The sequence below is a fragment of the Falco peregrinus genome, chromosome 7 (genome assembly GCF_023634155.1).
Source record: "Falco peregrinus isolate bFalPer1 chromosome 7, bFalPer1.pri, whole genome shotgun sequence".
NCBI classification, from domain to species: domain Eukaryota; kingdom Metazoa; phylum Chordata; class Aves; order Falconiformes; family Falconidae; genus Falco; species Falco peregrinus.
In genome coordinates, this window is record NC_073727.1 from 89757731 (window position 1) to 89901909 (window position 144179).

Genomic DNA, 144179 nt, shown 5'->3' on the forward strand with positions numbered 1-144179 from the left:
AATACCTAGTTTTGGTGTTGGAGAGCTTCTTTGAGGAAGGGATTGTTTCATACCGATTTACTTTTCTAATTGTGTTTTGGTTTTTTTGAACTTTACAATATCCTGCTTAAAGAACACAGTCTCTATCTATTATTTTTTTTACTTTTAAAACATCTATTAATATCCACATGTTTTTCATTATGTGAATGAAACCTTTTATCAAACTGTGCTCCCAGAAAATATTTTGGAACTTTCAAAAAGCAACCTAAGCATATTTCCCATCTAAGGTGGCAAGCTCAGCAGACAGCTTTTGCAAAGGCAATTTATGTAGCAACGGTATAATCACAAAAGGCTTACATTTTCTCTCAGATGAGAGAGAGATGTTTAGATGTTTGGGCTGTCACCCAAAGGTTCTATAGAAGAGATGCAACCTCATATCTAAGAATAAACTAGTTCACTATAATGACTCTGAAATGTAAGGGTTAATGTTTGTATTCTTCATTAAAAAAAAATGCTGCTAGCATTTAAAAACAGAAATCTTGATAAATCCTTGTACATAAGGGTAAATCCTTGTACATATATGTAAAAAGCATGCAAGAATCTGAAGTGAGCCCTGTAATTTCCTGAAGAACTGACACATCTCCAACAAAATAATTTTGGTGAAAACACAATTTCTGTGGGCATATATGTGCTTGCTTTGGTGCAGACTACATTTGTAGTCAAAGGTAGGAAAGAGCTAAAGCCATTCATCTGAGAATAGACAGGACCTCAGCGGTTCATTTCCTATTCTGAATCTCAGAGGAAAAAATGTTGCGCTCAGTCTCCCATTTCTCAGGAATCACTGTCACTACCGGGCTGCTACACTGGCCTCGGTTGTTCCTACTGGAGCTGTTAAATCAGCAACTACAGAGCAAGAGAGGAACTAAAGAAAATTAACTGTATTAAAACCTGCATTACATATACTAAACCCCTGTATTAACTATTTTAAAAAATATAAGCCGGTTTCTGTGCCACTCATAATAGATCAGTTCTTGCTCAAAGATGTTATTATCTATGCAGAACCCAAATCTTTCCCACTGCCCAGTTTCCCTTCCCTTCCCTTTCTCTTCCCTGACTACTCCCATCTCTTGAGAAGAAGGGTGGGGGAGCAATGAGCACAGGGGAAATAACAGAAATCTGCAAGTTAAAGGGGTGCTCAGACATAATCCCAGGACTGAGACCAGAGAAGAGAAAAATGCCAAAAGATTGCTTTGTTAGGAATTTCCTTGCAAGTAGCAATAGCTCAAAATGAAACATTGAGTCCTGCTCCTACTGGCTTTACAGGTGCCCAAAAACTGACCTAATAATTTTACAGTGTCCCCTCTTTCCCTCCCCTTGCTGACTGCATTAGGTGGCTTGGTTGAGCCTGTGGAGACCAGAGGACATCCTCTAGCCAGGGGTTATAATGGGCCTCCTAGTATATATTTTTGCGAATAGCTGCAAGGGAGCAGAAGCAGGTCCTTGACCTTCTCTCAATGATTTTCTGAAAAAGATGCAGATCTTAGTAATTTTAATTTTTCCCCAGGAGTTCTTACTAGTTCTTACTAGCTCTTACTAGAATAGTGGCACTCAGAAATGCCTTCACGCCAACAGTGAAGTCGCAGTGGTTTGAACCAATTCCCACCACGGTTATAGAAATACTCGTATTGTCGTTGGTGAACTCTGGGTCAGGGCTGTCTTTTGGAATAAACCTGTTAGAAGACCAGACCAATTCTCTTAAGCGACTGGAGCCCTTACAGCAAATCAGCAGTTTGAAATGTGGAGCTACGTGGAAATCTACCCAATCTCTCTCTTCCCTGGCTTCACAAGTGGGAGCTGTTGGTACCTGCACGGCTCTTGGTACAAGGCAGAGCAGAGGAGCATAGGAAGTTAATAATCCACAAGCCATTCAGAAACATCTAGGACAGAGACACTGACACCAGGGTATCATGTGTCTGCACTGAGCATCTAGTAAATTGTTTACTTGGAGGGCTGATGAGAAATGCACGGATGAACGTCTGAAGCAACTGCTTGGCAGGTAAGGCTACTCGTGTACGCTAATAGATAGCACTATGGTCTCGTCATCACAGTGTCTTTTCCCCAAATGTATTTGCAGCAGTTTATCAACATTATATAATGCAAGGAGAGTTCGGAGCAAGGATAAAGGTTTGCTAGCCAGCTTGCGGTGTGCTTGTTTATTTGACATACTTGATTTACAGGTCTCCTGTTTACACAATGCACTTTCAGCAGTCCTTTCTTTTATTTTTAATGTCAAATTAATTACTCTTGATCCTAAATAAATAATCTGGGAAGTCCTTCAGGTTTCAGGAGCAGGCTTGAACGACTGCTTTTAAGAACTACTCCAGTACATGGTTTATTGCCCATATAGTCAATGGTTATTGTACTCTATATGTTTTCCTCTTGTTTACCGCCTTTTTTCCCTGCCACTGCACGGTTTTGTTTCCTCCTGCCGGGTGGGTAAAAAGGAAAGAAAAAAGGACGGGGAGGATGGGCAAGCGCTAGCAGCGCTGCCCCCCTCGGGGTTAGGGGGCGGCGAGGAAGCGGGGCCGGGGACCTCCTGCCCTTCAGAGGGGCAGGTCGCCCTTCCCGGGGGGGACGCGCCCACCGGCGCTGCCTCCGCGCCCCCCGCAGCCCCGGGGTTCCGGGGCCACCCTGCGGCGGAGGGCTGGGGGGGGGGGACGGACGGACGGACACCGCGGCTCCGCGGCCGAGGGAGCGGAGGGACTGAGGAATGGCGGGATGGAGGGATAACGGGTGGAGGGATGGAGGAGTGAGGGATGGACGGATGGAAAGATGGAGGGGCGAAGGATGGAGGGATGGGAGGAGGTGGGCTGGAGGGAGAAGGGATGGAAGAATGAGAAAATGAGGGCTGAGGGACGCAGGGATGACGGGCCGAGAAACGGAGGGCTGCAGGAGCGAGCGCCCGCGCTCCCCAGCTGCTCCCCCTCCGCTGCGCGCCTCCGCGCCGCTCCCCGGCCCCCCCGCCGCCGCCGCTGCGCGTGCCCGCGCCCGGGGCTGACTCTCCCTCGCATCCTCCTCCCGCGGCGGCGGCGGCAGCGCCGGGGATGGGCAGCGAGAGCGCGCCCAGGAGCAGCCCGGGCCCCGCCGCTCCCCCCTGCTCCCGCACCCGCTGCTGCTCCTGCCCCGCCGCCCCCCGGGAGCAGCGCCGCCGCCGCGCTACCCGCAGCCCCCGCCTCGGACGGGTGAGTCACCGGGCCCTGCCCCCCCCACCCCAAAAAGCACCTGCCGCGCATCCCCCGTCTTCCTTCCTCCGCGCCTCCCATCCCGGAGCGGCCCCGGGGATGAGCGCTGGGGGAGCCGGGGGGGCGCGGAGAGGAGGCGCCGCGCTCACGCCTGCCCCCGCCCCCGGGGGAACGGGGGGTCCCGGCCCGGGCTTGCGCCCGCCCCGCGGGGCCGGAAGGTCCGGGGGGGCAACAGGGGTGTCCCCGAGGCTCCATGGGGGCTGCGGAGGAAGGGGCTCCCGCCCCGCTGCTCCCCCCCCCCGGGCACCGCTGCCCATTCCCACCGGGGTCTCGCACACGCACAGCCGCACGCACAGACACCCCGACAGCCCCGCTCCCCGGCCGGGCCAGGGTCCCCCCATCCACGGGCCGCAGCGCCCCCCACCCCGCCGCCGGGGCGGTTAGGGGGAGGGGGCAGAGCCTGAACTTTTGCAAAGGACCATTTGAAGGTGGGGCGAACCCGGCTCAGCAGAATTGGCTGCTTCACCGGAGTCGCCCCCCCGGGAGGCGGCGGAGGGTCCCGGTCCCACTCGCGGGTCCACTGAGTGCAGCGGAGCGTGGCTCTTCCCATGGGAGGTGGCTTCGGGCGGGACTCGGGGCCCAAATGGACTTTTCTGACACCACCACTCCCCCCAAGTAAATAATTAATTAAATAAAGCTGGGGAGGGGCGGGGGGAGAAGTCTGTGCTCGTTTTGCTTTCACTGCCCTGAGCCGGGAGTGTGGACGATGGGATGCTGTGGCCGAAAAGCGTTTTCTGGTTGTGTCATGATGCACACGGTTGGTTGTAGGTAGTGTAGTAACTATCTGTATCCCAATAGTTTCCTGTGGAGAAGGGTTGTTATGGCAGCAGCGCTTCCCTCTTCTATTTTGCATCTCTGGCTTAGAGTAATGTTAAAGACCTGGAGGGGGGGGGGGGGGGGGGGGGGGCAAAAAAAGGCCCCAAAAAAGCAACCTCTTGCCTCCTTGCCAAATAGCCAACAAGTACAAATATGAGTCACACTAAACCTTCACTCCCTTCTCCAGAAGCTGGTGCTGTGATAACACTTAAGACTGAAGGAGACTAAGGGAAAATGTCATTATTTTTTCCCCACAATTTCTGCTTTTTGTTAAATTTTGTCAGATTTTTTTGCTTTGTGTTGGGTTTTTTATGCGTTTCACTTATACATTTTCATAGAATTCTTTCTTGCAAGGACTTCTTACTCCTGCATTACACTGGGTAAAGGGATTCAAGTGGTTCTACATACAAGTTACACACAACATTTGTGGGAAGGGAAAGCTTGTAATTCTGTAGATTTAGCTTTTCTGTACAAGTTACAGGATGATGATTTTTCTTGTGATACAGAGGAATCTGCATGAAACTCATCAGAAAGGTCTCATCACATCCTAACTGACACAGCTGGTGGCAGTCTGAAACCGTAAGATTTAAAGGTTATCACGAAAGTAAGTTTCTCTGTTGCCTGTAATGATCAGCCTGTTCTCAGATAAACCACAAATAGTTGTAAGGGAAACACTCTGATTCTGATTTCAGTTTAGTCAGTAGTGTTTTGGGGAAACTGTTTAAACTGTGAAGCCTTTCACAAGGATGGATGTTAAAAGCACATGAAATTGGTAGAGGGCTATATTACTCTGCAGTTTTTACTCTACACTTGTATAGGTACCATTTGTTGTCTTCAACTGGAGTTTGTTTGAGTAGAGGGTAAGCAGTAAATGATAAGGACAGAAGGATTTTGTCCTGAACACTCTCACATTTTTATTTCCTGCAGAATATTTGCAGACTGATATTGATATTGCAGGATGAAACATTATTGAATTGTGATATCTTGTTTCCAATTGTACATTTTGAAATAAGGTTGGCTTATCAGTAGGAAAGCAACACCAGTGTGTAACTGTTCATTTAAGAATGAAAAAATGTCCCAGGATCATTCATGTGTTGAAACAGACCAGATTCAGGTTAAATAGGTGAACTAAAATAATGTGGTGTAAGTGATCTGTAATTAATTTTCATTGCTTATAATGAAAACAGGCACTCTTGTTGTCTTCAAGAGATGTTGGAAGATAAATGAGAACAGCAAAGTTTATATTTTGAATGACAAACTAAACTGTTAAAAAAACCTCAGATATTTCTAAGGGAATACAAGCACATCTCTTGGTATAACTGTGGTCATGATTCTGATCCCAGCTAAATTAGTATGAGATTCTCCCCAGGCACCGCTGTGAGCAGAATCCAAAAGGTCTCTGCTAACCATTTTTGAGGGGCCAGGATGTGAAAAGATAATTTGAACTTTTCCCCATGCAGTAGCTGGAAGGATTTATTTCATGTCTTGTATGGAATATTCCACGCTTTACCTTTCTGAGCTGTACTCAAGCCTATAGTTCTTACCTGCCCAGACAGCTCAACTGAGATATTTCTTGTGAGAAAGAATAATGTATATATAGCTAGGAGCAGTTTTACTGGGACCGACTAGTCAAATAATAGTCAGGTTTACTGGAAAAAGGGATTGACTTTGAGTGCTACTTTCATATCTGATACCATTAAAATTTCATTTTTAGGTCATGGGAATAACATGTTTCTTAAAATGGCATTATTTGGTTTATGGTTCTGATATGAAAGGACTAGCTGAATTTAATCAAGCTGGAGAACAGATGTTTCCAACTTTAGTGATTTAAAAATATCCTTAGAAATTTAAAAATAACCTTAAATTGTAATGAAGAAAAGACAAATTTGGATGCTCTGAAAAGGGTTACAGCTGAAGTTATTTGATACAAGCGAACCAACAGATTGCACTTATTTAACATTAGATAGAGGTAAAATGGAACAAAAAAGAAAGCTGGCAAAACCCAGCTATCATAGGAAAATAGTATAAACACTGAAATTATTCAAGAAGTTCCAACTTTAAGGGTCTGACGCCTTTATGGGACTCGAATGGAAAAGGTCCCATTGGCTTCAGTAAGCATTAGTACCTGGACCCTATTCTAAGAGAAGGGACGGGTAAAGCTAATTAAATTAAGTACCACAAGAATTCTGACAGTTTCTAAAATTAGATTGGAAATGTACATGTTTTCTTCAGTTAGAAGGAAGTCCTGGGTCCACCAAAACCGAATTGGAGTCTTGCCATCAATTTCGCTGGGGCCAAAATGTCACCCTGAGAATTATGTTTCAAGTGACTTTTGAAATACATTGCATGTTACATTTAATCTGGTTTTAATTTGTGTGATATTCTATTAAAATGAGGATACCTTTGCCAAGCTTGAGTTATTAATTAGTTATTAGCAATCATTTTCCCTTTCCTTTTACATTTTTTTAAATGTCAGTTTTTCAGAAATGGCAAGAAACACAAAACAGTCTTCCTGTAAGAGTGTACTCATAACCTGAATAATTCAAAGACTGTACTGTCATTGTGCAATCAATTTTTTAATATGATGCTGTCAAAGTCATAAAAAAATAATCAAATGTGACATCATAGAAGACAATGTATATAGCTGACATGACATCCAAATGTTTTAATTTCCCCACTTTATATTTAGCAGTTAATGAAGATAGACTTTTCTTTCATTCCTCTGAGGAAACTCCTAACACAACATATTAAATGTTCAGAAAAAATGACTATATTTTCTTAAAAAGAAAGATACCTCTTGTGAAGAAAAGTCCCTAACGTAAAGGAAATGAAATCATAAAGGAGACAATTTAAAGCCTTCAGTGGGAAACGGAACTGAGATAATTTGCAGCTATTGAGAAAAACTATTGTCAGATAGGTTTTCTAGAATATGATAGGTATGATCTTGACAAAGGACAATTTATTAACTGTTCCTAACTAGGTGTGTACCTCGGTGTAAAAAAAAAAAAAAAGACTAACACACTTTTACCCTCAAAACCCATAGTCATTTCTGTGGTGTCTTTCTGCTGTTTTTCCTCCTAAATGAAGTATATTTAATGCTAATGAACAGTACTGGATTGGTAGAAATGGAAAATGAAACTGTGTTTACGCAGCGTTGGTGGAGCATAGAAAGCAGCAGCACGGTGCAGTGACCCAGCACTGAGCTGCCATTCCAGCCCGGCTTGGGTGGGTACTGGGCGTGGAGACAATGTTTGCCCACCGAGATCTTCCAGGTGGCTAAGAGCCTTTTTTCTCCAAGTAGTCAACATACTGAGGAAATTTGCCTGGAATGGGATTTTGTTAGCCTTGGCCTCTGTCATCTTCAAAGAAACTAGCCCCAGTTGTGGCTCCATGGAGACCTGGCCAGATTCTGCGAGGAGCTCGGTATTCTCAGCGCCAATACTTTTGAAAGCACTGAGTGTGTTTTCAAGATCCTCTAAGAAATGGAATGAAATAACCCGTTCATTTCACACAGGCCACAAACCAGCTTTCAAATCCCAATGATTTTCCGTCTCTACTGCGTGTTGGCTATATTTGAATCAGTGAACTAGAGGTGAAAGGCTCCAAAAATGTGATTACCAGTCCTCAGAGACATTTAGTTCTTCAAGGATATCTTACTGGAAATACTTGCTTGTGTTTCACAAACTGGACCAGAGAGAAATGAACTAATAACACATAAATATTTTTATTTTATTTTAATTTTTTATATATTTTGTAGAGAGACTGTTAATTCCATGTTTCAGATATTTTGTTCTGGAATACATGTATAATCCATGAGCAAAGAGTCTTATACCTGTTCTTATTTCATTACCACATAATGCTATATTTTTGATCTGACAAACATAGACAATGATTTAACCCTACGCTGCCATACCTGTCTAACTTAAAACATTCCAATACTAATGTTTGGACTGGATTTTTTTCTCCCTAATACTTGCTACTCAGCAGCAGAAAATTTCAGAAAACAAATTAAATAAATAACAAATAAAATCAGTTATTTGTAATAGATTTTTATGTATAATGGCTTGGTTTTTATAAATTAAGCCTATGCTCTTTTGGGAAAAAAAAACCCAAAACAACCAACTTAAAACTATTGTAATTGTGTTATACTACAATCTAAATCCACTATGTAAGTTAAGCTACTGAACTAAGGAAAGCCACCAACTGAACACTGAAAATTAATATTTAAGTGATAATCCAGCTGCTTAAAGGTCTCTTGTCTTTTTTGCAGATGTCTTCTCCCTTTTAGTTTATCCAAGATAGCAACTACAGCAGTTTCAAATGGAGCAAGTGCGTTTAGACTGAAACCACAGGGAAGCCTGTTTTCTCATTCCAGTGTTAGACCGAATGCAGAGATCTATGAGGTCTAAACTTTGAAGTACATATACTTCCTTCAAAATTATTTTTTTTATTTAGGAAATGAGTGTTGGTTTTTAAAATACGGAATGTATTTTTTAAATTTTGTATTTATCTAGCACCTTTATTATTGTTTTATTTACCTAATAAGACAACCCTAGAAAATATTTTTGGGACTTTATATATCAACTTCTATCACAAAGCATCTAGCTAACATTAAAACATTAATCATGATTTGTCATATTAAAATGCCCAAATTAAAAATCTGAACAAATGACAAATATAGACTTCTTAGTGATTAGCAAAAACTGGTATCAAATTTTGCATAATGCTTATATTTGACTGTTGATTAGTGTGCTTTAATGGCTAACTGTGAGTGATACTTAAAAATTCTTTAGCTAAAAACCATAAATCTAGTCCAAGTTTATTTAATACATGATGTCTTTCTTACTGCTTTGAACTAAAGTTCCAAGCTAGAGATTTAAACTACTTTGAATGAAATCTGCCCATACTTATAATAAAATAATCACTAAGGATCTTGTTTACAGGTTTGTCTTTACATTTCCCCACAGTTCCTCCCACAGCTTTTTTTCACCCACTTTTTCACCCCAGATGGAGACACTAGGTAGGAGTTAAAAATATTTTTTAAAAAACTTCTAAATAATTAAGCAGCATTAACTCCCTGTATATTCAAAGACTTTCTTCAGATGAGTCACCACATTTTAGGAAGTCAGGTACCAACAGCAGTACCCAGGGCAGATTAGTAACCAAGGACAGATGGATGCAGGTGGCAAGTAGACCATGCCAGACAACATGGGGTGAAGCAGGCCTATAAAGCAACAAAAACAGTTTTCTCTGCTTATCAGGGTGACATTTAAGAGGTTTTTGAAACCAGAAAGATCTCCTTTTGAAACGAAAGGCACAAGTATAGAAGTCCTCAAGAAACAAGTTTCTACCCCAAACTGTTTTGGATAGGATGAAATGTAAAATGTTGTAATATGTGTCTCAAAATATCAGAAACTTTTTTTTTTTTTTTGAGGTTATTCTTTCAAACCAAGACTTCAGCAAAATTACTTCAATTTTGTGGAGCATTGTGATACCAGTGTAACTGCATATTCTGTCGAAATAGGATTTTAGTGAAGTTTCTTCAGTGGCTTAAACTACAGGAGAAGAAAGACCTTCCTTAAAATTAAGATAGCGCTGAATGAAGGCATCAGTCATGAAACTGTGAGATGCAGAGCTTTAGGAATGCGTTTATTCCAGTAAACTGGCTGATTGTGTACAAGTTACTCGTGACAACTGCTCTGACTTCATAGAACTGAGTCCTTGCTATTCTTTGGCAAAGCAGTGGAAGTCTCTGCTTAGAGGCAGAGTGTAGAATTGATGGTAGAACTTGTTTGGGAATTCTCCATCAAAATTATTTTTCAGTAGAAATATTTCATGGTTTGAAATTAGAATTGGCATTAGTATGAATCAATAATAGAAGATCCCTAATTTAATTTGGGAAATGGAAAATCATGAACTTTTTGAAATTAAGAGTTTGAAATGGGAAATATTTTATGGTCACTACTGCTGAATATTTCATTTAAATGGAATGAGAGCACATCCAACTACACTTAGAAAGCAATCAAGTTGTTATTGCTGCCTGTATTGTTATATTTGGAATAAAATTTATCAGCTAAACAGCCAAGACTATCAACCTAGCTATACAAACTTTACGATTTATTTAAGCTGGCAATACAAGATTTTCACAAAATAGCTGCTTAACACTATTATTCAGCAGTTCTAAATACCCCTAGTTTAAAGGCCAATGTGTAAGTAAAATGAAGTAAGCTTGCTCTGACACAAATGCTAATTAGTTTCTTGACAACTACCAGGCTTAAAAAAGAGTTTTCAAGCAACACTGTTTAGCTGAATGGAGAGAGAAAATGCAGTAATATCCAACAAATGCCATTTTGGAGCATAATAAACTTGCTAATTCTAGAACTTGCAATAATTAGGGGAATTTTAAGTGAGAATGCTTGCCCCAAACAACATTGACCTCAACCAGCTAAGCTAAGACAGCTGATGTCCTACATTGAGTATTGGCACTGATATAAGAGTTGCAAGGGAGGATCTCAGGGATGGAACCAAACTGCACTTCCCAGGCGGTGTCTGTGCCTCCCCTGTAGCCACTTACCAGCCACCCTTGCTGCGCAGCACGTGTGGGGAACAAAGGAATGACCAGCTGCCTCCCCAGCAAAGCTTCCTGGGGGACCCAGCCAAAATTCCTCATTACTTGACCTTGCTGAGCCTGGATGCTCTGTACATGCCTTCCTGACCTGACGGACCTCCAGTACTGGTCCACATGCCCACTTGCAGCAAGCTGATAGTATTTGAGATTCTAGCTAAAGAGTCTTTCAGGAGAAAGCAATGAGAAGATTACAGAAAAAACATTTTAAATATTTTGACAGTTAGTTAGAATACACATAGCTTGATAAAGTGTGTTTCCTTAAGGCCCCACTGAGCTGAAGAGCCTTCTTTCCGCAGGTATCCTAGGGCAGGCAAGTGCAAGTAGCTGAGAGCATTTGTATTGTTAAAGCAACCATAATAAAAAAAATAACAATAATAATTAAATCTGTTTTGTAGATCTTTCCAGACAAGGGAGCTTTAAGCCTTGCATGACAAGTGGTACCAATAGTCGATGGGAAGGAATTCCAAACTGATTCACATTGGAGCAAAACACAGCAACACTGCTATGAAACTCAGGGCTGGGAATTTTTACATAGTTGATAATACCCAGCATGAGCCTGAGAGTAATTTAATTTCATGCAGACGATGAAATAAATAGGAAAATGGTTGGTGTGTGTGTACATATAAACTACAGTATGAATGAGTCAACTCAGTTCAAATACAAAGAAGCGGTTGGCAAAACCCTGCAAACTACATCGGTGGGTAACCAAAGAAGATACCAGCAGTCACATTTTTTTTTCACATTTATAAGACGTGATTACCAAATGAGGAGACAAATGCCAGTCTTAGAAGTACAACTTGAAACTGGGAGACTACCTGTTATCAGAATAGGTTGCTTCATCCCACATCATCTTGACACTTTCAAATAAGTCTAAATTTAATTACCTTTCACATCACTACCTTCCTCTCAATCTTGTTATGAGTCAAAACAGACTAGCTGTGGAGACAACTCGCTTTCTCAAATAATGATTTTGTGACTATATTATGCACAGTGTTCATTGCTGAGGAACGAAATCTGTTTTTCTTAACACCTAAGATACACAGGGGGGAAAAAATGTTATAAGTCTGTTGCATAGTTAGCAACAAAGAACTCAGCCATATGCAAATATAATTTTGTTTATGGGCAATTTTACAATTCCACTAGTTTCCTATTCTGAAAAGAACAAAACCATAAGTTGAACATTTCTACAGATTAAGAAGTTATTTTTGTCAGTCAGTAATTCTGCTTTTAGGAAAATCTAGTTGTAGATAAATTGAGAAGACTGATTATGAAAGAACCAAAATAATTTATTTTGTATGATGAATTTTGTATGAAGAAACACTGCAGTGGAAAGCTATTTCAGAATAGAAACTAGAAAAACGTACCTTTTTCACTTTTTCAAAACAGTTTTTCCTTGAAATTTGCACAATTCCAAGAGACATTTTGATGTAAAAACATGAAATTGTCTTTCATTCTCCTCTGAAAAAATTTAATGCAGCTCTAGATCTAAAAGAAGAATAGGATATCCGATTGGATGTTACCAGGAAAACCTGCGGCTTTCTGTGTTAAGGCATATAAAGACAATCATCTCATCTGCTGGAAAGAATCACTGTGTCTTAACCATGTATTTTAAGTATATATACATACACGTATATAGGCATATACATTCACACACACATACTCCTGTTCCTCCTGGTCCACAATAGCAGCTGAGCTCTTCAGGCACCCTGCCTGGTTAAAATCCTTCTCCCTGAAAGTCAGCTTTTCTTTTTTCCCTCCTAATAGAGCAATTTCCTGTGGTGGATTTATGCATTTATCTCTTTTCTTGAACTTTGTTGGATTGGCCTAATTTGTAATTCTTTTTGCTCGCATTACTATGCAGATAATATTTGTTCCTTTCATTGGGTTGTTATAGAATAAGTCATTTTGGTGTTTGTGCCCCATTTTTATAAGTGCTTAATGCCATGTAATGTTTATGGATTACCTGTAGTCTTCAGGTAAGTAGAAAAAATTACTCCAGAATTATGCCTCTCTGAAGGTCAGAGGCACACAGCTAGAAATGGAAACCAAGCACTAGGTTCCCAGTCCATGGCTCCAGCCGCACCTCCTCCTACAGTACAAAATTGGTTTAGCACAGATTTTCCCCATAATATGGAGAACAATTTTGATGCCACGAAGGGAATGTAATACGTGATAATCACAGGCTATTTCAGCAGCAATGAGAAAAGGCTGGTATAGACCTGGCAAATAGCCACTGATCAGTCTAGATAGTAAACTATGCTGTCTACTGGTATGCACATTTTTTGAAGTTTTCTGCAAAGTATTGCTTCGAAATAGTATTTTTCTCTTGCTTCATTATCACCTGTCTTCCTTTCTAGTTTGTTCCCTCTTAGTCATAGCTGATCCTTCCTTAACTCCTGTGACACCTTCTTCCTACCTTTGTTTCTTCTGTTCCTCGGATTTTTTATTTCACTTCTTAATTGCCATCTTTTTCTTTCCACCATTTCCTAAACTGTCACTTCTTACTTAATTATTAAAAAGTTATTTTATTTGTCCCTGGAAAAAAAGAGTGAAATTTAAGTTTTCCCTAAAAATTATCTGTGATGATTGCGGGCAAAATCCACGCAGTGACTTAAAGCTACAATGGGGTTTAGGCAGCAGCAATGTGACTTGTATGTATTTGCCTGTATTAGCAAGTAATTCAGCAGAACAGGAGCAGACTGGTAGATCAAAGCAGCTGGTGCTTAGGTCCTTATATTTAAGGTACGTGATCAATGCATTTTACCATGGGCTACATTTAGTTTGGTATCTTGGACCAAATGCTATCACCCTGCATGTAGTCTGAGGCTGCTCAAAGGACTAATTAGTTCAGATCCTTTTGCCCCCGCTGCAGGTTCTGGTACATTTGGTACAGACTGGAAGCAGAGCTTCCAGTTACTTTGCTTCAAAAGAAGTCTAATCCATGCGCACCGAGACTACTTTGCAAAGCAAACTAATGTATGGTAATTGGGAATCACTGCAAACCCACACTACTTCTCGAGTCAAATGGCAGTCTCCTAGACTCTGAGCAACAAACTCCACCACCACCTTGCTTGGAGTTGCACATTCCTGACTCAGTATTTAGTCTTAAAATTTTTATTTGTGTATGTTCCAAGAAGAACCTTAAGTCTTCTGAAGACTGAACAAGTTCAAGGACTGTGTAAATCTTTCATCCTGACAGCTCGTGGACTGAGTACTGCAACCAGGTACCCGTTCCTTGGGCAGCTCTGTCTGGCACTAGGCTAGTCATTCATCTCTTCTGTGTGGGGAAATAAATACGTAATATCCCCATTCTGACCATGTAGTGACATGGCTCCTACAGGTGTGGCCAGTGTCTCAGAACACTCTCTGGGAGTAACAGGTTGCAGTGCCGCAGCCAGGGCAGGGAATCAGCAGAATTGAACCCAGACTGCCAACATCTGGGTTGGCAGATCACAGTGTTATTAGTGAAGTGCCCGCACATATCTTCCCTTTTTATTTTAAATGAAAAGCTTTATTCCATTTCTTTTTGTCTTCCCTCCAGTTTCTAAAAAGGAAAAAAAAAAAAAAAAAAAAAGATCTACTTTGTTAAAAAAATCTGAAACTTGGACAGATAGATGCACATCCTTCAAATCCTAAGCAGGGTGCTTAACTTCTGGCTGGGTGAAATTTACTACAGCCTTTCTGGTTAGCATTCCCCTCTGTATCAAACTCTCTGTTCAGTGCCATGACTTTACATAGCTCTCTGCTCTGTGTGCAGTTGCGCACTCCCCAGTCTGTATCGCTTACCTTCCTGGGGGATGGTGTCCAGCTCATCAACGCTTAAATAGAGATGCTTCATCTAATGTGAGGACAAGACACCAAAAGTGACATAATGAATTGCTCTGCCTTTAGTACCCAAACTTCTTTTTGGACGTAACTGTCAAGCTTTGCAATGTTTAACTGACAGGTAATTTGTTTACAAAACCTTGTTCTTTCCCCTGAGTTAGTCTTCCCGTGCAAATCGCAGGAGATAGATGAGTAAGAGTGGGATCCAGAGAAATCAACAAGCAGAAGGAGGGATAGCTTCAAGGAAATATGGTGGGACAGTAATATACGTGCAACCTACACCTTTCAGCACTGGGGAAGTCTCTACTATCCTCCAAAAGCAAGCATATAAGCTAGACCTGCCTATTCTACAAAATAATTAGAACATGTTGTTAACTGATGCCGAAATATCCAGAAATTAGAGCACTTACTATGGAGAAAAAAATTCACTCACAGGCACTTTCAGATCAGAAATGTGCCCTAACTACTGATTGAACGGTTGTTCTGGGATGAAGTTAGTGCCTTTCTCCTCTTGAAACTTTGCCAATTTGGATAACTGATTAAATAGCTAATGGAGGAGGAACTTAGACCTGACCCTTTTCTTCTCAGAAGAGTGGACTAACATTGCTCTGTGGTTCCTATTTGGCTGAATAAATATTTAAAAGCAGACTGAAGGAGGGGAAAATGAAAAAGTCGTCTTGCCAAATAAAAAGTACTTTCTGGTTAACAGGAACCTCCTGGAAGGCAGACAGTTTCAAATCTAACACTCTGTATAGGTTAGATGAAGTGGAGTTGTGTCTCCCAAGAGAGAATTTCATTGGCTGTGGTTTCAGAAAGTCTTGCTTTCTGCCTTCTTTTCCCCGCCCCCCCCCCCCCCCCCTTCTTTTTCTTGTTTTCGATGACGTCTGCTCTGGCAAGCGTGTTCTCGGAAAACATATTGGCGCTCTCTGTGGGGTGAGACTGCTGCCTCCTGCGAGCAAGTTCACACTCTGAGAACCTTGGCAGAGTCAGGGCTTGAGGGATTTGGTGCCTGAGCACCACGAGCTTGGACACACTGGGTTGCAGTTACATGAGGGCTGGGAAGTGTTGGTGGTGTCTGAACACTCAACTTAGCATTGTCAAAAATGGCAACTAAATGCCTTGATAGGCTTTATACTTTATTTTAGGGTGTTAAAAAGTAATGCTTAGAAGCCTTTGGGAACACAGAGAGATACTAATAATGGAAACCTTCAGCAAATTTAATGTTATATAGAAAGACCTTAGTATCTAGTTTGGGAAACTGAAGATCTCGCTCCTTTCACACAATAGACAGTGCAGTGAGCGATAATACAGCTTTCCCACACTACTTCACCGCTTTGTTGTTAGAAGGTATTCAAGTCTGTGGCAAATGCATAAAATAAGGTAATATCCATGGGAGCAGAAGAATGTTCTTGTACAGGGAATTATACTTCGGACAAAAGTAAATATCTATCACTTTCCCATAGATACTATTTTTTGACAGACTGTTTACTCAAAAAGATCTTTACTAGTCCTTTGTTGCTGTTCCTGTTTAAGATTTTTAAGTCTTCATTGCAGACTTTTATCATGTTTTCTCCTGTATCCTTGAAAGCAACAATGTACTAACATGATAACCTAATCTAGCTTTTCGATCTTATTTTACAAAGCAAACCCTTACACAGGTTTCTGTAGCACTAAAAGAGCTTTGAAGAAGTCCTTAAAAATCTGATTTATTCAAGCTGATTTAGGCATTCATACTTCCTAATGCTCCTTGAGCCATTATCAAATGTAGGTATGATTTCAGTGAAAGCCCTAATGTTTGTGTTAAGTCTTGTCTGCTATGGCTAATGGAAGAGAACAAACCTTTGACATTTATTACTCCCTGTTCAGACTGAACCCTTTCCGAAGCAGGTGTAAGTTGACAAGAGCATTAGAATTTCCCAGATAATAATTTTGTCAATGGCTGCAAGTCTGTTGGTGGTAGGCAGGCAGTAGGCTGCCTTTACCTATCAACATTTTATGACCTCCTCCAACCCCAAGAAAAGTGTTTTAATGCAAAAATGTTATCTAAATTGTAACAGGTTAGAAAATATTAAAATCAAATTTATATCAATATATCAAATTATATCAAAATATCAAATTATAATGTGAAGCTTCATAGTTTCATGTATAATTCCTTTTGGATTTGTAGCCAGCAATTCTTTGATAGACCCATTTTTATTTGGATTCTTCCCAGTCTTCCTACACTCCAGCGACTAGAATATATCTATTCCACAATATATTTATCATACAAATTATTTTGGAGTTTATGTCTCTTTCTGAGTTCTGGAAAGGCTAGCTTTTCTTTCTGAAGCATAGATATGCCAGAATGGTCACTGTTCCCTGTTAGAGTCAAATCCTCAGCTACTGACTGGTTGTGCATTAGTATGCCTGGGAAAGCCAACTTTAAATATTTGCATTTTGAAATCCCTGAGTTTTCTTTAGAAGCAGTGAGTGAAGCTAGAGAGGTGTTTTTGACCATGAAGTATCTAATCTACAAGACAGCCTAACCTTCCATGTGAAGCCACTTACAATTTTAGGTTTAAATACAGATACAACAATGTATCTGTATTTTGATAGATTTTCACTTATGTATTTTTCTCTTTTTTTTTGGTCACTAACAATCTGCACCTTTGCATCTCATCTTCTGTATTATCCCATATTCTTTAGCAGTATTTTATCACTCAGGATCATGATGTTGTTTGTAATACTATAATTGACCAAAAGTTGTTAGTCTGGAGAGGTTCAAAATGTAATGGGTGACTTTCCTCTCACCTAACTACAGCCACCAAAACCTAAACTAACCTTCAAGGGGCTTCCTCTGTAGTTAGGACAGAGAAAGACATCTCCAGAGGGCGATTCATTGTGCTTGCTTTGTATAGGAGAGAGTCTATATAGGACTGTGAAGGCGCTTCAGTGAGTGCCGTGGAGAGTATGCGTAACTTTTTAAAAAAATACAATGGCATTATTTAAGACTATAAATTATATTTATATGAGACTTTCAGTTCCCAATGTCATCACCTGTGCTTCATTTGTGTTATGCGTAGAGAGCAGGAAAGGAGCCAGGTGAGCTTTCCCTGCAGTGGGGAGAGCAGTGGAGTATGGCATGCAGATGTTTGAGCTGGCAGCACAGAAGCGGTTGTGGGGCTGGGAGCAGCACAGCTGTGTTCATGCAACACCGCACACTGAGTTAAGAAACACTGCTGAAAGTAGCTTAATTCACTGGCACAATACCTGAATTTTTATGAAATTGTTTATAGCAAACAGACCAGTAGAATACTCTATATATTTAGCAAGCGTCTTCCAGTTTACCACATTCTTCCAGTGTCTGTCTTCGTTTTGAACAAATCATCACAAAAATTCAGCAAGCTTAGGGACATCTTGTACAAGCCATTTTCAGTTACAGAATATATGCTCTCCTGAGAAGTAGTGCAATCATTCCTTTGTCTTGCCACTTCTATATATATGCACATCCATATTAAGGAATCTGCCAATCGGGAAAAGTGAGAACATCCTGATACTCAGTTCTGGAGTAGTAGTAGTAGTAATGCAACTTAATTTAATTACAGAAAAGTCCTTTCATTAATTTCAGTGAATGAATACAAGCTGAATGCTAATAGATGAGTGCATACCGTTAATTACTGCTAAAACAAAAGGATACACAACCTAAATTTTGCAATAAATGCTCACAGCACTATTCCAAAGCAGATTTTCTGAAGCTGTTCATGACATATCAATGCTTCTTTTTAGAACTGCAAGGCTGTGTAGGATAAAACTGCAATCTTCTCGGAGAGTCTGCAAAGCAAGTCTGACTTTCTGTGCAGTTATTATCATTTTGCCAGCTGAATGTGTGTCATCTAAATTAGACCCTGTAATATTAGTGCTGCGTGCTTTTTTGTAAGAGGAAGTGTTTTGACTGGGTAGAATCAGATTTGTCTTTGTCAAAGGAAATCTCTTTTACATTGGGATAGAGACTGCTCCCCATTTTGTTTCATTGCTCTTGTTCACAAGGATTGTTCTATGTTGTTTCACCTAAAAGACCTTCTAGATTGGGGAATTAAAATATATGAGTAAGGCAATCCTAAACTAATTAAATATAGGTCTCAACGAATTTTATCACTGTTATTCTCGGAGATGAGTTGAGAGTTCATCTGCTGAGCAGGAATCGTGAGTGCCCCTTCCCGTGAGCTGTCAGGACAGCGTGAGCATTTGAATTTTTTGTACTTCTCTAACTTGCCTTTGCTTCAGAAGAAAAGCATGGAGAGGGCAAGTTTGACATCCAGCTCTGTCTTCTTGGAGCAGAAAGCTGACTTCAATTGTTTTGTATATACACAAGTGCTTTACTGGACTTTGGCTTAAATGTAGTAACACAAAGAAAAAAAAGGAACTAAAATTGGTTTTATAGCAGCAATATCATAGAACCATAGAATCACTTAGGTCGAAAAGACATTTGTGATCGTTGAGTCCAACTGTTAACCCAGTACTGCCAAGTCCACCACTAAGCCATGTCCCTAAGTGCCACATCTACACATCTTTTAGTCTGTTAAATACCCCTAGGGATGGTGAGTCAACCATCTCTCTGGGCAGCAATCACTTTACTCCTACAAATTCATTATATAATTTCCCTACTGTTTATGGGCACATGAAAGGGCTGGTGATACCTAACCTCATTATTTTATGATATGCGCTATGAATTTTTCCTCTTAATGCTCCAACTTAGAAAAGTAGAGCATTGCATGAAAATATCAAATGCCATTGGACAGAAAAAAAGAGAACGCTAGGCACACACACAGTGCTCTTTCTATGCAAAATCCTTTCCAGCTTCTAAGCCTACTAAATATTACTGTCTTTTCAGTTCTGTTAGCAAACAGATACTATTTGAAGTAGTTAGGTTAGACTAGATGTTTTAGCATGAAACAAATTATGAGCAAGTTTATGAGCATATACAAATGTGAGCATTTGAACTGCTGGATCGCAGAAGTTTAAACTTTCAGCTGACAGAGTGACGAAGGTAGGTGGAAAATAATCATATCTGTAACTGGAGGATGATGTAGGAACAATGTGTTTCCAAATCCTAGGTTTCTAGATATCATGAATGTAGACGATATCTTCAAAATACACCCCATAACAAAACAAACCAGAAGTAAAACATATTTTAAAAGCAACCATGTATCTTTATTTTTGAGCATACCTCATAGTCTTATATGGCTTGAGTTACCATTTTTCAGCTCTTTTGGCAGATCTACGAAACAATCTCTATTACTGGGACAGTTAAGATGGAGCCTGGAGAGTAACAATGATTTTCAGTGAATCCACTGAAGTCAGATAAATTTCTGCTTCAAAATAGGGCTGAAGACATTTTTACTTTACATGTACTCTTTATATAATTTGACAAATCTCCAAGTAATTTTTTTTTTTTACTCACCCCTTTTGAGAACTATGAAGCTGTTCAGAAATAAAGGCTTTTTTGGGGGGGATGGACGGACGGACGGACTTACAGAAGTTTTACTTCTTGCAATAAAAAACCAAGGCCAGTAGAAATAAAAATCACTCCACTTCCACATAGAATAGTTTTCATGGGTGAGCTGCTAAGAAATTATCTTTTTAGATATAATTTGAACTATCTTAACCTTGCTGAACCTTAATCCCTATTCACCTCCCATACCTTGATGATCACATACTTAGGCAGGTAGTACTATTGACATCAGTGTGGCTACTCACTGGTAAGAATATAAATCAGGGTGAGTAATCAGCATGGAAACCTCTAATGCTATAATTATAATCTTCTGTGAATTAGTGTTTTTTATTAGTCAGTTAGAGAACTGACTGCTCACCTTGCTTCATACCTAAAGTTAAGCCTTAGACCTGAATCTTTGGTTAGCCTTGTGTGTCTTCCTCTTATGGGATAGGATATGGGGAACTGATGATGCTGACTCATTACAATTTGACGCCATGAGGTGCAGTTTTGCCAGAACAGCTGCTTTTTCTGACAAACATAATGCTCTGCTCTAAGCCTTTGATTTTCGCATGTTTTACTTGCTCATTAGGTCTTGCTTCTTGTATATTACTGCTTCATTCATTGCACTTATTCTGCTGTATGTCCCAAGATGGTCAAGTATTTTCATCTGTTTTCTATTTTGCTTTTGCTGAAGTTGCTAGAAGTTTTAATAAGCCTAAGTGGATGCAGGTTTAAATTATAATTTAAGAAAATAATGGGAGAAAGGGGTATGAATCACTGGGTGCTCAACTGTAACAAAAGTGATGGGGGGACAGAATACTAGAGGTGTACGCTTTTCTACTGCATTTTTGAGGGCTAAATCAGAATTATGAAGAGCTAAAGTTCTGCACATGAGCACATGCCACTTGAAATTGTTTCTCAATCACTTTCACTTGGAAAATACAGCCAGGTTCTTGGCTGTGTATTGCCAACATCCATTCTGAGCCCTCCACATGGACAAGGAAGGTATTGTTTAATACCTTGCGTGTGTGATGATTTCCCACTTTCACAGGAGAGGTTCTTGTTTGAGTTTTGCCTAGGGAAAAAAGGGATTACTATTTCTATCACTTACACTTCATGTTTACTAAGTAATTTCTTCTATCATTAATCATAATGGATTGTATCTGAGTTTTAGCTTTATATGTTTTTTACTGTTTCAGGAACTTGTCACTCCATAAGCATCTGTATAGTATATTCTTAATTTATCAGCATTGTGCTGTAACAGATTCAATATATTATCTACTTGATATTTTTAGAAATTAATGAAATTTTCATGTTTTTCCTGTAATAATACCCACAAGCAATAGTCATTTACATTTTGCAATTTTTTCCCATGCTACACTCCAGACCATGGTATTCTAAAGACATAAAATCAGTGATTTTGTAGCAATATGAAATACAGGAATTTGTTTGTTTCCAATATTTTCAGTACAACCTTTGGTTTATTTTGTTGTATTTTACTTGGAATATTAAATTTTAGGTCACACTGATTTTTTTGTTGTTGTTCTTGTTGTTACACTCTCATTAAAATGGGGTCTGGTTCACAGGCTGGTTTTTTTTTTTCCTCCTTTTGGCAAATGAATTTTGAAAATAGAAAACCTCAACTTATTTAATGTGATACTAGTTTTTAGCCCAACAGTGTATCCTCTACATGACTCAGGCATCACTGTGCTCTTGTCCTATTGTATCTATTGAAGGATTACCAACTGACTATGCACATAAATATAGATTTTTAGATAGGATTCACCCTTTTACTCCTGGTACAAGACTGAGACAGTCCTTGAAGAATTTTGAGCATTGAGTTACCATCCTTTTGTGACCCAATTCTTATAAGATGCCACTGGATGAGGTTCAGAAGGCTATTGCTGGAGACCAGGTTTCAGAGTAATTGAAAGAATTTCAGTTTTTATATGTATTTTGAAAGATTTTATCCTCTTGAACGCCACTTGTGGTTTGCAGTTAACAGAATTTTGCTCTGGACATCAACAAATGGTATCACAGGAAGCATATTTTGCTTTGCACTCCCCCTGTTTCTTTCAGTTTAATTGTCTTCCATTTAGGGAGCCTTGCAAACACATCAAATAAGCGCCAGGGCTCTAGAAATCACATCAAAGCTCATTCCGATTGCTCTGTGTGACCCGGTTGCCTTGTGGAGGGTCAGAGCATCACAGATGTGCTGGAGCATCCAGAGAAAGAAATAATCCTTGACGTCCTGAAGGTTTGCTATTCCCTGCTGCTTTGAAGCTGGTAATGCTGGGTCACAGCAGGCAGCATAGCCCCCCCTGAGTGCCTGCTGGGGCTTCCCTGCAAGCACCCATCAGCTGGGGAGCTGTCATGAGGAACTCACCACAGAGATGAAGGGAGAAGTTTTAACCTCACAGTCCTTCACTAACACCACGCCAGGCTCCCAAAATAGCCTTGAAGGTCTGAGATAACAGATCTGTTTCTTCACAGGGACCAGGTATGTATGCCTCTTTTCAAAAGGAGGGAAAATGCCCTTGTAACATCTATCCCTTCGAGAAATCCTCATCATCTACTGTTCACACCTGTTGAATATAATTGCTTCCTAAACAAGGACATGCATTTTTTTCCCAAACCAAAAAGAAACCCCATCCCCAAATTCCTAGGCAAAATACTCCACAATTAGCGTTTGTCTTTTTTGTTATACACTGTTTAAAGGGACTTAACTATTGCATTCAGTGTCATTTCATTTCTGTGTATTACAGCCATAGTGTAGTAGTCAATCCATTCTCCAGAACTTGCCAAGTCTTGGTAAATGTGATAAATTTCAGTCCTTTGAAATTAAGATTATTTTTATGACTGTGTCAAGATGTGTTCATTGGATAAAAAAAGCAGTACAAATTTAGATGTCTAGTGAGTGCTAAATCAAACTAAATTATGCTGAATATACATGTATTTACTTTAAATAATGTGAAACTTTGCATGCATATGATTAGATCTTTAACATTAATTTTAGAAAATTCCTTGGGTGTGGTCAGCATATTCTATTTTTTATCAGCACTCCAAATTTATTCTGGCTTTGATTCTTACTATTTCTTTCCAGCAACAATATTTTTTATTTATTTAAGAAGGCAATTAAACTCAGTTCAGCATATATTTTTGGAGGTAGTATAAAAATCTCTTGCTGTGATACTAAATGTAAGACGTCTGTTTTCTGGGTGAAATTATTGCACTAATGATTAAGAATCCATTTTTTAACTCTAACTTTAGAACTTTCTTATTAATACAAATAGCATCATTAAAAAAAAACAAAAAACAAAAAACAAGCCAGTTATTTACAGAGTTCCTTTTGAATGCAGATAGTTTATGCTGCTATTATAACTGGCTGTTTTCCAAGACCTTTAAACTCCACTGACTGATAAAAACAAATACAGCTTCAATGATTAAAAGAACAGAAGTTTTCTTGCTCTTTCCCTGTCTGAATAGATGGGGGGGGGGGGGGGGGGGGGGTGGCGGGAGGGGCTTGGGCTTTTTGTTTGGTTTTTTTGTGTTTTGGGGTTTTTTTGCAAGGAATAGAATTTGTAGTGAATGAAGACAAGTTTAGGATGTGACTTTTCATTTTTCAGACCTTTGTAGTTTAACCTGGCCTCCTAAAATTTTACTGTAGTTGAATGACTATGAACATGCCTCCTTTGCCATTTTCTCAGTGAGGTAGCATTTCCCTGTGAACCCAGCCTGATGAAGGTTTGGTGTGGTTTGTCCGCTTTTTAAGAAGGTTGAGGGAAACTTCATTAGTGAACGACAACTTTATGTCCAAGAGTATTTTTATCTTTATGATTAGAGATTTTTATCAATAAGAAATTACAGTGAACTTATCGTTTAAAGTGGGTGATTTAATGATCTTTCAGTGTTGTGCTAGAATGTAGTGATAAAAAGACTTTTTTAATGACTAGAAATAATGGCAGCATGTGACAGAGAAAGGCTGTTCATCCAGAGAAGGGTCTTAAAGAAAACAAAGACAGACAAAATGAAATACAATGGTTTTATAGTCAGCAAAGAGAGAGAAGGAATAAGAAATATTGATGACTGCAAACAGCCACTGCAAATAAATTGTTGAAAATGTAATGGCTGAATTACCAAAATAATTTTTAAATGTGTTTCCAGTTAGAGAAATAGAAATCGCCTTTAAAATTAGTAAGAAAGGAAAGTAGGTCTGTACAAAAATCGATTTGTTAGCATGAATTGTAAGGGACAAATAATTTGTGAAAAGATAGGTGCCACATACCAGGATATGCAGCCTGGTTTCTGAAGTATACAAGCGCACTTGTCCCCCAGATTCCAGCCAGAATCTCCTTCTGAGGGTAGTCACATATGAAGTACTTGGAAAAGAGTGAGCTGGACTTTGCTTAAAAAGAAGAAAAGAAAACCAGCGTGACTGGCAGCAAAAGTGGTCATGCCCATGCCCATGTCATTTATGGCAGGTTCACCCAGGCTACCTCATTCTAAGAGGGAAATTCGCTTTCCCTTTGCCCTTCTGGCTTCTGAGAAGAGGATCATGACCTACAGTATAGTCTCATTTGTTTCCCCAAGGTACGCAGGAGATGACACTTACTTCAAATGTTAATGAATGGATGCTAGTCGCCTCACTGTACACGCATTGCTCATTTCTCTTTTTCAATGGGAAAAAGTAAATGTGGTTTATGCTTAAAGTAGGTTGCTCTTTAGGAAAACAAGGATGTGGGCACTGTCAGGGGGTGAGACCAGATATAATTTCCACTTAGATGCCCATCTTTGATGTCTGTAGATATGGACCAATGCCATCTCAAAGTGAAGGCTGTTCTCTATGCATGTACAGTTTGATGAGTTAAAATTCCACACCAAACTGTTCTGTGGGGACCTGCAGTGTGTGAAGCCTGGTCATGGGGCTAGAAAGACCTTCCAGATTCAGGGATCCCATCACAAGAGTTATATATTTGTCTGCTCCAGAAAAATCTAAGAAGCCTTGTATATTCAGTTATATTTAAAGAAATCATATGTAATAAATCAAGAATTAATTTGGTAAACTTATGAAAGTAGTCAAAGACCTCACTTCTCTATTAAGGGAATTAACCAAATTTTCAGATTCTATGCTAAACTGTTTCTGAAGTATTATGTTACATAAAACCCTCTAATTTTTGTTTGCTATTTCATTTTGATGACATTAACAGTGAGTTGAACTTAAATTGCACAGTCAGACAAAGAGACAGTCCTCTTTCTAGAGAATCTATGGGATCTCTTAGAATGTGTTTATGCTTTGATTTAGAGATTGTCATTTTCAAAGAGAAGGTAACTGATACTGAGAGTTGTTCTTGTGTCCTGGTCACGAGCAGTAGGAAAGTGTTAGGCTGGCTGAAGAAAGTGGCGTGAAAGGGAAATCTCCCAAAAAAGGGATCATGTTTAACCCTGCGAGATTTTATGCTTTAGCTCTTTGCATCAGCATCTAACTCTATATGACTTAAGCTGGGCAAACAAATTAATGAATAACAAAAACAATTTCCATTTGTTCTATTTAAAGCCAATTATAGCAGGTAGAGAATTGTTTCTTTTTAATCCTAAATGATCAGCCACAAGAGCTTGAGGCGGGGGCTGTGTTTGGTTACTGAATTAGGCAAAATAGTAATTTCTAAGTCTTGTCTTATTAGCAAAGACACACAAATTTTTTCATCCCAATTTCAGTCTTGCTGATGTTCTTACTAGCAGGGAACAATCTGTTTAATGTCTCTTCTGCATTTATGACATTTTCAGTCTTCCTTTTTCTATACCTTTTTTAATGATCATAGCACTAGAATTTGAGAGGAAATATATCATCTAGCCTGACCCACCTCCTTTTATTCTTTGATATCCAGCTTCATTATCTCCCACCTTTAAAGGGTCAACACTAGAGCCTGTAACTGATCACTCTTGCTTTCAGATTGGGAAATCTGAGGCACTGTTACTGCATTCAGTTTTGTTCTGTTTTGCTGCCCTTAGTTGTCACTAGGTAAAGCTTTTCCCACTCCCAAGAAGCAAAGTGCCTCCTGTGAGTAGTTCCCTTACACAAGCTCCCTTTGTTTGAAGTCTTCTCACTCAGCAGAATCAGTATAATAAAAATGTCGGTTTAATTTTTAGTAGGAAATGCTTGACTTTTTTTTAACAAGAGAGGGCCAAGCAATGTTGAAGCAGTCATGAAAGAAAACCTCTTTTCATGAGCACTGGAGTTAGCAGACAGGGACAGTGAGGGAGAGAGCAAAGGGTGGGAAACACGCTTTCTTCCAAAACAAGAAAAAGCTATGTTTCAGGACGTAATCAAATAATTTGGCCTTACTTTGAAGAATTAATGCAGCATAACCTTCTTAAATTAAAAAAGCCTAAGTGTATAATAATCCCATGTGAAAAATACATAAATGAATCTTTGAAGTGTTAATGGATGAATTTACAAATATTTTAAACTGGGAAAACAGTCAACAGCACAATTGCCATCTGGGTTTAAAAGTACAAACACACGCACACAGGCCAATTATCTACAATGAAGTAGCATTAGAAAAAGGAAATGAGAAAACTTAAAAAAAATTAACAGCTTGTCAGCACACTGACTTCACTGCTTGCTTAATAGAAAAGGGTGTTATCAGTTTTATTTCCTTTGAGGAGACGGAAGAAGCTATTATAGTGCAGAATCCCTTGTGTCTATGAGAAAAGAGCTGAAAATAGATTGAAAAATGTGTGGGAAAAGCAGACATAATCTAAACTAGTTACTTTACAGAAACATTTTATATATTTTTTTGTATATATATCCTAGCTAATGATGCATTTTACACATTCTTCTGTTTACCTAAAGAAGCTGCTAATAGTGTTTTATGTAAGCACTGAAAGGAGAGAAACTGAATTATGGCTACTTTGCAGAGAACTCAAATTGAATAATTGCTACATAAAGCACACTTAAGCGAAGATATTCAAACCCAATAAAAAGGGGCATTCCTATAAATACTAACAGTGTCTAATTAACAGGGAAACATAGTTGAATCTGTGACATACCCCAAAGGTTAAATATTGTTTTGTGTACCTAGAAACAGGCGTGGGAGGTGAAAAATAAGAGCTATTCATCACCAAGGCACAGTGAAACTTGTCAATAACAACCTCACAAAAGTTACAACTTCCATCATCTTTATAATTGATGGATGTATAACGTAGGATGATTCATGTAAAATATGTCCCCTGGGAATGGAAGTTTGTAGTTAGGGCAGCTAGAAGTGACTGGCAATATTTATCTCGTTCTAAGACATCATTTTTCCCTTTTCACAAGCAGGCCTGGCATTTACTGGGTGCTCCCAAATATTGAAAGCCTGTGCTATGCCCAGACTGGAGAAGGACAAGGTCAAAACACATTTCAAGGGGTGGTCAGCACCAAAATGGGAATTTGGGTCTACATCACCAGGGAGGCAGAGATTTCTCTGCTGGTGATTAGGCCTTTTTACAGCAAGAATAACACTGGAGCGCTGAAGAGGTATTTAACATGGAATGAGAAGGGGAAGGATTTGGGATGTAACAGAAAGGCACAGACACCAACAACGCCAAACTCATTGTTCCCAGCTAAACCGCATCACTTCTTATTCCTCCATGGCTTTCTACATGAGGAAGTCAAACAGAGCAGCTGGCTTTATCTTGATTTGTTGTGTTATTGCCTAGGCTGCTTCCCTTGGCTGCTTTCTCCTTCTCTTGGATTAGAATGTGTTTTCACTGCAAAGTTCACGATACAACAGGAAACACAGCACAGAAGAATGTATGACATGGAGAAATGATAGAAGAGCTGTTGGCAATAAAGAAAGGAATAAGTCAAACTAGCATTGAGAAAAGAATAAGGAGGGAAAGTGATCCAGACAGCTGATATCTGTCTTATCTACTGCTACCAAATATCTTGTTTTGATTGGAAGTGGCCAGAAAACCAGCACAATCCCTCAGGGAAGTTCTCCTTTGGTTGCTTTTTTCCAAAGCACAAAGGCAAAGTATGAAAATATCACAAATCATTTCCACTTCTTAGCTTTTATTATTCCTTTTCAAATGCTCATAGTATGTTGTATCTGTTTTTCAAATTAACACATAGTGGCTTTTTGCTTTAATCTGTTGTAGCAGTATTGCAGCACGCTCCCCTTGCTACCAAGTACAATATAAGATGAATACAGAATCTTTGACCCAAATTACAATTGCTCTGATTCTCTGAACAGATGGAAACACTGTTGCATATCATATTTTTGTGATGAGAAGCTCTTCAAATAAACCAATATTGCAAAGTTAATCTAATAAATGTGAAAAGACCAGGTAAACTGTTTTCTTTAACAAACTATGATCTTCTCCAAAATGCCCTAATTTTTTCCTTTTCCACACTTTATAGAAGTCATCCTAAATTCACCGGAAATGGAAGCAATCACTTCTTGTATAAAATGTTATAAGATATATTCCCATTCATAAATATCTCTATTGCCAAACTTTTGGTGACTAGCATATATTTTTAAGTTTATAAATGATAGTCCTGTTTGATTATATGATAAAGGTCAACAAAAGCTAACACAAAAAATGGCATCTTTGCTACTCAGTTTTCAGTGACTTGTCTAGCAGAACATTGCTGAAGGTCCTGCTTTGCTGCTGGAGAGACCAGGAGCAAGTGGTGTAGCTCCCATGGATTTTAATGGAGTAAGATTTCACTTTCAGGAGAACCCGAATTCCATGTCAGGCATGTAACATAGGAGAGACTACGTAATCTTCAAAACCTGCAGAGCCTATTGTCCGAGATTGAATATAAAAAGCCTACCACTTCCCAACAATCTTTTTCTCCTTCTGAGTTTTGCAAGACAAATTTTCTGACAGATACATCTGTACTGCTTGCCTAATAATAGCAATTGTCTCTGTAATTGGGAGCATAAAAAGAGGTGGGTAAGCCTTTGAGGAAAGCCAGCTAAGCATGCAAACACTGCTTGTAATTGGTATATAAATTTAGATGATCTTGTTGCGTATGTATTTCCTGCTCAATAGTGATATTTGGAAGCCAAATACTTGCTCTGCTTCCCTACTTTCCAGGCTCTGAGGAGTGCTTCTGTGATGCATTTGACTTTATATAGCTTTTACAAGGCCCTACACCCAAAAACTGATTGTAATAAATGAAACATTATTTCATCCATCTGCCTTTTTCTACAAATAATAATAATAAAAAAGCAGGACAGTATGGAACAATAGTTTGTAGGTAATTCACACTGTTCTCTCTTGTGTTGTTTCAAAGTTAGGCTTGAGCTCCACAGATCAGGTTTTGCCTGGGCTATCTTCTGCATCAAATGGTTTTGAGGATAGACTTCAGCTGACCACTCATATAGAACAGTTTGCCTTTCTTCAAAATTCAAGTTCAGGGTCATTTCTTCCTGTAATTTTCCCTCATCTTCAACACAAAGGAAGCTTAAGTGGTTCATGTACTCTGATTTCAAGTTTTTTCAGGATTCTATTTTCATCAATTAAATATATTTAGTCAGTGCCCACTGAACTCATCTTCTTTCAACTAGAGCTCATTTTTATTCTAATACTAACTTTATTTAGTTGTAAGGTTGTCCTTGTTCTTCCATTCATTTTTCCCATTAAGTAATTAATTTTGCTCCGTCCTTATCTGTCAGTTCTTCCTCTCTCTGGTTCACATCTTGTAGTTTCCATGCACTTTCGTGTTTCTTCTAATCCCTCAGATTGTGGTCATATTGACTACTTACTTCTGTCATCTGTTTCAAGTTTTCCAGGTCATCGAATTCTGGTAAATCCCAGAATATAAATGATAGTGAATCCTAGTCCACTGATCACTGGTCACATCCTCACAAGGTTTAATAATGGTACCGCAGTTTCTGAGGCAGTGACTGCAGGTCTGGTTTCATTTCTGGACTGTAGGGGTAAATAATTTTCTGTAGCACTTTGAAGCACATGCAACGAACAGCAATACTTTGATAAAGCTGAACCCAAAAAAGAAATGTTTGGCTGTTAGCAATTTAAAATCATGTTCACACACTTTCTTATTTTAACTGAAACCCATACCCACCCTAGGAGATTTGCAGAGCAAAAAATAAAATGGGATATAGTCAACATGTACGGTGACAGTGCTAACAACCACTTTTTATTACTATTTTTTACAGGTAGCAGCAGTTACAGATTTAGTCCCCATCGTTACAACTCTTGACAGTTAATTGTCTCATCTAGTTTGTGTGTAGGTTTTAAATTGAGACATTATCAGTTGATGAATAAACATTCCACTAACATCTCAATTACATCAATTGTCACCGCATGCAATCATGAATATAATTGTATGCATAAATAGTTGCATTGCCATTAATATTGTAAAAACTGGGTAACTTAGAAAAATAACAGAATGCCTGTTGTTTTATTTTGCTACTTTTCACATCTAATATAATCCTAGGAGTCTGCACTCTGCAAGGGTTTGCAGGAGTTTGTTGTTTGTAGCTTACCATGGCTGTACCATTCTATATGGTTGCAATTTGATTTGAAAAATACCTTCATAGTACTTGATTGTGGCATACATTTTAATTTTCTGACGGAATATATCCATATATTCACTCAATATATATCCATAGCCTCTTTCAGAAAGATAGAATCTCATTTCAATGTTGAGAAATGTGTAGGAGAAAGGAACAAGACAAATATGCAGGAATAATAATACAACTTTTTGATCATAAACTTGATAACAAAATGAAACAAAAAATACACTATAACTAGTAGTATTTGACTGAGTCCTTGCAAGACCCTTTTTATAGCAAGAGGTCATGACTCAGGTCTGAAATTATAGCCCAATTCCCATGTGAACTGAGAAGCTTGAATTAAGGTTCTGATGGGTACTTAGTGGAGTTCATTAACTAGATTATCAATATGTCTATCATCCTTTAGTTTAAGTATTTCTTTTATCTCCCATTTTTACTCTGATATATTTATTAAAACTAAACATGAGCCCTCTCACTCTCATCTTTATTAGGCCTCTTAAATTTTCCTGAAGAACAACCAGCCCTCTTCAGATCATCATAGTAAAGCTTTCAACACACTTTTCCTGACTGAATAAATTTTACCTAAATTGAAGGGATCTAAATTTCTACTGCATTTCACAGCTGGGGGTGTGTGTGTGTGTGTGGGTGGGTGTATGACAAACGACTTCACAAGGGAGAATTTTATTTCCTGAGATAGAAACATTGCCTGATATAAACAGGAGATAAAATCATTGTTTTTCAAACTGGGACAAATATGATGTTGTTTCCCCTGGAAAGTATCAAACCCAAAGATGATAGGCAAATAAACACAGGAGGTTTAGGTGATCATCAATTCCAGTTTTTCAAGTCCCTAGAGAGGAAGAATGAAGCGGTGTCAGATGTTATATAGATGTTACAAAAGCTGCTATTACAAGGAAGCTTTTGAAGGTGTGTGTTATAAAACAGACCCCAGTAAAGACATTTTTTTCCGTGGGATTAGTCCCCTGAGACTGATGTCGCTATGACTGATATGAATGAGCTAAGAAATAGGACAAAACTGAAATAAACTTATTTTCATTCAACCAGCTAATAAGAATGCAGATCAGGATAAAGGAATATCAGAGAAGATGATAGTCAGGTAAGGGAAAGAACAGAAGTACCTTTCCAGATTTCCAGCAGATTTCTTTTTTGAAGGTAGAGTACAGAGTAATTTTGACTTTTCCTCCTACAGTTTTTCCCAAGTACCCATTTTTGCAATTGGTTTTCGGCAGTAAATCCTGCAGCACTGAAGTTGCAGTAAACTCTTTTAAATACTGCTTGATCCTCTGGCCCACAGCAACATTATTTAACTAAACCATGGGACCAACCTGCTCTATTGTAGTAAATAATAAGTCACTCACTGTCACCAACAGGATCAGGGTCAGATTTCTTATTTTTGTTTGATTCACTTGTAATTAATTGTTGAGATCACAAAAACTGCAGATGCATTTAAACTTAGAGAGATACATTTACCAACATCAAATTCTATTTCACGGTACAAGATGATGTGAAAAGGAATTTAAATCTGTCTACATATATCCATTGATGTTATGTTTTTAAACACAGGACATAAAAAGAGAAGACTTATTTTTCTGTATTATAGTAGACAAAAGGTTTGTTTTCATATTCTTTCAGAAAAGCAGGTATTTCAGATACAGTTTTGACAAACTATAATTAATATCTACTAAAATTTAAAGGGAGAACAGAGAAGAAAAAAATGTTAATCTCTTAGAGTAGTCATCGTTTCTTTCCCTGGAAAATACTTGTAAGAATAGGTTTGATTCATTACTCTCTTCTGCACTTTAAAGATTATTGCAAGTTGCAAAGAGAAAAAACCATGAGAAGCTGTTTGCCATATGAATAAGAGTAAATGTATTAACAAAGAAACATTGATTGACTCATCATTGCAAACAGGTAGCCTGTTTTTCGGAATTTTCTAACATCTGCTCAAACCCTTTATTTTCACTTTCACCAATATGCAAATCCTGAGCCTTGTGACCATTCCAGATGTTCTAGGCTGGGCACATGGTCCTCACTGCTGCAAAGCTTATCTCCAGAAATTATGCCATACCTTTGGGGGCCTTTATGATACTGCCTGTTACTGGGAAAGACATTGCTATTGCTCTGAGAAACACTATATTCTCTGAAATATAAAATATACAGTAACGACAGTAATACAACTAAAGTATAAAAATACCATAAGGCATGAAGTAAGAATTTTATGACAAAATTCTGCTAGTTATAGAGTAGATCTAAAATAAAAATAAAATTGAAATCAATATCTCTTTTATACATTCCTTTCACAAAATTGCCAGCATCTCACTGCAAACTTGGCAGAGCAAAAGCTTAAAATCAGGATCTAGTGGCTTATAGCTCATAAAATTAATTAATCATTAAATAATTCTATCATGTATTGAAAAATTAGTAAAAAAAGATCATTTAGAGAAGGTATGTCTTTCAAACTTTTTCTATTTTAACAATATAGCAAAACAAACAGGACCATAACTTCTTTCTTTTCCTTCCCAGCTGTTTTCTTCAGGCGTCTGATTTTCCTACGCGGGTCTAGAAGCTGCTAATCCTTATATTTTTCATATTCAGAAGCTTCCTGCACAAAGAAGCATTACTCCCACAGCATATGCCATCAGAAACTCACTTTTGATAGAAGTTGTTCGGGGTTGCAGTACCTTTGCAGGACACAGCAAAATTGTTTGGCAAGAGGAACAGCCTTTCTGGTAGGAAAATGGTGAGCTGTGGGGAATTTTGAGCTGTTCCAGCTGACAAGCAGCTGCTGTACTTTAGAGTGTGTTATTTCCAGTCTCATCAGCTACTGAATTGGATTCAAATTTGCACTGTTTTTCCCAGTCTTTTTGCGGCCAGGGCCCAGGGTATCTAAACTGAAGTCCCAGAATGAAAAAGGTGATCGACAGTTTCATTCTACTGGCAAAGGGAAACCTTTGCAAGGATGGTAAATCTTATTAAAGCAAAACCAGTGCTTTTGCTGGGGCCAGTCTGAGACTGAGAAATCGACTTCTCCAGAAGGCAAGTTTGAGTGCCACCTTCCTTTCCAAGCGCAAATTGGATTTTCTTAACCTTTCCTTTTGTAACATAAACATTTAGACAAACAGTCAGACAAGCATTATATGTTGTAAAACAAAACATTGCTCAGTAGACACATCTTCCCCTGGGGAGAGGAATAAAAGAATAAACACGTAACAAGCATTAGTCACATTGCTTAATGCACTACTGGAAGGCACTCAAATATTCATTGTGAGTATACTATAAAGAGATATATCAAGTATAATAAATGTACTATAGAACTTGTCAAATAATCTACTGTGTTCTGAGTCACTCTGAGTTAGAATGAATTTTAAGAGTAGTTCCATATACACTTGAGGAAGGCAGCAAAATCTTGTCAGAAAGACAATTTTGCATTTGCCTTACTCAGTGCAGGTACAGAAAGCATTCCTAATCTTTTTTTTTAATGGGATTCCTTAGCAGCACCTGTAATTGGTGAAATAACCTGAAGAGAGGGCAGGATACTGTTCTCATCATCATCATCATCATCTGGCTGTTTCCTAGCAACCTTTTAGTATCATCTCAGTTTTATTTCTATTTCCACGGGGACTGAGGCAGGAGTAGTTAATAACTGCAGCACATAGACACAGTCCGCCTAGGAATGGAAAGCAGCCAGTGGAAGCTGAACTGAAGGAAATCAGAAGTTACTTCTGTGATCAGAAGAAAGTTGCAAATGCTGCTGCACAGGTGAAGCTTCCATCTCTGGTTGAAAGTTTATATCTACAGTCAGTCTCTTGCAGTCTGCGGTTTGTAAGCACTACTTTGCTAGAACGGAATAGACTATTTCTGTCAACCTACAACATCATCTCATCCAGCTGCCTGACCAATTCAGGGCTGACCAAAAGTTAAACCATATTTTTAAGGCATTTGTCCAAGTGCCTCTTAAACACTGACAGGTTTGGGGCATTGACCCCCTCTCTAGGAAGCCTGTTCCAGTGTTTAGCCACCCTCTTGGTAAAGAAATGCTTCCTAATGTCCAGTCTAAACCTCCCCTGGAGCAGCTGTGAACCACGGCCACGCATCCTGTCACTGTATACCAGAGAGAAGAGATCAACGACTCCCTTCTCCACTTCCCCTTCTCAGGAAGCTTTGGAGAGCAGTGAGGTCACCCCTCAGCCTCCTTTTCTCCGAACTAGACAAGACCGAAGTCCTCAGTCTCTCCTCATAGGCCATTCCTTCCATCGCTTGCACCAGCTTTGTTGCCCTCCTCTGGACCAGAACAGCACGCAGTGTTCAGGGTGAGGCTGCACCAAGGCTGGATACGGCAGGATAATCACCTCTCCTGACCGGCTGGTTACAGCGTGTCTGACGCACCCCAGGGTGCCGTTTGCCCTCTTGGCTGCCGGGGCACCCTGCTGGCTCACATGGAGCCCGCTGTCAGCCCGCACCCCCACATCCCTTTCTATAGGGCTGCTCTCCAGCCACTTCTTTCCCAATTTATACTTGTGCCAGTCATTACTCCATCCTAGGCGCAGAATCCAGCATTTCACCTTGTTAAATTTCATCCCATTAATCATAAAGCAATGCTTTATGTCAAGATCCTTCTGCAAGACCTCTTGTCCCTCAAGAGAGTCAACAGCACCTCTCAGTTTGGTATCACCAGCAAACTTACTAACGGTGCATTCAACTGCTGCATGCAGATCACTGATAAATATATTGAACAGGACTGGCCCTAGAATTGGGCACTGAGGAACACCTGCTCATGATAATTATCCTTTAGATACAACCACTAATAAAACCTTTATTCTCTCCAGCTGGCCCGGGGACTACCCTTCCAACCTTGTACATAAATGGGCATCAGCCCATTACACAAGTGTTTTATACCTCATGTTAATTAGATAGTGTAATAGGTATGGTGAGCATCAGTGTTCCAGAAACAGGTCTTCTTCAGCCACATGAATTGGAAAGAGTAAATAAACCCTTCACTATCCTGAGTTCCTGTGTCACACCAAGGCAAATTGATGGTACGTAGTCAAGACCAGGATATTGAAAATTAATCAGTGATTACAGATAAACACTGTGGTCTGTGACTATGCTCTGTTGTCAGAATTACATTTTCTGACATAATGGTAAAATCTGTACTGAAAACAGAAGGTTTGCAGTAACTGTGCTATAACAGATAGAGCTTGTCTAGCTGTTTTGATTTTGTATGGTTTTTTGTTTGTTTGCTCATTTATTTTGCTTACATGGAATATTTATCTGTTTATCATCACTCCTCACCCCCTGACATGGGATCTTCAAACTGCATTAGACGGAAGTCAGCTCTGTCACAATTCCTTCTTTAGACCAGTCAGTGGTGAAAGGTGAAGCATGTCACATCTTGCCGAGAGTGAATCCAATCTGTCACAGTTTTCTAATTTTCCTAGCACTTGCTCATGTGGTGTCATCTTGAGCAGAAATTAACTTCTGATGCAAGTTCCACTACAGTCACTGGAAGTTGTTCAGTATCTTAACGTCATAATGTGTAGGGACAAAGAGAGACCGTGGCCTGTCCCCAGAACCGGACACCAGGATTGTGTGGGCAAGCCTGCAGCACGCAGCCAAGTATGCTTCTCTAAGCCCTCCTGCACGTTCTGCAACATGCCGGGGATACAGACCTAATATTCTGACTGCACTGTTTAGAGGTCTACCTGTGTTTCATAGATTGGAACTGCAGAATTTTATGTGGGGTCTCCAATGCCCATTTGATTCTGCACATTTGACTTTGTTGAGTGGTCGAGGAGTCTTGGCAGAGTTGTTGACATGGTATGAAGAGGAATCCAGATGTATCATGCAGTTACAGCGCTTCATTTCAGTGCTGAGTTCTATAGGGTGTGTGTTCAGTAAATTACTCAGTGTTGTGGTGCTATAGTGGTGACACAGGAGTTTGTACAGACTAAGCCAGAGCTTTCCCAAGGCTGCAAGCATACTTTCCACGAGGAAAAATGCACACACTAGTAAGAAGACTTAAAAATGGAGGGGAATGGGAAGAGTCAATTCATTAAAATATTTACAGGCGCACTGTAGGAATTTCAACATATATGTGTAATGACTCTTACTAGAGAGTAAATTATGCAAAACTCTGCAAGTCAGTGGCAAACCTTACCTAGATTTCAGTGGTTCCAGGGTTTAATCAAATCATCTCAAGCACCACAGAATTAATGCTACTTTTTAAAAAGCAGTCATTCAAGCTTTGAGTAGGTAAAATGTTACACCTCTTTCTTGTAATGCATGAAGTCAGTCACAAATTTTAGGCTCAAGATTACCTTTCAGTTAGTGTTGTATCACTTTTTACTTGTATACATAATTTATATCAAAGGTGCAAATTCTGAGAGTGAGGTGTCGTAGAAAACTGTAGGCCAAGATGAAGAGCCTTGGACGTCTCTTGCTCCTTTGCCAGTCCTCTTTTTATTACTCTCTTTGGCTTTGCAGCACACCTTTGAACCATCTCTTGCACAGAATCACTGAATCGTTTACAATGTCAGGGACCTCTCGAGAACACCTGGCCCAACTCCCCTGCTCAAGTTTATCATCCATTACTATAACTGTGGTCACTTTCTACCCTCTGAGCATTGCGAGCACATTATCCATACCATCTCTTCTGAGCCTTCTTCCATTGTAAGGGTTCGTGGCTCAGTCACAGGCAGCCATTGGCTCCATATAGGAGGTCACCCAGTTTAAGGCCTTTCCTTAGAACCAGGAGTGAATGGTGCTGGAGGGCTGATACTTGTCCCCTGGGTAAAGCAGGGAGTATTTACAGCATCTGATGGAGAAATCCTCACACCTTTGCTCAGTCAGCATGGAAGGGTTGGGGGGCTGTGGGGCAAGCTCTGGGTGCAGAGTCGGAGTCTGGAGGACAGCAGGGGCTATGGGACCAACATGGTGGTCAGTCTTCATGGTGCCTGTCTCAGGGCTCAAGAAGGTCTGAGCTCACTGCCAGGATGCTGTGCAGGCCAGCAGCTTTCTAAGGGCCGGGGTGCTGGGGGCCAATGGCAGCCATGGGAGCAGAGCCCACACTGATGAGGTGCAGTCCACAGCACCCGAGCCAGTGAGACAATCAGGGTGGTGATGGCAACAGGCCCTGCTGATGGGCTGGTGAACATCAGCCAAAACCAAGGTAACGATCCAGGGCCAAGGACAAGCCATGAAATCCAAATAACTCTTCAGGAACAATGCTGGAGACTCTCAGCATCTCCAGTGGGTATTAAAATGGGTTCCTGGGTTGTAGGCATGGTGCGAGGAGATCTGGAGGAGCTTAACAGGGACAGTCAGGTCCACCAATGGTCTCACAGCCCTCTGAGAAGGACTCTTTCACACCAAGCCCACTTCAGGATATGTCATGAATAAAATATGTTAATTGGCTGCTGCAAAGTTAAAGAGCATTTACTCAAGCTGAGTAAAACTGAGCAATATCATTTCATTTTTGTTAATCAAAATAAACAGTTGAGAAAAAAATAAATTGTAAGAGAATGACTTATACTGGAAAAATGAATAAGTGATGTCAATATAATTGCAAGGTGGTCTCATTAACAGCATGAGTTTGTACAAGCTTTGCAGAGTCATTGTTGAAAGACTTCCAATATTATTTAGAAAGTTCAAACATATCTCTGTTAAAGTCCACTGGATTTTGGTTTAACATTTTATTCCCTAGGGAGCTGTATTATTTATTGATTTGTTAAGGAGAACAATGATCTAAATGCAAAAACTTAAGTGTATATAATTGAGATGTGATTGGAAGGACATTAACCTACTAACTAAAGTTAAGTGCAGACACTTAAATTGGCCCAAAGATTAAAAGAAATTATTTTTCAGTTGGATTCTGCCACTGCCAGACAGTACATTTTAAGAATGGAAAGAAATAATTTTTCCCCCTTTTTAATATATCATTCTAAAAGTGCCAGAGCAACAGAATGTATTTTCAAAATGACCCAATACTTGCTTATTAAGACTATAATCTCAGACTGTATTGTAAGTACTGCTATAGCTAATATGATCCACTAATGTACCTTTCCCAGCCTGTCACGTTAGAGCAGAAGTTGTAAGAGAGTAAAGTGATGAAGAAATTTCATGACCTGGGGAAAAAATTGTGAATCGGTATGCCTTTTATTCTGAGCATTGCGAGAGTTCAGCACATTTCGCTACAGTCAAGAAAAGAAATTTATTGTAAATTGTATGTTGTTAACCTTTAAAGTACATTTCCTTTAGCAGGAGTGGTGTTCTACCAGCATCTTATTATACTATCAGTTCCTGTGAGTAATTGAGGCTATTAAACTACCTCTTAAAAATTAATTTCTCTCTCTGATAATGGGAGCATCCCTGGTCCCTGAAAGAATAAACTATATTTGAATTGACTCAGCCTCGAAGTACTGCCTTCTTCCAGTGCTCTGTTTTGTGAGTAAATAGTGAAAAATATTTGAGCTTTTTAAAAGAAAAGTGTTCTCATCTGTTTGATTTCCACAAGACTTCATTAACTGATTTCCCAATTGGGCAGTTTCAGTAGTTTCCTTTCTTCAAATTAAACACTCTCAGTAGGTTGGCATCCTGCTAAATAGCTTGTGAACCCTACAATAATGCTTGCTTTGATGCTGCTTCTGTAGCTTCTAGGTGGTGTCCAAAGCAGTGCTGTGCATGGTTAGTTAGGCTTTATCTGGACCTATGACTTTGCACTTGTAAATGATAAGCTCATATGAATGTCTTCAGCACCACTGAAAGAAAAGTCAATCCATGGTAGATGACATTAAGACTTGGGCTTAGGTATTCTGTGCTAAGAATATCTTGGCTTAAAATGAAATAATTGTTTAGGTTGGAAAAGACCTTTAAGATCGAGTCCAGCTGTTAACCTAACACTGCCAAGTCCACCACTAAACCATGGCCCTAAGTGCCACACGTATGTGCCTTTTAAATACCTCCAGGAATGGTGACTCAACCACATTTCTGTATTTTCATCTGCAATTCCTCATATACTCAGGATAGAACCTGTTTTGTTTTACAAAGTGCCCTATATATCTATTGGATTGTACAAATTATAATAAAAGTCATAAAATTTCCTTGAAAAAGTAGAATCATTCTTCTCCATGTGAGGTCATACTTTTAAATCTCTTATGAGCAAAGCGAAAGAACGAATTCAGGCTCAGGGAATAATGTTATTAAAATCTTCCCTGTTTCTAACATGTATTCATTCTCCCTCCATCTCCCCCCTTTCTCTATTTTCCCTCTCCAGTTCTACCCATACGTCCTTTGTGCTCTTACGTGTCCTCTTTTTTTCATTTTCTCTCCATATGTTGTTTTCTCTGTCCTTTGCCTTTGTTCATTTTCTTTGTCTCTCTCCAGGGTATCTGGTGCTAAAAATTATTAACAGTATAATTTGGAGCTGCTCAGCTAATTTTGCTGTGAGGTTGCCAGATATGTGGAAATGCTCTTGTGCACGATCACAGAAATAGTCATACTTTGTTGTTGCAGTTCTAGCTGTTATTTTTAAATTATCAATCTCCTTTTTCTTTGAGGCAAACAAAATGAGAGTTAATTAGAAATTTGGGATTCTCACAGTCCAGACCCAAATTTAAAGCATTCTTGTGTGTGATGTGTTGTAGTTAATAGAGATTTATTTCAGTTTTATCTTCCATTTATGATGGGTTGGTTGTGTGTTGCAGGGCCTCTCCTTGTCTTTAATAAAGGATAAAACACCTTTACATTCTGCAGGTTACAGCTTTGTTTGACCAGTCAAAAACTCTAAGTGCAAAAGCTCCTGCGATTTAAATCTGGTTGTAGAATTTATCTGAGAAGGTTTTTAGTGAATGTTGAGACAGACACCGTCCCTACCATTCTTCATAATTGGGTGTTTCTTTTGTCTGGTCTGATTTAAGTCTGCTTTGAGACCCAAACCAAGATATTATGCAGACTTTTAAAAAACTTGGTATTTTAAGTAAGTGGGGAAAAAATCCCAATGTATTTGTAAATGTTTTAATTTGTAGATGTCTATACATGTAGTATTTGCTTTCTTTTATTTTACTTTTTTTTTTTTTTAATCTTTAACACACTCCTCTCGAGCTGAATTTTAAACATTTAGATTACAAGGCAATGCCTTTAGTCCTGCGTTGAATAACGGTTTTCTTAGTTTTAAAAAACAGTGCTTAATGGCTAACTAAAGCAAAATGATGTGACTTTGCAAGTCCAGCACAGAGTACAGTATGTTCAGTTTTGAAGGATCGTGGAATTCAGCCTCAGGAACAGCCCTTAAGTACTGTGCTATCTGCTGCACTTTGACCTTAGAAACATCTAACACCTACCTTAAAGATGGTATCAGAGCTGAGGACCAGAACTGCAATCATTGTATCCATGCCTTGAAGACATAAGCTTTCCTTCAAACACCAAACTGTGTTAGAGTTAGCTGATTTAATCCACTTTCAAACAGTGAGTTCCCTTTTTTGCTCTCCTCCATTCTCTGCACTGCTTCTGCACACTTTCAGTACAGTAACAGAAGGAAAAAAAAAAAAAAAGAAAGAAAAAAAAAGCCCAAATCAGTACTGACTCTTCTATAAAGCAGTTCACTAACACTTACTGTTATATTTATTTTCATGTGAGTAGCAGGAAACATTGGGATTTTTCCCCTAAAAAAAAAAAAAAAGAAGATAAGAACAGAAAACTGCAAAGTACATAAATAAATTGTAAATATTTGTAATTTTTTACCTTACTTTTATCTCACTTACCAAGATTATAGATTCAAACACCCATGGCAGGGAATCAAGATTCAATGATAGGAATTATAATTTATTAGGAATATCTAAAGAAACATGAGTTCCTGCAAAGATATGAAAAACTTCCACCAAATTATAAACCAGCTCTAATGAGAGTATATTGTACTTCTTTCCAGCTTAGTTTGCAAGCTGCTAACAATTCCTTCTCATTCTCCATTCTAGAAGAACCACTCCTAAAAAATTAATTCTTCTGGCCAAACTTGTGGAAAATAGATAGTTTCAGAAGGAAAAATTCAGATGGCTGAGATTAATGAGGTCTCCTTATTCCTGGTGGCATATTTTAAAAATTTATCGTCCTTATTTATTTGCTTCAGATTTTTTCTGCTGTAGTAGCAGAAGCAAATGTATATTACTCTCTTGGTCATGACACCCTGTGGTTCAGCATATCATCCTAACCTGAAATGAATAGCTTTTGTGAACTGTGGCAACTCAGAAGACAATGTACTTTCACTTTTATTAGCAATAGCAACCAGGTCAATACATATAGGAAGACAATAACATCTTAAAAAGCCACTGTTAAAATGGTTAGAGCCTTGACTCCATACCGATATAATAAAATGAAGATATGGCTCTAGCACCTCTTGCACTGGCTAGTTATTAATACAGAGGAGTCAGAATGAGCAGGAAAAAAGTAAAGGACCCATCCCATGAACAACATTTTTAGTAAGCAGAAGATACTGGGCATCTGGGAGCAAAACTGCCTGGAGAAGGAGAAGTGGTGGTGTCTCACATGCACAAAACCAAGACAAGAGAAAACTTGAGAAAGGGAATCATCTTCCAGTCCCTCCAGCAGTATGACAACTCATGTTATGTGTTGATAACCTCAAGGAGTAAGACTGGGAGAGAGATGTGAAGAAAGAAGCAGCTTTCAGACAGACATCTTTTGTCATCAGTGAGTTTCCTGAAATCCTTGAGCATCCCAGCTAAACTGCTATTTTAGAAGGTTCTGTTGCCAACCGCTTTCTTGAGCTATCATAACATGTATGTATATTAATTGCCAAAGGTGTCAAATAAATCCTTCTGAATCTCGGCTTTCTTACACATGACAGCCTACACAGGATGTGTTTTTACTTTGTTATAGGCTGCTATATTTCAAATGAAATAATATACTGGGTTTGTGCCATTGACTTACGTCCTGCACATCCTACTTATGCCAGTGGATTTATGTATTACTGACAGTAGGCACAGACCATGATCATATATTTCGCCCTTTCATTTTAGTGGAGTAAAATTAATGTGTCTGATTAAAATATCTTCACAGACTGACAGGGACAGCAGTATCACTACAAAGGAGGTTCTCCTTGTGTTTGAAAATTACCTGAGGGGTTTCAGATGGTCTTTTAATTAATTTATAATAACTTCTGAGTATAAATGACAGTACAAAATCAAGTTATTGAGACAAAATGCCCGCATGCCATTTCAATTTTATTCAGTAATTTGACAAGCCTACTGAATGGGGATGGCCTCAGCATATGGCAAAGATTCAAGACATTTCCAACATAGAATAGATGACTGAGATGGTGTTTTACACATTCTACTACTTGAGACATTAATCTATTGGAACATATGTATTACTATAGGCCTAATTTTAAAGAATGTGTGTTTGCCCTTGTTTCATCCTCACCTGTACATTTGAAAGATGATGCCAGAATTACCTTTGTGAATACATTTGTAGGCAGATCCTTATAGCCTTTTTGAACATACTGAAGGTGCCTGCACAGTGGTGCAAGTATAATTATACATGCAAAGCAAATAACAAATGTTACATGTGCAAATTTATTTTAAAACTAGTTTTCTGGAAAGTACATGAAAAAGGATTGAGTATGTTAGAATATCTGAAAATAATTGCCGCTAAATTCAATCAGTTACGTGGAATGTGAAGAAGTCAACCCAAGGTCAGCTTAAAAAGGAAGTGAATGATTTAAGCAGCCATTGCACAGGACCAGATGGCATGACTGGGAGGTTAAAAACAAGAAAGGACACAGTTCTTCAAAGTTGTGTTATTTTGTTAATGTTAGAATCATGTAAATGAAAGGTTCACTGATTATTTACAAATTAAATTTACTAGTTTCCCTAATTGCTGAAGGGACAGAATGGAGATAAGAGGCTTAAGACACTCATAACATCTTCCTGTTCCTGTGAACAAAATGTCCATATTTTTTCTTCAGAATTTTCATATTGTTCATAGACATCTCCAGCTCTCCAGGCTCCTCCTACTCGTTTCAGAGTGTAAGGAGGAACAGGCAGGCTGCCTGTCTGCTCCTGCCACTCCCTTTACAGATCTTTACAGAGATCTTCAAGGCTATTTCCATAGATTTATATATCTATATATAAGATTTATTTATCCTACATTTTAATAGAAATAGGGAAGTACTCATCTAAGAATTAAACATGCATAATTTATCCTTGCCTATCAGGTTTCCCTTCAGAGTATCAGCTCCCTTTGTGTTCATCTCATCATCTCACATCTGTACTCCAGACAACCTCCTCTATATTCCTTGAAACTATTTTTGACTTTGCTGTCACTTAACACGTTTGTCTTTCTTGACACCAAAGGACGCTGCATTTGTAATTTAACTGCTCTTCTTTTAATGAATTAGTAGCTCATAGTTGTAAGGGGGTAAGTGCCAAATGCTCATCAGAGAAGTCTGTAAGCGCATTAGACCTGAAGCCAAATCCTGCTTTGAAAGCTGTCATATAAGGTATGGGAGAAACAGGCACTGTTTGAATAAAGCATGACCAGCAGAATCTTGGTCCTTGACTTTTTCATCTGATTAGACTATTATGTAGGATGATAATTTTCAAGGAAGACCTGATAAAGATGAAGGCTAGTCCAGTGTATAGAAGCAGCCTAGAAACCAAGAAAGCAAAGTCCTGGGTCTCAATATTTATGATAGGAATTTACAGGAAATTGCTTTTCCAAGGGAAAAGACTTTTAGTCAGTATTATGTGGGTGATATTGGAGAAGTGGCTTGTCATTTAAGAGTCCTTTTCTATAATTAGCATTATCACTCAGTTTATTAGCTGCATTTACGTTCCCCAATAGGATGACATTCCTATTTAACATCAACGCCTTAAAAATCAGACATCTTAACCCAAGCAAGGCTCTTTGCATAGCAGTTTAGGCACCTAAATTTATGAGGGCAACTATCTCTTACAAAGAGTTAAAATCACAGGATAAGGATAATTCAGGATGGAAGGGGCCTCAGAACATCTTCAGTCCAGCCTACTGTTTCTCAGGGTTTAGCTAGCTGGGCCTGGAAAACCTCCAAGGATGGAGACAGCACAACCTCTCCAGGCAACTCATTCCACTGTCTGGCTGTCCTCAGCAGAAAACATTTCTCCTTCTATCCAGTCCAAACCTCTCTTATTTCAGCCTACGCCCATTGTCTCTTGTCCTTCCACTGTTCATCACTGTAGAGAGACTAGCTCCACCTTCTCAGTGACCTCCTGGTAGCTACCAGTGGGCTGCTGTTTGGTCCCTCCAAAGCTGCACTTCTCCAGCTGAGCTCCTTCAACCTCTCCCCACAGGGCAAGTGCTCCAGCTTCCTGAGCATCTTGGTGGCCTATGCTAGGCTTTCTCCAGGTTATTGATGCCTTTCCTGGACTGGGAGAAATGGTAGATGAGGGAAGGAGAAGACCCTCAAAAATGGACATTGTATCTAGCTGTTGTCTATTAAATATTGAGTAAAGGAGGGTAATAACTTCCCTTGATGTCCTGGCTGAGCTCCTGTTAACACAGCCACCAATACTGTTGGCCCTTGCTGCCACGGCATGCTGCTGTCTCATGTTCGACTTGCATCTTCCAAGATCCCCACATCCTTTTCCACAAAGCTATTCCCCAGCTAGTCAGTCTCCAGTCTCTATCATCATAAGGGGTTCTTCCTTCCCAGGTGTAGGATTTAATGTTTCCACTGAATTTCAAAGGTTCCTGTTGGCCCATTCCTCCAGCCTGTCTAGGTCCCACTGGATGGCAGCCTTGATTTCAAGTGAGCTGGCTTGTGCCCTCAGTTTGGTGCCATCTGCAGATTCGATGAGAGTACACCCCATTGTCTCCTCCAGGTCACAGACAAAAATATTAAAGAGGAGAGATCCCACATAGACCCCTGTGATGCTCAGTTGTTAACTGGCCTTCAGATAGAGTATGACCTATTAAATGCCATCCTCTGAATCTAATCCTCCAGCCATCTTTCCAGTTTTCCACCGAAGCAGACCATAATGCCCTAACGTAGGTACAATAACACTGTGAGACACAGTCAAAAAGCCTTGCTAAAACCCATGCTAAGAACATCCACCGCTCTCCACAAATCCATTCACTTTACTATAGAAGGCAATCAAGTAGTCATGCATGATTTACCATCTCCCCCCATTGACTCTAGAACCTTACATAAATTACTGCTTAAACTAGATGCTTGTATCTGCTAAAATAAGATTGAACAAATCCTAAAATTGGTCCTTCATAGTTCTAGAAATTTTTATTCACATTGTCCTTGTAAACAGGACTGTTTTCCTCAGCAAGTGTTTGAACACTGTCTATCAGCTGTTACAGCAAATGACATAAAGAGGTTTCAAGTGATAAAAGCGTGGCATTGCTTTCCAAAAGGAAGGGCTTCTGACAGACTGGATAGTAATTGCAGCATCAGGTATCCTGCCATTCTAGGTTGGCTCCTCAATGCAACTCAACTTGGCAGAGCTAGCATAGACACAAAAGCTGATTAGATATGGTTAGAATTTTTTTTCAAGGTTAGGATTTTTTCTTCCATTAGAACAATTAATAAAGCTCCCATTGCCTTTTGTGGAAACTAGGTTACGCCACTATAACAATTCAGAAAATCCAGCATGTCTCATTTGTATTTGATGTATTGAGAGCAGTGGCTTAAACTGGAAATTGGATTGTTCTGAAAGAAGAGAGAAAGCTTTATCCAGAAAAAGACTGCTCAAAATCTAGAAACTATTTACAAATCTAGATTATTTATTGGCCCCTTTGAAATAGGACCTCTACAATACATTTGAGGAGAGTATAAGGGCAGAAAATTAGGCGTTGCATTTATCTGAGGAGTTGCTAAGAACATTTCAAGCTTAGATCTGCTTTGTAACACAATAATAATAAATAAAAAACAGATTTTGAAGCTTATATTAGATAAAAATACCTATTTTGCATTTCTAAAAATGTAATATACAGATGAAGATAAGATGCAATCAGAATGATGTTGCCAGTGCCAATGCAGTAGTTAGCATGGTTCAGAAAAAACTACTTAATTTGGTACTTTCTACCCTCTTTCCTCCTGGGAATCTGTTTCTGCAGCTGGTTGGATAGTTCAGACTACTAAGGAAACATCTTTGGACTATATAATAGTTTGTTTTCTTCATCCTCAGCTATCTGTGGATTCTATCCCATTTGCCAGTCTGCAGTTGCTGTTTCCCTATTAAAACAAACATTTGCAAGGTCATTAAGCATCTTCATCATTAGAACAGATATGCTAAATTATTTGTGTGTCTACAGCTAAGTACCAAACAAGACTCAAAAGCTTATATTGTGTCTATACTTCAAAAATCTCTAGTTCACAATTCTAAGAAGTAGACTGAAACCCCAACTTCTAGTTCTGTTACTCAGAAGAATTAATTATGGTGCTCAAAGCCTCCCTCACAAGGAACTATTTGAGGAAGTAATCTATCTACCGAGGGGAATGTAAAGACACTGACCTATAACATAATAATAAATTAGGAGTATGCAATAGGAAAGAGCTAATGGATGCTATGTTATTTATAACTACAACAAAACCTACTGTGTAACTGTGTACAGTTTATAGATAGGCACATTCAAAGTGGAAACATGGGATACATTTCTATGAAGGAGAGAAAATAACCACTGGGTCAATTTATGAAGGAAAGCAGTAGATTTTCTGTCCATCATACTACATTTTAAAATCAATATTGGTTTCTTTCTAAAAGGTGTACTGTATTCAACCATAAATTATTTGGCTTCATGTAGATGCTATTGGGTGAGGTCTTACTGCATGTCACATCGCAGGTCAGGCTGACTGCAGTTCTCTCTTCTGGCCTTAAAATCCATGAAGTGATCAATGACTGTTAGAGCTGCAGCCATGGGAAAAAGTAACAATTACTTATGGTCAAAAGGAAAAGGAGACACCATGTGGTCTGATAAGCCTATTCAGTCAATACCAGCCTATGGAGATGTCCAATACTCATAAGACAAAAGGTGACCATAGCTACCCAACCTGTGCTTTCCACTTTTAGATTCAAATTCTGTGTTTTATCTTTTTCACTCTCCTGCACAGAATGCAATGGGTTCAGTTGATATGTCATTTCATTTAATGGAAATACTGGAAGTACTCAAATAGGACTAGACATTTTAACATATATAAACAATGGATGCTTTTCCTTCCTGTGGTCTGTGATCACTGCTCTATTTTGCCCATTTTCTGATCCATCCCTTTCCCTCTGAATACCATTTCTCATTTTTTCTCACCCTTGCCCCCTGGCTCCGACCTTTGGACTAATGCATCATTAAGAACCTTGCATTTGTTTATGATTTAGATATATGGATTACATGGAGTTTAAGGAATGTGCATATTTTAAAAATATAAATTCTGGATACCACTTGTAAGGAACCTTCATTTTGTTTGTGTGATGAGTATAAATTTCTCCTATTGAGTGCATAGCACTGTGACAAGGTGCTAGTGGGCCATGCTTTTTTTTTTTTTTTTTTAGTATACATAATTCCAGGATCCTGAGGGGAACGGAGACAGGAGGATGAAAGAAATATCTCATATCCCTCTGTGACAACAGGATGGGGAAGACTGTTCCTGGCCCAATCTCATTCAAAAGCTCTGTTTCATAAATTAAGTATGTGGGCTACCTCTCCGAGTTGGTATCTTTTCATGTTGTATACTTCACAAAAAAATTTCTCAAGCAGCTGTATAAAATGATCTTTTACATGCATGGGAATCACTTTAAATTACATTCTTATCATGATGTACAGTTACAACAATCACATCAAAGTCCTGTCAGTCTTAAAAAAGCTGAAAATTCAGACATGATTTATAGAAGTGCAGGTAAAATACTAAAATCTTGTTCTGTGGCATAGTATCAGCGATGTGTAGATTAAATGATTCTTAGTAATATGCTTTGCTATAGTACAAAGTGACAGGTCTTATAAGGTTTAAGAAGTATTGTATGAATCTATGCTGTTACTATCTACATAGTATGGCATGCTGTTAAACTGGCAAAGTAAGATGTAGCTCATCTGCCTGGTCTCACACCAAAAGAATTCACAGAACTCTGAATAGTTGGGCAGACTTGTTTTGCCATCATTTAATCTTAAAACCTTTTTTATTCCACAATATGTATTGCAAAAAGAAAAGAGGCATGAAAAATATGTATAAAAATTTTGTCTTTGTCCTGTCAGATGATGAACACATAAAGTTCAAATTCTGATGGACTAAATTAAAAGAATAAGCATGAGTGCATTATCTGGTAAATTATCCAATATTTCCTGTAAGTTTTGTTGGTAATTGTAACTTTACTTAGCATCTGTAATAATGATTTAGGTAAAAAAGATAGAATCAAAAAGATATATTCATAGCTGTTGCTAATGAGGGTATCAAGAGAGATTTAAAACCTGAACCTTGTGAAATAAATGTGTAAAGAAGATCAACATAAATTCATCTTGGAAGAAAAAAATATCTAAGAAAACAACATCACAGGTGAGATTTCTTAGTAGAAAGGAAATACTTAAAAAACCTGTGCAATCAAAATACATGTGAGGTCAATAATTTGAATGTATTATGATACCCATACTTAAAAAGTAGCTTCCAGCGTGGTCATCCATCCAGAGATAGTACCTAAAAGACTAATTAGAACATATTGTCTCACTATAAGCATGAGCAGTAGCATCAGCTTAAACCATACTATAGCACTTTCAGTCCTGAGTGTTTGGTTACAAAGACATTGGTACTAAAGGGAGGCAACAACATATGCATCCTTATACACCATATAGTACTGTACGGTAGCCATCTGTGTCACGTTGCTGTCTCAACCAACACTAGGAAGAATATGTCTACAGCTAACTGCTGCATCATATAGAGGTTCCCAGCTCCAGCAAGCAACCTCCAGAACAGGGAGCATCAGAGCAGCGGCATCAGTTTGCAAGTGCCTGAGTAACTATCACTGCAGCTCAGAAGAGTAAGAACACCTAGGGACATTCCCTGCTATTGAAAATATCATACTAAGACCACTAAATAAGGAAGAGAGGTTAGTCACATGGATGTTTGATGGCTTGCCTCAGATTTCTCTATAACTGTTGTTGAAAACTAGGCTAAGGCCTGTCTCAGTACTGACCTTTGATCATAATGAACACCACCATTCTTCTCTCCTGCTTCATGTCCTTTGTTGCCAGTACCTTTGTACTCAGGGAATCAGAAGTGACTGTACTGAAGTGTCTCGACCTGATCTTCTCACGCCCTTTTCTATTGAGAAGTATTTACATTTTGCTGAATGTCTAAAAATAATAAACCTGAAAATGAAGGGAAGACTGGAATGCTGGACACTAAGGCTACATCAGTACTAGTAAAACAAGCAAGTCACTAGCATCATCCTTCACTGCTCAGGTTTTAGCATGTGTCCTGGCTTGATTTTCTCTGGTGCTAAGAAATGCCAAAACATAGCTCAGGGTCTGGCAAAACACACCATATCGGCTCAGCTGGCCGTATTAATAAATCTGTCCCATTTTAGGAGAAACAGATTTGTGCATAGCCGTGTGGGCATAAGCCATCCTCACATTCTGGCTTGGTTTCTGTTCTGTGTGTGTGATCTTAGACTCTTTGCCATCAGCTGCCTTTCTTGAATCATATACTTGAATTCAGTCTTCAATATCTGACCTTAATCATCCCATCCTGGCTTAAAGATCATTTAGACATGATGAATCTGGTCGTGCCCATGGTTTTTAGCAGAAATGTCATTCTAGATTGCAGAGCACTTCCCTAGAAAATATTTAATTGAGGTATTATTTCACCAAACAGTTTTGGTTCTGACAGGTCATGATTTTCTTATAGAAAAGTATTGAATCCAAATCTGCTCCAAAGAGCTAAATGAAACATTACTTACCTTTGAGTTATAGGTTCTTCCTTCCCTCTGTCCATATTTACTCCCGTTTTATTGTGCACAGGAAGCAAAAACATACTTTACACTATGTATCTGTTTTTAAATCATGCACTACACACATCTCTAGGTATTATTGAGCAGCCACAGCTCATCATTTTGAAAAAAGAAATAAAAACCGTAAGGTCTTCACTAACGCTATTTTATGATTGAGTGTTTATACATAACCAACAGTCAGAAGCTAGCTGTCAAAGTTGTTGCAACACTACCATATCCTAATTTCAGACCTGATTTGGTGAAGCCGTAGGTATATGCTTACATGTGTACTGCCAAATATTATTCTAGCATAAGAAATATGGAAAATACTAGCCCAGTTCATCAGCTACTTCCATTAATCTGCTATATTAAAGTCAGAGCTCATTCCTCCACACATCCCTATTGCTATTAGAGTTAATGTCTAAGGACAACATACTTATCTACCAGCATTAACAATACATGGCATCCAAAAACAGAGTAGCACATGCATTCTCTTCTAATGTCCCCTTTGCTGAGGTGACCCAGTATTTCATATTGACTCCAGCAGTTTTTGTTCCTACACTTCCGTCTTTTTTTATCTAGTAGTTCTTTCCTCTTGCCTTACAGGACTTACTTGACTCTACTACTCATGGAAAGTCTTCTTAAAAGAAGTTTGGACATTACAAAAACTATGCTAGGTGGTTGCTAAATGAAATTCTACCCTTTGTAATGAAGTCACATAGCACAACTAGCATAGAAATGGAATCTCATGAATTTTCACATCAGCTTCATCAGCTGTGGATCTATACTTCCCAATCCAAAGGTCATGGAATATGTATTCACACAGGACTCAATGTTTCAGAAAATACCTAGAAAATGAGGACTATGGACACATCCTAGTATCTCACCTTTAAACTCCAACCCCATCTTCATTTTCAAATAATACACTTACCAGTACACATACCTTGGTTCTTATGCACGTCTTTTATCAGTACACACATTTACAGAAAATATATCTAAAGCATAAAAGAGATCAGTTCAGAAATTGATGTTCTTAAACAAATGTATTATTTTAAGACTGCTAGAATTTACCCTGCACTATTGAAGCAAATGAAGTTTTGCCTTGGACTCTCCTGAGAGCAGTTCTGTGGGCTGTGTCAGTTAGTAATCAGGGGAAAATGAGAAGAATTCGAGTTACATATCAGGACAGGCCAAAGACTTAAATGAGACTGGGATGAAATAATAAATAATGTATTTTAGCACATCAGTCATGGCAGTAACTTAATTCATGTCATATTCATACAACTATAGTATTCCACAGCCTCAGAAGTATTGTTCTCAAAGTTTTATGGAAATAGAGCTTATATTATATTTATTTAGAGCTTAAATTGTATTTATTTCTTACGCAGCCAGTTTATTTGAAATTTACTGGTAATATTCCAGGAGAAATTTGTGGTTGACAATTGTATGTTGATATGGATTATTTGAATAAAAACCTTATTTGTCAAGATATATGTTATGCAATATGGCATAAATAAATCCAGATCACTTACACTAATAACTGTTGGCTCTTGTCTGGAAGAAAGACAAGCAAAAAGAATGACCCTGGATACACAGCACACACAGTGAGACAATTTTAAAGGGTGAATGTTTCCTTTCTCTGTTGGTTACCCTTCAGCATGTTCAGCCAATATGCTTCTCTCTCTGCCCACCCCTTCCACTGTTCAAGACCTTTTCTCATGATGCAGAAAGAAAATCACCAGGCTTTTTTGAATAGTTAAGTGAGTCTATTTGACAAGTCTAAAATAACTTCCAATAATCCACATTATAAAGGAATCTCATTTCTATCAAGTTAGAAACATATATTTTGTATTGTAAGCAAAATGGAATCGGTTTCTGAAATTTCATCCAAGAAACAGAATTTAGTAGTCGTTTAGCTTACTGAACCTTAAGCACTTGGCTTATTTGGATCATAGCTACAGGAATTCAGTTATGATCCAAACTTAAACTCTGTCTAAAGTGGGGAGCTCTGATCCCCTGTCTTCTCTCCCATCACCTTTATCAGCACATGTGTTTACCAGTGCAAGGTAATTCCAGAATGGACATAGACTAGCACAGTTCCAACGTTTTAGGTTTTTACACCAACTTAGCAGAATTGTGGGTGGTTGCACAGGTTGCAGTATAGTGAGAACAATCCTAGGATGACTGTGTTTGCATTATATCTTGTGTCATTCAATAAAAAGGGAATAAAAAACAAGACCTGCAATAATTATTACCATTACTAGTTGCAAACATTAAGAAAAGTCCTGACACTTCATGTTTTGAGGCTTAAAGAAGTCTCTAGCTGTGAGATGGAGAAGAAACCTAACTGAGGAAAGCACATATTTAGAAAAAAGAAGGGGACTTTCTAACATCTTTCTTTAAGTACTATAGCATTGATTACGAAAAGAGGCAAGAGACTGCAGTAAGGAGCCTAGGAATCTGCTGTAGAACAGCAATTCCTGTTTCATCTGAAAGTGCTTTAGAATTATAAAGGTCATCTTATGATTGGATACCCCAGATAAATAAAGAATATAGATTGAATCAAGTAAAGCATGTGGATGTGAATTGAAGATGAAGGATCAGCCTCTTATGTAATGAACACTGACATAATTGAAGCCACCAAAAAAAAAAAAAAAAATCAGCTTGAAGTTAAAATGTAAGCATCAGGTCAATGGCACATAGCAACAAAACAGAGAAGTTCAAAGGTGAAAAAGAAAGTACACCTTTTAGAGTTGGAATTGCAAAAGCAACTTAGGTATTACCACATGCAAATTGTCTAAGGCACTTACACTGATTTCATAAAACAGCTTGTGTTGAACCTCTTCATGGTTATTCCTTTGCTTGTTTTTGCTAAACTTACTAGCTAGGCACTTGAGAAAATTTGCTCCCAATAATTAAGTGCTCAGTAAACTGCTAGTTCCTGTGATGTGTTATGGCCCAGAACCAAAGTTAAAGAGGAAACAGGATTTTGGAGCTTTTGAACAAATGAAAATGTGTTCTTGAATTCTTTAATAATGTTGTTTCATTTAATAGAACTTACTTGCTGGAACGCAAGTTTTTAGGCAGGTGCACAAGTTAGATTTACCTTCCATGCCTCCACACTCACAACTCAGAAGGGCTGGAACAGGGACTAGGCATTGGCTCTGCACCTGGGATTCACTGAGCAGACAAATAACTTATCCCCGTCAGCAATGAAGCAAAAGTGATTGCAGAATCCAGATAGGTATGGAGATGCTTGTTTGCCTTAACAGGCTCAGGCTCTTGACTTGAATGAACATAGGACAGTGTCCCCCTGCTCTTTATTTTTTCAGGAAGTAGCACAGCCCTAGATAAAGCCCCTTCTTTGAATACTTTTTAGGTGACTTCCCCAGCAAATTAACATAGAAAATGAAGCTGAATTATTTGAAATTAAATATTACATTTTTAAAGATTACATAGGCTGAAATTACTCATATATGTCAGAATTATTGCATTACAGGATTTGTAATGCTTTGCATTTGAATAACATTGCTCAAATCAAACATTATCTCAGGAACTTTTTCTTCTTTACCCTATAGAAATCAAACATTATCTCAGGGACTAATTCTTCTTTACCCCATAGGCAATCACTTGTGTGTGTTCTTGGTGGACTGTATTTTATTCTGTGCCAAGTAAACTGTTTCTGTGAAAAACCTCAACAATCAGTCTGTTAGTGAAACATAGCTCCAAGTAACCCTATAGACCTGTAACACCATATCTGTATGACATTGCATGTTAACTACAGAAAGCAATGCATTTAGAAATAAATCACAACCAGAAATAAATTGTGTCTTCTCCAGGAGCTATTTTCCATGATACATTTTTTTTCCTAAAACCTGAAAATTAAATCATGTTGTGTCCTTCCACCATTTCTTTCTGTTTCTGTTTTTATCATACAGGTTAATAATCTACAAATGTTTGTCACTGTATGTATTTGTTGTTATTCCCTCAGTTCTAATTCCTTTTTGCCATTCCCAAGTTTCGTGCTCCTTTTCACTGCCATTAGGAATATACATATGTGAACACTCCCTCCATTTCACTAGCCAGTCCTTCAGGTGCAGAATTTAGTGGTAATTCTGTCTGAACGCTGTGGGGGTACCTCAGCTTTTTGAATGTGGGTATCTCAACCTCAACTTCTTGTTCTCTTTCCTCCCATGACCTTTTCTTTCTTCTGTGTTCTGTCTATACATTTTTCTAAAAATTGTTACAGATCGTCTACCTTTTCCTTTAAATCCCTCTTGAACAGCCTATTCTGTGATACCCACAAGATACTCATCAGTTGTTTGCCTACTTAGGGTTTGTTTATCCATTTACCTAGATAGCCTAATAAATAATCCTGACTTGGATCTATCCTGCCAAACATTATCCTAGTTGTAATAAGTATCTAATCCCAGTATGAAGGAAACTCCCCTACTTCTGTTGTTCTGTCCTTCCTCTCTCATTCTTTATTCTCATACTTACGTTATATGCAGAATAATATGGCATATTTTCTTTGGTTAAGGACCCTTGTGTTTCAGCACAAATATTTGGTAGCTTTCAAGCATCATTAAATTACAATATTGATTAGTTTTTTGCAACTGGAAACACAAACACATGTCAACTTGCAAAGATTAAAAATACATTTTCCCCTATATTTGTATTCCTCTAATTATAACTATGGTACTAAGTATATATATTTAAATACTTTCCATTCATTAAATAGTTTAGTAATATTTTGAAGACATATTCAGTACTTAGATAAAGTAATATCTACTGTTTGCAGTCTGAAGAATAGACAGCAAAGAAAGACAAAACAATTATACTCAGGCTTTGAGCTACAAAAAAGAAGTTATGAAAGCATATATGAATAAATGACAGGTCAGACAGGGATTTATCTGCAAAAGAGAAATATTTTCTGCTATTGGTGTAATAAATGTACACAGTGACAATTACTAAAACACATGCATCAGAACAAAGGGGAGGTCACATAAAAGAGTGATCAATATAAATTATAAAAAATTGTGGTTCAATATAAAATGTATTTACCATTATGAAATATAGCACTAGCCTAAAACCTAAAAAAAAAAAAGGAAATAAGAAAAATAAATTACATAATTACATAATTACAAGATCATCTGTGCAGGGTTGGAGCTATACTAGCATTTTATCTGGGAAATGGCATGTGATCTTACAAATAAAGACACTATTGTGGCACTTCAGAGAACACGGTGAGAATGTTATCATCTAATTCCAAGAACCCAATTCAAAATGTAAAAGTGTTCTTGAAGCACTGCTTCATCTCATGGAGGTCTTTCCCTTTTGGGACTGCAAAATCCTAATTAAAATGTCTGTGCCTACACATACTCCAAAATGTGTCAGGAATACAATTTTAAGAGGTAGTTTTCCTTTTAGTAAAGTGTGTGTTGAGTCACACAACAAGCATGTTTTACCTTCCTCTTTGTCTGTTTTTTGTTAGCGTGCACTACCAGTGGGATGGTGCTTGCAGAGTCTCTCTCAGTCAGCAAGATAGGACTTGTTCCTTCCTCGCCTGTATTCCAAAAATCTCTGTTTATCCCTAGTGACTAGGAAAGAAACACATGAAAAGAAAGGGAAGCTGAGGCATTTTGGACCATCACATAGGCAGTAGCTCTTGGCAGAATATCAAAACTCCATTCACAAGCACTAAAAGCAAAGAAGCTGTTAAAAGTCTGGGATAATTTGTGTATGATGGCACAAATTGATATCTCAGCTTCCTCCTCTGTAAGGATATTCACAGCACATTAAAAATATGAAAATATGAAAAAAGATAGGGATCTTAAAAACAAGAGCCGAACAGCATATTTGATTAAGGTCATCTCTGCAGGGTGGTGGTTTGCAAACGTCTGTGTGGAGTTATGTTGTGTTTCTCCGTTCTAAACTGCAACTTCCTCATTATTCTGAGCATTTCATGTTTAAAAAGCTTTCTTTTCATGGCATGTTATCCCATACCTGCTCATTTCATTCACTTTTAAAACTAAATTTCATTCCTGTTGTGAAATTTCAGTACCGTATGGCCTACATGGTGTACCTGTAAGGGGCAGTATATCTGTCTTTCAGATATGTGCTTGCCACCTTATTCTAATTTTGTTGAAGCATGATTCCAGATTTTCTTGGGACGTCTGGCTAAAATAATTCAGCAGACCTAGGTGTTTATGTTATACCCATGGCAGTAGGGAATGACCACCTATTCTGTTAAACTGACAAAAATGAGGATTCAAATCTTTGTGCCTTAATATCAAACTTGGAAGAAGACACTCCATATTTTAAAATCACAGCAGGCCGCTATGTTAAAAACCATCAGTTTGAGAAAGAAATTATGCACGGTGACTTATGCAGACCAATACAACCTGTATTTCTGTAACTTGGGTTTATTTCATTATTTTCATCGAAGGCATGCAGTATTTCTGTAATAACTTGTACTGTAATGACATATAAGTACTTCAAGTCCTCATAAAAAGTATCTTTTTATTTTCACCCTCCAGTAAAAATCAGTTCTTCCTATCCTGAATAAATCTTAGTAAATATTTATATTTTGCAGTCAAAATATCCTCATTACTTGTGACAATGACTCATTTTACCCATTTTTTTTAAGATCCTAAGGTATACAGTTTGGAAACTATCCAACTTCAAAAAAAAAAAAGATGCCATCCCCATCTTTACTGTGACATGAAATTAATTTCAATTTAAGAAAAGGGATACCTTTTGTCATTTTACAATGCAGGTGATTTCATATAGTAATTCTTTCATCAGAAAACTGAAACATCATATCTCTTCTCATAAAAAGTATAAACCCTTGTATTTGAATAGAATTCCAGAAGCATGTTTCTACTGTGGCTTCTGAACATAGATGTAATATATAGTTTGATATCAAGGTTTTGCATATAACTTGTACATAACTACAGTCTTGTCCTTACAATGAAAGTTAAGCAGTGCTCTGACTTGTTTACTTTTATATTTTCATATTCCAAGGGGATTAATTCCAAAACTAGAAAATTTTAATGTCTTCCACAGACAATTTAATTTGCATGTTACTCATTATTTTAGGAGAGTCACAATAGTCCCTTAATTATGCAGCCTGTGGTGAAATCATGCAGTTGATAACTGAAACATAGTGTTTAAAAAGAGATCAATTCTGATATAAAAATATACAGAAAGGAATATTAGATATTTTCTAGCTCTGAAACCAGAAACACAAAGAAAGGAAATATAATATCAATGATGGTGTGCACATATATATATATATATACACGTAATTTTGTTGTTATGACATTGCCTTCTTCCTATTTGTCTTGAACAAGGCCATCACAACAGCCGCTCTCTGCTGATGTTTCATCACACAGCTGTTCCATCTATCAGTCTTGGACTCCTGATATCTAAGGGAGTGAGGACTGCATGCGTGTTCTCTTCTCAGCTCAGCCACTCTCAAATACTAATTTTTTATCCATTTCTCTTTTCAGTATTTTGCATGCTTCTCCTGTTCCATGCTATTTATTATCTGTCATGAGGTATTACAGATTCCATGACATCCACTCCTAAAAGTAACAAATGTCAGGTCATGGAGTGGAAGAAAAGGGACGCGAATCTGTACCAAAGAAGGGAAAGGAAGGAGGGAGTTAGAGAATAAGCAGGGGGAAAAAATGTACAGTTCAAACATAAAGATAACTTGGAAAACTTCAGAAGGTAAAAGGAGGAAAAGAAAAAATACATAATAGAGGAAGCATTCCAAATGCAAAAGGAAAGTGAATATACAACAGGATAGTTTTAAACCATATTTATTATTGGTATAGAATTTTTTAACCCAGCACAGCAAACACAAACTAAAATCTGCATCCACTCTTACCCCAAGTTAATCCAATTCATAACAAATTTGCTTTTATTGTACCTTTGTTATAACAACAATAATAATAACAACAACAACAACAGCAATAATAATAATAACAACAACAATAATAATGTATGTTATATATAAGTAGTGTGTATAGATTTTAAATGTAGATTTTCCCAGTGTACCGTGTGTGTGCCTTTCATTTCAAATATAATATCTTTGGCAGCGGAGAAGATAATCAGAAAAAAATAAAATTAGTAGACTTTTGTTGGATAAGCCTAGGTATGAAATTAGTAACCTTGACAAAGGTAACTATAGGATAAAATTTATGTGCTATTTAAAATACTTTTGTGGATGGCAAATGAAGCAAAAAGTTAAATTTTATAGTTTCTGAAGAATGTCCAGTTTCTCCCCCTCCATATCTTTACTTAAACTAGAAAAAACTACCTTGCCTGCTGCATTGCTATGCTTGTTGGATTAAATAAATTAGATTCAAAATGATGCCTGGGGAAAGTGCTGTTGTATTGTCGGTCACCTGAGCATGATTAACTTGCTTTTTGAAATGGCTTGGTAGCATAACAAGAGTTCTGTATTGCTTGATTAAATAATATATAGAATTAATGGAATTAATCCTGTCTGGGGTGCAATCCATTTAAAAGTATACTTTTTTTCTTTATGATAAGTGGTTTTTTGTTTTGTTTGTTTGGGGTTTTTTTTTGGAAGTTTTATAAATCCTACAGGTAAACCTGTATGTCAGTCAGAGTAATGTCAATTCCATGTGCAGCTCATTTTCCCTTAATTGCACACTGAATCACTATATTTTAGTTTAGTTGCTACTGTTATGGGATATTGTGAATATATTCTCTGCATATGCAAAAATATGGAAAAGCGAGCACTTAAGTCAGTGTGACTGTGAGCAGAAATTAGCTGCTGCTTCTTTTTATTTTTTAAATCAGGTGGAACTGAAGTTCTGCTGAAATTAAGCAGTCTGTGATACATTTCAGCAGATTTGGGCATTAAATCTCTAGTGCTCTAGTATGATTGTTAGCTACAGTCCTCTCTGATTTCAGTTCAATGCAGTGCTCTCATTTAAATCCTTCAGTAGATTCCTGTTCCCTAGACCACGCAAGATGACCCAACTGAACAGCAGTTACGCCTGAATGAAGGCTACAAGGGTCAGCCTACAGACTATTTTCTGGTTTTACTATAAATATTCTCACCTAATCCTTCCTGTGCTTTGTATACTTCTTTGATATTTATTGAGTAAGAGCCCCAGGATAATTCAGGTAGGAATGAACTTCATGACATTTCTTGTCCAACCTCCTGCTCAGAGCTGAGGTCAGGCCAGGTTGCTCAGGTTTGTGTCCAGTTGGGTCTTGAAAATCTCCAAGGATAGAGACTGCACAACACCTCTTAGCTGCCTGCTTCATTGCTTGGCTGTCTCCAGGATGAAGTTTCTCTTTATATCTGGTTTGAACCTCTCTTTTCAGTTTACCACTCCCTACCCCACATCCCCACGGTCTCTTGTTCTTTCACCATGTACCACTAGAGAGGATAATGGCTTAGTGTTCTCAATGACCTGATCCCCTGATAGATCTGGGGGGATGCTAAGTGCCCCCAAAGCCACTTCTTCTTCAGTCTGAAAAGGCACCACTTCCTCAGCTTCTCCTCACAAGGCAAGTCCTCCAGCCCCCTGAGCATCTGGGTGGTCTTTCACTGAATTGAATCCAGTTTATCAGTCTTTCTTGCCCGGTTTATCAGTCTTTTGTCTGCCTTGTGTGAGGGACCCAAAACCTTGCCACAGAAACTAGGTGTCATCTGAATGCTGAACAGTGGGGGATAATCCTTCTGTTGATCTACTGGCTATTCTCCCATGCAGCCCCAGATGCTGCTAGCCTGCTTTCCTGCCAGGGCACACTGATGACTCACATTCAGCTTGCTGTCTGCCAAGACCCCCACGTTCTTTTTGGCAGAGATGTTCCCCAACCAGACTGTCCCCAGCTTATATCATTGCAAGTGGTCGTCTCCCCAGGTGTAGGACTTGGCATTTGTTGTTGAATTTCAAAACCTTCCCGCTGGCCCATTCCTCCAGCCTGTTCATGACCCTCTGAAATGCAGCCCTGCCCATTAGTATGCACTTTCTTGTTCCCCAAGGCAAAAAATATATCTTACCAAAACACCCCTCACCAAGAAACACCTTAGTCATCTAAAGACAGAAGTCTTTGAAAGTTTTTCTGTTGAAAAGCTGACAGAGAGTATCTTTTCATACAAAATTTAGTCAAGTGTCTGGCTTTTCTGATACCCAGCTCATACAAAGGTTGTGTGCTAAAAGTGAAAATGTTCAGCACTGAAAGAATTTTATGTAGGTTATGGTCTGAGGCACAAATATGGCTTTATGGCTTTACAGAGACAAGAGACCAGAGGAGTTGTGTCCTGTGTGAAGCGCAGCAGCTTTATAGCTGGTGTAAGTGGTGCAGGTGGGTAATGGTCATTCATGAGTCAACCCAACAGTGAGAACTGGAGAGCTCACGAAGGCTAAGCCATTCTTAGTCCACACTAATGTGAATTTTTATTGAAAGGGCTATTTTTGGTGTTCTCACATGACGTCCGCTGCTGATTTAGTGTAACTTTGGGGGTTGCTTTGCTTCTGAATAGGACTGTTTCAGAAAAACACAGCATCTGAACCACTTTTGTTGAAAGCAGTATCAAGTCTGTTTGAATCTTCAGTTAATACTGTTTTCTCTCTTTCCTGATACGCTAAATCCCACTCATTGGTTGGTTAGTGCCAGAAATCCTGGAGCCAGGCTTGTCATTAGCAGACAGGTCCATTCATATACATACTGTGTTTTTCCCTCACTAGGGTATCCAGGGAGTTTCATCTCATCTGTAAGAAAAAAAAGTTAACACCTTCCGCCTGACTTTTTACCCCTACCTATGTACCTGCCAAACTCCGTAATCCATACGATAAACTCAGGAATGCCCTTCTGGACGCTGGTTTTTAGACCTTTCCTTCAACTCACACACCAGAAAAGTCCTTCAGTATTTCATTTCAGGTCAGAAAAAGGTTTTTTTCCAAGTGGATGGCAGTGCATCTGTGGTTGATAGAGAGGTCATTCATCTGTCCTCATACAATAGCTGATTATGGCAGATGAATTCAGAGAGTCAAGCACTAACTACACTGAGCAAGTTTCAATTCTTTCCAAAGCTCCATGCACTGAATTTATGTTGAGTGAAGGTTTTGTATCTTTACTGTCTCACAAGCAATTTAGTATCACAGGTCCTTATGTCCTCGCATAGCGTACATGATCCTTATGTTTTCCTTGCCCACTATGATAGATCACCGAGAAAAGGCAAGTGATGTACACTGAGGCCAGCCACTGTAGCAGCCAGCACCACCAATTCTTTCTCCCAGCTTCAGTTTACCATTAATATGCTACTGAATTTGAAATTTAAAATCTAGTCCTGTTGTCTCTGTCATCTGTATCCAATCACTACCGTTTTTTTCCTCCTGTTGTTTTTCTAATGTTAGTAAGCCTACCGAGCTCTTCTACCAGCTCATCTTGGAATCAGTTCACAAGTCTACCAATCCCCAAAACCCCCATATTATTCTAGTAACCTTTCCCTGCATGGCTATAAAGCATGGCAACTTCTATTCTTCTTTTTATCCTTAGTCACTGTTTAGCTATAGATTTGTTTCACATTTTTGATCTTTTTCATAAATCATATCCTCCAGAACTCTTTGCCATTTTGTTTCCATTTAACGATCTTGCTGTTTTCATCAATATCCTCTGAAACCTTCATGTGCAGGACTGTGTATTTCCCTGGGTGGTAGAGAGAGGTCCTGTCTCTTTTTTCTTCTTTCTGGTGATACATCTTCAAAAGTAGCCCTTTGTTATATATTATTTTATTTGAGCTTATTTATTAATTTCTTAACATGAAAAGAGGCTTTAACTGCAAAAACCAAAAACTTCTAAAGATATGCTGAACCACAGCACATTTTCTTAGTTCTCTGGTAACCCTGAAAATTCTGATAGCTTGTATTCTCTTCACCATGGGCCACAGCCTTGGTTTTTTATTTTCAAAATAAACACTTCATTTGTTTGTTGGCTGATCAAACATGTTAATAGGAATTCAGGAGAACATTGCAACAGAAAACATAGTTATACTGATGGAAAACTGAGATAGCAGTGTTGACTTCACATGACCATTCTAACCTAGATCTTGCATTAGCTCTATTCCAGATTCTAGAGGCACTAATTAAGCGTCTGATATCAGCTCACAAAATTTAAACAAACAGAAAAAGGAACCCGAAACATTTTTTTTCTATTCAGACTTTAAGGAGTGGCTGGTATTTATAAATTTTCTTCTTGTCATTTCATAGATTTCAAATTAAAATTTTGAGGTAACCAAACTAAAAACAAAACAAAACAAACAAACAAAAAAAGAGCCCAAATGAAAAAGATTCCAATGGACTCTGTCACCTTTAGATGCTATCCAGGCAGACCATCCAGGCTCCTACAAATCTTCTCCATGACTCAAGAGGAAGACTGCATCAAGACTTTGAATAGAAATCAGAACAGCTAGTTCTCTATTTTGTTCAAAACACTATTCCTCTTAATCTGACTCTACTGGCCAGAACAACGTGTTTCTAAATCTACTTGCACCTGGCTCTTTTTTTTAATATCTAGAAGACATTTTATTAGAAAGTCTGAAATTGTTCTTGCTGTGTCTTTGAACAGATGACAGTAAGATAACCTCATTAGTTCATAGTGAGGACTGGACAACCCCAGACACTCAAGTGAATACAGTAAAGCTTAACTTTATGCAGTGCCTCACAAAATGAGATAGAAATGTTATGTGTTAACCCATTGTTGATTCTTCTTCTAAACCTAATAATTTTGCAACGATTTCTTCCCAGTTTAAAGTGTCATCCATGTATTCCACCCACTGCCTTTTTCAGAGCTGTTTGCTGCCATCCATTTTGCACATGATGTCTCTACCTTGTCGTCTTTATCACAAGCTCCAAACCTCACGGTTGCCTGAGCTCCGCTCAGGCAGTGGTTTCTGCAAAAGCCACCAGGGACATCTGTGCAGTTGATCAGCAGTTCACCAACAGTATGCCTTCTGGCTTTCAAGTGTCTGAAATCACAACCGTAACATTGCCTTTTTCTATGCATAGAATTAATTATTTTCTGTGAAAACAGAAAAAATGTCAAATATCCTTTATCCCTATTAACATTTGTTTTCTTCTGCTTGGTGCTCTATTTTTGTCTTCTCCTTTGTGTTTGCTTGCTGCTTCATATTTTATAGCACATCAGACACAATAATGGTCATATGCCTCATACCTGGTTATTTCTATGCTCAAATTTGCTGTAACAGTTGCTGGAAACTTTGCAGTATGACAAGGACAACAAATAATTTTCATAAACCAGAACAGATGGCAGGCACCTTTGTCTTTATTATGGCATTGTTGTTTTAGAAATCTACAGGTCCAGATGCTAAGAGAGGGATGGAGTTTTGTTCACTAAGACTGATACCTGATGCTTGTTTCACACTGTGTTAAAATTATGGTAAATATAATCTTTTTATGACCCAGTAGCTTGGGTTTATATGCGCAATTGCCTGTGTGCTTTTATTTTCTTACTTAATAAGACAATTGCAGACTCAAATGTAATCTCAGAATGGTAGCAGTCAAAAAATCCTATTGTGTCGGTATCTGTTCACAGCTAATGAAATTGTATTCAGTTAATATCTGTCAAGCTGCTGGGATGAGTGATAAGAACAGAGCAAGGGTTCCTTATCAGAAAAGGCCTCAATTCCCTCAAGTCAGGATAGATCCAATAGTGGAACTGAAAAAGAAATGGGAGATTATATGATTCGTAGGATCTAGCTTCCACAGATACTTTTAGGAGCATATGTTTTACTCCAGAATGCAGCCAATCGCATCAAACAGGCTGCCTTCTATCAAAAACTAGCATAGCTGAGTAACAGCATATAAGAAGCCCTCCAAAGCTGTTACTGCCATGTCTTTAAAGTACAAAGTTCAAATACTGCTCTGTGGACTAACTTGGAAATTTAATCAAGTCACTTCTTTAATCTGCAAACTGAATATATAGATAGCCATAGATGAACATACCTGGAAGGAAGATAAATGAGCACATGCTATGATGAAAACCAGAGGAGTTTCCTCAGAGGCACAAAAAGATACAGAGTAACATGATGATGTCAACACATTTTAAGAGCAAAGTAGGAAAACTTGCTTAGTGTACATGATGCACAATCAAATCACCTTTGGGAATTTGTGCAGTGTTTAAATTTAGTTCAGACTATTCCTTTCTTTATTTGAATAACACTTCCTACAAATGTTCACTCACATTAATCAATTTTTCACCCACAAAAAAATAGGTCAAAGAATGTTACTTAGGTTGGAAAGGCAAAACACTGTGAGCTAGGAAATGCCAGAATCAAGGCTGTTTGACAGTCTTCAGTCTACCCATATGTGAATGTGTATATTAAATCTTTAATTACATGATCACATACTATTTTTCCCAAAGGACCTCTGACTCAGTCAGCACAAAAGTTAGAAAGTGCTCAGTGACTGAGGAAAATAAAGGATGAGCTGTTCAAAAGGCACTATTATCCTTAAAGAAAGCTAAAGACTTCTTGGCCAATAGTACAAACGTGATACAAGAGAAATTGGTTTTCACTTCACAGGGGTGAAGTGGGTGAATACTTTAGGAGTGGTATCAATGTGACTAAATACTGATAAATATTTGACATGGAAGTTGGCTTGAAGCATCCTGTTTTCCTATACAATTTTTAGAATATATAAGTCCTTAAATTCCAGTAAGTTTTAAAAGGATCAAGCTGTATGACTTCTATGAAAGTCAATAGTAGTTGTACGACTAAACTCCTCTGCACTACCAGAAATTTTCCTCCATATTGTTTTTGATAATAAAGATTATCATGCACGGTTTGAAACAAATAAGACAGCCCAGTTACACAGACAAATTATAAAGTAATTTTCTTTAGTTGTATTTAACTGCTAGTCAGTAGAGCAGCTGGAGGACAAAAAGTGCTGCTAATTTCAGTGCCAGGAAGATAGAGCATGGCAACTGTAGGATAAATATATTATGGATGACCAGGTAGTTCCTGTGTGTGGAGCATAGCTGGAAGATCATTAGACACAGGAAACCACACTGCTCCCATTCAGCCTCAGACTGCAGTATTTTTCTCTGATTATGATTTATTGTCTTACCTTATGAAGATTATTCACCATCTGCAAGAGTCCATAGATCACCCAAACCAGGAGATGAGAGGCAGGATCTGACTAGGAATGCCAAGTGCTTTGCTCACTTACTCCAGAAGAAATCTTGGATAAATCAAAAGCAATCAGTGCCACCACTCAGGATTTTTGACAATGTATTGTGAAAGCAAAAAAAGAGGAGAAGCAGTGGCCTAAAATTCAGCTTCCAAACTCTCAAGGCCATGTCATTTATGATAGCCAGAGCTAATACTTGATATAGTCAGGTAAAAGATCCTTTTGCCAATTCCTTGCCACTTTGTAACATTTCAGTCATTTGAACTGGCTTTTTCTGTGTTAGGTGCTTCAGTTCATACATGCTCAATAGTGTAGCTATTACTTTCTCTGGAAAAAAACTAGTTAAACTGGCAATGTGATATGCCAGATCTGTGCAGACTAAAGGGGACTTTCCCTACAGTTCTTTCTCCCAGATTCTACAGGTTACTCTGTCCTCTGACGTTGGGGACCAAGAGCACAAAGACTGTCTGTCTTGTGCATGATATTCTCCAAGTTAATAATCAAGTTGAAGGCCAATCAGAATAAAAAAAGAGACAAAATTAATCCACCTTAGGTTATTATAGCCATTTTGTTAACTGTAGATTTCTTGAACGTTCCTAAACCATTAGATGCTATGTCGGCCAATAAAGCTCACTTCTGTCTGTAACTGATCGGTTTAACCTCCACCATAGCCAAGCCTGGTCAGATTGATTCACGAGTACCTGACATAAAGTCTGACTACTCTCCATTGCATCTACAAAGCAAAGGTCCCAAATCAGAAAGTCAGTTTTAAAGAGATTGACTTTTCCACTTAGCAAACTAGTATGGTATGAATGCACAAAGCAGGTCTAAATGAGAGGAAGAAAAATCTTCTGAAGGTGAGACAGCCATGTAGTAAGGTTCCCACAAATTATTTAAAATACGAGACACATAAATCTCACCGGGTTGCCTACATTTTCACTCTGTTAGAGGAAAACAAGGAAACTTTTTCAATGTGCACTACTCCATTACTTATTTTATGTCCAGTTATGAAGCTATTTCAGGCTTTGAAAAATAGCTACGTTATGCTCTAAGTTGAAATAGCTAGGCAATCTTTGCGTTCTGCAATCTGTAGACACTTAATCCAGGGGAAAACAATTTTGTTTCTGTCTTTCCAGTTTCATTCCAAGATTTCTTATGTGCATGTTTTTAAGCCTCAAAGTTTTCTGTATTGCTACCTGATCTATTGGATTGGTTTAATTTTGCCTGCAAAAATTTTGACATGCTTTACTCATTCTGTTTTTTGGTCAAAACCAGTTACCCAGCATAGCTAGCTTCAGTTATATTTTAATAAATCTCTAAGTAAGTACAATTTTGAACTACAACATTAATTATGCAAGATAGGACAAAGAACAGAGTACTTAACAAAAATGACTACAGAAACAGACTGTTGAAACCAAAGAAATTTGACCTAGGCATGTCATGTTATTATTGTTTAAATTTTGAAGCAGCTAAGCTTTGATCCTGCAAAGACATGCTCAGAGGCTTAGCTTAATGCAGTGAAATCAAGGGGGCTCTTTCCAGCTCTTTGCAATGCAAAATGACAAACAGGTGCACAGACCTTTGTAGTACTGTAACCTAAATGTGCCTGTAATCAGAACTTCATAAAAGGCCACAGTGTCACTCTTTAATAAATAAATGTCACTCTTAAATAAAACAATGTAAATAATATGTTAATCAAACCCCATGTTGCTCACAGCTCATTTTATTTGTTAGAGATAAACAAAGGCTGTTTGAAGGAAAGAAAAACAATATGGTATTTAAGAGTCCATCACCCTTCGTGATGTAGTTGCACACAAGAATTGTTCACCACAACATGGCTATTGATTTTTTTGAACCATTACTTGTCATTCCATAGAAATTCATGCAAAACTGGTTTATATCAGACAAACCATTTACTCCTGCAGGCTTTGGATCATTGAGAAAAATTGAAGGTTCTGCTTTCAAGAAAAGGACTCTTTTTTATTGTGAAGAATTCTGGTGAAAACAAGGCAGTGGTTGCCACAACATTGGTTCTGACCATGCCTAGTCTCTAGTAATCTGCTTCCATCTGATCAGTTCTCAGTAGCTTAAAGGATAGGAGATGTTTACTAAAAGATAGGAAGGGTTTAGTAGCCAAGCCAAATGATTTTGTCAGTCAGGTCTGTGTGAATATACACACTGATGCTAGTGAAATTAGACTTTAGGTTTTGGATTTTGACTTTTTCTTAACTTCTGGCAGAAGGGTAAAGAGATAATCTTGGTTTATGAAGATAATGAGATTTGAGTGGTATAACCACAGAGGTCTAAACCAGCATTTCATATAACCACCAAACACATTAGATTATTAATTTGCAGCTTAGTAGTGTATGATGGATACTGGTGACTTTAAATCTGTCAACAGGTGATCTATAAACTAACAGGATTTTTTTAGTTATTTCATTCTTCTATTTAAAACTAAGCATCCCCACTCTGAAAGAGTTAGCAGATACAGAGAAGCATTCCTTATAGGTGGTATGGCAAAGCTGAATCATAGAGATCTTTGCTAATAGTTCTAGTAAGTGATGTCTTCATTATTTGTAATTTTAAAAGTGAATCAATATTTTTTTAACAGTATGTTTTTAAACTTAAATGTTAAATGCTTTATTTATTTCCCCTTACTACTCCATTTCCCATCATCTGCTGACAGATTATAATGAATTACCAATGTATTTTTTCCCAAAGAAATTAAGAAACACTTTGGGGTGTTTATTTTAAAATTATGGGTAGCCTCCCTTACCCATTCCATTCATGTATTTGAATCTGGATTCTTTTGTAAGGCAATATCGTCTTCTTTGGTAGAGGAATAGTGTCAGGTAGGAATACTCTAAGTGGTGGAATACTCTAAGTCCTGTGCATATCCACAGAAAAATATCCTTTTTGCATTACAACTATTTTGTTTGCGTAAGTGTTAAAATCTACACTAACTATATCATTATTTTGGTGGCATAAATCACTTCTGTATGAAGGACACACTAACAAAAAGGAAAACATGAGCTGGTTAGAACTACCCATTTGCAACATTAAGAGCATTTCAGTTCAGAGAAAAGTTTTATATAAGTGGATTTAAGCATTTTATAATTTTCTGCAAGAAAAGTCTTCTGCATATAAAATCTGCGCTACATCACTTCATCTTCCTAGGTGGATGAGACAGAAATGCAGAAAAAAATCACTTATCTTGTGCTAGTTCTAATACTGCCAACTCGTGTGTGTCACATGACCCTGTTTTAAGGACTAATAACAGGAAACAGTGAGCAGGGAATAGATGTGAGGTGTGTAGCTTGCCTTCATACATACAGATGAAAATTCTCAGGCCAACACAGGTCAGGTTTGTAGCATGCAGCACTGCAGAAATATAGGAGAAATATTATGTTGCTATCTCTCCCCAAGACAACAGTTCTCAAATACTCAAATAACATTTCCCATAAATCCCAGCCTGTCTTCATTGTTTGTGTATTCTTTCCCTCTAAGGTCCTGTAGCCTTGGATAGCTGCCAGCCTGCTAGTAAATAACTTGATCATGCAATCCTTATTCAAACAAATCTGTTGTTAATTTTTATTAAGTCTGTTCTGCTGTCTATCATATTTACCTACATGTAGCTGCAGTATCTTCAAAGGACACAGGATACAAACATGTACGTGGGGGTCAATGTTCTTACAAGTCTTCTTTTGGGAACTGGTCATGAACTCCATTCAAGCAGAAATTCCAGAAGGAAATTGCGTATCATTTTTAAAATATGTTATATAGACAAACTACAATGATATTTTGCACATTACAGCTATCTAAGCTGATGCTTATTTTTTAGATGGAGGTGCCAAAAAATTTAGTGCTTATATGCAGGAGTGAAGATGTGCATGTGTCTTAGTTTTGTCTTTTGCAAACCAAAAATCTGGCACTCAAATCCAAATTGTTCTAGACAATACTCTCTAAATATTTACACAAAGACAAATACTGTCTTAAAATTATTCCTGTGAAGTGCTTTTGCATGTGCTTGACCCTACACATGCAAGTAACAGTTCAGTAGAATTACCATCATGCATTAATGTAAATGATTGTTGAAGTTCTTTCAGAAACTTAGTACAGTAAGGAATACTAACACCTTTATAGGATTTTGAAGTGTGGAGAAACACAGAGTGATTCTAGTTATTAATTTACACAAAATGTTTGACATATACCAAACTATATTAATCTCTATCCTATGTCTTGAGGTAAGTCAATTAAGAAAGTATTGTTAAAGTGGCTTTTTTGTGAGCTGAGTGGATTTATATCATAACTAGTTAAATAAAAACATATGAAATACCATTAAAAATTTTATTACAAACTAAAAGAAATAGCAAAAAGATCAGTTCTAGGAAAAAAACCCAAACAACAATAGTGGGATCAGAACAAATCGGGACAATGGATAAAAAGAAGAAAACTGACAAAAATAAAATGTCAAATTAAGATAACCGATGGATAACAAATGCAAAAAAAATATCATAGATATGGTGAATGTGATTTCAGCTAGAAAGATAAACGAAATTATTTGATCTTTTAAAAGTAACAAAGAACTTGTGGTGGAAATGGCACTCTCAGCTTTTCTGATGAACAATGTGGATTGATTGTCAAACAGCCTAACATTGCTGAAAGAGAAGCTACCTGAGGCTGAAGCATAAGTTTTATAAAAAGTCTAGACATTCACTTTAGTCATTTTTTTTAATGACTTAAATTTATATGCCAGCTGAAGTTATAGGCAACAAAAGGAGATAAAATCTTATACAATGGTGAAGCATTTTAGTTCTTAATAAAGAAAATTATGTAGTACAGTGTACCTTTTCGAAATAGAACACTAGTAATCTTAATCAGTTTTTCAATTACATTTAGACCCTTACTGGAATTTAGAGAGATGCTTATTGGTATTTTTGTGCCTATGTGAATCAAGAACAAAATGATCAACAACCAACATTTTAATGTAGAAAAGCTTTCAGATGTCAAGAGACTAGTCCTATTCTAGAAAGTATCATGCAGCCTGATTTCCATCAAGAGAATTTACATAGTGTCAAGATCAAAAACATGTAAGTTTTCTTGAATTAAGCTGGAGAAAGTTAAGGGCTTAATAAACTTACAAGAAAGGCAAAGATCTTTCACGAAGAGAAGGGCTTTCCTGGCAACCAGACCAGAAGCAACTAGGGACCTCATCATTTGGAGCCAAAGCTGCCAAACCAGTTGTATGTATGAGTTAGAAGGTAAGGGAGACAAGTCTATGCTAACCTGGAAAGGTATTCTTGAAAATCTCCATTACTGACCATCATATATCTGACTTTGTGTCTGTGACCATCCAGATACTCTCCCTGTGCTCAGTGCTAAGCTCGTGAGTAGTTCTGCTGAGTTTAAGTGTGAACATTGTGAAAGTTCAAATGGAAAAAATAAACATTTCCAAGTCTAAATTCAAGGCAGTATCCAAGTTTCGCAGGTGGCTTCTTCTGTTTTGAAGATGAGTGTTTTAAGGCAACATAACTATGCTGGCTTTATGCCTCCTCAACACCTGGAGAAGTTATTTCTTATCTTTTCAATTCTTTCCAGATCAAACAATATATTTACCAAGTCCCTACAATTGAGCACATTGGCAGGAGACTTCTAGCACACCCTTTCTCAGGTCAATGCTACTAAACACAAAGCTCTGTCCTCCCAAGAAATGCAAGATATGAGCCTTTCAGGCTTTGGTTTCAAACCGACTCCATGTCTTGTCTTTCAAATTCTTGACTGAAAAGTTGCAACAAGGAAAAAAGAAAAGTTATTTCACCATCATCTTTCCACAATGAGGTACTGCTTGTTGGCTTGAACACTGTTCTGGGACTACTCACTCCAGCTGAGTGCTGTACCCTACAGTCATGTGTCCTTCATGTCATAAGAAGCAAAGATCAGTTAAAATGCAATTTGGTAGCCAAGTTCAGGAGCTGGGCTTCAGGGTCTGTCTTCTAGTTTAGGAGTGATGACTACCTACCACCTTAAGATGCCTACTTGTAACAGAAACAGAGTTGTAGATTCACTCTGCTCTGGACTGGTTTAAGCATCAAAGTGTTTCACCTGCTGACCCGAGCATATCCTTCTTGTAGGCTTCTAGTCGACCCATTCATTCAAGGGAACAGGGACACATGACTTTATTGGTTTTTTATATTGTATATATAAATTATATATATACATATATTATATATAAATAAATATATAGATTGTATTTATATTGCAAACCCCGTTCCAGGTGCTGCGCTTCACAGTGCAAACATTACACTTGGTTCCAAGTGTGTAAGTTTTAGGCATTGCAGCATTAAACTGTAGTTGCCTGAACCTTTTTTCTGGTTAAGACAAGTGACACTGAGCACTGCATTCTACCTGTCTCCAGTTTTCCCTTCTGCTGGAAAAAAATAAATGACAAAAATTGCCATGAGAGTTGGATTTTAATCGACTTGCTACAGAAAGAAAAAGCATAATTCTACAGAGAAAAGCCAGAAAAAGTGGGCACTCTGCTGCCTGAAAAAATGCATAAAAGATGTATATGAGATCAGCACAGAGGAAATTCCACTTGACTCCTGTGCAGGATTTATTTCAAAAAGGGCTAAATTGATTTCACATTGGAGATTAATGTTTAAAGTGAAGAGAAGTGAGTAGTTGCAGGATGGAAAGCTGATTTGTGAAATGTAATCTGGGATGGAAACTTTCAGTTTGGGAAAGGATTGTAGTATGCTAGGGTAATTCTAGGGCTATTTTCCATTTAGATATTGTACCTGTGATTTGATGGAGAAAGCTGATGGAAAAAAATGGGTAAGGAAATTATTTAACCCAGAAGCAATGCAATTATTGAGAGGTAATTCATACAAACAGCATCCTTGGGACTGGCAATATGTTCCTTTTAATTTCTACTTGTTAAGTAGAAACGCATTTTACAAAGCTCCCTCTTCACCTGTGCTCAAAGAGGACATATCCTGTAGAGAAAGTCTCTTCATAGAAAGGCTAAGGTGAGAGCACCTTCATCGTGGTGGCCACACTGCAGAAGGGAAAAGAGAAGACGATGCTGGCCTCTGTGGCAGCTAAGACGGTATCCTCACAAATTCTTACACCTCAGAGGCTATGTGCAAAGTGAGTTGTCTACTCAAAACGCACTAAGATAATAAATAATGCAATTAGATTTAAAGAATTTGGATCATTCAGAGGATTCAACAAGCAATGGGCAAATAGAAATCCGCCTAGAGAGGCTTAAGACCATGCTGGGAAATATTTGCTAGATGGAGCAATTGTAAAGCACGCTGGAAAGAAATGGAATAAACTGAGAGGGAGTAGTGAGAACATTGACTTAGTGTGTGGGCATGGAGTTATGTTTCTCTCACCCAGATGGCCCAGCCCTTCTCGCTATTAGACTGGATTGCCATGAGGCAGTACTTGCAGAGTGTTCAGACAATCCAAACGGTATAAAAAACAGTGACCCTTTACCTTGTTAGAGAAAATTTTCAGTTCCTCCTTTTCCATTGCCTTTGTTGCCCTGATAAGGCCATCTGTGGCCACCTGTTCCTCCAAAGGAGTTTACATTGTGTTTGACTGCTATTGCTGCTAAAACCCTCATCTGCTCTCGGGTTTTTAACCAGTCTTCTCACTGCACTCTTCTGCTTATAAAATACAGTTGCCAAAATAGTCATATCAGTTATTACGGCAGGCTCACCTCTGTTCAGAAGCTCTACCTTCTTGCCCTGTTCCTACCACATCAGAGCCAGGCTTTGCGGTTTTGTCGTTACATATCACCTTGGAATACATCAATCTTTATTCACTTCACTGCTATGGTGGCAAACATCTTTGAAGGTCGTTCTAGGTAGTGCCTTGTAATGTTACAATAGATTCCTAAAGCTGATCTTTCTGTTAACACCTAAGGACAGACTGTTTGGAATGAAAACTAAGGAAAAAAAAAAAAAAAGGAGCACTCTGATATGAATTCATCAGCAAACAGGATTCCTGATATAGATCTACTTTATGCTTTCTAAAGCAATTTGGACATGCATACTTAAATGCATGATATTACTTCTGCTATCTTTGTCTTTCTTCTTATCATCTTATCTTTTGTTGCAATCTTTTATTGTATCTTGGCCCAGGCAAAACACTCCTTGTGGCAAATTTTCCACCTGTACATTAATATTCATAATGTAAATACAATCAAATTTCTGTTCTGATGGGGTCCTCCAGGAGCCTGCCAAAAGTTATATTATTTCTATATTATCTTAGGAACTGTAACTAAGTGATACATCAGCCAGCCAAACACATACGCCTTTATAAAGGAGAGGGTTCTGTGCTCATGTGCTTTTTGCAAAATATTACAGAAGTCTGAGACACCCTCATGACCCAAATCAACTCAGCTATGAAGTACACTCTGTCCATCAACTATTATATGACAATGACATCACTATTATCAGAAAAGTGCAAAGCAAATTCCACTGAACTAATGGCATTCATAATAAATTATATTGTATACAAAGAAGTATTTCAGATTTCCAGATGATCTAAATCTTTTCTGTTTGATATTGGGGGTTGGAGGTGGGGTGGTGTGTGTGTGTGGAAGTGACAATCTTTCTGGTGATTTATAACAGCATAGATTAGAGCCATCAGGAAATGACAGCTCCCATTTGCAGTCTTAACCTTACTATTTTCCACACTTGTTTTGCAGTACAGCCACTATTTACGTGTATTTCAGTATTTCTCAACTAATGTAATGCCCTCTAACTTATGTCTTTTCTGTACACATTAGCTAACATTTAAAAAGAAAAAAATTAGTCTTAAAAACAATAAAAATCTTAAATCTCAGTCTGAAAACCCAGTTTTGTAGATGCAGCTGAAGACATTTACCCTTAATTATTCCATTTATGATCTCTGAGAGCATTGAGTTTACTAACCTAATCCCCAAGCTCATGTTTGCAGGAAGAAAATAAAAAACACCTGAACATATGCACGTGTTAAGCAACTTGGCTTTGACTCTGTGCTACATACATTATACTAGCAATGTCTTTGTAAACTGTTGTTTCAGCTAAGTTAATGAGTACAATTCCTAGATGAGACCAGACTGAGAGCTCATGAGAATGCGGGTGACTGAGAGCTAATGTGACATGAGATGGAGCAAAAGAGAACAAAGACACACTCACTTTTTGTTTCCCTGGGGGAATAAACAGAGACACTGGGAGAAAACTCTGGTGGAGAGGAGTGGAAAAAAAACGTCGTCGGTAGGTATAGAGAGTTCAGATGTTTTGTGCTGCCATTTACAGCATTTTCTGTAAGAAACTGCTCAGGGTATCCAGGAGAGTCCCTCACTGGGAAATCTCATTGTAGCAAGTGGTTGTTAATTCCACTTTAAGTTAGCATGACTTCTGCAGTACAGTTTTGGCCTCATAAGCACGTATGTATAAATGCTCTAAGCCGAGAGTTCTTCAGCTACTTGATGGTAAGGGTGTGCTGCATGATCGTCAGCTCCTGAAGCTGTGTATTTGGTGCAGGCCTAGCTGTATCCTTAGTAGACAAAACAGTCAGTTTTCACGCAAGCTACAATATTCACTTGAAATCCTTGCCCTACGCAGCAGCAAGCTAGGAATATTCAAAAGGCTTTGCCCTCAGTGCTGAAGGAGAATTTGGCATAATCCAGAGCAAACCAGAGGCTAAACAAGAGCAATGCTGAGGCATTTGCTGTGATAGTCAATGTGATAGTGAACTAAGTGAAATCTTCTAGAGTGTAAGAAGGATATAAAAGGCCACTTTTTTCACATTTGTAACATTTGCAAAACAAGAAACTCTTCCATCTAAGTTTGAAAAGACCTAAACTACAAATAAAGTATTTCATAGGTTCAAAATGGCTACGAAAGGGGATAAAAAGCTATGAGTCTACAAAACAAAACACCTCATGTTTTCCATTTTTGGTTCTTTTTCCTGGAATTCAGACCAGAGGGGTGCGACAAACCCTTTGGAAAGTTGGACAGAATGGCATGCAAAAAAGGGCTAAACGTGTTATGCTTTTTTATATTGCTTCCTTCTGTTGCTTCAAATCACATCTGATATATCTGGGGTTTTTTTCTTTGTGTTCTTGACTCAACACATTTGGACATCATTTATTACGTGGTTCAGATCTGTCATTTTCACTTGTCGTGGCCACTGGCTGTGATGTCCATAACTGTCATTCAGTAATATTACCTTGTACTTTTTTCCTCCCTGTATTATTTGTGAATTTAAGAATGCTCACAATGACAAATGTTTAATTCTCTTTGAGCTTCATAGAAGAGATTATGATTCTGTCCTGAAAATACATTTTTTTCTTGATCATAGTAAAACTTAATTATAGTTTTGCATGTTACTAATACCATTTTAAATGGCAAAGATGAAATTATCCTTTTAACCACATAAGTAAACAGTAAGTTTTGTTCATTAGTTTCTTAACTACCTTTTTCTGATATTTTCTTTGCCACAAAAATCTCATAAACCCTATCTGGATCTGTGTTTATTATGGACAGATTTTATTTTCTGGGTTGTTTTCTGTTTTTATTTGTTTGTTTTTTTCATGTTTGCAGTGGTCTGTTTGCATGATGGAACTTAGATTCTGGGTTGGTGCTGGTAGCTGACCAATAAAGAGCTCCTCATAGTTTGCAGTGTCTTAGCTCAGAACTCCTTCTTCTAATTCTTTATTTTTAAGGAAGGTAGAGAAGACATGTACAGGCAAGAGGTGTATATACACTGTCCTGCACCTTGTTTATATCAGTTCAGGTTATGCAGTTCAACTTAGTGTATAGACAAGGTACAGAACGTTTCTGATGTCGTTACATTTCATGTTCAGTGCTCATAATGATACTTCGATGCAAATTCCAAAGAGCAGAGATTAAATGTAGATAAGAAAGTGCCCTAATCATATTTTGTGTGATAGCACTAGATTTTTCTCCATGCTAAAGAAAATGCTTTTTATAATGTTTTTAGACTTTTCTACATGAATGTGCAGTTTCCTTTTTCTCTTTACTGGGCAAAAATACCTTCATCCTAGGATGACTTTTTCACATTGGGGATCACCACACCTGGGATCTTGTTCTCAAGAAGTAAAGAGTGAGCAAGATTTGCCTGAGAGATTTTGATCCTCACATTTGATAGAATCATGGAATTATAAAATGGTTTGGGTTGGAAGATCATCTAGTTCCAACCCCCTGCCATGGGCAGGGACACCTCCCACTAGACCACGTTGCTCAAAGCCCCATCCAGCCTGGCCTTGAACACTTCCAGGGATGGGGCATCCACAGCTTCTCTGGGCAACCTGACCCAGTGTCTCATCACCATCACAGTAAAGAATTTCATCTAAATATCTAATCTAAATCCCTTTCAGTTTAAAGCCATTCACCCTCGTCCTATCACTACATGCCCTTGTAGACAGTCCCTCTCCAGCTTTCTTGGAGGCCCCCTTTAGGTACTGGAAGGCTGCTATAAGGTGTCCTCGGAGCCTTCTCTTCTCCAGGCTGAACAACCCCAACTCTCTCAGCCTGTCTTCATAGGAGAGGTTCTCTAGCCCTCTGATCATCATCGCAGTCCTTCTCTAGACTCACTCCAACAGGTTCATGTCCTTTTTACGATGGCGGCCCCACAGCTGAATGCAGTACTCCAGGTGAAGCCTCACAAGAGTGGAACAGAGAGGGAGAATCACTCCCCCCAGACTCCTGGCCATTCTTCTTTTGATGCAGCCCAGGATAACATTGGCTTTCTGTGCTGCAAGCACACATTGCCAGGTCATGTTGAGCTTCTCATCAACCAAGTCTTTCTCCTCAGGGCTGTTCTCAATCCATTCCCTGACCAGCCTGTATTTGTGCTTGGGATTGCCCAGACCCAGGTGCAGGACCTTGTACTTGGCCTGGTTGAACTTCACGAGATTTGCATGGGCCCACCTCTCAAACCTGTCAAGGTCCCTCTGTATGGCACCTCCACTCCAGCATGTCGACCCCACCACACAGCTTGGTACTGTCAGCAGACTTGCTGAGGATCACTGTCCATGTGTCCACAAAGTTGTTGAACATACCACTCCCAGTCCTAACCCCTGAGGAACACCACTCATCACTTGTCTCCACTTGGACATTAATCCATCAACTGCAACCCTTTGAGTGTGACCATCCAGCCAATTATTACCCACCAAGTGGTCCATCTGTCAGATCCCTGTCTCCCCTATTTAGGGATAGCAATGTCATGCAGGACAGTGTCAAATGCTTTGCACTAGCCCAGGTAGATGATGTCAGTTCCTCTTATCTTATCCACCAGTGCTGTAATGCCATCATAGAAGGCCACCAAATATGTCAGGCAGAATTTGCCCTTAGTAAAGCCATATTGGCTGTCACCAATCACCTCCTTATTTTCCATGTGCCTTAGCATAGTTTCCAGCAGGATCTGCTCCATGATCTGGCTGGGCACAGAGCTGAGACTGACTGGCCTGTAGTTCCCCAGGTCTCCCTTTTGTCCTTTTTCAGAATGGGGCTTATGTTTCCCCTTTCCAGTCTGTGGGAACTTCACGGGACTGCCACGACGTCTCAGATGCGATGGATAGCGGCTTAGCAACTTCATCTGTCAGTTCCCTCAGGACCTGCAGGTGCATCTCATCAGGTCCCATGGACTTGCGCATCTTCAGGTTCCTTAGACAGTCATGAACCTCATCTTCTCCTATAGAGGGCAGTTCTTCATTCTCCCAGTCCCTGCCTTTGCCTTCTGCAACTTGAGCAGCAGGGCTGGAGTACTTGCCAGTGAAGACTGAGGCAAAAAAGTCAGCCTTCTCCATATCCCAGGTAACCAGCTCTCCCATTTCCTTCTGGAGAGGGCCCACATTTTCCCTAGTCTTCCTTTTATCACCAATGTACCTGTAGAAGCTTTTCTTGTTGCCATTGATGTCCCTGGCCAGATTTAATTCTATCAGGGTTTTTATATATCCTGTCAGGCCATAGTAAGATATTGTGATTGACAGGTGGGACAGCGATTCTCACATGACAGCAGTTGAGAGGTGATTGACTAGGACTGACAGCCTGATCAGAAAACTTGGTTATGTCATTTAACTTAGGGTGGTTGCATTTATTTTAGATTGTCAGATCAGGCTTTTCCTGCTACTATGAGTTGGAACAAGACCATGGGGGGATTAGCTGCCCTCGGATAATTAATTTCTGGTTTATGTGAGGAAACCATATTGAAATTTCATGTTAATTTTTCTGGCTGCTTAATGTACAATTCTGTCTCTGACCAGCAGTCCTATAAGAACTGAGCTGCTTCAGAGTTATTCCTGGGTTTACTCTTTTTTACATAGAATAGCAGGACTTTCATTTGCTCATCAACACCAAGAAATAAAAGATTCCCCACCCAGGCCGCTGAGGGTGATAATACTTGTTTACTGCAGGGCAGGATCTAGGGTTGCTCAGAAACAAAGTTTCCAACTCCAAAGGTGGTACAGATATAGAAAGCATGGGGAGAGACCCAAGCCACAGGTGGAAGATCTTTCCTATACAGCATTTATATAGGTTAGGTTATTTAAAATTGTCTCTGTTTTTACTGCCACACTCAGAAACAGAGTTCACAGAAAGTGAGGAAATAAGAAAAGTCATTTAAACAGTTTATTCAAGCTTTGAGAACCCTTACAAACGCCTGTTTCACGTAGTGTAATCTTTGTTTGTAGCGTCATTGCAAGATCATAGGCTAATTCATGTCTGGTTAAACCCCACAACGGATGGTCTCCTAAGGCTCATACAATTAATCTTCCTTTCACAGGGAACCTCTTTGTTCATGAAGACATGAATCAAGTGCATTTCTAAAAATTTCATATTAAGCTATGAGGTTGATATACTCCCATTTTAGTGGCATCATCCTCAGACATAACAGTAGTGTAGATAAAAGCATTGCATTTCTCTCTCGCCTATTCTAAATCTGGCGGGTGCCTTGCTGGGAAAGAATAGTCTTGCTTTCTCTTTTTTTCTCCAAAGTAGTCGCATGAGCTTTTTGTTCTGCAATCTGTGCTTCAGCTCTACATTAAAATCACTTTTCCTTGCACATGTGTATGGAGAGACCACAGCTGAGCTGTGAGCTAACCCAGGCTTTGCTGTTTAGCTGCCTGTGATCAGGAGCAGATACCTGGTATGCAGGACTCATCTTAGGACATGGTCACAGGGACAGCAATCATCTGCTCAGTGCCTCATTCCTTTCAACACCAGACAGGGTACATGCCACCTTGTTCTAGTTTGTGCTGACTAATAAATCAAGTTCAACTTGTGCATCTGCATGAGATACTTGAAGAAGTTGAAGACCTTTGTCAATACACCCCAATGCAAATAATTCATGAAGTACAGCCAACAGCAAGAAAGTGCTTGAATTAAAAAGACCATTTACCTCTGAATATTGAATAGAACTATGTAAGAAATTTTTAAATACATTTGTTGGTAATTCAAAATGGTAGTATTTGCACATCATGAATATTACTCTAACTTCGCTGAACAATTCATCAGTATCAATTAGGGTGCATCTAGCACACCTCTTGGGCATATATGCAGCCTTTTTCTTGTAACTACTGCTTGAGAGGTTTGCTTAATATGCTGTCATCTGGGGTAGCCAGACTAGGCAGCTGTGTGGGCCAGATCTGTGCTTCAGGAGCCCATCATCTTCAAAACAAATCTTGTCTGTTGCACTTGAGCATACTTCCCAGCTCTGACCAGAAGCAGAAAGTTGGGGTTTTTTTTCAGTCTCCAAGACCTGCATGCTAAACCTGCGGTCAATGTGCCATGTTGGTTTGTGGGTTTTTTTTCAAAACTGTTAGATTGTGGTAAATATACATTATCTGGAACATACCCTTCATGCATCCTCCTGTGGAACTGGCAGGTGCAAGGAACAAAGTTAGACCTCCACATTATTGTTCTCTGCTGCTTCTGAGAATAATCTGGGCATTAATTAGATTTAAGAGCCGAGAGAAGAACTTTACATTTGTTGCTTAATACATTTCAGGCAGTTCAGGCTACTTCACCTTTTATAGTCCTGCATCTGACAGTTACTCTGCCTGAAATGTATTAAGCAAAAAATGTAAAGTGTTTTGTACAATAAAATAGCCAGGCTATAATCTTAGGGCTTGGTAATAGCAAAATAATGTTAATCATTCATCATGCTCTGCAATGTATTCTACCTGAAAATATAAATATTAAGTAATTAATCCCCACAACCTCTCAGCAAGTTGACTGTCATTATTGCTGCTTTATAGATAAACTGTGGAGCAGAATAATTAAACACTTTGGTTAAGGCCACCAGTAAATCTGCTGAAGATGTGAAAATAGAGTCAAACTCTGCTGATTCCCAGTTTGGCTCTTTAGCCAAAGAACAGTCTTTTTCTGCAACATCTCTCTCACTCATAATGAATCTCATGCATAGTCTAAATTAGAAGCATCATTAAAAAGTGAAGTTAATTACCTTCTTTCCTTTAAAAACTATTTGCTGATTTTAATATTAAATACATTCAAGCAGTTTTCTCATGCGATTATGATGGCAAAAAATCTAAACACAAATCTGAAAATAATCATGCTGTTTCTCCATGTTTTCATGGTATAAAACAGCCAACAACACCCACAGCAACTTTATTAAGACAAAGATTAGCAAATATAGCAGCTTAATTGGATTCTGTTTTCAAACATATCAAAGACCTAAAAGACTAGCATCTACAGTGTCCTTCTTTATTTCTGCTCCATGACATTTTAAGTAAACCTGGTGTTATGAAAATTAAAGCACTATTTGGACCAAAAACGCCACTGTATTTTTCTGAAGAAATTTGGGGGTAGTTCTTAAAAGCATGTTACACAAAAATTTCTAAAATCTCATTTTCAAAAGAATGTACAAGTCCTCAGGAGGGCAGAATCCAGATTTATATCACTAAATATAATAATATGTAGAAACTTTGGAATATTTCCTCTCACATATTAGTTGAAATTTTAGGGTCTGACACAAAATGAAAACACTTGACCTATAAGGTACTACTGAAAATTTTTCATATAGAGGTAAGGACTCAAAGTCCTACTGAAGATGAGTGATTCCAAACCTAAAACATGAACACTTAGATATCTACTTCATGTTCTTAATCTCAAACATTTAGGCACCTATGAGACACCACACCCTCTCGTCTGCCATGTAGGCTTCCCATGTCTGGAGACCTTTTCGTCCAAGTTTTTCTCAATGAAGTCTTCAGCGTAAAAGTCCACATATTGGCTTCTGAGCTCTGAAGAAACCACAAACCCTTCTACTATGACTGAGCTGTTGAGACCCTGCTAGGAGTCTCAAATCAAAATGGGTTCTTCCTGCAGATTCAGACCTCATCACCATTTTTGGAGCATGTCTGAGCTTCACATGAGTCAACGTGGAGAAAGTGGAAGGATATCTATTTGACTTGTAGCTGAAAGTACTCACCTATGATGTCATAAGATGTGGTTAAAATGTGTTTTGTCTCAAGTTTTGAAGCAGAGATTTACAGCATCTGCAGGCTCTCATATGAAGCTACTGTATTCTGGGATGCTTCACAGATGGAGGGTGTTTGTGTCCACAGTCATACGTAGTCTTTTGGTCAGGTTCACATTCTGCTGCAGTAGTCAAGTATTTAAGTTCCACCTAGGATGCACAAAGACCTTTATTTCTGAATGCCTCCATAACAGCTTAGTTGTTAGGCTTCTTTCCTAGAAGATAGGAAACCAAATCAAACACAGAAGGGTTTTGAATTTGATGCTCCTATTTTCCAGAACAGCATTATAGGCAGCTGCTCCTTACATCCCGAACCTGCCAACCCAGCAAGAACTGACCTTGCTTCATCCACTTGACTCCAGAAGAGGACTAATGACTCTACATCCCAAGGCGAAATAAGAAATAAGCATCTACTCTCCCTCCCAGACAGTTATTTTATGATGAGCTGAATTACCTAATGAGATATCTGTCTCTCTCCTTTAACATGAGAAGTAGATTATACAGCCCGCTTAGAACAGATACCTAACTTTCAGGAGATCAAAGCCCCAATTAAAATGCCTAGGTTAGTTTTGAAAATAGTGATTGCCTTTTAAAGCATATGGATGAGAGATGCTTTTGAAAAGTGGACCCTTAGCACTTCTGCAAATAGGACCCGACTGCATTCCACTGAGCTTACCATTTTAACTTGGGACTTTGCAGAATTGTGCAACATGTGGCCATAGCTTCAATTATACCAGTTTTCAAAACCATTAGTATGTGTTCAGTAAGGAATTTTAATCTGGCCATCATTATGAGATGCAAGTTGTAAAACTTAACTCTTTTTTCTGTACAGAGGAGTTCTATCAATATTCATTATATTTATTTAATTTCTAGTCTAAAATTGAGTGATTTGCTTATACTCTGTGTAAAGCAGTCATAAAAAACTATCTTATAAAATAGTTACACACAGTTATAAAATACTGTATAATAAGCTTTAAAAATCTGATTTTATGTATAAATCTTCACAGAGAGGAATTGAAACACTTGCTGACCCTTAATATTTAATCTTCTGCTTGTCATAACATCTTTGGTTTTTTCTTAGCTCTTCCTGTTTTAGCTCCAACGTGGAAGGGGTTCTGGAAGAAAATGGAAATAAGGGGCATCAATCATCCTTATTGTCAATATGACCAAGTTTATAAAACAATATTACAAGTTTACAAAGATCATGTTCTTACGGATTTGCAATGCACAGTTTCAATGTTGTGATACAGAAAATGGAGATACCTGTGATCACAGCTGTAAAAAAGTATCTCTGGATTGGAAATAAAGATTTGGGGAAATAACCTTAAGTAGCTGAAAGAACCAAGGAAGGAATTAGAGGTAACTTTTTTTACCTTGGGGATAGTAGAGTCCATCAAAACCAAAACCTTTATAATTATTTTCAAAATATTTCTTTGTTTCTGTCTTAATAGCAACATGGCACAATGGCATAGTACAACAGTAACATGCCATAAGGAATTAACATGGGACAGATCTCCATAAATACATTTTTTCTTCTTACTAATGTGTGACTACTGCAGTCTACTTTTTTTGTTTCTTTTTTTTAGATCCATGCCAGCTAAAAAGCACTTGAAACATCTCTGAAAGTAATGAATAGATGAACAGAGACTGCTGCTACTATCTACTCCTATATTTCAGAAACTGGAATGAAAGATTGGGTCATTTTCCTGTAATGAATATATCTTTACTTAACATTCGCTTTTTTATAGTGCTTTGATTGTCTTTTCACAAAGTCTCTGAACATACAATATACAATATACAAAGGGGGAGGAAATGTAAAAATAATAGCTGTACTGCATATCAGCTCAGTGTATTTACCTACTCTGCTTTTCCTCTGTATCCATCAGTTCCATCTATTGCTTCTTCATATCATCTTGAGAGTAAGAACAGCTTCTTCCAGGCGTTCAAATCATACTAGAATAGAGGTTGTATTTATGTAAAAAGTATGGTGTGCATTGAAGAAAGTGCATGGCAATCTTTCAGACGTCAAAGCCTTTACACGCAAGCACTATGCAGTCTAGTATTACCTGTCCGTGCCTTCTGTGAGCAAAGTTCTGACCTCATTACACTTTTGCACCAATCAACAGAAATGCTAACTAAATATGATTTGTAAGGACTGTCACAATGTCTATGCTGTATAGGATCTATGCTGTATAACTGCTCTGGCCTTGCTCAAGAAGGGAGCTCTGGGTTATGTTTAAGGGCATCAGCGCAGCCAGCCCTCCCAAAGTCATGCTGAAATGTTGGGTACGTTAGCTCAGATGGACTATGGCTCGTGCTCGTATGAGCTTACTTTGTGCTTATTTAGAGCGCAAACACATCAAGGCTATAATCTGATGATATGGACCTACCAGTGGTGTAAATCAGTTTCTTCTGCAATCAGTACAACCTGCTTTGTGCACTTGACATGACACTGATATTAGGAAGTAATTTGATAGATCACTTTTCGCTTTTTATTTTTCCAGTCTGCTGGATCTCATCTGTGCTGATTTGCAAGCCCAAAGCTGTCACAGATCCCAATTACTCACTTAACAGAGGATTCAGTCAGTGCAAGGGAACCAGTCTTAGTTACATGATAATTTCTGTGCATACTTTCAGACTACTGTACAAAGAAGGTGAGTCTCTTTAAGTCCATTTTATGTATGAGGAAAGTAAATCAGGCATAAGATCTGATTTGCCAGTGTCACCATCACCTGTCCCACCACTCATGCAAACCAGGTACAATGTCATCCACACTGAAATTCTGAGTATCCTCCTAATATGTTGCTCTCATGTCCAACGTCTGTCAAAACGACGTTTGCCTTTTATGGTGATCACAAGTGTGCTTGTCTCTGTAAAGGGACTAAATGGTATTTTAGATGTGTAAATGAGTTTATACTAAGATAAACCTCTCCCTCTTTGTCTACAGGGAGATTTATTTATATAAGATAAATCTTTCATTCATACCAAATTTAATACCAGCCCAGTCATTACACTTTCCACAGTTATTCTGAAGAGGTTTGTTATTGGGCAACAGCTCTGTCTAACTATGCCTTAGAGATACCAGCATTTCCAAACCTATGTGGTAACAGTCAGCAGTCCTTTGGGTGCAATGTTAAAAACCGATACTTGATTAAGCATTAGGATTAAGAATCAGAGGAAAAGCTGTGGAAGAGACTAGAATGTGAATGGGGAGTACAAGTGCTTTTGGGAAGACTATGCAGATCAACGTCCTATTCAGAACAGACAGTTCTGGTTGTTGAGGGTGGAGTTATTGCCCAAGAACAGTTCCCAGATCTGAGAGCTCTGTAAGCATCCTGACTTCTTTTTCTGAACAAGATACGGAAAGAGACACTTTTAGCTATTTATAGTGTAAATAGCTCTGAAACATTTTTCTTCATTTCAGCATATCTTTGCCCTGCAGAATAAAAATTCTATGTATTCTTGCACTATAACATAATAAACCTGTTCTTCATCTTTCTTAATGTTTTATAAGTGAAGACACTGATTTTAGAGTTGCTGGCAAACCACAGGCATTGCTTTCTTTAACAAATGGCAATCCTATGCAGACAGCAGTGGTATACCATTCTAAGGGAAGAGACAAGCCTAAGCAAAACTCTTTGTTTTACCAGTGTCATAGTTCTGGAGCACTCAACAGATGATGAAACTCTCCACTACTAAAGTTCATAGATTGTTTTAGAAGAAAAACAAAAACAAAAACTGTGCAAAAAGTACTTCACAGCACTAGCATAGCTGTAACACAGCAAGGACCATCTAATCAATGGCAAATTTCTCAAATTATAGCAGTCATCCTTTGACAGTAATAGACTTAGAGCAGTTCAGACCATATCCATTCCACATCTCTGATGAGTTCCAAAACAGAGACTATCACCCAAATATTTTTCTACTCTGGGCCTACTCAATTGCTAAACCAGTTTCTAATGAGGCATTACAGTCAAGTGTATTCAGCATAATTTTGCTCCAGACACATAGTAGTCTGCAGTCATGGTTCAGATCAGTGTGGCAACAAAATAAATTAAATTAAAAAAAAATAATAAAAAAAGAGAGCACTTCCTTGAGACTATTTCAAACCTTCCACATTAAAAGCCTTCTGCCTTGAGAGAACAAGGAGCGAGTTCTATAAACTGTAATGGAAGTATCAACAGTGAAACTCAGGAGCTGCTTTCCCACAGTCCCATAATAGGATTTCCTGTATCAGTACTGTATATTATTCATCTTAGGTTTTGGGCATACCAGGTTACTTTTTCAAGCTTGCTTTACAGCAGTCATTCTTAGAAATATACTTTCTTGGAAAAGGGAAGCTCTGTGTATTCACAGTGCTGTGGTAGCCACAAACCTAAGGCTTCCTGGGTTTAGGTTTACCGTGCAATTGAATAAAAAACAATTGGTGAAAGCACTTCTAATAAGTATGTGACGTGGGGGTTTTTTTGTGTGTGAATTCATATGCATGTATGCAAGCATACAGGGAAGATACTAATGGGTGTAAATTATATTGTTTTGTTGTTTCTTTACCATCATTATATGTTATGGGGTTCCAGGGGTTAGGTTCACTGAAGTCTGGCAATTCTTATCTATATTAAATTGCTCCTCAATAGCTATCTAAGCCAGAGCAGTTCACAGTGATGTGTACTTTCCTGCCATGTTTGACTGTTCAAATCTATGTTCTACAGTGCAGTTGGGATGTTGAACAAGCTGGAATTATTTAGAGATGTTGTTCTGCTGCTTGATTGCCATAATGCTACTTCCCTCATCAGAGATATTTTGATTGGAAATCTGCAGTATGAGTCACAAAGGACAATGTTGATGTAATTAGGGTGCTAAAATGACAGTGACAGAGTGTTAGTTGAGCTGTGGGAATGACATTCAAATACTGGGATTCATATGCTGTATTTACAATGGAAATATACCTTCAGACGTATGATGCACAGTAGCAAACATCTGTCACCGTTATTACACAGGAAGTAGAGCTCGTTATTCAGGGACTAACAACGGTTTTTAAAGCTGCCAAGCAAAAGGCAAACTGTTGATTGCTGAGAACGAGGAAAGCCTACATTTGTGGGATATGTACCCGTATCTTTTTGCCTTTAGAAGAAAGTCTTTCTGTTACCCCTCCTCAACCCTCCATTTGAAATATTTCTGCTTAGCAGACTTTTCCATTAAGGTCAAAAGACAGAGGGCTAGGAATTGCCTTTACTGTGTCATTTATTTACCAAGTCTCCCTTGCTTTGCTTTATCTAAGTGATTTTTCTCCCCAGCAACTACAGCAGGAATTACTTTAATGTGCTGTATTCAGTTTGGTGTTAGTTATTCTCTATATCATTCTGTGACTTTGTTTATTACACTGCTTTTTATGGCATCATAGCCTGATCGGTTTGGAGTATAGACACCTTGATAGCTTAGTGGTCATATCTATACGGTGGCCAGCCATTAGGGAAACTTTAAGAATTGTAATTCCCAATTGGTAAGGTAAAACACATGAAAAGTGAGGCCCAGCATGTAGCCCTACTAAACATCAGAGCAGGACCTGTGTCAGCTGGATGTCAGGCCAGAGATGCTGGGCTCTGGAACAGGCATGCCCAGGAACATGGCAAAAAGTGACTTGGTGGTCCCGAGCAGCATCATTTGGTGGCAGTGCTGTCACCTGCACCCGGAGTCCTCTAGAAGACTTGAGAAGCAGAGCAGGGAGGAAACTGAGGCTGGAAGCAGACAGAGCTGAACACAGTTGGAAGAACATAATGTATCTTATTTCAAATGAGGTATTTACATAGTAATTACATGAAGCCTGCAATCATAGGTTGAGAAAATGTATGCAAAACACCAGTGTTATAAACAAATTCATGAGATTTTAATTCATGCTCATTAATTGGATGAAGATTTCACCTGAAAGCATCAGTGATCTGAATCCTGCAGATGTTTTCAATTTGAAGTGTCTGCTGCTGTAGGAAAGAGGAATAACTCTAGTAATGAATAACGAGCAGAGTAAGGCTGGCATGAAATTCATGTACAACTAAGGAAGAAGTCTGCAGGAAATTTCAGGGATGTAAAACATGGTGTATCGTGTCTCTATGAAAGTAACTGTAGCACCCTTAGTTAAATATACACTTGTAGGCATGGAAATTAATTCTGCACAGCAAATAACATGGTAAATCTATGGTTCTTCAATTCTGATTTTATAATAAAGAATAAATAACACAGTAGGACATCTATATGCTATAAAATGTCTTTAACAGAAAAAAAAAAAACCCAAAACACTATCAAGAAACTGATTCTATTCTGCAACCTTTACTATGGGCAAGTCTGGAGATCCTCTCTTTCCTGAACACTCTTGAAGTCCTAAGGCTTCCAGTTCTTTCTCTAGCATTAACTGTCTGAGCACCGATAATCTTTCCCCACTCTCAGAGGAGCAGTACCAGAAGAAAAAAATGCACTGCTTCAACATCCTTCTCTTCCGGTCCTCTCATGGGCCTTTATTCTGGCAGTTTCCATGTATGTAATAATTTTTGTTGTATTAAAATGCTGGGCCCTATCAAGAACTCTCAAAAAGTTCTGTTGCTGTACCATAAAACAGGCAAGTACATAGAAAATACCAAACTCTAAATGAGGATGAAGGACAGGAATATTTGCATTGGCAGTATTCTATAACTACTTCAATAAGTTGTTAGGATGTTGCTGGAGCTGTAAGATTGCCCTAGCTGTTGCTAATTCTGAGAAATGGGAAGGGTGTGACATTGCCCAGAAAAGGAAAGAAGTAAAGATGAAAACAGGATCAGAGGATGAAGAAAAGGCAACTGTGGAGGTGGAAGGAAAAAAAGGAGAAAAAGGCAGTTAGAGTGGGTCAAGGAGGAATTAGATTAGATTAGAAGGAATCTTAATGCCTGAGACTAAGACCATGAAGCTCTAACTATAATCGTGCTGTTTTGGAGGTGACTAGTATAGGACCAGTGAGGAGACCAAAAGTTTCATAAGGTAACTCAGAAGCATTTTACATGTGCATGTTACAGGTACAAGCCCTTTAAGGCACACCCTTTGAGGGTACCCTTACCTAAAGGCTTAGGCGGCAGTGGGAAGCATGGTACTTCTCTGGGTGTTTGCTTCTAGAGCAACCAATTGTGGATTGTCTCCTGATGGAAACTACTAATTACTCAGGCTATGTCTGTATTCATATGAGATATATTTCTTCCATCCTTGCTTTCCTTTAAAAGGTAATCCAGTTGTACAGCTTGGGAGAAAGATGTGATGCTGTCATATCCTATCCTGACAGCATGTGACAGTGTGTACCTATCCTCCAGGCTTGACAGAGGATAAGAAATCTTCCAGCCATTAAGGGTATCATAAATAGATAGATGGGAAGATTTCTTGTGCTCTGAAAATTATTGTGATGTTTAAAATGCTCTCACTTTTACCAGGGCAAAACTGAAATCTTTCAAAATATCCCATCCCTAATGAGGTCCACTATTATTAAGGCAGCTATGGGTTTCCCTGAAAAGTTCTTCAAACTCTGACAAAACTATCCCTGAGGAAAAAATGTTTACAAACAGACACTCTTAAGGTAAGTTTTTGTCTTGACAAACTGACAATGGATATCTTGTGACCATAATTTCTGATGTAAGTTGAAGTCATCATTGACAAATATCTGTTAAAATCTTTGTGATACTGTGAAAATCACTTTCTCTTTCTGGGACTTGATTTCCACCCCTCCTTTACTCTGCATAAAGCAGTTTCAGGAATAATCTTCTGACTGTGCAGTGATCGATTAAAGCTTCATTAATGCTTGTAAAAGTCCAAAAGATTCTTTAAGGAAAGGCAGTTCAGAAGTGGAAACATTGGTATTACTAGAGCAGCATTTTCTTTTCATTGTAGGGTACTTTTAATTTGCAGATTTTAAAGTATTTTGGTAAAGGAAGGGAAAATGTCATTAGTCTCCTGCTATAGGTGTCTATGAGATAGAAAGTGATTAACACTTAAATTAACACAGATTGAATTCCATTCAACTAAACTCAGGTAAAATGGACAGGAGAACCAAGAAGTCCTCCTGCTGCTTTGTTCTCTGCCCCATATATGAGATTTGTCGGGGCACCAGCAGGCTCTAATTGCCCTGGCAAAATGGTGCTGTCCTTCATCAGACCAAGATGCTGGTCACCAAGATCAAGATTTCTTATCATCGTTATTACTATTACTATTGCTTTTGATTTCATTCCCTTCATGAGAACTTATGAAATATATATATTCTAGCAGAAATTCCATTTAATTTGGCTGGGAGGGAGACTTTGTGGTAGTTCAATCTTGGTTTTGTGTGACATCTGACCACACTGGATCATGCAGAGCACAGGCCACACTCAAAAGCCAGCGTGTGTGCCAAGCATAAGCATGTCTGGCTGTTAGCTCAAAAGCCTCCTTAGGGTGCCCAGACCACCTGCCTCATGCAGGAAATTAGTCCGGCACCTAAGGATGGAGACTCACAGCACAAGCAGTGGAAGAGGCTGCCCAGTGCAGGACTGGGATTGCCTTCCTCCATCCCTCACCGAGTCCCTCCTGGACTTCAGAGCTGGGAACCCCGCCTTGAGATCAGGGACCTAGCCCTTTTCTTTTAAAAATAAATTAGGGAATTGCACCTTTTGAAACACAGCCAGAGGAGGATTAACTCAAATTACAGACAGGTTTTCGTAATATTTCTAACAAAGGAGCTTCAAACCACCTCTGCCACCTTCTCTTTATAGGGCTGTAAACTGCTCAGGGAAGGAAGCTGACTCCACTTCTACTGCTGCAGATGTGCCCCCGGGCATAAGTAATTACAGAGTCAATAGGCAAGAGACAGAAAGAGGTCAAGGGAAAATAGTAGTTCTTGATTACTGGCTAGGGCACCAATGAGGAGGGAAGGATTATTGTCTCTAATTCTGAAGCTCTTCAGACGTTTTGAATTCGACAGTCATTGTGACCTAGGAGCTAGGAAATCTTAAAGGGAAGTGAAATACCTGGGTCTGAATCCCTTCAGGCTGAAGTAGGATTCATATGTAATAGGTCATGCCTTCAATTGCTGCATAAAGGGGCTTCAACCTATGCCTGTTTCTATTAAAATTAGACAAACAAAAAGCATTCCTACCATATATGATGGAGTCTGCTTTTGTGGGTACATCTACATCCTTAAGGCTGAGAGCTGGGGTAATAGCTAGTTTATCTATTCTGAATGGACCTTCCCTGTGAAGAATGAGCCCCTTCTGGGGATGTGCTGGCGCCAGGCTGCTAAGCACACAGGAGCCTGAAAGGCAGAGGGCCAGGGAGAGTTTAAACATGACCAGCATTAAGAAACAAATGAAAAGAGGTTTTCAGGGTTGCAGTTTTGGAGCCAGATACCAGCATTTCCCCTGGTCCCTACTAGTAGCGCCTGTTCCTGGTTTGGGTCTCCTTAGGACTTGGGTTAGGCTAATTAACCAGGGGTTTAGGTCCCTCATCATTCTTGTCATCAAATTAGTCCTACCCACACTTGCTAAGCTGTGTTAACTGCACAGATTCAGACTGCAAAAGTAGCTGCCTGACATTATTTTTCTTTACACTGATGTCCATAAAGCAGAAGAATACAGAATTAAAGAGTGCTGTTGACCTTAAATATAGCTCATTTTTTTTACCCTTTTCCAATTTATTTCTCTTGCTCTCTCTCTCTTTCTCCTTGTATTTTGTCCTAGTTATCTCTGCTGACTTTCCTTAGACAGTTACTTCCTGAGAAAGATGGCTATATAGTCTTCCTCATGTAGTAGGAACAAATTAAAACTATTTCTTTTCCCTTTTTAAATACCTGGGTTTAGGATATACACTAGGATTGTACCAGAGAAGGACTATGGGCTGCAAGCCTTAAGATGGGAATAAAGTTGCTTGGCAAATTTTATTTCCAAGATATAGTAAATTGTTACTGGAGTGGTAAAAATGTTATTAATTCATTATGGAACTTTTGCTCTATTATAAGTAGAATAATGTATGGCAATAAAATCTAGTAATTGAACATCAGAATGAACTGCTTTAACTTACACTGCAAATATTTACCTTCTCTTCTTAACAAATGTAAAATGGAAGACAATAAGCTAAGAAATAACTAATAGCTTGAGTCTTTTAAAATGAAGTACAATCGTTGCACTAGCTGCTGATCTTCTTTATACAAGGTACTGTCAACAGCCTGTGGAGAACATTCTTCATTCCTGCATTCTAACCTTGAGAGTCGCTCTCAGAAGCATAGGTGCATACGTTAACCTGGACAGTAATTAGTAACAAGAAAACATCACCTTAGAACATGTAGGTGTTTGTAACTACTGGAGGATTTTTTTCAGATTATTTCTCCTTCAATCCATTCCTCTTATGTATTTCTTGACTGAAGGATTTCTTATTTTTCTTTTCTACAGAAAAAGTCTTTTCAGTGACTTTTTGTTAAGCTTTGTATTTCTCAGCTTGTTATACTAGTAGTTCCAGCTCTCTGCTCTTCCTTTTGTTATGCACACAAAGAGACACTCCAAGAAATTAAACACTGGTTTCTCTCAACTGTAATTTTGTTTTCTCAGAGGAGTGTTGTGCAGCTGGAGAGTTTTAGGGATGCGATTGTTACTTTTGCTGGTTTTACAATATATACTATCTAAAAAATATATTCTGTTTTAAATATGCTTTCATTCTTGCTATTTAATGTTTTAGGTTTTGGAGGATTATGTTTTTGTTTCTGTTTGTGTGTGTGCATACATTTAAACTTCTTATAATATTATTAGGAATTATTATGGATTTACTTTTTATGGATCTTGATCTTTCTGTGCATGAGTAAGAAGTCTCTTGGACTGGACTCTTAGAATTCTTCTGTTCTTGTTTTCAGTGTCCAAACTTGGCTAATCTTTATAGTGACTTAATAGGTTTTTTGTTCCAACAAGACAAAGCACTTCATTTAAGTGTCTCGTTTTATAATCACCTTCTATCTTATACCTACCAGCCTCTTTCTTTAAAATGTTTAGTACTACCAACACAAGTCATCTTGAAAACATAGCTGTTGGTGCACAATGGGAAAATTAGTCGTGTTATTCTTCTATTTTTACAATTGTCCATGAATTTACTGCTGAAGTCCTTACACTTACAAGTGTTCTACATTACATCACTTAAATTTCACTTTTCCCAGACAGAATATAAGCAGCCACTATTTTTGGCACTCAGTACCTTATATGAAGGATTTGTATTCTCTATACACAGACTCTAACCTGAAGCTTTGAGTCACTGATGCTTTTTTATGAAAGTTAGAGCAGTGAGGAGCTCTGCTCAAGTCATTTATACAACAACTAGCAGAACCTGGATAAGGACTCTTAGCCATCATGAGTCCCATTGACCAACACTTCCTTACTTCTTTCTTCAGAATAGTCAAGAGATCCAATTCAGTTGGCTGGATTTCTAAAACAAATATCCATCCTTTCACCCTGTGAGGGGAAGAAGAAAAAATATTCTGATTTGCAAAGAATATGGATATATTTCAAAATATTAAGCCTATAAATCATCACCTCTCTTCTCCATTTTCCTTCTATGTTAGTAAATGCCATTCTCCCTTTCAGCCACACTGTAGTATCCATAGCACTTAAGACTTTGCAAATTCAAGCAAGAACATTGACCTACATCCTAAAAATAAACCAGTTACAACAGCACAGATCCCCAAACCCAGAGGTATACTGAGTTTCTTAAGAAAAAGGTGCTAGACAGGCAGAGAAAAGTAATGTTAAGTACAGATTAGATTATAAGGACTTTATGGTATTTTTCAGAGGCCAGATCTATGCCGGGAGTTGTGCTGCCACTTGCAGAATCCTCCAGATCTATGTAGTTGTATCTGCAAAAAAAGCAGCATTAAGTCCCAATTAAAATTTCTGAGCTTGCCTATGCAGCAAGATTCAGCAGTGTAACTACTGCACACAGCCTCTAATCATATCTACACACACAGCTGGTGCTTAGGGCTCCAAAAGTCTTGCTTTGCCACAAAAGTAATGTCCCCTACAGTAAGTGTTCGCTATTATAAGCAGGCAGCCTGATTCTGATTTGTCTGCTTTGCATGCATAGGTGTTTTTCCATTGTACAGGGAACTATATAATAAGAAATCAGCCAGTACAACTGTGATTCTGGGATGTGGAGTTTAACACACATGCACAGAAAAGACTCTGATTCTTCTGCCACTTCAGGCTCCACCTCTGTTTGGCTTAGCTCACACCATTTTCACAGCTACTGTGAGTTCACTAGGGTTTTCTGGTGGGCTGGTGGCCATCACAAATACATAGCTTGTGCAGGTAATGTTATTTATCTTGCAGCTGGTCAGATGCAGTTTTATAAGCCAGCCACAAAGCTACTGAAGAGCTCTTTCTGCAGTTCTGGCAGAATCAGAGAGAACAGAAGTTTGCTGTCCCCAAACCACATGGAAAGAAGGGAGAAAGAGACTACTTGTTTCTGGACAGCTTTTCTTTGATCAGCTTCATTTGGTGCAGAGCCTTTTCAGGGCTTTTGAAAGAAGTGTGGACTGGCTTGTGCTGCATAGCTAGGATGAACTTTACCTTCAGGAAGATAAAAAACACTTTCCTGGCAAGGCAGATAAAGTTTGCAACTAAGCTACAGTGGTGAAGAACTCCTTTTCCTGTAGCTAGCACAGTATGGAAAGCCATCGCTATTGGTCATAACCTAGCTGTGATGTGGACAAGCCAGCGTGGACGTTAAGGTAAAAAAAGGTCCTGTCTCTGTGTGTTGCCAAGGCTGGCAATGCTGCTGAGGTTTCAGATAGCTTTGCATGCACGTATTTCCCATTTGTGCCAGGGAGGGAATGGAGAGTACTCATGTTCCCTCTGAGACAAACCTAAAAGCTCATAATTAGAAATCAACACAGCTGCAGTGTGAAGTGGGGTGTCCTGACATTAACACTAGATTGTCTAGAAAAGTTCCATGCTGATAGGCTGATAGGATATACATATGTATATATATATATATATATATATATATATATATGTTTTGGGTTGGTTTTGGTTTTTTTTTTCATATGTGGCAGTGGGGGTAGAGATAGGGTCACTCCAGTATGGACAGCAGTGCTGAAGCCATTGAAGCCATCTCCCTCTGTTATTCTGAGAGACTCTGTCTTCCCGGGTGATGCTTTTTGCTGCACAGTTGGATTGCAGAAAGGAACCACTGAGCTGTTGCCTAAGCAGCTGGAGAGTGACAGTGTGTGACTGCCGTGGGGAGAAAGACAGGATAGATGACAATCACAGGGGAAGGCTGTGGGGCTGCTGAGCCATAGCAGCATGCTGTGTGATGCACAGCAATTGGGAGAAGGGAGCGGAGAATAGGGTTTTCCTCAACAGGGCCTGAGGGGACAAAATTCAGAGATTCTCAAAAAAGCAGCAGTACCTCAACTAGCAACTGACAGGGAGCTTTACGTTTAGCCTTCCAAAACAGGGACGTTGTTGTTGTTGTCCATCCAGTTTTTCTGTTTCCTTCACATTTTCATTGTGCACAGTATGGTTATTTCATAGTCTGCAAGACAAGTTTCAAGACGGCAGATTTTTTACTCATTTATTCAGCAATTCTTCGCAGTCTTAGACTGCTAGCTTGTGCTTTTATTAGGTGCATTTTACAAGAATCTGTGTTTAATATTATCACTGAGCACAAGCCTGGAAGGAATCAAATGAAGTCATCTAGCCCAGCTCCCAGACCTGGGGGCAAAATCTCTTCTTTCTTAGTGGTGCTTGTCTAACCTGCTCTTAACAAGCCTATCCAGAGGTGGGTTCAGCACCATCCCTAAGCAATCTCTTAATGGCTACCTGTGCTCAGGTTTCTCTTGGGCAATTTTTCTAAAATTGTTCGAAATAAAAATTAGCACCGTTGAATAAAATTATTCTATACTGTTCCCAAAGTGCAAATACACAAAACTGGAATCTGAGAAACTGAACAAATAACCCAAAAGCAATGAAGATGGAGAGGGGAAGAAAAAGAGTGTTGCAAACAATAGAATAAAAATACGCAGTCTGAGATTAGCAGCTCATTCAGCTTTCAGCCTTTAACTGTATGCAGCTTTGTTGAGCCTTTCATACTGGGCTGCTTTCAGAAATCCGTGTTACAGGCGTGGAAAGGCATGGAAGCAAGTCCATGTTTGGACAGTGGAGGGGGGAGGGGGGAAATCCACCATTCCAGTTGAGACAGAGTAGGCATAACTGGGAGTGGCCAGAGTTAATTCCAATTAAAAGAAGCATTCTTCAGTCTCAGAGAGCTAAAGCAAAAGCAGTCTGGGGCAGGTCCACACAGCAGTGACTGGGAGATAGGAACTCACACTCAGGCTATCCTGAAGCAATCAGTTTTCTTTTCATGCTGCAGGTGAGAAAAGCTTCAGCTAATTGGAAGTGTGGTCTAAGAAAACACAGTTCTTAACATAAATGCAGATATGCTGTGGTGGAGGCTGGTGGAACATACCAGAAGACAGGGAGAGCAATTACAAATGAGCCTTCTTTCTAACAGCAACAATTGTTTGCTTGTAATTCCTGTCAGTTCCTACTGCATTTGACTTTTCCTTTCAAGTCCTTTTAATAACCCTGGAATATCTACCTAGCTAGCCCTCTGCTTCTAAATGGGTCTACCTCTGAGACCTCTGTTTGCCTCCCTGTCCTTCTGCCCCTCAATCTTGGTAAGTCCTCTGTGCCAGAAAAGCCCGGTCTGATCCCAGGAGTGGTCCTCAGTGACTATCTTGAGACTGTTAATTATTTTGTCTTGAGTCATCCCGAGACAAAGTGACAATGAAGATAAGAGTTAGCCCTGAACACTTAAGAATTGTAAATGATAAAAGTCACAAGTAATTTTTTTTTATGTGTTCATGATTTCAAAAACCTTTGCTTCAGCTTAATTTTCCTTTGTCCTTTTCCTTTGGAAAATTGCAGGATTAGACTAGTAATGAAAGTTACACCTCTGCAAGCAGTAATATATATTGGGCTACTGGCAAAACCTTCAGGGTATACCAGAGAAACTGATGTAAAAATACACCAGGGAAACCGGCACTGATATTATTGACCAAAAATGTTACACATTCTCCCTCCTGCATGTTGCGTAACCAGAAAAAAACATCTCTCTACCTTCTGGAATGACTGACTAGTCACAGTTGTAATGAAGCCATGATGAAACTGTTTCCATAAAATTCCATTTTGTGTCTTAGTGGACCTGATGCATTCACAAAACAGATATATTGTTGCAAGCCTTGCCTGGTGTACTTGGGGTTAACGTTGCTGGTACCCTGTTACTATCTCCTTGTTTGCACTGCTACTAAAAGAGTTGCTTGCTAATAGATGCCAAGTTTTCCACTTAAAAAGGAGCCTTGCTAAGTTTTGAACAGCCAAAAATAGTCCTGTACTGATGAAATACTATATTTTCAACTTGGAAAAAAAGAAAATACTTGCTATGCCACAACACTTTGAAATGTACTTTATAATAAAACTATCAAAAGCACCTAATTCTTTCAGTTGGCAAAAGGCTCAGTAAACACATTTCTTTGACAAAGTTTTCTTTTCAGAATCTGGCATGACAGAGATTGATGGGGGATGGGATTTGCAAAAAGGAAATTTGTGATTCTGTGGTAAAAGGAAAGCCATGAAGGAGAAAGGGTGAACTAAGGTTATTTGGCTGGATGTCTTGTAACAAACATCTCGTTAGCGTCACCTTTATAGTGAGAATTACAGCAGGAGATCAATGGTTATCTTGGGCACAGAAGAGAAGAAGGAAATGAATAATATGGAAAAGACTCCACATTTTGGAGAATACTGTGAAAAAAATACTCCATGAATTCTAGTGGACAAACAAAAATCCACAACATATACTTCCTGGCAGTACAGACAAGGTCCTTCTCAAGAAAATAGTATTTGTCAACAAGTGCTTGCCACACACCTTCACTGTACTGCTGCCTGCCTGTGTACAGGACAGTCCCAAAAGCCATGAAGGCAGAGTTTGCTGGTCCATTCCGTAGGTTACCTAATCTGCTTTATGAAGCACAGAAGTTATTGCATCTGAGATTAGCACTTCATCCTGAAAAATTATGGCTATTCCCAGTGCACATTTTAAGAATTATTACTGGAGTTAGCACAAAATGGAATAGAAAGATAGAATTCCATGACAAAATCCTATCCAGCCTTTTGGTGTATAGGTAAGTGGTATTTTTAGGAGTCTGTTCAGGTGTTCTGCTTCCTTGCAAGCCTCTCATTCCAGGTTTTAATAGGTCTTGCTTTTACAACCCTTTTCCACCATCCCATTAGCAGTAGCTTCAAAGTGAAGCATGCCAGTGATGCCTATACATCTAATGGATGTGTGAGTCTGCATAATGAACAGTTAGCTCTCTGAATCCAAAGGATGAAAAACTAAATAGGACTATCCTGACTGTAGGCTAGTGTTTTGCTGAAAGACAAAATCTAAGAACCATGGTCCCAGATCAGGATGGGGCACATGAGTTCACAGGACAGCAAAGCAATGCAAGGAAATAGACCTGGAAGGGATAAAATAGGTAAACTCACCTAATTTAGTCTTGTGAGATGTTAATATTGGTACTCTGGGTAGCACAAACAGCAAGTGTTTATCCTCACATTGGCACTACAATTCAAAAGCTTTCTACACAAATGCAATACCGTGGACACATTAGAATTTCAATCAGAGAACAGAATACATATATCTGGTCATTTCCTATACAGCAAGAATCACCATGTGATGATGCAGGGGTTTTATTAGTTAATAGAAAAGCTTAGTGTAAAACAATCCCTATCAGAGAAGTTTGTGTCAAAGGGCTTTTAACCGGAGGGAGAGTAAGTCACAAGGAACAATGTTAAGGTCCTTTTCTGATTTCTCATCCATTTCAATCCCTAGCAAATGGTCAGTCTCGGTGAATAGACACCTTTCCCACCTATTGTTCAAACTCAGCTCACACTAATTGTTCAATCAAAAGCTATACCTATTATGTGTGTTGGTTTCAATAGCACAGAAATGAAGAGCAAACTTACATGAAGATCAGCTCAGCCTCTTGTTTTTCCCTTAACCTTCATCTCCTATTGCGGCTCAGCCTAAATCCCTTCTTCCTCAGAGACACCATGCTGACTTTCACTGCAGTGAGGCAGGGAAGCAGCCTTCCGCTCTCACGGGTCATAACCTCCCCTCCAGACATACTTTCCAGCAAAAATCAACATAGGCTAAAAAAAGCCCATGTGATGCTGCTGTAAAACCTCATCTTTATTTCAGAGGGATTTAAACTCATGAGGATAAGTGGAAAAGCCATGGACGCAACAGTTCCTCCCCTTACCTCCGTTCAGGATCATTTTGCTGAAAGCACAGAGAACCTGCTAAAGTATGTCCTTAAGAAAGCTGCTGAGACAAAAGAGGCAGAATCAACATACCACTGTGTTTTATATGACTGTACTGGGTGCCAGCAGCCGGGGCTGCGGGGGGGCCTCTGTGAGGAGAGGCTGGAGCCCCAGTGGGCCCAGCTCAGGGCATGGCCGGTCCACAGCCAGGCTGGTGGTGCCTTGGGGAAAGCGCATGTAAGAAAGGGACAGGTAGTAGAGGAATGAGGGGGAAAAAAATGGGAGGAACAACCCTGTGACCAATAAAGTAAGGGAAGGAGGATGGGAGGAAGCACTCCAGGCACTAGAGCAGAGATTCCCCTGCAGCCCAGGGAGGATGCAGTGGAAGGATGCCCACCCTGCAGCCTGGACACATGCCCCAGCAGGGGGATATGCCCTGAGGGAACTGCAGCCCATGGACGGCCACTCAGGGGCAGAGGTTTTTTTCCTGAAGGGACTGTATCCCATGGGAAGGATCCATGTTGGAGCTGGAGAAAGGTGTAGGGAGAAAGGGAAAACATTGCGGACTGACTGCACTCCCCCATTCCCCATCCCTCTGCATGGCTCAGGGGCAGGGAAGAGGCAGAGAATTTGGGAGTGAAGGAGGAAGCTGGGCCTGGGAAGAAGTTGGGGAGAAGGTATTATTTTAACTTTTGTCTTTGTTTCTCACTATCCAAATCTATTTTAATCTGCAATAAAGTACATTAATTTCCTTCAAGGCAAGTCTGTTTTGCCTGTGGCAGTAACTGGTGAGTGATCTCCTTGTCCTTACCTCAGCCCATGAGATTTTCATCTTATTTTCTCCTCCTGTCCTGCTGAGCAGGAGGATTGAGAGAGGGGCTGGGTGGGTGTCTGACAGCCAGCTAAGGTTAACCCACCACAACAACTAAAGCCAGACTTAAGACCATCTGCCTTCCCAAAATGGGAGAGACATTGTGGCAAATTACTTTTTCCTAACATTAGAGAAAAGCTAGGCATGACATTCCCTCCTTTTTCCTTTCCTCAACAACAAAGGTGAAAACATATTTGTTGTAACTGTAGGGCTATACTCACACCAGTTTTTACACTCACAAATCAGCAAATTTATGTTGCATTAATGGACCTCTGAATCACATTCTACCAGTCTTCATGCTTAATTTAACTACTTACTTCACAGGTTAGAGGAGATGAGCTATGAAACTGGTTTAAAGGCCTGAAATTCTCTTTCTGCTTTCTGTGATTATGAATTTTTCTTTTATTTATTCATATATAGTGTATATTTTAAGTGTGTATTTAGGGGTGGTATTTTTATAAAATCTTTGTGGAGCTAGCTAGCAAAGATAACAAAAACTCAAATAATTGAAAAATATGCAGAGAAAGCAAGCCAGACAATTTATATTCATTAAAATGCACTGTAGAATCACCTTTCTAAAGTAGGCCAGTATATTCAGAAGACTTCCTTTTGGTAACTAACTTCCACTCCTTTTTCCCTTGTGCTCTTTACATGGTTAACTGTTTTTATTTTTAGAACACCTCTGAGTTCTAGGGCTACATTCAGGAGCAAAGGCTAGCAGTAAGCAACCCCTAACTTTGCTAGGTTTCACAAGAAACATATGGAATAGAAGTTCCGGAAAGAGATTTATCACTTCTCTCAGGAGGACACAACCAGAGGAAGGCCAAAGGAGGCTGTATGAACTCCATACCCCTTTTTCCCCATGGGAAAAATTGTACCTCCCAAAGATGCAGCATATCTCTACTTTTCCTTATTTTTAACACAGGAATGTGGCATAAAAATATGATCAAATATTTTAAGGACATCTTTTTACTCATTTTTCTTTATGTGGGAACTATGTGAGGCTGCATATGGGAACAAGGAAGCTGAGAACCTGTATTGCTGCTTTCCTTCCTTAGCTGTTTTAGGAATCCTCTGGAGAAGGCATGAATGTTCATCTTCATGTAGCCATCAAGCACGAACTAGTTTTCTAACAGTCTTACTGATTACAGAATTAAATTTCTAGTCCCTTCCTTTTTCATTCTTCTAATCCTATATCTTCCAAATGTATATACACACGAATATGCATGGACTAAATCTGCAGTATGTTATCCCTTACGCAGGCACAAAGACAGAATGAAAGGATAATTTTGTCTGTCTTGTGTGTCTCAAACTCTTGGCCTAGGTTCTAATCAAAAAGTTTTCTCCGTATATATACTGATTTTTACCAAGTATGAGATGTATTAAAATCCTGCTTTTAATTTATGTCAATTAGCTTTTAATGTGATGTGGAGAAATATTGTCACTTTGTCATGAATAGCATGCAAAGACCCATACCTCTCCATTCAAAGGAAATTTCTGAGGTTACAGGTCAGTCATATTGAAATTCTATCCATTTTGATGTCTGATGACTGATTGCTTTAACAGGACATATATGTGTAATTTAACACTTCATGTTATTTTCTCAATTTCTTTTCCTCTCTTTTTTCTCAGAACAAATTATGACATCGACATCTAAAGGAATTTTCCGGCCATTTTTAATTATCTTCATTGTCCTTGGCTGTTTCATGGCATTTATACTAATTTATATCAAACCAACAAATAGCTGGATCTCTGGTCCTATAGAATCAGCCAGTTCAGTTTTGAAAATGAAGAGCTTCTTTTCTTCCAAAACTGATAATCTTAATGAAACTACTATTTTGATCTGGGTTTGGCCATTTGGTCAGACATTTGATCTAACATCCTGCCAAACAATGTTCAATATCCACGGGTGCCATCTGACTATTGACCGCTCACTATATAACAGATCCCATGCTGTTCTCATTCATCACAGGGACATTAGCTGGGATCTGACTAATTTACCTCAGCAAGCCAGGCCACCATTCCAGAAGTGGATTTGGATGAACTTGGAATCTCCAACTCATACTCCACAGAAGAGTGGCATCGAACACCTCTTTAACCTGACCCTGACTTATCGGCGTGATTCAGATATTCAGGTGCCTTATGGCTTCATGATGGTCGGTACAAGTTCCTTTACATTTGAGGTGCCAAGTAAGGAAAACTTGGTCTGTTGGGTTGTAAGTAACTGGAACCCTGAGCACGCTCGAGTCAAGTATTATAATGAACTTAGCAAATACATTGAAATACATACCTATGGACAAGCCTTTGGAGACTACATCAATGATAAAAACCTGATTCCAACTATTTCTACTTGCAAATTCTACCTTTCCTTTGAAAATTCAATCCACAAAGATTACATTACAGAGAAACTTTACAATGCTCTTCTGGCCGGATCAGTACCAGTCGTACTGGGCCCTTCCAGAGAAAACTATGAGAATTACATTCCAGCAGATTCTTTCATACACGTGGAAGATTTTCTCTCCCCCAGAGACCTGGCAGAGTATCTTCTGATGCTTGACAAAAATAACAAGATGTACCTTAGTTATTTCAACTGGAAGAAGGATTTCTCAGTGCATCTTCCCAGGTTCTGGGAATCACACGCATGTCTTGCTTGTGATCATGTGAAAAGACACCAGGAATATAAGTCCATTGGAAATTTAGAAAAATGGTTTTGGAATTAATTTGTTTGTGTGTGTGTGTGTGTGTGTGTACTTTTTTGAAGAAGCCAGAGGAAACTTCAGTCCAAGTGGAGAGGAAAGGAAAAGAGAAAAAAAAAAAAAAAAAAGGAAAAGAGAACTTTATGTTATGGTTTATCAGCTATCCTCTCTTGGCTATCCTATTTATATTTCATAAGAGATTTTAAAAGACCATCATCATCAGACATAAATACTCAGTTTTAAATTATAATGTACATACTAATTATGTGCACTGAAGAATATTTGATTGTTTACTATAATTTTTAAACAAGATTTTCCATATTTTATGTGAAATATGTCCCACACTTAAAGTAGTACTTTTTAACACTTTTTTATTTTTAACATTACATTTGCTGTTTAACCTATTTGGAAAATGAAGACACAACTTTTAAATGCCAGAGAGAACTTTAAGAACATAAATTGCTGTTCCAGTCTGAAATGTGTGTAATATTTCAAAAGACAGTAAAGTTTTTTATGGTTCATCTTACATTTTAATAACACAGTAAAGTTCAATACCTACCATTATTCCAGCGTGGTCAATCACACCCCTTTTTAAGGTTGATGAACCTCGAAAAATAGTTTTTAAAAGGTATTACAATAGTAGACAGTCTTTGTTTCAAAAAATGTTTCCTAACAAATAGCTTCAGTAAGTTCCTTTAGGAATATGTCTGTTCTTACCCTCTGAAGAATAAAGAAGTCAGTTTTACAGTAGATGAACAACCTTAGTGACAAAAGCCCAGATTCATACAATTTTTTGAGTGCAAGTCTCATTGTGTCTCGAGTATTATTTACCTGAACTAGAGCTGTAAGTGGTGTTACACTGATACAGAGATAAACTGATTTTAACATTAGAATTTTATTACTTCAGCCTCATGCACTGAATTCAGCTGGTAATAATGGATTTTTAGAAATAGCTTGTTGAGAAATTTAAGCAATTTCTTTCATATAATTCCTTGAATAATTGTGAATTTTTCACTAATTCTGTAACGATCTGTTGAAGTCTAATTTTAACTGGACAACATCCTGTCACGACTCAAGAACGTAGAAAAAAAAAAAGACCAAACAATTTTCTGAAAGAGTTATGCTGAAATTCAGTAAATAAGTTATCAGGCTGACATATTCAACCATGCAACTCATTAAGCTAATTATATTTTTTAAAATATTTTATATGACAGGTATAAGTAAACAAATGCACTCTTAAAAGCAGCAGTTGCTATCACAATTTGAATATATAAATAAGTTCTTAAGAATTAAATTTGCTCTGATAGCAAATACAAAGGTGTGATGATAGTCATGATTGTTTAAAATGTCTACTTTTAATGTGTGATTTGATTTCATTACTTTTTTCTTTCAGCTAAGACTCAAATACCAGATTGCTATATATATTCATATGTACAAGGTTGGTTTAATGACATAAATGTATGGATATGTTGTGATATCAAGTGAAAGCCAATCATCTTGTTTTTTCAAGTCAAAATGTCACAAATACCTCCCACTGGGAAAAAAAAAAAAAAAAACCAACTGTAAAAACTTCTGTTTAGATGATGTATATGACCCTGATCAAGTGAAGTTGTTGACCAAGGAGTTAAGATTAAACTTGCAGATAACAATGTTGCTAAAGGAATAAGGGATAAACAATGGTAAACAATTAGCAAAAGATAAGATGATTTGTCAGATTTATTTTTTACCCCAGGCTGGAATAGAAACACCGAAGGCTGTAAGAGTAATGTAGTTACATTTCTAAACAGGAAACTCCATGGAAAGGTTATAGAAATACTGTGCTCTCCCTATGGTTTCAAAAGATATATTCTGATCCAGATATGTATTTATACTATTTATTGCTGCCTTTAAAAGCTAGTTTGCAATATACTATGAACCCCCTAAACTCACCAGCAACCCAGTACAAAACAAGATAAGCTTACCTTGCAAATTAATGCAATATAACGAAACCCAGTCTTCTAAAAACAAAGTGCTTACATGGATGTAATGTGAGTAGTATTGCTATCATTTTGAAGGCAAGTGGCTATTGTTTACAGTCGGTGCTATTGGACATCATACTATTTGTTTTCAGGAAGGCTGCGAAATTCTCAGTCACTGAATATGCCACTGCTTTGGCTGGATAATCTGATTCCCTTGACGCTGGAATTTGGAAGTGCTTTGCATTGATCTCAAGGGAAGTACATTCACCCCTTGGTGAATGCCCACAGTCCCTTATTTCAGATAGTAGGAGTTGTGCTGAGTGATACAAGGCCTTGTGTCAAATCAGACTGGTTTCTTGGCATCAAGTTTCAGCCAATAAATTGTTATATTGATAACAAATAAGCACAAAAATGAAATACATGTCTTGTTATTACAAATATCAGTCAGTGTATACATAGGAAAGTTTTGAAATATACACTAAATTTTAAGCCTGTAAGTAATGTCATTATCTCTGTAAGCACTGGATCCAGTCAGCATGGCTAATCTTGGGCTGAATTTAAGAAATGTGAAAGCCTTTTGAGAAACAGGGAGAGCTGTTCTCTTCACAGAAACTCAACAGAAGGCTTGTATACTTTGCATCTAGGTTGCATTGATAGAAGTGTTTCAAAGATTAATAAAACAGGAGAGTAATCTAATACAGATTGAAATGACCAAGCATCATGATCAAATCCTAAGCAAGAGACATGACCCTTATGCCTCACTGACATTCCTGAGAAATGTGGGCTGGAACACAAGCGAGCCAGCTATTTTATGAAGATTTTAAAGTGATCTTCAGGTACTGAGCCTTAAACAGTTCTGGATATAAAGAATTTTACTGACAGAAAATGAAGCAACGTCAGGCATGTCCAGCCTAGGTGGTATATGATGTGAAGCAATGGATTTAAAACATCTGGACTCCATGCACGCATGAAGGCAGTCTGCCTAGACCTACACACGTAACCCACAGAACATTGATTCCAGTTTGTATATAACATTAAGCATTGTGATGTCTGTGCTCCTTCAGTGAGCTACCCTACATAAACAGCTAGCATGAATAGACTCGAATAGTAAATCACTGTGAAGGAGAGTGGGCAAAACCAATTAATTATGGAAGGGTAAATAAATTATATGGAATTAGTTAAAATGGAGAACAAGGTCTTATTTATGCCTTGGTACCACTGGCAAAAGAGGATAGTTGTACAAGAAAAGAGAAATGAAAGATGAGAAAACACACCGATTCTTACTATTTTCTCATCAATTTTATTTCAGGCATTGTTTATTTTATTCGCCATCCCACAATAATCTTGTGTATGCACTTGTCACAAGTTATCTTGTCAGTCACTGAAGATAGAGAGTAATCATTATTCTTTCATTTACAAAGGTTTATTTTGGGTGGTTTTAGGCTCTCTGTTGTGCAGTGAGCTATCAACATCACTGCCTTTCTCACTGTGGAAAATAAGACACAAAACAGATAAAATACTAACTGTTGATGCATTGCTACCTCTCTGAATGTGAACAGACATCAGAGAAAACCAGCAGCAGAGCCTTCTAAAGCAGAGTTTTCCTTTCGTGTCACAGACACTCAATGACCACAGCAGCTTTTGCTCAGCATGAGATCTTCATTCCTTAGTGAATCCTGGTTGCCAGTTTCTTTGAATATCTCTTGACATCCAAGATGGTTGTACTCACAATGAACAAACAGCCTGAGTGAGGCCTGTAGAATGTGTAAGATGCATCCAGCAATATACTTGTCTTTTAAGAAGCAGATCAAATAAAATAGAAATTGTACTGAGAAAGCATGAATGTGGGGATTTGTAGAGTTCATGCAGGCTGAGCAAGACATGAGAAATTGGCGCTACTGAGCACAGTAAACAGCTACCTACCGTTTCTAACTACTATGTTTGTTTCTCAAACTGGGCTTTTAAATAAAACACCATAAAATGTAATTTTCTCCCATCTCTAATCAAGCAAGCTTCAGTTAAATAACCAATAACTTTTGCTGATTATTCAGGACAGGACTTCTGTTAGCCTTGTATTATCTCTTTTATTAGACACAAAATCACATTTGGGGAAAGAGTGAAGTCTGTCAGCAAGCTAATCATATTTCTTATCTGACTTCCAGAATCCTTATTTTATTCTATTTTATTTTTTGATTTTGAAGTAAATCATGTCCTCATGAAATACTTTCTGGAATCGATTCAAGAAAGACCTTAAGCACATGCATATGACCATAAGACTCAAGCACATGCTTAAATTTAAGAGTGTCTTAAACGCTTTAATGCATTGGGGCTTCAGACAGTTATGTTTTTATTGCCTTTGGGAACTGTACCAGAGAGCACTGCCTATAGCCAGCAGAGGCCAATTTGTGTGGCCTCTTTTGCATCATGTATGTCCATCCTGTGAGTAGACTGGCTACTCCACAATGAAGACTGTTTGGACTAATTCTGGCTTAGTATCTGTCCTTGGCCCTACTTTTCTGCTTCAGCGTACTTTGCGTGCCACCATTGCATCATGCCATCCACTCAGCATGGCGCTCTGCCTTACAGCCTGCCTGTGCTGGGCAGGGTGAGTGAACTTGCACGTGGTATAAGGAGGTGAGAAGAGCTGAGGCTTGCTGAGGCAGTATTTCGACGACTATCCTAGGAAGAAAGCATAAAACCTAGTTGTGTATGCATCCTTTTAATCCGGACTGAGTATGCCCTAGAGAGGGTGAGTCTCAGCCATACTGACTTTCCTTTTGGAGGAGTCTAGATGAGAGTCTGGGAGTGATCAACTATATGTGCAAAGTGGGAATGAGAAGCGTGTCTGTGCAGGCTGACAAGGAGTCTTCTGACCTATTTAAATTTCACCTAATGGTGAAAGTTAATCAAATACTCATGTATTTTTTTGGTCAAAATTAATACATTAGTGAGAAGAGAGTCCAGGGGAAGTATTTGTTTGTCTACCAGCTGATGGGCTTTTTAATTAATATTGGCTGACAGCTGTGGTTTATTTGTTTGTTTGTTTGTAATATAAATTATTTTAAAATCTTAGAAATCAATCAATATGATTCACACAAGACAGTTATTTCAGCTTCATCTTTTGCTCCTTGCTCAGGCAAATGTTCCACCAGAGTCAGCAGGTGATTTGGGAGATTCCCATGCTAGTAATAAAGGATTGAGCCCAGGGTGGAACGCTTGGGGTAAAAACCAACCTTCTTGTTCACAGATGTTTCCCTTCTAAAATTTGAACAACTAGTTTTAGCTGATTCTACCTTCAGAGAATCAGTGTAAAATTCATACTGGTTGGATATGTTCATAAAAGGTGCAGAAATGCCAAGAAATTGATTAAATAAACCATGCAGTAGTAATTCAAATTCATGGCACAAATGCCACAGTGATACACATGATAAAACCATAAACTCATGAGAAATAATTAGGCTTAGAGACATCACCCTGCAGTTTTCATATTGGAAAAAGTCACTGTATTATTCTATTGAAAAGGTAATTAATTGGGAATCTTTTATTTCACCATATTCTCTACACAATTAACTGAAACCAACAGTCTCTGTGCAGTGAATAGTTCAGACATTTGCTCATGTGGCAGAGAGCCTTTCACCTCCAGGTTAATAGCCTGAATTATGAGTAGGTTTGTACAGAGTGCTGTTTGGCAGCCTCTAGCAGATGACTCTGTGATCTGAGTCAGGTTTCTCATTCCTGCTTTGAGCCAACAAGGCAAAGAACTGACCTGAGATTCATCCATCTTCTGTGCATTTCTTGGCATGCTGACGGTGTGGCTCAGGACACACTCCTGCAGCCTGCACCATGCCTGTTTACGATTATGCAGAAGACTTTTCTAAGTAATGAGGGTATTTGGCTTTTTATTTTGTTGAGGTATGATGGCAGTCTGTACAAATGAACTATTCATACATAGGGGAACTCTTCATTAACATTCCTAAGTAAATAATTAGTAGGAAAATAATGTAATATTTGCAAATTGGCAGCAAAAGCAATTCTTTCTTATTCTTTCTGTCAATTAGTCCAGTGGAAAACAGACTTTGATGAAACTTTATCCCGCTGGCTTGATACAGCCTGTTTGGATCCAGTTACAGGGACACGCATGATAGCAAAATCTGAAAGCTATACGGTAAACCAACACTTATGTATATGTAAGTTGAGATAGTTTCCTATAGAGCCTTGAAGCTGTACCTAAACACTTTAGCGGTCACCAGATGAAAAATGTTCCCATCAATCCTTTTCTTTCTAACATGGTAACAAAAGTCAGTCTGGTATATGCTGTTTGGCAAATTAATTAACTACAAAATCTACATTTTCCTTTGCTGGTCTTTTTTTTGTAACACATGTTATAAGATATGAGATTAAAAATTTTGGAAAGTTAACTCCCTTGGTGCAATTTAATATTTTAAAGATTCAATGGATATACTGAAGAGAGGAAAGTGAGACGCTTTTCCATCTATATGAAATCTATATGAAATCTATATGAAAACGTGCCAAACTCTTTCCAATGAATGAACAAAACAGTTAAATATACTGACTTTTTATTAGGATTTGCAAAATCTTCTATTAATGCACTGTAATTTTGCACTATTTTGTAAGAAAAGAAAAAAGGAAATAGGGAACTGAAACAGAAAAAAAAAGCTAAAAATAGATGCCAAATGTATAGTTTGTAAAATACTATTTTTCTTATATAAGGTATCATCAAATTGTGAATTTAACTGTGTTATTGTAAACTGTGAAAAATGTGATGTACTGTTGTGGCACAGCCTACCAAGGGCCATTTCTAACACACAGATTAGTCGGGACTTCTTTATATGAAACATATTCATAAATCTGAGATCACTTTTGTACTTATTTTTTGTAAACTATTTTTCCACATTTACAACATAGCTGTTATTTTATAGCAAACACTCATTTTGCTTTAGAATATTATTTGAATAGGTGGGTGGGTGTCTTAAATGTGCCAGAGATTCAAAACTGTAACAAAGATAATTCAGAAACTATTCTTTGCCAAACTGTAATGCTACTGAAATCGAAGATGTTTTGTTGAACAAGCAGGCACACTGTCAATAAATGATAGTTTCTATTCTGTGATAATGATGATAATGTTACATTTGCTAGGATGAATGCCTGGTAGTTATGAGTTGCATTCCCCTTCTGTCGTTCTGTATGTTAGGGAAACAAAACTGGGTGCCATAGCTGAATGTCATAGATATTCAGCCACTCACGCAATGTGCCATGGACTTGACCTCTGAAATACCTTGTGAGAATTAGGAGAAAACCCTGTAAGCTTCTTGTCCTGATTCAAACCCACTTTCTGTGATGGGTCACATGAAATTGGAATGGTTGACACATGCAGGACTGGTGTCAGTATGATCTCAGTAAAGATAAGTTCTGTACGTAGAAACATCAGACCACATTTACTCTCTTACTGCAAGATCAGGACCTAAGTCCCTTTCTTGTTGAGTGTTGAGAGGGATCTGATATGAACCCTTACTTCATCTTCTCAGATAATGATACACATGTACTGACAATTTAATTTTTTATGTTTTATATAGTGTATATATAATGCATAAATTCATGTGTAAGAAATAGTAACCATGGAATACCAAATTTTAATAAAAATAATGAAAACCACCCTTACCTGATTCACATTTTATGTGAATCACAAAATGATCACATTTTATGATGCCATGTTAAAAGATCTTATAAAAAGCTGCATTTTTTATTTATTACTGATTATATATTTTGCCCCATGATTTAGATGTTTTATAACAAGGATTCTACCAAACTATTTCTTTGTTCCCTTTGAACAATATCATCACTTTGAGTGAGGTGCATCTGAAAAATGTAAAGGTTCAGACACTGATATTTTCCAGTATTTTTTTTTTTAATTTGATGTTGTTAAACTTTCTTCTGATTACCTATAGCTATGTTCGGAGTTTTCAACACAATTTGACTGCAGTCAGAAGATACCTACTATGTGAAACAACAGGTAACTGTAACCATTTCAAAGACTTCATCATTCATGTGAAATTAATATTTGAGAACTCTGATTCCAAGATGGTTAACAAGCAGCTCACTGACTTATTTATTGAGCACTGGAATTCTCCCCAAAGGATAAACGCTGAATTATGTAAATAATAGTGCTCTATATAAGCCTAACAAATTATTGTAATAGGTATATTTCAAATAAAAACATAACATTCCAAGTGTATTATAGTCTTTGATCATTATTTCGTAGATCTGATGTCATTCTCTTCTTGTGATAGTTCTTATCAAGAGACTGATCTAAAGATTATCGCCAGTCATGCCTATGACTTCTGGCTGAGATCTCACAAACAGAATTTTAGTTCTTTTTAATCTGTTACACCTGAAGCTCTTGTAAGCATTCAGGGTCAGACTGAATTCATATGGACTGTCACATGAATTTGCTGTATACAGCAAACAACACAGCTGAATCAGGATGGTACTGCAATTGTGGTTACTTTGCCTTGCGTTTAGTGACAAGATCAGGCAGCACTCAGCAACAATTTGATTTTTTGGAATTTACAAGATATTTGCTACTGGGAAAGGGCTTTCTTAGTCTATGTAACCTTACAAAAAATAATTTTAAAGGTTCTCAGAGGAGTAGAGTTGCAATTTGCATGCTCATATTCCATTGCTTTATCTACTATACAAATAACCTACGTTTGTAGAGCTGTATCTAAAATAGCAAGTGGTTAACAAAATGGTGTCAGTTTTATTTTTAAATATATATGCAAAAAATTGAAGTAGTTGCCACTGGAACAAATGTAATAAATAACGCAGTATTCCCAGTAGAATAGAATATTTGGTCCCAGTGATCACACAGTTTATCCAAGACGGTATACTATGTTTGGTTACTGTGCAGCTTGAAGAATGGGTTGGGGTCTTCATAAATCCTTTTCCTTTCTATTAAAGAGGCAAATTTTCCTTCCTTCTCAGCTAATAAAACTTGGTTAATTTGGAGAATTGATTTAAAATTTTATTTAATTTATACCATTTGCTCAGACCAAACATGCAACTTTCTGTCTTTAAAACAGAACTTTTTTTCTGAAATTATCCATTTCTTCTTCCTCTCACTTATAAACTCCCCCCAGATACACCAACCTACTGGACACAAAACTTCACGTGTTTGGAAAGCCAGGTCTGTGCCCCTGAATGTCAGAAGCAGCTGACCTAATGATTCGCTTCTGAAAGCACAGCACTGAAGTGGGTTTCTAGTGCTGCCAACAATTTGTGCCTATTACAGACACCAAAAGCACATTTGTGGGCGATAAGACTGCTGTGGGCACAACTTCCTCACACAGTGAACCAAGCAGCAAGCCCCCACGTAGGCTTTACACAGGCTGGCCCTTCAGCACAAAACAGTTCCTTGAACCAAACATGCAACCAGCGTGAGTCCAAGAGCAGGCTAACACCTCTCAGCAAGGCTAGTAGAGAAGGTAAGGCAGACAAACAGTTATGTTACTTCTGGGTCCGTTAGCTGGTTACATGCTGGCTTAACACACCAAAAAACACCCCATGTCAATTCCCACACTGATTAAAACATCAGCTTCCTTTCAAGAATTATATTGTCTTGACATATATTTTAATTCCAATAAAGTCTTTGGATAGGATAACAAGTCTTTAGGTAAAAGGCCTAACTGTAGTTTAAGATATCTTGAAGCATATTTCTACATGTAGGTGTTTAGAGGTGCAGTGAATTTCTAAGTTCCCACTACATGTAAAGGAGTCACAAGTCTACAAAAGTAAATGGAGTCTGAGAGCAGCTCAGCTCACCTATACGGGGTGTCTTCATCTTTAATCTTGCCTAAGATCACATAAAAAAAAATAACATATTAGCTAGCAGTTCAATGACAATTGTTAATACAATTGATTTTGATGTACAAGAAATTAGAAAAATGAAAGAAAACAAAGCTGCTGGCATTGAAAGATGAAAAATTATCCGGTTTCAGGTTTTTCAGTCAAAGTTAGTTGTTTGTGATGTTCTAATTGATACTTTCGTGAAAGATCAAATTCACTCTCCAAACTTTTGCCTTTAATCAAAAACTTAAGATTTCAGTAACATATAAGTAATATTACAATAAATTTGGGAAATTGCATGCTAATTTCAACACTTTTTATGAGATGTTTCTTTTTCTCAAAGGAGGCTTTTTATAAGTGACAGGATTCTTGAATGAGGAAAATGCCATCAACTGCATTTTCATTCTTCCTTGGCTTCTGTCACGTGTGAAGAACACACACTCAGTGGGATGTGGTTAATCAAAATGGAAGAGTTGTTGCAAAAGGTTTCAGAATAATTTCCATACAGTCACAGACTTGCCGCTATACCACAATCATGTTGTTCCTGCAAAAGGAGCAGTCATCTAATAGCTGATTGCATTCTTTCAGACACATACTCTCAAATTATGAAGTTAACTTTGGTTTTTGAGCTGCTCAGTCTTGTTATCAAAACCATTATAATTTCTGGCATTTGTTTAGATAGTCTCCACCTTCTGTCCACTTATTTCCTCAGCCATATCATGCCTATCTCTATATTATTATATTCTCTGTCAGCATTTCAACATAAAAAAAAATAAATCTATTTCCAGCTAGAATGATTCAAGCCTCTTTAACCTCAAAACAGTGAGCCCTACACTCTCACACCATTGCCCCTTCATTGTCACTAAATGAGATTTAATTCACTGATAAGTCCACTGAAATGAAATATAACCAGATACATGGGCAATCAAGTGCTTTTTAATTAGTTTTGTTTGTCAACTGAACATATAGTAAGTAACGCAATCAACCGGCTCTGTCAATTACATCCAGAGTGATAGTTTTACCCCTGAAACCTTTCATTCGAATTCAGCTCCAAGCTGTCACGTGGTTATACCACACTAGACACAGTCTTGAGCTCAATACTGAGGGGAAAGACCAACAGCACAGAATAACCACTTAGTTGTTATCCAAGATTCCCTGATTAACAGGGGAAAAGAAAACCATAGAGCTAGACATACCATATTACCTAGTACAGTGATTTCTGCCTGCACAGGCAGGGTTTATCAGCTCTGTCTCAGCACAGCCCTTGAGTCTGCATCTACATCCTGGCTTCTGGCTAGTGCAGAGCACCACAGGGACCCACAGACCTCTCCAGCACCATGGACAAGCTGCCCAGCAATAATACAGTGCTGATGCATCTCCAAGTGTTCCTGAGAGCTGGGTAGCACCTGCCTGGCGAGCAGGATTGAGCCTGTAGGCCACCCATCAGCCTTATGAGATCTAGGTCAACAAAAGAGTGGGTTCAAATGTGCAGCTTGCTTTGTCTGCATCCTTTTTAATGTCTTTCATGTTGGATGTCTGAAAAACTCTTTTATCTTCCATTTGTTTGATATTAAAAAGCATCCTCTTTCCCACTAGCTCTGAAAGCAATGGCACTTAATATTATCACTCAAAACCTCTTACAAAAATTACAGAACCAAAAACTTAATCTTTGTAGTGATTTTACATGTCTCTGATGTGTTACATTTTAGTTTCTGTTCCAGACGAATGCTATCCACAGATAAACATATTGTATAGCAAGACAGAGCTCATTTACCTTTTTTGTAAGGCTCAAATATTTATTTACAAATTTAAACATTGTCTATGAGCTCTATCTTATCAGTAAAAATATACAGGAATGTGCACCATAATGAGAATAATTCTCACTGCGGCCAATCCCATTCAACCAAGGAGATCAAAGAGCTAGGGGAAACAGATCTAACCCTTCAGCACCTATAAAAATGTTTTTCCTTGATGTTGCAAATTGTAGACTTTAATGGGTTTGAAACCCCTTCCACACTTAAGTAAAGCACCTACACAAGTGTTTGCAGAATTAGGGCCTTTACTTTCCAGACAAATTAGTGCCTTGCATAAATACTCATGTTTTCATCTTCCACATTAAAGAACTGAGGCAGAGTTTATGAATGACATACTACACTTCAGCTAGCTGGACTGTCTGCACAGCCCAGTGCAGTCAAGGAACTAGCTTAGCTGTTGTTATGCTGTACAACAGTATAAACACCTGCCTGCACTGTCCCAACACCTGAGCAAGCTCATTTCAAGCCATTGCACTTCTGCAAGGGATCTGCTAAACCTTTCCACTCAGGAAAACTCTAGAATCCTCCCTGAAAGTTAGTCAGAAAACATGCCTTAGGCGGTTTTCTAAATTTTTTCATCCCATAATGAAACCTGTAACAAAGTTACCCAGGAGCATCTCCCTGTGGTGGATATTAATGCATATCTTTACAAAGCAACTGACTTTCAATATGACCACATCATTAATAAAAATCTCAGATGTTCTTCTCTTAAACTCTCAGCACAATCATTTTAAGACAACTACAACTTGTCCTCAGTGAAAGATTTAGAGGTTTTAGAAAATACTTGATGCTAATATCCTTACCGAGAGGCAGCTGTCTTCTGCCTAGCAATTGTTTTTCTGCTCAGTAGCCTTCTGTCTTTTTTCTACAGTTGCTGCCAACCTTAAATCTAAGATTTTAAGACTGGACTTGAAAGAACATATTCTAGACCAGAACACACAGGATGAGCAATTCTCAGCAAATCTCAGTATACTCTTCACGCTTAAGCTTAAAATTACTTATGAAGCTGTTTTGCAGCTCTGGAATCTCAGTTGCCTCCGTAGTTAAACTATTCCTTCTCACGGAAGCCCATCTTATCTTGTAACAGCACTGCTCTTCAGCTTAAGAGGGAAGAAACTTCTCTCTCTCCCTTAAACTTACAATCATGATGTGTTTTCATGGTGTTGCACCCCCTCTGCATTTTTAGTTTATTTTTCCCTTTGCTTTTCACATCATGGGTTTGCCATGCCCTGATATTCCTAGCTGTCAAGAGGAATTTATCCTTCTTGAATCTGACTAGACCTCTGCACAGTATTTGAGATGCTTGGTAACAGCAGCTTCAATACTACTTCTCTGAGATCATTGATCCCTTTTCCATCTTCCTCCCCAAAGAGATCTGTACTGGTGATGTCTCTGGTCTTGTAACAACTTCTTATTGCTCTCCCAGTACCTCATTGCTTCGATTTGAGGGCATTTCCCAACTACCTTCCTTTATCTGTTTCTCAGTCCCTTATTCCCACTACAGAATTCCCTTCATTCATTTAGCAGCTCAGCACCCTAATGTTATCTAAAAGCCTTACATAACTTTTGTTTTCCTGATTTAACATATTAGCATAATATAATTGAAATTGCTTGTGAAGTCCAGAAACATTAATTTCAAGGTATTGTTGATTGCACCGTTCTGATACTTGCAGTAATATATCCATTGTACGATACCACACCCCCCAAGACAGAACACATGCTTACGAAGCTTTGTTATCTCCTCTGAAGATAATTACTTCTGTGGCTTTTGCTTCACAATACATCCTGATTTTAAAAAGAGTCTCAAAATGTCCCTCACCACCATCAATTTTTACCTAGACAACATGCTGCTCTTTCTCACTCTATTTATTAAACATAAAAATGCCTCTCCACAGCAGTCCTTCAGTGAAGTTCATAACCAGCTCCATCCTCTTAAAAAGACATTTAGTTCAAGATCCTCTAGCAGAGGAAGCAATGAAGCCTAGCTTTATGAATTCAGGTCTTGTAGTTGGATTCTTTAGCATATAATTAGGTATGATGTCTGATTAAAGCTTTTCTCACAATCAGGACACCCATAATAGCTCTCTCTTGTGGATTCCCACATGTCTCTGGAGGGTTACTTTCATGTCAGGCTTTTTTTTTTTTTTTTTTTTTTTTTTTCAGAAGGGAGAATTTACAGGTCTATTTGAACTATCCAGTTGTCCATTTTGACAAACACTATGTGAACGTATTATCTTTGCATCTACTCACACTCTGCGAAATTGGCTCATATACTGGCAAGTTATGAAGTATGAGAGCACCACAAGGAAACACAGGTAGAGACAAGTAAAGAAAGAAAGAGAGTAATTTCTTAAGCCTCATATCCCTAGGAAATGTCTAAAATTATTTGATTCTGATATATATCTCCTTCCACCATGCAGCAGTATGTCTGCCATTTGCACACCCTTAGAAAAACACAAGTTCAACCTTCAATTTCAGGGAGAAACACAAAAGGCAAAGCCTGCCTTTGTGCTGAAACAGTTGCTGCTTCACTTTTAATCCCATTTCAAACCTCTTCCTTCCTCCTCAGATAGTCTTTATTTTGTAAGAATTGCAATAAGTTCCTTCCACACAATATTCTCTTGTTGTCTCACCTACAAAGACTATACTCCCCAAGTGTCCAGATAATTATTTTTTTTTAATGAGAATGACAGCTAGGAGTTTTTGCTAAGGAACAGCCATTCCCCAACTGTTCATTTCAAACACCAGCTGCTCACAAACAAGCATGCAGCCAAACAGCCATTTAAAAATGGTTCTTAGTCAGCCTATGATACTGTGCATTTGGGCATTTGCTTGTGTCTGCTCTTGGAGGCAGACCGTCAGGGAAGACAGACTCCTAGTCTAACCCAGTTTGATCCTTCTTATGTCCTCATACAGAAGTGCCATGGTGAGCTTTCCATGACAACATCTGAAAACTGACCCACAGGTACCAGAGCTTTTCATTCCTGTAGACCCATTTCAGCACCACGTTCAGCGGCCAACTTCTAAAATGCCTTTCTTTTAAGATATGTAGGGGTCTGTGTGCACTCTTCAGGCAACCTCAGTGGCACACAACTCTTTCAGCCAGCCTCAGACATGCAGCAGGTGGCAGACTGTCTAACAGCATCGTTACTCTCAAAGCAAGTCTGTCGTGTGAGTTAATTGAAAGCTTATCTGGCTGTACCTGCATTAACTCACAGGAGTGCCAAACATGCTGCAGGGATGCGCGAGGTAACCACACACCTGAGAGGCAGCAGACTGTGGATAGAGCTATCTCAGGGCTACTGTCAGCATCACCGACATTGCATGTGGAATCACAGGATTTTTTTGGTACCATATTTCTCTGTAAAATATAAATGTTTCTGTTAACTAATTCTAGAGCCAGCATTAGCTCCTGGGAGCCACAGATACAGAAAGATACAGATCACTCAGCCCTCTCTCATGAACATCAGACTTGTCCTTGCTTGGGTGCATGTGCTCCCCCAGCTTTCGGCCCCACGGAAATGCTTTCTTTGCCTGCCCTTAATGTGACTGGGGAATGTTCAAATCTCTCTGAAACCTGCCTTTAGTGAAACTATGGTCCAAATCTTCAAAAGCAGGTACAGGCAGTGGGAATTAGATATATAAGGTCACTTTTTCCACCACATGCCAGGCTTTGTAATCTGAGGTATACTATCACACCGTTAGAGCGATCTATATTATTACACCATTAGAATGAACCCTGGTACCATTTATGACTCAGGCCAGCTCCTGCCCCCCCAGTACATGCCTAGCACATTTCAGGAGTCATTTTATGCCAAGAGGCACTTAATATGAGACTACTGTGTTCTGGAGGATAGGCTTGACAAGTGTGGACACTGACTAGTCCCAAAGAATGGTCATGGACATATTTCACTAATAAAATGCAGTTAAAGCTAAGTACAGATTTAAGCATTTATTACCATATACTTATTTAAATTCTTGAACCGTCTTTTTCTCATGAACTAAAACAGTATCACATCCCACTACCTGCAAAAGGCATTGTCATATTCTCTGGGGACAGTAATCATGTTGTGCTGAAAGAGCTATAAACTCATTTAGGAAAAATCTTCTGCTGTTACAGTTCAGTGTGTGATCAATTTGGCAGCATCCTGACAATTCACACTTCTGCATTTAATGTGAATTTACCTCCTTTTTAGTGGCAATTTCTTCTTAATGAAAACAAAATTCTACCACTGCTATTACATAAAATGTGAACCTAATTTACGTCTAAATCTTGTGCTGTTTGATGATCTTCCCTCCCTTGATTACTATGAAGGTCCTCCTGCAGATTTCTACTGTGTAAGAGTGAATTCAATCTTTTTCAGATATCTGGAGAATAGATAGCTCTTGATTAAAGAGTTCGTCATTCATTATACCCCAGCACACAATACCTATTCAGGGGTAGAATTTTTTCCTCCTCAGAAAGGATATTTTCCATGTAATTAGAATAGAAGGTAAGATTCTGTTCATATTTCCAATTTTGGCCTGCATAGAACTGGAACTGATAGCAAGAGAAGTAACAAAAGTGAGCAGAAGAAATTCTGCTCTTTTGATAAACATCTGCAGAAATTCCTTGAATCTGGGGACACATTTTTTAATGAATCAAATAAGGACTGAATAATATTTACAGAAGCATAGGAGAAGGATGCACCATGGCAGGTCAGAGGTCCTGCATGGAAGGATTATAATGAATCAAATGAATATTTGCATGTTTGCAAACATAACTGAATGGAAGCTCAGAGCCCTTCTAAAGTCATTTATTATTTCACACACTGCATTTCACATTTAAAAAGTTAGTTAGGAAATTAATTCATTAGCTAGGTAAAAGTTCTTCAAAAATGTCATACCTTTTAGACAAAAATTCTGAAAACTACAGATTACAATATTATAATTGTTATTATTATATAATAATGTAGCAGTTTAACAGACATTGTTTTGTTATGTTTGTTTGCAGTTTTCAGTAAAGAATGCGAAACCTAGTAGACCTCAAAGGTCAGATCTAAAAATTACCCACACAAGAAAATGCAGTGCTGATATGTTTATGACCCCACTACTATTTCCTTATGTTCTACTTTTCACTACATTACAAAAAAGATAAGATCCTCCCTCCAAATCTCTTCAGTGGCACAACATTCTTCTTTAATGTTGCAATGGGTTATGACTTCATCATCAAAACTCCGTAAAAAAAATCTGTATCACAACTCAGCTTCCACATAAATATGAGAGTTTGTTAGAGCTGGCTAGGAGAACAAAGGCTCTTATTAAAAAATCAGGTTATGCTGAGCTGAATTTATATCCAGTATCCCAAGCTGTCCTGACTCAGCCTCATGCCAGCAAGATGATATTGTCTGATATCTAGCACAGGGTGAATGAAAGGTATATATTTTGAGGGTTTTTTTAAGCTACTTATAGTGTCTGCCTCAGATCCCATCTTTCTTCCTCCCTTTTCCAGCAGTAACCTCAACACAATGACAAGGCCCTTCTATTTCATTCTTGCAATGGCAACATTCAGTTGTGCCCACACTACCCACAAGCTTTGAGGTGATGCCGAGTGTAGGGATGTGTTCACTTGCCTTTTTTCCTGAATGGGCCTTATCTGACTGCAACAGAATTACACCTCCACGTAATATTAAACCCTCATCCAACTGCGGGCAAGACTGGGAGATAATTGATTATTGTAATTCTGCTTGCTTTTAAATTTCTCTGGAATTCATCAAGGACAATACTCTGCTTGGTCCGTTTTTTGTATTTCATCATGTTCAGTTATCAGGTATAATATGCCTCTGAACCTGCTGGCAATACCTTCAAAAAGAATTCTTTATCCAGAATATTGTGGCCAGGCAGCTTTTTTAGGTGAATATCTGGCTTATCCACTGGCGAACATTGCTAGCAGGGCATGCCGTTACCGCACACTAGGTTATCCTGCAACAGGATAATGCGGCTAAAAAAAGTCTGTTGGAGAAAATCTATTTTCTCCAAAATTATATAAAGCTATTTTTTTCTAAAATGTTTTCTAAAATTATGTCAGCATATCTTTTAGTCTTAGTTTTTGCTTTCTAATTTCTTTTCTTTTGATTTTCAATTGATATCCACTTACTTATCGATTAAGCATACAATCTATGAGTAGAACTGAATCTGCACATGTATGGGTCCCCTGTTGGACAAAGCTCATAGTCTGGTAGGCATAAATTAAAATTTAATAGACACATAGCAAGAAAAAAGTCCCTGCCCATCTGTTTCATCCCTTAACTAAATATTTTGGAAAGAAGTCATTCACCTTGGCAAGATCCCATAGTAAATTATGAGCAGAACAAATAAGCTTCCATTTATTTCTGTTTGTACCTTGCATTGTCTCTCAAGTTAGGACAATCTATATTCATCTCTAAAAACATCTTTTACATTCAATAAATAAAACAGTCACTGTTCTTAAAGACTGACTGGTTTCACAGTTTTTTGTTATAGAATCAAAAGCCTTTTTCTCAGGGAAGTAACTTAAGAACTGAATGTGGTATCTGGAGGTAAATTGATTTTAACTGCATGATCTCTGCCAGAAATGGAAGGCTAGAAACTATCCAGGAAGGGCCTTCTCATACTCCAAAGTGGGATTAAACCTGTTTTTTCCTGAGTAGTTACCTCACATCTTCCTTGCTGCAAAGTAACTTTTCTCTTGCCTCTGATAACTATGGAGAATACCCTTACACTAACAGTTTAATAGCCACAGCCTGCTACCATGTTCCCATCTGTTCTTTTTCATAGATTAAATAAGCCCAACTGCTTCAGAAGTGCTTTTTTCTTTCATGTCAGTGGTCTTTCTCTAGTTTTTTATAGATCCTTCTTTAAATGTGCTGCCTAAGTTCCAATTTTCACCAGCACGTAACACAGGAAGTAATTGTTTACTTATACACCATTCTTGCTAATATATCACAAAAAAATATCAAAAATAAGATGCATTTTTTTTTGTTATCCCAGCAGGTATTCATGTTTCATCTCTGATCTGCTACACTCTCACAGCCTTCACTGAAGCATCTCTGACAAGTCAGTTATTACTCATTTTGTACTTACACCTTCAATTTTGTCTTCCTAAATGTTGAGCTATACACTTGTGTTGAGTAAATTTTTTCTCCTCGATTTATCTCAATTAATTTATCAAGAACCTTTGAGTTATGATCTATCTGATTGTTCCAAAGTGCTTTCAAATCATCCAGCTTGGTATTATCTAAAATATTAATGAGTTTATTCTTTATTCTGTTATCCAGATCATTAATAAGGATATTTTAACAGCATCAGAAAAAGGCTGAGTAAACCAACCTGTACTGTCCTCCTAGACTAAAAATCCCATTTTCTATGTTGTGTTTCTGTATCACTTGTGAAGACAATTAAAGATGTATTGCATTACAGTGTGAAATTAACAGGCTGCTCCACAAAACTTAGTAAACAGGACGGACATAAATTAATACAATCTGGCCTCTCTCTTTGATTCAATTATTATTTATTGCTGTGTTATTAAATTCAGCAGATTTTCACTGATTAAATTCAAAAGCAGCTAAAACTGGAAAACTACATCCTGAATTTCTTTTTGAAGATATTTTTCTGATAAAATGATGAGCTGGACTGTATGCTATATTCATCATGTATATTCATCAAAGGATCTGTCCTATGAGGTGAGGAATATTCTGGCCCTGATTCAGCCCAGGAGATGGGGATATGGATTTAGCAACTATGTCTGGTGGGAGAGGCAAAACAGAATTCTCACCCATCACCTGTCTGTTTGCTCCAGGAAAGAAAACATTACAGCTGAGGCAGCACATGGGCCTAAAACCAATGTACGTTTCAAAAGTGTACTTGTAGCAGAAATGTGATTAAGGTTGAATGGCTGCAACTATGACAAGTAACAGAATTATCTCTCCTAATGATCTACCATATGGCAAATGAACACTTCAACTGACCACATCCTCCCCTACCTTGTGGGGTTACGGATCAAGACTGTAGCTAAAGAGAAGACATTTCTTCCTGGAGCACCACAACTCAGCACCAGCTCCCTGCCTCTTGAATGGGGAAAAAAAGCATATCAGCAATGCAGGAAATCAGAGAGTTTAATGGGATTTTCATTGCTGGTGTAGAGGAACTGTAAGCAGAAGGAAGTAATTGAGAATTGGAATTTATTGGGTAAAAGATTAGTTTGAAAATGATTAAAAGTTATAGAATAGAATAATGAATGGTTTGGGTTGGAAAGGACCTTAAAGATCATCTAGCTCCAACCCCCTGCCACGGGCAGGGACACCTCCCACTAGACCAGGTTGCTCAAAGCTCCATCCAGCCTGGCCTTGAACATTCCTGGGATGGGGCATCCACAGCTTCTCTAGGCAGCCTGACCCAGTGTCTCATGTCTCACCACCCTCACAGTAAAGAATTTCTTCCTAATATCTAATCTAAATCCCTTTCAGTTTAAAGCCATTCCCCCTCGTCCTATCACTACATGCCCTTGTAGACAGTCCCTCTCCAGCTTTCTTGGAGGGACAACAATGTTGTGCAGGTCTGTGTCAAATGCTTTGCACTAGCCCAGGTAGATGATGTCAGTTCCTCTTATCTTATCCACCAGTGCTGTAATGCCATCATAGAAGGCCACCAAATATGTCAGGCAGAATTTGCCCTTAGTAAAGCCATATTGGCTGTCACCAATCACCTCCTTATTTTCCATGTGCCTTAGCATAGTTTCCAGCAGGATCTGCTCCATGATCTGGCTGGGCACAGAGCTGAGACTGACTGGCCTGTAGTTCCCCAGGTCTCCCTTTTGTCCTTTTTCAGAATGGGGCTTATGTTTCCCCTTTCCAGTCTGTGGGAACTTCACGGGACTGCCACGACGTCTCAGATGCGATGGATAGCGGCTTAGCAACTTCATCTGTCAGTTCCCTCAGGACCTGCAGGTGCATCTCATCAGGTCCCATGGACTTGCGCATCTTCAGGTTCCTTAGACAGTCATGAACCTCATCTTCTCCTATAGAGGGCAGTTCTTCATTCTCCCAGTCCCTGCCTTTGCCTTCTGCAACTTGAGCAGCAGGGCTGGAGTACTTGCCAGTGAAGACTGAGGCAAAAAAGTCAGCCTTCTCCATATCCCAGGTAACCAGCTCTCCCATTTCCTTCTGGAGAGGGCCCACATTTTCCCTAGTCTTCCTTTTATCACCAATGTACCTGTAGAAGCTTTTCTTGTTGCCATTGATGTCCCTGGCCAGATTTAATTCTATCAGGGCTTTAGCTTTCCGAATCTGATCCCTGCTGCTTGGACAGTTTTTCTGTATTTGTCCCAGCCTACCTGTCATTGCTTCCACCCTCTGTAGGCTTCCTTTCTGTGTTTCTGTTTCCCCGGGAGCTCATTGTTCATCCACTGAGGCCTCCTGGCCTTTTTGCCTGAATTCCTCTTTGTTGGGAGACTTCTCCCCTCAGCTTGGAGGAGGTGATCCTTGAATAATGACCAGCTTTCTTGGGCCCCTCTTCCCTCCAGGGCTTTATTCCATAGTCCTGTACCAAGCAGATCCCTGAAAGGCCAAAGTGTGTTCTCCTAAGTCCGGGTTAGTAAGCTTGCTGTGCACCCTCCTCGCTGCCCTAAGGGTCTTGAACTGATCATTTCATGGTCACTTATAGAAGCTAGACAGGTTCAAACAAAAGCATCTGGCAGGGAAGTGTAACACAGCTAAGACCTTACTCTAGAAATTACTGTTCACAGTCCACAAAAGTTGTTATGTTCAAATTTTCAGTTTGTCTAGAAAAAAAACCTAAAAAAATAAGTAAAAGAAAGGGTATGCAAACAACTACTACTGAAATCAAAGATCCTAAAACAAAATCTAGGTCATGAGCAAGGTTAACACTCAAAAGCTGAATCGATCTGAGAAACACTGAAGAGATCACTTTTTCTGAAATTGTTCCTACTTTCCTACATTATGCCACAGTAAGAAGTTACCTATTCTAGCACATCCTCAGTTATCTGATGTGAATTTGACTGCCTCTCATCTATATAGCCAGCAACAGAGTTGGCTGGAAATACCACAACACTGACTGATTTGGCTTAGAGGGAAAAAAAAAGGAGGAAGTAATTCGGAAATGTATAGGGAACAGTGGCCTCCCAACTGGAATGAGTAGTTAGGAGCGAATATATTTTTGGTAAATTTGCTTTGTCTCACCTAACCTCAGCTGCCTTAAGGCTGGGCATGTAGCTTTACATCAAAGTCCTGTCACCTAGTCTTTCTCCTTTCGAACATCTCCAAGGAATGATTAATAAGTTATTCATTTTAGATATGTAGGGTGACTATATACTTGAAGATGCCTTTCTCTTTCCACTGACTATAAATAAAATTTAGATGAATGACTGAAAGTCTAAATCTATAAATTCTGGGCAGTTAAATTAGATGAAGTAAACCCTCCCTCAGAAGTCCAGCATAAAATAACATCATTTTGATTTGCATAGACTTTTCAGTCTTGAATGATCAAAGAACTTTGTAGTGTGCAGAGAGGATTAAAGAGTGGAAGAGGAGGGAAAGGGATTATGAAGTGAGTAAAACAGAGTAAATTGGAGAGGAAGACATTGTGCAGGAATGTTAATTTTCTGGAGAAAAGAGTAGAATCAAGATGCAAACAGCTTTCTGCTTGTTAGCTTTGAAGGGTAAAAGTGAAATGAGTACTTGTACCTGAGGGCTATTTGGAAACTAAGAGAACCCACAATTACCATTGTGATGTTTAAGATGAGGCTGCAGTCTGAGAAGACATTGTAAAATGAAGCATTTTAGGTGTGTTTTATCTTGACACTATATCACATCCTCTAAGTAAAATGGGGTTGGGGTTTCACTTTGGATCTCAAATAGACAACATGGGATTTGAAAGTCAGTATGTACTATTACTAGATACAGTAAAATAGCTGCAGGAAGGCACTGGGCTAAATAAAGTACACTCCTTCTGGTGTCTGGAAGCAGTTAAGTACCTCTTCCAGGACCTGCATTTCTGCCTTGCCTTTATCATCAGTGATAAAAGCCAACTTAATGTTATATCCAACTTCTGTGTTTATATTCTTGTCAATAACCACTGAGTTTTCAGAATTTACATTCAGATAAATTAATGGTGATGAAAAGGAAACCTAGCTGTCTTGCTGTACCATTTCCGTGAGGTAAAGTCAAGTCTAGCTAAGCATGTTTTTCCTTGCTGAATTGTTTTTATATTGGTCTTGTCTCTAAAAAATCTTTGAGGTACAAAGCTGAATGAGTGCAAATCTGTCCACAATTTGTACATTTCCTCCAGACTTATAAAAATGCAAACAGCTGCAAGCCATACAGAACAAGCCCATTTTTGAAGAGCTATTTAAAAAGTATGAGTGATAGCACCCTTCATATGGCATATGAGGCAGTAAACACATAGCAGTTGATTTTTGGGTACTTCACTTTTAAATTATGAAGCATTCTTCCTGCAGAGAAGGGTTCCATTTCATTCCCTGTGCTCTGAAGTCTATGTGAAGTTATGCTATCTGATGGGCACTTGACTTCTATTTTTTCTTCTTGTTTTCTCTTCAATTTAAAATAAAGGTAATCACTGGAGAAAGCCTGTTTATTGGAAAATATAATTCCAACCACATTAAAATAAGTAATACTGTAATCTCTACTTAATTATTTTGGTTGAAAGGAAGTAGTTATAGGTGCTTCTAACTTAAATGATTTTTGCTTTAGTAGCATTTAAAATTTATTGTTGGTTTAGAGGTGGATTTATGAATAAAACATCGGAGTTCTAAAAACAGCCTGGCTTTGCAGTGCTGTGAATGGAAAGCAAAAATAAAAAATTAATCGGTATGTTAGAATTTTACCTGATATTTTATGGGCAGAAGCATTACAGCCGGTTTAACATCTGAATCACCTTAATTGTAGGGGTAGCTGTGAGAATGACATCAATAGTTTTGAATTGGCCTGATTTATTTCCTAGCTTTCAGTTTCAAGTAGTGACTTTTCATGGTCCCATTTACTTTCAGATTTGTACATTGTTAGTAGGAGTAGTTACAAATGGATCGTTAGGAAGGCAAGTGATATTAACTTTCGGTAAATTAGAAATTATAAAAAACAGCACCAGTGCTCTTTCAAAAGAATTACTAACTCTAGAAACAAAAAGGAATAGGGCTAATAGGGAGTTTCTTTTCTTTTCCCTTCCTGGAAGACATTGTGGTTTCTATTTATTTGATCTTGTAGAAGCCTGAATGCCGTCAGCTTTGATTGACTTTGAGATGAGATACAGACATCCAACAGTTCACAAGATTAAATCCTTGCTAGCATGCAGAAATAAATCCCTCCATCACTCTGCTACGTGTTTGCCTGTGGGGATGGGGAAAGGTACAGGTTGCAATAAGTTGTACTGAAGGTTCAGGATTTCTGAACTCTACAGAAAGAACATGAAGCCACTATGAGGTACAAAAGTGCATGTCACAGGGGCCCCTTGCATGGTCATAGAGAGACCACTGGGTCTGTACCAACACCCCAAAGCCTATGGCATGGTCCAAACTGTGAAAAGGAAAGGCTAATTCAAACAGAAAATTCAGCAAAGCCTCATTAGATATTATTTTCCAGTTCAGTGTGAACTACAGTCATTACCAGCTGTTGCTTTTGATTTCACTTTCGGTACCCACGAATATATATACTAAGTAGCTGCCTCCTGCTTACAAACACAGTCTGCATCTAATCCTACCTAGCCTCAAGCACCTAATAGTGTTGACTAGAGCAATGCATATATTACAAGCAATGAATGTATGGTCTAAACAATATCCCATGACACAGCTCCCCAGCTTATATATATTACAATGTTGTATACATTGTGGGTAAGTCTAAACAGATCTCCTATCTACACAGGATTGGTTTCACTTAAGAGACTAATCCTTGCATATTGGAGTGTGTGATGAAAAGTCAAGCCACAGAGAGCAGTCAGATTTTCTTTGCAAATGCTCCTTTTAAAGACTGGCAGGAAATTCCAGGGAGACACAGAGTGAAATAGCTCCCAGTTCTGAAAACACAATCACAGCTAATTGGAAAGCTGTGTATCGGAACAACCTAGGGGCTGCCTGACAGGGGAAATTAATTTCTGTCTAATGTAGCAGTTTTCAGGCAAAGTTACCACAGAGGCATACGTATTCACCAAAGCTGTGCTGAGGCACCCCCTCTCTGCTGCACCCACACTGGATAGTACGATCAGCAGGAGTCCCTGGGCAGACCCTGCTCTGAATTAGAGCTGGTGTGAGATTTCACCTCCTACCTTCCAGGTGAGAGGCCCAGGTGTGCTGCCATTTGGGTTCTGCCTGGACATGATGGGCACAGAGGAGAGGCAGGATCTTATCCCTAAAGTGCATATTCTCACATAACCTTTCTGCTCACCAAAACCAAGCCATTCACAGACTTTTTGCACCCACTCCTCCCCATCAAGTAACGTCTCCATTCCCTGACAACAGTTCATCCGTTTGTCCTCAAATTCTCAGTTCTGTCCTTTTCTGAAATGGTGAGTGCTGTGTCCTGTGTGTCAGGGGACCTGAGGATTTGTCTGATTTTCATGCGCTCCTTTGCTCTGTGATGGAGAAATTCAAGACCACACAGTGGGAAGAAAAGGGGGAGAAGCTGCTAGGCAGTGAGGAAGTTGTCCACTCAAATATGAGATGCTTCTTTTCCCCTGCCCCGCTCCCAATTCCATTTCATCACAGCGAAGAGATCAAGCATGAGAACAGGAACAACAGATTACTGTATTCAGAAGAAGGAATACCTCCACACCAAGCAGAGCTTTAACCTGGTAGCTAATTCTCACCTGACATTTCCACTGATTTGTTTTTGCCAAATATGACCCAACTAGGAAAGTAATTCTCTCATTTGGCATCAAAAGCAAACTTTGCATTGGCTTTTTTTTTTTTTTTTTTTGAGTGAGGAATCGTGAAAATGCTCCCATTTCAGTTAAATCTACATGCATTTTCTTTTCCTCTTTTTTTTTTCTACCCTAATTTTTCAGTTTGGCTGCTGAACCAAAAAAAATCAATCATTCACACAGCCCAAGCAGAGAGTTCAACAGTTGTAATTAACAAATGTAGAAGTTCATTTGAACATATCCAAATTCTTCACTTACATTTCCAAAACGCATCAGTTTTCTTTGTGGAATTCATGTATTTCACAAGCCAGTATTTCACAGGTCCTTACTATGCAAGCACATATAAAGGTTTTTCTTCAAAAATACAAAATGTAAGAGTCCCCCAAACACATCTCAGTCCAAAAATCCTTATATACATGTAAATTGTATTTGCCATTACAGTAACATTCTCAACATTATTACTAGGAAACAGACCTTAGCTCCACAAAAGACAACAGAATAAGACAACAAAGGCAAATAAGGGTAAGCACACACAATTTATTTCTTGCCACAGTTTTGTTTACAGCTTTGATGATCATCAGTGTCAAATAATAAAGCTGGAAACCCCTGGCTCCTTTCCTTTTTCTTTCTCTATGATGAACATCACCATGGAGCTTCCTCAGCTGAACCTCTGCTTCTCAAGGCTCAAATGGTAAGGTCACTTCAAGAATTACACATTCTGTTACACAGAGGTGTTGTATGATGCCCTAGTCTCCATACCTTCCACTTATGTAGATGCAGATGTGGCAGTTCCTCCAAGGCATAGTCCCATCTCCAGGAGTACAAATTAACAGGAAAATTTTCACTTAATAGTGTAAGAAAAAGTTGTAACCAAAAGCAGCTGTCTACATTCAACACTGTGGTGCTGGTTTTGCAAACTTTTTATGCTCAGAGTTAGCGTTGTATATGCAAGCAGTTAGTTCATTTAATCTGGGAGCATTTAATGTTTCAAAGTTAAGCAGATGCTTAATTGCAATATCTATAGAGCAGTAACAATGCCTAAAGTTAATGGTCCCTGACAGATTTTATAATACTTATTTTATATATTTTTTTCTTTCCCATACATGATTTATAGCTGGACATTTCTTATAAACCCAGCAATTAATAGATTATAAAGCCAAACTGTCCTAACCTATTTCTTCAAGTAACGAGTGGAGTAGGTCAAGCAAGTGCTAGGTAGTACATACAGCAAAAAGTTTAATCGAACTTTTCAAAAAGTTCTTTGTCTCTCTGGCCACCTAGCTCACAGTGCAAGTATGATTTGTGGCATCCTTCTCAGCTCTGACCCCTCATTGTCCAAACTGGAGAATGTGGGAAAGTGCATCAGGGGTCTTCTTCCACTCAATAGTACAAAATTTCTTTCCATGGAAACCAGAGTCAGGCATCTGTATAGGGGTGGTTCATGTCTGTGTCCTTTTCCAAAAGGGGGTGAGGCTGTGGCTTGGATGTACATCTACTCTTAGGAGCTGTGAACCTGTCCCAGATGACACAATATTCACATAAAGAAGTATCAATTATTTTGGTAAGTGAGAGCAGGGGAGATTCTCTGGCATAGCCTGTCTCTTATTCCCCAACCACATTTCATGCCATCTTGGTTTTTAAAAGGTTCTGTGAAACCTCAATATATTGCATAATTGTGTTAATGATAATGCAAAAATTAAACCACGCCAATTCTGAATTCAGAATCTAAGCAGCCTAGTACTTAATGGCTTACAAGCTTTGACGTCTCACAGGTCTCCTGGGACACTTATGAAATACCCATCTTCATTTGTGAAACTCAGCTGAGTATTTTACTGCTATTCTGCATTAGCATTTGGTACTATTTGCAGGTCTCCTCAAAGGATTTCAAAGGGATTTCAAAGGATTTCTGGTAGGCTGCACATATCATTCTTCCTCCCCCATCCTTGTGTTTTATAGCTGTAGCATAGATAGACTGCTTACGACCAATAAAAGGTTTACACTAAAGGACATAGTCATCATAAAAAGTAATAAGCTAAAATTCAGAATTCCTTACTGGGTAGAACCAAGTGCCTATAGCCACTAAGTAATTACTCCAATGTAAGACATCAAGCCAAGCCTTCTAAGAGTTCTTTCTTGTAGCAGCTACTAAATGATTAATATCACATTGGTAGATTTCACAGGAGAATCTGCTAAATAAAGGAAGGTTCAGTATATATGTAGAGTTTAAATTCTGCACAATTTGTCTTAGAATCAACATACTATATTGCATATGTCATGGTTCCAAGAGGAGTGCAGCATTCATTAAGAAAATACAGATGGTCTTCAGATAGCGATCAAGATTTCACACTAATTTCATTTTTCCCTCCTGTGAAACCTAGAAAGAAAATAACAGTAACAATGAACTCACTATGGCTGAACCTCAAGGCTCATTTCTGCCAAAATATTATCAAAATCCTGATATTAGCAGTCAAATTCCACTAAGTTTAACAGAGATAAGCTATTTACAGCACTTTGAAATGTGTCCCTCCTCTCCAACAGTGTTTTCCTCACTTTAAGAAAAAACGGATTTTTTTAAGGGCACGACTGTCAATTTATGGTGAGCCCTAAAGAACCAGCAGCATGTAGTTGTACTGCCGCAGGAGCACAGCAGTCTGAATCTTGAGACTCAGAGAATGAGAATTCAGTCCTTGGTGGTTGCCTTGCTTTGGGAGAAAACAACCAAACTGGCATGTTAGTCAGACTCTCCCTTCCCCTTCCATCACCTGCCCTACAGTAACGTAGTGTGGAGAGGAGAGGGGCGTGAAGAGATGAGGTCCTGGGTATCAAACAGTCTAACCCACTCTGCTGCACTTCTCTGCACAGCAAGACCTAATTGTGCCAGAAATCTGCATTCAGCATATTAATATCCTACGGAATTTGTGGAAAACAAGAGATAACAAGCATGTTTTGCTGATCTGAATTCACTCAGGAATAGTTGATCTCTTCAACAGCTTTGCTTGGCTAAAGCATAAGGATTTCTTCCCACATGATTTCTGCCTGCAGTAAGAGAATATCTGATGAACGATGCAAGTATGACTACTGAAAAATGAACAATGGACTTTTTATCAGAATTTACATCAGGAGTTAGCTTTACCTTCACCTGACACTCAAAAGCTTTCTGCCCTCTGTTTCCAGTGCCTATGTTGACTTCCCTTCTGTTATTCTAATGCAGTCATTATTTTTCTCCTGGAGCATCGGTGATAAAGAGCAAATACAGACACAGGGAAGTAAAAATACATGGATGCATTACACATTCACACAAAGACAGATATATATTGATTCCATATTGGTGCCCAAAAAGACCTTCCACATTAAAACAACCAGTATGTCTAAAATTTTTAAATAGAACTCAAAAATTTTGTTAGTTGCACCAAAGTCTGTTCATCACCCTCAATTATATCTATGCTGTATTCACATGGTAGGATGCAGCACTGGACCTGCAGACAAGCACTCCACAAGTATGTGAAAATACAGGCTTAAGGTTACTGTTTCTCAAACACCGTTTGGTGTCCATTGCTCTCAAAATTGGGGAGTTAGCCATTATTCAAGTTTTCAGTGAAGAGCTTGTAATTAGCCTCATTTCAGAATCTGCCAAATTTTTTGCAGACAGCCCTGAGCTTGTTCTGCTTGTACCCGGAGCTGATTGGATGTAACCAAGGTCTCATCCAGAAACCACACAGCTTCATTAGGCAGCACTTTGCTCTGGGCAAGGCTTACTGTATTACTCCAAGCATGGTGCCTTCAGTTTAAAGCTGGCTAGTATCCTGCTGGCTTAAAGCACAGGTGGAACAAGTGTCTGTAAAAGTATAAAAATACGTCTGTAAAAGTATATATAGAAATATTTATAGTCTGATGCTGTAAGCCAGGATGTCAGGCTTCAGGCTTTTACCGATATTTTAAAATCCTAAAGTCTCAAGTTTAGGGCTATACCTGTCACATGGAGCCTTACTCATGCAAATGCAGAAGAACTTGTATTGCAGACAAGTTCCCACACACACACCCCACCCCACCCCAAAAAAAAAAAAAAAAAAACCACCAACCAAAATCAGTGTCTATTTAGATGTACTCTGAGTACAATGGCTGTCTCTACATTGTCAGGCTGATGGCCATATTTGCATTCATCCATATTTCTTGCCTATAGGTGCATTCTTGCAGGGATTTTGCAGGAGGTATCTCAGGAGGCAGGAGAATTTCCAGAATGTGGCACAGATTCATTTAGTATCTGCACAGACCTTGCAGCTCTGGACCCCATTGGCATATGCCAATGGACTGGGTAGACAGATTACTGATGCGGTCAGCCACGACAGCTTCTATGTTTTACTGCGGACTAACACATAAATCCTGTATTCATACCACAGATTTCTATTTCACCATGATACATACAGACTGAAGGGCTACTGCAGACCTTCTTACAACTTGCTATACATCAATTCTGGGTTTTATGAAGCTTCTATAAAGATACAAAATCCTGTCTTGAAAACAATCTGCTGCAGTATTAATAGCATTTTCTATGACATATGCATATATTTGTATATGGTTCAAAGTTTTAGTGGATTTTTATATTATATCTTTATGTTTAAAGCTTTCTACTCAAATAAAGGCAACTATTAGATTGGCAGGAAGACGGGAAAAACAAACTTAGGATAACCTCTAGATCTAAATATTCAGACAATTCTTCACTGGTTACAGTGAATCACATTTCCCAACTCTTTTGCTCATTATTGCTTTCTAACATACATACAGATGCAATAATAATTAAAAAAAATATAACTTCATTGATGAATCGTGTAAGGTTATCATACACCTAAGATATTTTCCTTTTTTGTTGTTGTTGTTGTTTTGGGATTTTTTTTTTCATTTTGAAATATTAATTTGGATGGCTTGAATGTGAAGCACCCATAAGTCCGTTGCAGTACTCTCCAAACTAGAGGGCTGCAACAAGGTCTTTTTACCATCTCATACCAACATACTCTTCACACCAGTCCACCTGCTGCCTTCTTGTTCCCCCTCACCCAGGGCAGGCCCACTCTTTGTTTCTTCCTTCTCTCTCTTCCTCGGCTGCTCTCTCTCCATTGGCTCTCAACCACTTAACTTAACCAGCCACAGCTGCACCTTATGTACATCGGCCAACCCACCGCCCCTGAAGCCCGCCCACAGCTGTATATTATCAATGATAATTAACCCAGCTCCATTCCTCTACATAAGTCTTCTCAGAACTCCTAAAAATCTTTGAAGCTTTCTTTTCTTTGTCTGGTGTGTCAAAACACAGTGCAATCTGAATGACTAACATTCTGATTACTCATGTGTGCTTCCAACACTAACGTCGCTAAAACCTTTAGACCTTATCATGTTACAGTGTAGTCTCCTTACATGCTTTTTTCTGATCTAGATGTAAGAAAAAAACTCTCAAAGAACAAAACATCCCATCGTTTGTAGCCATGTCGAGCCATCCTGTTAAAACTTTTCCTTTTTTCATCAAGCCATGACAAGTATTGTGCCTTTGTTAAAAGGGAATTGAGACCCAGAATGAAGCCAGAACTGTCATCAGAGATCTGGTGTTTTAAAGTGAACCTGTCATGAATTCTAGCTGTGGCTAAATGAAATCACCCCCTGCCTCTCCGTCTTATGAAGTGCTCCGCTTACCTAGCAAAATACTTAACTATGCTCAACAGGTATTACAGGTTTTTTAGCCATTTGTTTTTCCACTTAAAAATACACAGTCACCTTGTTATTGCAGTAAATTTTCTTCTGAAATCACTCAAAATTCTAAAAAAAAAGTAGTTTAATCTTAATAAATCTACATAAAGCAGAGTATCCCCACTTACAACGCAGGCTTTTAACTCAACTTTTGGAAATTGCCCTATAAATAATGGTATAGAAGTGGCCTGAAATAAAGCAAGTAAAGTCATCAGATTTTTCAAGAGGATCTTTACATTACGGTGATTTCCACTGATCTGAAAAAAAATAGCAACGGATATTGTATCACATTAAACTTCTTAATCTAGCTGTTACGCATTTGCCTATCTCTATGAGTTCCTCTAATATTAGATTTACTAATATTCGCTATCCCACTAATGGTGCTTGCACAATTCATTAGTAGAAAACCTGAAATAATAACTGTTCAGAATGATTGCATAAACGTGTTCTTTGTTCCTGGCTTTAGGCTCTTTAACATAGAAAGTGTGTTGAAGTGCAAGATACGTTGACCATCTTCTGCAAAGACAATGAGGCTAAATATCAGGCATATATGTGTTAATAAATAATAAAACAAGCTATTAACCTCTTTTGTAGGAGTCAGTTTTTCTGCTCTGATATCATCTGTGCATTTTTATTAGTGCAGTAATCAAGTTATTGGCACTAGATTTAAAATGCTATATGCCTCATATGGCTTATTATTTTTAATTATAATTGACTAAATAAATAAGAAGTTAAAATTAATAGTTTGCACAACCATAGTTCGTACAATCATCAGCATTAACAAACTTTGTGAGTATAAAATTTCAAGCTTCTGATAAAGAACAAATAATTTATCTTTCTAACTCATTCTGCCTCAGTTTCACATCTGCATGAATATCATCTACTACATATGCTGTCCTACCTTCTGGTTTTTGTATACACATAACTCACATTGTCCAATGTAAATAGACTGTAGCTTGAAATAATTATGCCCAAGAGGCCGTAATATTAGTCTGTTCATCGCTATGTTATTTTTGTCAAGAGAATAGAAATTGAAACTGAGCAGTCCTGAAATTGCTCAGAATGGCTCATGACAGTGTGAAAGTAAATTATATTCTCCCCATCTATAGAAATGGGGGTAGTGATATTTACAGTGTCTGTTACTGTTTATGAAGTGTTTTGGAGACAAAAGGTGCAGTCTCACACTGACTCCTTCTGCTACGCTGTAAAAGTGTTCTACATTTTGTTTCTGTGGAGCAGTACATCCCACAAGGACAAAGTTTTGAGTGCCAAAGTGCTCTGCCGATGCAGTCTTTAATTAGGTTAATACATGTGTGATGCTGCTGTTACAAGTGAGAACACAATCTTTGGCAACAATATCATCCTGAGTGTCACTGCATACGTATTTTTCCCTAGTATGAATATTACCTTCCTGTGTGATTTAATTCTGTTGCTGTGCTTTTGTTTAAATTTTTAAGAAGTGTCAAAACAAGGGTATATAAAATCGGTGTGAAAACATATAATGAACATAATACTGATGTCTTTCAGCTCCAGAAACAGAAGTCTCCAAAACCACTTTAAGTAAAAAAAAATTCTATAATTGTATGTAAAAAGCTGTCTTTTATCCTGTCTGTGGAAAAGCCACCAGAAGGCTACATAGCCTTTTCAAGCACATAACCTTAATTGCAACACATTACACAGTGTAAGACACGGTTTCAGTACTGGCAGTAGCTGCACCATCTTCTCAGAAATTATGTAGGCTGTCTCTTTGTCCCAGCAGATGGCATTTTCATGACCCACAGTTCCTATGTTCAGGAAGCTCAAATGAGAAAACAGAAAACAAGCAAAACTGTAATATAATTTTTGATCTGAAGAATTCCAAAAGACTTTAACCAAAGTTTTTCCATCTTAATATTAGCCTTAACATTAAGAATTATGGAACTATCAAAGTGTCCTGGTTTTCAGAAATACGTAGTAATAGTAACTGCCCTTAAAGTCCAGCTCCATCTGGAAATCCTGCCAGTTTACATAGATGCCTTAGCAAGTATTAGAGAACGGGCAAAAGAACTTGAACGGAAAACGCATTGTGTGTTACTGCAAAACAAAAGCCTGTATAAGATTCTGAAAAAGCACATCACTTCCTGCAGCTCACTTTTTATAAGGCTGAGTTCCACAAGTGTTTCAGCAGCCCATATAGTTCCATATAGTATGGTCATTGTAATGTATGAACAACAGATCATATCAGATTGCTTCACCTTCACAAGTATGGATTTAAAAAAATCAAGAATACCAAAATATAAGCCTGCCTTAATTTTTAACTTGTCCCAACATACATACTTAATCACATTTCATTTTCAACTGATAATTTGAAAATGGGACATATGCTTCACAATTCTTCTTTTCTCTAATATTCAAAGATAAGCAACTGAGCTGAGCTGTGATAAACAGCAAAAAGACTTAAAAGTAGCAAGAGCTCCACATCTGTTAGTTCATTATCAGTGTGTGAATACGCCGGTTCAGACTGTACACCATTTGATAAATGCCTTCACCTAGACATACAAGTACAGATGCACCATCCTACAGTCAGTTCTGTTCTTTGTACTGCTGTAAATCTAGTTTGTAACTCCTCGATCAGCAATCCTTTCGAATTTGTATGGGTACAACTAAAGGACAAATATTGCCACCCTAACTGAATATTTGATATGGTCCTCCAAAACTTTACGCAAAATGCAAAACTGTGGATAGCTTCTACCCTTTGATCAGCTTGTGATAAATAGAACAAAGTGAACAAATAATTTCCCAAGCACAAGGACTCCTAAAGAAACTGTGATTCTGATTAAACCCAAAGTAGTTTTTGAGTAAACAAGGGTTTCGATTTTAAAGCTACAATGTGATTTCAAAGAATTCTTTCTGTCCCACTCATTGCTTATGGTTAGAGGTAACTGGAAGCCACTTTCTCACTCTATTGATGATTAATGAGTGTCATTTTGGGTTTTTTTAAACATAACATCCTTTAGTCCAATGCAGAAAGGCATTAGAAAATAGTGGCTTAATAACTTAAATTTTCAGAGCAGAGAATAATTAAAACTGTGAAAGGCAAAGGAGAGGGCACACAACAAGCCTTATTTAAACAAATCCCCCACTGAAAGCTAGGAGAGTTTGGGACCATAAGCAGTAAGTAAAATAAATTAATTTTGGTCTAACTTGAGTAAAGTTATTGATTTTATACAAGGATTTGATCCACCATGCTTGTTAATTGCCAGCATAAAAAATGAATCTCATTTGACAGGAAAGCATTGAATGTGGAGATTACAAGACTGAGTTGAAAAAGTAAGGGGTGAAAGGCACTCTGTATTCATACATTCAGAATTGCTTGGGGGGGTGTCCTTCATGCTTTCTTTTTTCAAAAAATATGAAACCATGAATATCCATACAACGTTTAGCTTTCTTACCCAGCACTGTACCTCCTTTCACGCTGTCAGCACAAAAATGACGACTTACCCATGTGTTTGAATAGACATCTTCATAAGCTACTCAAAGGATAATGAATAATACCATTCACATAGCTACTTCCATATACCACAACCAAAGTGGAAAAAATGCTCAACAGACATGGCCAAGAAAAAAAAAATAATACAAGTTTAAAACAGCAAAATTTGAAGTGAACTATACTAAGATAGAGCTTCAGAGATAATAGCACTTCTAGCTGGCTCTGGAAAATGACAGTCCTAGAGAGGACTAGAGAGGCTAGAGACCCTTTGGTTTGATTTTGCAGTTGCTGAAAGCAGAAGATTTCAGATCAAGACCTGGAATTTCAGTTCCCAAAGACCGGGACAGTTTAGGACTAGCCAGTCATATCACACAGATCTAGGTTGGGATCTTCTGTACATCTCCTACTTGCCTTCCAGTAGCTCTGGATGAGGTAGATTTCAAACAATTAGCAGAACAATCACCGATGAAGACCTTTCCATTCCTGCTTCACACCTCTGGAAAAGCATCCTCCTGATTCTCTGCTGCCATGCATTGTGTGCAGTCATCCAAATGTCACCTGTGAGAAGCATTATGCAAGTGTCCGTGTATGCAAAGCACTGATGGAACATACCACTTGTAACTAGGTACCAAAACCCAACTGGGGAGCAGGATGAAATCTTATAAAGTTTCAGACACTGTGTTATAGACTTTTCCACTTTAGTTCATTTGTTTTTACTTGATCAAAGTCAATGGTTTGCTCTGTGCTGCTATTGTATTAATTTTCAGTGGGTTTTTTTCAGGGCAGGCAGAATCTTTCTGTCCTATCGCCCAAAGTGTTGATGAATGACTGGATATTGTCACCTTGCAAATATCAGTTATAGCTGATGGTCTCAGAGAAATTATGATAGGGCAGATATTCTTATCATAAACATGTTCCCACAGTGATTAAATTTCAGTGACAACTGAAAACAACAGAGAATAGTTTTTCCTCACAAGGCCAAAAGCAACCTCTGCTTTCCAATGCCAAGACAGGGTAACAGGCCACCACCCAGGATCACATGTGCAAAGCAACTGTACTGTACCAATGTGAAGCAAAAATACCTCTCACTTCAAGAAAACAGAGCAGACCCAAAGCACAGGCAAAGCAGGCAGATGCCCAGGGCAGGACACTGCTGAGGAGGATGAGCTGGATATGGCTCACTGCTCATGATAACTATTTCAAAGCCCTGAAAAATCAGCTTGCTTTGCTGCTGCCACCCAGGATAGGCTGAAAGGTGAAAGCCACTGCTTAGTGCTCCTACCCCCATAAAAGCTTCAAACCCTGTGCCCTGCCGATGCCATCCCTCTTGTCACAACTGAAACAGCAAGCTCATTTCCCCAGTATTTCTCACTTAGCTCCTCATCCATCTCTGTCCCCTTTCTCCTGTTCCTCCTGTTCTGGCAGGAGTAACCCAGGGTTGTTCAAAACCTGAGCTGCCTTTTTAGAGCAGCATATTAAATTTTACCAACACTGCTGAAAATAGCTGTGCTACCTCTGAGAAAAGAGCCATAAGTGCAGAGCCATGACTTAGTCTGGTGCAATCCAGCACTGAATCCTGCCCTGACCTTAGAGTATATCATAAACCTCCTGTCTTCAAGCAGATTAGCTGAGTTTCAGCATATGTTTAATTGCTGTCTTGAACTAGGCTAGATTAAACCTCTAGGTCTGTCAAAACAGAAATATTTTAAAGACCACACGAACAAATAATCCAAAAGAAGGACACTCAGTGAAATTCCATTAGCTAGACTTTTTTTTTCCTTGTGCATGTAGAAAGTGAACTGGGTCATTCAGCATTCAGTGACGTTTTTTCTTACATGCTTTACCACACACAGCAATTACCACTCTAGATTTAGATCATAGTCACAGGAGGTTTAGTAATTTAATATTTTAAAATTAAAGTGGCACTTCAAATTAAAGGGGAACAATTACTATTTGAATATAGTAAATACCAATCATATAATTACATGGCAATTCATTTGCATGTGGCATCCATGTGATTATGAGATGAATATATGACTTTTCTGTCTCCTAAACAGCACTGCAGCTTACTAGTTAATTACTTTTAGATCTGCTTAGTGTAATTACACTGTAATCCACAAAAGTCTGTACATATTCTGTCATTATTTCATGTTTTCTAATAACAGCACCAAACTGCCTTAGGTCAGATCTTCACCCTTCCTCTTCAGCATCCTGACACCTTGGCATATGTGCATTTCTTTTTTAGCATGAAAGAAGTGCAGGAATTTATGAGGATTTCTTGGTGGCTCCACTTCTTACATACAATGTACAATGTACTCCAGCTCTACTGTGATTTCTTCCTCTGCAATGTAATGAGATCTCCAAGCTCATTGTCAGACTTTGAATTTTCTAATCTTGAATTTAGGACAAAAAGAGGGGCTGAATAGTTTTGCATCCATCCAAATACATTTTTTGCTGAGTTGCTTAAATTTAAATAGAACAATATTTAACATCATCTATGCTTCTTCCAGGCTTCACATATCATCAGCTCATGAAAGTATCTCAGTGACTCAGACAAAGAAGTAGTTAAGTTGAAGAAAAAGAATCCAAATCTCATCAGGCAACATCTCCATATCCAAGAGAAAGATCCTCCCACCTGCAGCTGGAAGAGAAATAAGGAAAGGGCAAGAATGTGCATTTAGTTGTTCTCTGTTCTCGCTGGCATTCAAAATTAGTAGGCTGCTGTTTAGTATGAGAGATGACAATGATGGGCATTATCCCACATATGAAACAGATGGAGAAAAGACATACTAAAACTATAGTAGCTGTATATAACACTCGTGCCCTGTGGTTTGAATAGTTGCATAGGGCTCAGTCTGTGTGTAATGTTCTTATTGTGCAAATGTAACTTTTTCCAGGGGGAGAGAAAATGCTGCAAGGTTTTTACATTTGTGTTTGTTTACTGGATCCCCTACTTCATAGCCATGCTCAGACAGGTAACATAGACTCTTCTCAGTTATCCACATTTAGGCCATTGCATGTTCCCATGTTTTGGTAATATTGCTTAAACATGGTATGAAAAAAAAACAAAAACAAAAAACAAAAACAAAACAAAAACAAAAACCAAAACCAACAGACTAAAAGAAAGCATAATTAACACCTTTATGTACAAATCAATGGTAAAATTATTATTTATTAAATCAAAGGGATGGGATTTAGGATGTTCTAGACCAAAATTTTGAAGGCCATGAGATACCCTTCCTGATGAAAGTAAATGCTAAGGAACTGACTTCAACATGCTATGTGAGAGAAATTATTTCCAATAGAGTCATGATTCATAAATCATCTTCAAGGCAAATCATTGTGACTTGTCTGTGGTGGCAGTTTCAGCATCATAAACCATGCATCATTCTAAAACAAATAGCAGTTTGCAATGCCCTTGTTAATGGCACACTAAAACTAGATTTTTTCCTCAGATAATGAATTTTCAAAGTATCCAAACTTACGGCATCAGACTTCAGCAAATCCTTGTTATTATGTTTCACTCACTAAAGTCAACAGTGTTTTAAAAAGCCTTTTAAAATGTTAATTTATGCACTGGAAGTGAGACATGATTCACCATCTGTCACAGAAGGTCACTGACTATATTTGGATACATTAATAAATTCACAGGTTGCAAATGAGTAAAGGTGAGACACCCCCCTGCAGTAGCAGAAGCTGGCCCAAATCTTTGCCTTGTTTCTGGGTCAAACTCATAAAGTTCATTCTGACTCAGATAAATTACATAGGGATGGAAAAGATAAGTTAATCAGCCTGCCTGCGAAACAGCCCACCCGGATGATCACTCTCACTCAGATTGCAGGTCTGGCAGAGCCGTGCCGAGCAAGCAAGATGACACCTGACTTCTGCCTGTGAAGTTCAGCATGAACTTCAGGAGTCCCAGAGAATTCAAAACACTCTGAGGGCCATTGTGCACATCTCTCTACTTTTTAAGCTTGAAGTCTGAACTAAAAGGTTCAAAGGTGGCAGCAGCTGCTACCCTTAGCAAGGAATAGACACCACTTCTGTCTCTCCCCGCTGCTGCCTGATTGCATTGTTAAGTATTTCTGCTTCCTTCTGCGGTTTCTAATTGACCCGCCTGTTGGAGGTATTTACGCTGAAGGGAACTGCTTTTCAGCCTAGCATTGTCTGGGCAGCACAAGATGTCTCAGAGATTGCATTATTATGATTTAAGCATCAGTTTTCTGGGTGCTTTTCTATGATATTTCTGAAGTTTGAATAATAGAGGTAATCTGGAGATAAGAGAAGCTAAAGAATCTGCTCAAAGCCTTATCCATTCTCCTTCATGAGAAAATTGCCAGAGATAAAATTCTGGTGGGAGAAAGCTGAAGAGGGATTTTGGGTGGTCTACTTTAGCATTTTAGTTTACATCAGGAGTATATTTTTGAAGCAAATCTCCAGATTTTCCCTACTTGCCATGCTCCAGTTCACAATGTAAAGCCGACTCAAAATGCAGGAACAGGACTTCTTTCAGATGACATGAAACCAGGACATGAGCTCCCTAAGTGCAGGACATGCTCTAGCCACTAAAGCGCGGTCAGTCCACATGACCAGACTACACCTAGTCTGATGTGAAATCCCCTGGTACGTAAAGACTTTGGACATTGGGTTCTGGGCACCAGCTCTACAGATCTGATCCTAACAGGCTGCCCAGTCCTCCAGCATGGATTCAGGGAGGTATATCCCCCGTCCGCAGGCCCCGGAGCCCCATTCCTGCTCAGCCTGGAGTCATCAGCCCCTGCCTCAGCAATGCCACAGGGCGTACCAGTCTCTATCCCTGTGCCTGTCCCAGCCCTCTGGATGAACCCAAGCCCTGTGCTGTAGGTGATGTGCTTCTGGGCTGGACCCTGCAGCTGTGCGGTGTAGCTGTGTTGCCAGTCCTGACTTTGGGCCTGTCTCTTGTTCCTTCCTGGTTGTTCCTTCCTTGGTTGGACTTCCTGGCTGGATCCTGGACCTGTTTCACTGCTGGTCACGTTGGGGGCTCTTGATGGACCCTGTAGCCAGCACCCAGCCCTGCCCTGTCGTGTTCAGACCCTGTGAGATAGAGCCCTATCAGTAAGGGCACTGCTTGGCCTAGTGTCACCCTCAACTCCCTGTTCTGTAGGGAGCAGCTGTCCCTTGTTGCATCCTGTCACTGACAAGACAAAACAGAAGTTTATGTGTGCATTCCTTCTTTTTATATAAACATTTACATTAGGTTTATTCATTGTAAGTCAGAAACAGGGACTTCTAAGTTTGAAGACACAAGCTGATGTCAGCCTGAGAAGGACTCAATGCACTTAACAGAGCACAAAAGCACAAAACAGGATTTAGACATATTTCAAATTACACTTTTTTCCCATCATGGAAAAGAAAATCCACAATTTGCTGCAAGCAGGAATATGTCCTCGGCTGCACAGTAGTCCATTACTTTGGAGGACTTGTGCTCCAAAGCCAAGGAGCCTGAGAACTGGAGTACATCGGGTATGTAAACCGGCAAAGACTCTGGCAAATTTCCAGCTGAAACCTGTCCATTAAGAAGGACTCATTAGATCGATCCCACAGTTTCATTAGAGATTCAATAAAAAGAACTGGTTTTGAGAATCATTTAGATTTGACCAATCCAGCATTTAATGTCAAAAAAATTCCATCTGGTACTTCTCTTGAATTAGCTTTTTTTCCAGCTGTTTACCACAAACACAAGAGGCCAACACCACACTAAGCCCATAATGTGGCAATAAAGCATAATTCCTGGGTCAGAATCGGAAAAAAGAGACGCTGTATTAGATGCCAAGAAGCAGTGATCTTATTGTCTGAGGGGAAAAGAAAGAAAGAAAACAGACAGAGAGCGAGTGAGATGGTCCCCAGTAGCACTAGTGATTGCATATGAAGAACAAAGTGTGCTAACCTAGAGTGGAAAATGTTAAGTGCATCTTTCTAGTTTATATTAAACTATTACATTATGAAGCTTTAGTATTCTGTCCCTGGAGTTACAGATACTCATCTGTTCAAACATCTGGAAAGCTGTTCTCAAGAAAACTTAAAACAGAATCCAGATGAAGGGATATAACTTGAGATGGATATATTTAGGGATAAGGATTCATCTCACCATTCTGCTTCTGCTGATCAATAATGGCAAACCAAATTTGTTTCTTCAGTACTAATCTCACATGGTTGGACATACCTTAAATAAGGTTCTTTAGTTCATACCATGCTTGGCACTATAGTGAGAATATCACTAGGGTATCTTATTAA

At 38.6% G+C, this 144179-nt stretch overlaps 1 protein-coding gene across 2 annotated transcripts; it reads left to right on the top strand.

Moving 5' to 3' along the window:
- Positions 1–1841: 1841 nt before the first annotated feature.
- FUT9 (fucosyltransferase 9) lies at positions 1842–110791 on the top strand. 2 transcript variants are annotated; one of them, XM_027786027.2, is made up of 2 exons: positions 1842–2035; positions 102101–110791. In XM_027786027.2, the coding sequence occupies exon 2, from the start codon at positions 102109–102111 to the stop codon at positions 103186–103188; it is 1080 nt and encodes a 359-aa protein (XP_027641828.1). In that variant the 5' UTR covers positions 1842–2035; positions 102101–102108; the 3' UTR covers positions 103189–110791. The 2 variants fall into 2 exon arrangements, with proteins under 2 accessions (XP_027641828.1, XP_055667238.1); XM_055811263.1 differs by lacking the exon at positions 1842–2035 and adding an exon at positions 2873–3221.
- The last annotated feature ends 33388 nt before the right edge of the window (positions 110792–144179 follow it).

What these genes read in the sequence shown, in the direction of transcription:
- FUT9 (XM_027786027.2), top strand. Translation starts at nt 102,109, where the DNA reads ATGACATCGACATCTAAAGGAATTTTCCGGCCATTTTTAATTATCTTC.